The 120761-nt window shown below is 37.0% G+C and overlaps 9 protein-coding genes and 1 long non-coding RNA gene across 14 annotated transcripts; 6 read left to right on the top strand and 4 right to left on the bottom strand.

The window, feature by feature from the left end:
* The first annotated feature begins 3558 nt into the window (after positions 1-3558).
* LOC121251690 (3beta-hydroxysteroid-dehydrogenase/decarboxylase-like) lies at positions 3559-18383 on the top strand. The gene is given in 14 exon segments (XM_041151009.1): positions 3559-3729; positions 3836-4002; positions 4005-4082; positions 4169-4258; positions 4375-4508; positions 4869-5039; positions 6209-6334; positions 6632-6711; positions 8222-8420; positions 13686-13791; positions 15869-16043; positions 16228-16384; positions 17350-17416; positions 17857-18383. Coding segments are annotated over 13 exon segments (1680 nt in total). The 5' UTR covers positions 3559-3729; positions 3836-3851; the 3' UTR covers positions 18003-18383.
* An 8657-nt stretch (positions 18384-27040) lies between these two features.
* Positions 27041-34678, bottom strand: LOC121253230 (OVARIAN TUMOR DOMAIN-containing deubiquitinating enzyme 11-like). 3 transcript variants are annotated; one of them, XM_041153217.1, is made up of 10 exons: positions 34544-34678; positions 33352-33553; positions 31711-31784; positions 30816-30870; positions 30628-30702; positions 29894-29967; positions 29743-29791; positions 28216-28300; positions 27411-27467; positions 27041-27320 (listed from the first exon to the last, which is right to left on the bottom strand). In XM_041153217.1, the coding sequence occupies exons 2-10, from the start codon at positions 33517-33519 to the stop codon at positions 27277-27279; spliced, it is 681 nt and encodes a 226-aa protein (XP_041009151.1). In that variant the 5' UTR covers positions 33520-33553; positions 34544-34678; the 3' UTR covers positions 27041-27276. The 3 variants fall into 3 exon arrangements, with proteins under 3 accessions (XP_041009151.1, XP_041009150.1, XP_041009152.1); XM_041153216.1 differs by having other exon boundaries at positions 34431-34660; XM_041153218.1 differs by lacking the exon at positions 34544-34678 and adding an exon at positions 34254-34438.
* An 11717-nt stretch (positions 34679-46395) lies between these two features.
* Positions 46396-47775, top strand: LOC121252421 (vinorine synthase-like). Its single transcript, XM_041152027.1, has one exon. It carries the CDS (start codon positions 46396-46398, stop codon positions 47773-47775), a length of 1380 nt encoding a protein of 459 aa, XP_041007961.1.
* An 11460-nt stretch (positions 47776-59235) lies between these two features.
* Positions 59236-60642, top strand: LOC121252420 (vinorine synthase-like). The gene has a single exon (XM_041152026.1). It carries the CDS (start codon positions 59236-59238, stop codon positions 60640-60642), a length of 1407 nt encoding a protein of 468 aa, XP_041007960.1.
* A 10807-nt stretch (positions 60643-71449) lies between these two features.
* Positions 71450-72195, top strand: LOC121252928 (60S ribosomal protein L27). Its single transcript, XM_041152783.1, has one exon. The coding sequence runs from the start codon at positions 71540-71542 to the stop codon at positions 71945-71947; it is 408 nt and encodes a 135-aa protein (XP_041008717.1). The 5' UTR covers positions 71450-71539; the 3' UTR covers positions 71948-72195.
* Positions 72196-75688: 3493 nt separating this feature from the next.
* On the bottom strand, positions 75689-81809 carry LOC121251392. Its single transcript, XR_005938010.1, has 2 exons — positions 81659-81809; positions 75689-75937 (listed from the first exon to the last, which is right to left on the bottom strand). It is a non-coding gene; the product is annotated as an uncharacterized LOC121251392 (long non-coding RNA).
* A 1100-nt stretch (positions 81810-82909) lies between these two features.
* LOC121253644 (scarecrow-like protein 23) lies at positions 82910-84692 on the top strand. Its single transcript, XM_041153635.1, has one exon. The coding sequence runs from the start codon at positions 83228-83230 to the stop codon at positions 84521-84523; it is 1296 nt and encodes a 431-aa protein (XP_041009569.1). The 5' UTR covers positions 82910-83227; the 3' UTR covers positions 84524-84692.
* A 4101-nt stretch (positions 84693-88793) lies between these two features.
* Positions 88794-97232, bottom strand: LOC121251476 (early endosome antigen 1-like). Of its 2 annotated transcripts, none has more exons than XM_041150735.1 (7): positions 97053-97231; positions 94903-95021; positions 90876-94121; positions 90543-90785; positions 90247-90405; positions 89908-90066; positions 88794-89304 (listed from the first exon to the last, which is right to left on the bottom strand). In XM_041150735.1, exons 2-7 carry the CDS (start codon positions 94984-94986, stop codon positions 89053-89055), a joined length of 4143 nt encoding a protein of 1380 aa, XP_041006669.1. In that variant the 5' UTR covers positions 94987-95021; positions 97053-97231; the 3' UTR covers positions 88794-89052. The 2 variants fall into 2 exon arrangements, with proteins under 2 accessions (XP_041006669.1, XP_041006670.1); XM_041150736.1 differs by lacking the exon at positions 88794-89304 and adding an exon at positions 89364-89827 and having other exon boundaries at positions 89871-90066; positions 97053-97232.
* Positions 97233-100797: 3565 nt separating this feature from the next.
* LOC121253227 (DNA-directed RNA polymerase III subunit RPC7-like) lies at positions 100798-104438 on the bottom strand. 2 transcript variants are annotated; one of them, XM_041153208.1, is made up of 8 exons: positions 104199-104438; positions 103546-103666; positions 103303-103422; positions 103113-103166; positions 102467-102513; positions 102101-102214; positions 101142-101199; positions 100798-100998 (listed from the first exon to the last, which is right to left on the bottom strand). In XM_041153208.1, the coding sequence occupies exons 1-8, from the start codon at positions 104286-104288 to the stop codon at positions 100982-100984; spliced, it is 621 nt and encodes a 206-aa protein (XP_041009142.1). In that variant the 5' UTR covers positions 104289-104438; the 3' UTR covers positions 100798-100981. The 2 variants fall into 2 exon arrangements, with proteins under 2 accessions (XP_041009142.1, XP_041009141.1); XM_041153207.1 differs by lacking the exons at positions 100798-100998; positions 101142-101199 and having other exon boundaries at positions 101957-102214.
* A 3461-nt stretch (positions 104439-107899) lies between these two features.
* Positions 107900-108832, top strand: LOC121252419. Its single transcript, XM_041152025.1, has one exon. It carries the CDS (start codon positions 107900-107902, stop codon positions 108830-108832), a length of 933 nt encoding a protein of 310 aa, XP_041007959.1.
* Positions 108833-120761: the final 11929 nt, after the last annotated feature.

Here is a 120761-nt window from a genome sequence, read left to right as displayed (position 1 = left end):
TACCAGAGGCATATCATGGGCCTGGACCTAAAACATCTCTATGGAGAAAGTGGTCTCCTTTAAGGGGACTTGCCATCTAGTTCCTGTAAACAAACCAGGTTCCTAACAAAAGATTATGGTCTCCCCTGGAGTACCTTAGTTTTGTCCCCTTCAAATTGGAATTCGACCAACACCCTATTATCTCCCACATCTTTGAACTAAAGCCACCCCTTTGACCTCAAAGCTTGGACATGGTAGTCCTAAAAGCTGGTCATTCACCACTTTATTTACATTGATCATTAGGAGCAAGCATCGTTTGCCTTTTTCCACAAGTGGTTCCAAGACCTCACTTTCCACTCTCATAATATCATTCTCTTTTTCAGTTAGTGGACCCTTCCCATTGTTGCTGTAGGTTGTCTTCCATGCGTGAGAAAAAAACCCTTTCTTCATACCACCTCCTAGAGAGAGAGGACTTGGAGGAAAAATCGAATGAAGATACCTTAAACATTATTGCACTGGCAAGTATTGTAAAATATATGAACAAGGCATAATAGATTGGAGAAACAACTGCAGTGTTGAAAGTATCTAGTGCTTGGAACAATGCCTAAGTAGATATAACATTTAATACAACGTCACAACAAACACACAAGATTAAAAAATGAATATAAAATAAAAAAATAATTAAAAGAATACCAAATATTTAGATAAACTTCATCTCGACACCTTCGCTGGCGACACACACGTTACCAGAGGATCTCCCACCTCCTGATCTTTCAGATCGGACCCACCTCACCTCCAAACCATCGGCGCGTGGCCCACACGCACCAATACAGAGGCACAAGAAGACTTTGTTCCACCGCAAATCTGTCATTCCGATATCAGTTTTCATACTATGTTATCACTTTCCCTAATTGATGATCTTGAAAAAGGGATTAAAGGTCTCTCTAAAAAATATTTCAAGACAAATGACTGCAGTGCACCCGCTTACACAGCCTCCAGCGGTAGCTTACCAACAGACTATCTTTTAAGACAGAACTCTCTTTGTAGGATAAGGGTAGGGACCAAGAAATTGGTACTAGAACCCTTTTTTTTTCTTTTTTTTTCACCACTTTTGCACTGTGATTATTGTAATGAGGTATTTGTTAGGGATCCCACCCTCATCATGCATCATCTTTTCTAATATTAATGAAGTTCACTTGCTTGCTTAAAAAAAAAAAGATAAAAAAAAGATAAACTTCACAGGCATATTTGCACTCTAATTCGAGCAAAATTTCACGTATCCTTAATTTAGACCATAGATTTTCGCTTCTAGTTAACACAACCATCCACTCAGCTAGATTAAATCCTCTCAGAGCCCTATTATGATATACTAGAATGAGAAAGCTCTTGAACTTGAAAAGCCATCATACATCCTCTTGGTAGTGTTTCAGTGGGAAATATTTTTGCCTATAAAAAAACGATTAGAGGCAAAAATGAAACCTCCCTTTTATAAAAAATACAAACCAATATATTAAGAACATAAATGAATTTACACAACAGCACTAGAATTTTATTCAATGGGACCAAGGGTGTAGACTTGTTTTTTCTAATTTTTATGAGCCGCCAGAAATAATAAACCATTAGATTTGAATTGCCGGTTGTTCTCAAGATCAGAGAGTTTTTTTCGTACATGATGATTGCTATTTATACCAAGAGTCTGGAGGGACAGATCGTACCTATCCCGTGAGTCCATGCCCTCTCTATTGTTCATTTTGTCAGAATTTTTTAATGCGGTGTGCATCTACGATGTCGTCATTAATGTGGCGTGCAACTCAGGTAGTAGTGTCATTAATGTGGCGTGTAACTCGGTAGTGATACTATTAATGTGGCGTGTAACTCTGGTAGTGGTGCCATTAATGTGGTGTATAACTTGAGTAGTGGTGCTATTAATGTAGAGTGTAATTCGGGTAGTGGTGCCATTAATGTGGCGTGTAACTCGGGTAGTGGTACTATTAATGTGGTGTGTAGCCTGGGTATGGTGTATATAATTTTTTTTATATGAGACGATAACACAGTGTAATGAGTATTAATTTTAGGGTGGCTCTTCAGCCACTGCTCCCACGTTGGGAGCTACCGTTAGTTATATTATCATTTTTTTTTTTGCTTTTTCTTATATGTATTTTTTAACATTTTAAATATTTTTAAAAAATAAAAAATTACAATATTATTAAAAAATACATTCTTAATTACTAAGTAAAAAAAAAAAAAAATCATAACGGTAACTAAGAATAAGTCATAAGATTAGGATTTTTCTTAATTTTAGGATAAAACTGTCACAAGAGAAACCAATTATACAAGTTACAAAAGCAGCGGTGATTTACGAGAAGTTTCGTTATCAAAGACCAAAGATGACATATTAATTTAACGTATTATACCCTTTTTTAAATTTTGAAATCAAGGTATTATACCGTTGATGGTACGAAAATAGCAAAATAATAATAAAATGATGCTAGGCTAACGTCCAGCAATATGTTATAAACCCAACTAAGATTGGGCCAGGTTTGATGGCCTTGACTTAGTTGTTATCTTTATTTTAATTGATTTGTTTAAATTGTTTAGTGACGCTTGAGCTTAGTTATTGTTATTTAGACTTTGCCCATGGCCTTAGTTGGTTGTTAGAAAGTAGGTCATCATCTTCCATCCATTATATGTAGCAAAAATGAGGGTCCTTGTTTGGCATCTTGAATCTGGAAAGTATCTTTGAAATAATTTGTTATTTCTTTTGGGAGGAATTGAGACCTCGAATACTCCAGGGCATAGTCATTTTATCATTTTTTCTTATTGTGACTCATTTCATCAAACATCTTATGTGTAATCAGTTATTTCATCACAACAACTATCTTCCATTTTCAAAACATTTCTTTATTACAACACAATGGAGAATATCCGGGTTCATTACACAATAACTACTAGGCTGGCTAGCACAAATTTGTCTTTTAATTTTTTTTCATATATTTTTAATATATTTAAATATTTTTAAAAAATAAAAAATAAAAAAATATACTAATACATTAAAAGTCACTTTTTTAATTATTAAATAAAAAAATATATGAACAGTCAAAATAAAGATACAAACTCCAGCGACGTATGAGTATTTTTCATAATAATATATGAAAGGACGAGGAGGGTCCCACATCAGAATATGCCATATTCTGAATATGAAATGATAAACTTACCACTAAATAACAATTTGTATACTATATAATAAAATCATATTATTTTAAATTTGATTTTGATTGTTGATTTGAAGTGTTTAAATTTAATAAAAAATATTATTATATTTAAAATTGTTTTGTGAATGGATTGTTAGGTATCGTTTGGATTTGAAGATGAGTTGAGATGAGTTGTGAATAATAGTGAGATGAGTTGTGAATAATAATGAGATTTATGAGTTAAAGTTGATAAATAATAATGAATAATAATGAGATGAGTTGAAATGAGTTAAAATGAATTGAGATGACTTACAGATACAAAGTGGCCTTAGTATCACAACTCTGAATGAACCGCATGTTGTCATGTGAAAGTAAAACTATGTAATGTGCGCTTCACGTCGTATCTTCTCTCTCAACTGACCCTGATGCTACTTGTTTCCTGATTTTGTCGCCTGGCGCAGGTTGGCTCTCTCTGAAGTCGGATCCCATCGGTGTCGTCACTAGTTGCGGTAGAGGGAGACCGAAGAGTCGAAGACCAACTTTTCACACAAGAAAAAGGGTATAACTAAATCTCCGGTCTCTTTTTTTTTTTTTCTTTTTCTATGTTCTGCTTCTCTTTTCCTGGGTGAACCAAACTTATGTGAATGTCGGTATCTATTTTTCAGGGCGTCGATAAAAATAATGGTAGTGGAGGAGAGATGGTGCGTGGTGACGGGAGGGAGAGGATTTGCTGCGCGGCATTTGGTGGAAAAGCTCATCGCCTACGATATGTTTTCCGTGCGGATCGCCGACTTGGGCCCCACCATTGACCTTGAACTAACCGAGGAGAAGGGCCCCTCGGCGAAGCCTTACGCTCTGGCCGCGCCGTGTATGTTCATACCGATCTCCGAAACAAGGCCCATGTGGTGAAAGGTCACAACTACAATTGCTCTTCAACCGTTTGATAAAATTACAAGCTGAAAAAGTCTCTCTAAAGATCTTTCTCCCTTTTTAAACAGCATGTGAAGGAGCGGAGGTCGTATTCCACATGGCTGCGCCAAATTCATCGATTAACAATTATCAGCTGCATCATTCGGTGAATGTGGAAGGTACAGCGTGTTGGGTGTTGAGCCATATTGCTTTTGATTTACTTTCAGACTTTTTACAGTCTTTGTTTGTGGATGGACTTGCTTCTTTTATGTTTTGAATCAACTATGGTCTGCAGGGACAAAAAATGTTATTGATGCTTGCACTGAGCTAAAAGTGAAGAGATTGATTTATACTAGCTCTCCTAGCGTGGTCTTTGATGGGATTCATGGGATTTTCAATGGGGATGAGTCGTTGTCATATCCGGCTAAGGTACTGACTTTACCGAGTCTCAAGTTTATTATTTCTTGAGTGTGTAGTTTGTTGTTATTGCTGCTTATTGCCAGTTTTGAAGCAAAATTGCGAGTCAGAGTTTATTCTATTTTTATGTATTGTAACAGATTATTTTCACTACTCCTTTTTTCTTCCTTTTCTTTGGCGTGGAGAGATATAAGCTGAAGTAAATTCAGTTTTATTTTTATCACCTAAAATGTTGAACAGCATCTTTTCTTGTATCCTTTTTTTTTTCTGTGTTCATCATGCACAGGTAGTCACGTGTATCCTCAAATAATAATGTCCTTGTTACTCTTAGCATGTGTAATCGATGCCCATGTTATCTTTATAATGTTTCAGCACAACGATTCGTATTCAGCAACTAAAGCTGAAGGAGAGGCATTGGTAATCAAATCAAGTGGGACTAATGGACTGTTAACATGCTGTATACGTCCTAGCAGCATTTTTGGCCCTGGAGATAAATTGTTGGTTCCATCTTTAGTTGCTGCTGCAAGGGCGGGGAAATCTAAGGCAAGGATGTTTATTGCTCTGCATTATTTTGACTGTCTTCTTTTTATCTTCTAGTTATGAAAACAAACTCCATGTTTTGGATAGAGTTCAATAATCTGCTTCCATATTCGGATACACGAATGACATAAATTTGTATATTGTATCAATTTCTGAGGCTTAGATTTTTATCAGTGTGGTCCATGATCTGCTTTTTATTGGGTTGGGATTAAACAATCAAGCTGAGGAAAGCATGTACTTGTTTTGAAGGAATAAAGTCCATAGATTTTTATGAAATGATTACCCATAAAAAAAATATTTTATGAAATGAAATTAATCTTTGGGACCATCAAATTTTAAATCCTCTTCGCTTTATCGAGCCCAACTGCCAAATGGGTGATGCCAAGAAGGGTACGTGACCTCCTAGCTTCTTGGAGAGGCATTCAGGGCAACTGTCAAATTGCATCCATATGGAAGATGATACCAATATGTCTATGGTGGTGCATTTGGAGGGAGAGGAATGCAGGAAACTTTGAAGACCATGAGTGGTCAATGGATAAGCTTAGAACCCTTTTTTTCAATACTTTTGTCCATTGGTCGATTGTAATTGATTTTCATGGCATGACCTTTCATGAATTTCTTGTATCACTAGACTAGCATGCCTATGCGTTGCTCTTGTATATGTCCCGTATACTTGGGCTTTTGCCTACTCTTTTGATCAATAAAATTTTGTTTACCGATAAAAAAAAAATGCCAAATACTATCTTTGTTGTATGAACATTTTATTAAGATTTGTGATAAGTTGTATATGCATGCAAAGCGCTTGTGGCAGTGCCTTCGTGAACCTAGTCCCATCACAGGTAGCTTCTGTCACAAGTTTCATGTTAAGGCTCTTGACTACTTGAAACATTGATTAGAAAGTTGTAATAATATGGACTCTGTTCTGATAGCATCCATTAGGGTCTAACCGGATAAAAGACGTGTGTTTGCACGGTCTCTGGGATTTCTCATAATCAAAAAGCATCCATCAGGGTCTACCACAAAATTCTTGTTAATCATATAAAATTTTGCTTGTGGAGTGGTGAAGACTTGTAACACACCAAAATGCTAATTTTCTTAAAATTGTGAGTGGTGCCTGCTTTCTTGAAGAAAAACTAATGTGATTTTTATTTGCTTCTTTTTCATATGTTCAGTTCATTATTGGTGATGGAAACAACATTTATGACTTTACTTATGTTGAAAATGTGGCACATGCCCATATATGTGCTGAGCGAGCTCTTGCGTCGGAAGGGATGGTTGCAGAAAAAGCTGCAGGGCAGGTACTTTTATTGTTGCAATATCAGTATTCAAACAAGAATAACACACACATATAGGGGAGAGAGAGAGAGTTCAGTTGATTGATTTTTCTAGATTCTCTGCCGTCTTTCAAATCCATTAGTCATTTGTGGAATATTTGGAAAAGGTTAAAGTCAGGTAGAGGTTCTCCTATAAAAGAAAAACACAGAGATAAAAATGTGGACATCTCAAGCTAGGATATCATAGGTGGGTTTTGAATTTCTTTGCTCAACAAATTGGATTTTGCAGGCATATGTTTTTTGATAAGTAGGATTTTGCAGGCATATTTTATCACCAACATGGAACCTATAAAATTTTGGGAGTTTATTTCGCTTATTCTGGAAGGACTTGGCTACGAGGGGTATGTCTTATCCTTGGTACTTTTTTTTTTCCCGACTAGATGTATCCAGCTCTCTGCATATTTATCTTTTTCTTCTTCTTTGATCTTCATCTTTTTTAGGGTCCACTTAGCCAGTTCTTTGTTAGTTATAGTACATCTTCAAATATCTTCTTACTTGGGCTATGCCTCTTTTAATATTAATAAGATATCTTGTTTCTTATCAGTAGGAAAAATTCTATATCTCTCACTCAGAAGCAACTCCATTATTAATCTAGGCATCATATTGAACCACCAATGGCATGGATGCCAATGAATACACTCTGCTTTTTAACCATCTTGTAGCATGTAGCGCCAGCCATGATTATCATTTTTCACATCAGAAATATTTTTGCTAGACTATGGTTCTCATTTTGGTCCATGGAAAGTAAACAACTTCCAATTTTTCCCTCTCCATGTGTACCTTCTTTTGTGGTTAATAAAAATTATCTTAATTATCAAAAAAGAAATTTCCAAGTTGTTCCTCAATTTAATTGAGCAGTTTTTTCTTTTTGCAAAGTAGTGATGAAGGAAATTATGGTGTAAGTTGTTGCCATACCATTTGGTATGTGGAAGTTTAGCATGACATATACCCGAATCAAGAATTATGGGAAATATATAATGTTTAAAGGCTTTTTTTTTTTTTTTTTTAATGAAGAAGTATCTCCCTCTCTCTCTACTCATCCTCCCCGTCCTTTATGCCACCATCCCAAATTTGAGCACCAAGACCAGTGCCAAGCTCAAACCATCACCTCCATTACAGCAGCCCCACCACCTTGGTACCTGCACCACCCTCATTGTTCAAAACCTTTCCATCCCTCTATTTCATGCCTCCTGTCACTGTCACTGTCACTGTCACCACCGGTGAGTTTTGTGGTGCAGAAACCCTACCATAATAAAACCCAGAGCTCTCTCTCCATTGTCCTCTTCCAGTTCCTATTTACCTACCCGAGCTGTCAAGTTCATAATCCACACAGAGGAACAACTATTCATTTCACTTTTATTATAGGCAATACTGATCGTGTATTTCCAAATCCTGACACCATCCTTACAGAGGAAAAGATTCATTACTAATTGATCATTACTGAAAGACCCCACCTCAAAATCCAAAGAGCCCACCTTATGATTGGTTTTAAACATGGGGATGTGAACTCCAGGATACTCACTTGGAATTTATGAGCATTTTGGGTTGGGATATGGTGGTGGTGGATTTGGTCATGCATCAGAGTACTGTTGACACAATATGCATAGCTTCATAACTTAGATTTTGTGGGAAAATCTAAGAAAACCTTGCTTCACACACTGCCACCACTTCCGTATCTCATTTTTCTCATTAATTTATTATCATATAAAACAATTCTTTTTTCTTTTTATAAGTTAAATTTTTTTTGATATTACTCATAAAAAAAATATATTCTATAGTAAAAGGCATATGATATAGTTATGTAACAGGTGATGCTCCTTCTCTTTTATTCTGAACCAATGTAGTTTGCAGGCCAAGAATAAAGATCCCTGCCTTTGTCATGATGCCAATTGCACATATGGTGGAGTGGACATATAGGCTGTTTGGCCCATATGGGATGAAGGTTCCACAATTGACACCTTCAAGAATAAGACTCCTATCTTGCAGCAGATCTTTTAATTGTTCAAAAGCAAAGGATCTACTTGGCTATGAACCCATTGTCTCCCTTCAGGTTATTTCCTAGTTTATTAAAAAGATAAAGAAGTTTCTCAAAAAAAAGAAAGGAAAAGAAGAACAGAAAATAATAAAAGAATAAGACAGATAACAAAGAATCATTTGTTTTGTTTTTTATTTTTTTCCATTTGGAATTATTTTCTTGATTGTTTTAGAATAGTTGCTTAGCGGATAGTTTATATGGTGTTCTGCTGAAGCCCGCTGAGTTAAGGGGCTAAGACCCCATGGTTCTTCTTTGAACTCAACTTCAAGGATTTGCCCTCGTGTGTGGGCTGCTTCTACCGCATGCTCTTAACCTTCTAAATGATTGTTGTGGATGGACAATGAAGATATGAACTTAATGAATCTACCTGTTTATGTATAGATTGTTGTGATTAGGTTTAAATTTGTGCTCCGAGTCTTATGCATGTAATCTAGCTCTGAACTGGACAATGTTGAAAGGTCTATTCACCCATATAATTGTCAAATTGGTCTAAATGCCCTTTACTGAGGTTTTGCGTTCATTATATAGAGCAGAGATTACATAATTGTTGCTGGATTCTATGCATATATCTATCACTAATATGCTATACAAGGTAAGTATTTACATCCTAATTGACAGCTATATACAATGTAGCTAGAAAGGAAAGTATGACAAAAACTAGAACAAATCTTCAAAATCACATCTCTATAACATCCCCCCTCAAATTGATGCTGGTAGATCAAGAATCATCAATTTGTCTAGCAAGAACTGATGCCGATGCCGGGGAAGAGCTTTAGTGAATATGTCAGCTTTTGAAGTTGGGTGAAAATGTGAGGAAGAGTAATCACATGCTTGTCAAAAGCTTCACGTATATCGACTTCAATGTGTTTCGTATGCTAATGAAAAACAGGATTAGCGGCGATCTGAATAGCACTGGTATTATTAGCATGAAGAGGAGTAGATGAAGTTGAGTAGATGAACTTGAGGAAAACCTAGTTCATCTAATAATCCACGAAGCCACGTGATCTTAGAGCATGCGGAAGACATAGCACGATACTTAGACTTGGTGGAGGACTTGGAAACTTTGTCTTGCTTCTTACTCTTTCAAGAAATGAGCGCATTGCCTAAGAACATGCACCAGCCCGTAACTGAGCGACGAGTATCTGCACAACCAGCTCAATCAGCATCACTATACCCACCAACTGTAAGGAAGACTCTTTAGGAAAGAATAACTTGTAAGTAGAGGTGCCCTTCAAATATCGGATATTGCGGCAGATAGGGGCTAAATGAAGATGTCGGGGAGCCTGTATAAATTGACTGACTTGCTGCACAGCAAAAGAGATGTCAGGGTGGGTAATTGTCAAGTACTTCAAACTCCCAACCAGCTGCCGATACAAGGATGGATAAGATATAAGCTCACCTTCCTCCTGACAAAGCTTGAGATTCACCTCCAAGGGAGTAAGAACAGAGTTACCCGATTGGAGACCAACCAAAGAAATGACTTCCTGCGTGTATTTGTGCTGGTGCAACGAGGTACCAGTCGAAGTAAGCTACACCTCAAGGCTAAGAAAATACTCCAGGGGACCAAGATCTTTCATGTGAAAAGAGGCCTTGAGATGCTGTTGCAATTGCTGAATTAAATCAGCATCAGAGCCAATAATCACAATGTCATCGACATAAACCAGAAACAACACAATTCTTGTAGAAGTCTTGCGAAGAAAAAGAGAGGAATCAAACTGACTTTTAACAAAATGAAAAGTAAGCAGAGTAGAGTGAAATTTATCAAACCATGCACGAGGAGCCTGTTTGAGTTCATACAAAGATTGTCTGAGTGACAAACCTCGGATGAAAGAGTAGCAAACATGCCTGGAGGTGGTCATATAGATTTCTTCCTTCAAGTCCCTATGCAGAAAATCATTCTTCACATCCATCTGCTGGAGGGACCACCCTTGCGAAGCAGCAAGTGCCAAGACAGTCCGCACAATAGTCATCTTGGTGATGGGTGCAAATGTTTCTTCATAATCAATACCATACTCCTTGCTGTTCCCAAGAGCCACGAGACGAGCCTTTTATCTGTCCAGTGAATCGTGAGACCGAAACTTAATTGAGTACACCCATTTACAACCAATAGATTTGACACCAGAGGGACAAGCCACAATGTCCCAGGTGTGATTGGATCTCTTCTTGCATGGCTTGTTGCCAACATGCGTGGGTGGTTGCTTGAGCATAAGAGTGAGGGACAGAAATAGTGTCTAGAGTCGCAGTAAGCAAGGTATGAGGAAAACCATACCTATGCGGTGCATGTGTAACAATAGAAGGTGAAAGACGTCAATGACACATCACCTGGCTTAAACCGCTCAATAGAAGAAGGCACATCATCAAAAGCAGGTAGAATAGCAAAAGGAGGATCAGAAATAACCTGAGACTGAAAGAAATATTGATTTTTGAAGAAAATCACATTTCGAGAGATTCGAAATTTGTTTGCATGAGCATTATAACAAACAAATCCTTTATGAGTAGGACTATAACCCATAAAGGCACATGTGACAGACTGGGCAGCAAGCTTGTGACGATCAATTGGTGGCAGATGGACAAAACGACAAAACAAACACACCCAAAAGTATGAAGGGATTGATACTTAGGAGATATGCCAAATAATCGAAAGTAGGGAGAATTATAAGTTAGAGTGGCAGTAGGCAAACGATTGATCAAATATACAGCAGTAGATAAAGCTTCAACCAAAAATCGAGAAGGCACAAAAGAGTCAATCAACAAAGTATGAACGACATCTAAAAGATGACGATTCTTACGCTCAGCAACCTCATTTTGTTGAGGGGTGTATGGGCAAGAACTCTGGAAAATAATTCCCTTTTGTTGGAGATAAGTCTGAAAGGAATGAGACGTGTATTCCCCCTCGGAATCAGAGCGTAAAATTTTGATTCAAGTACCAAACTGTGTCTCGGCAAGCGCAACAAATTTTTGAAAGACAGAAAACGCTTTAGTTTTAGAACGGAGAAAATATATCTAGGTGAATCGATTATAATCATCGATAAACGTCACAAAATAGTGATACCGACCATGAGAAATAATAGGACTCACACTCCAAACATCAGTATGCACAATCTCAAAACATGTAGAAGCACAACTACCATGTGCAAGAAAAGGTAAAGTTTTTCTTTTACCAAGACGACAAGTAGCACAATCAAAAGATACGTTAGAAGAAGAAAATGAATCCTTATTACCCAAAAAATCATGTTTCATAAGATGAGTCAAGACAACAGAATTAGGTGACCCAATTTCTTATGCCAGGCTTCACTATTATTGGCAGTAGCCGTACAAGCAAGTGAAACAATATTAGGAATAGAAAAATGTAAAGGAAACAAACGTCCCACTTTAGGCCCCTTCGTGATCACCTTCCCCAACACCTGATCCTGCACAAGACAACCACCGCAAGAAAAATGAACATCACAGTTATTATTTACCAATTGTCCAGCAGAAATCAAACTGGTAGATAATCTAGGAGACAAAAACATTGAGAAATGAAGAACTCAAATTACCAACATCAGTGATAGGAAGAGTACTGCCATCGACAATCTGAATATGTTTTGTGCCTTATACTTACGAACACCATGAAGACCCGTCACATTACCAGTCATATGAGTTGAAGCACCAGAATCAACAATCCAAGAAGAAGTTGAGTTAGTACCCGTACATTGCAGGCCTAAAGCAGTAAAAGCAGATACAATCATCTGTTGTACCATTGCAGGGATGAGAACAGATGAATCAGAGCTCACGGTGGGAGGTGCAGAAGAAGAAGATGACTGGATAGTTGCCTGAAAAGCTTGGGATTGACGATTCTGAGGCCTCACCTGACAGTCGTTAATGATATGACCTTCTTTCTTGCAGTAGCTACAAACTTTCTTAGGACAATTGCGGGCAATATGACCACACTCCTTGCAGCTGAAACACTGCAACTTGTTCCTCCCTCTTCCTTGTGATGCATAGGCGACATTAACAGCCTCAGAAGAGACCTTCTCGTGAATCATACCCATCTGAGTAGATAACCGTTGTTCTTTATGTAACAAATCTCCCAAACAAATATCTTAAGAGGGGACCGGATTACGGTTCAATAAGCCAGCCCTGATAGGTTCGAATTCAGGCCGAAGCTTCATCAGAAATTGATCGCGTTGACTCTTAGCATGAACCACTTGAAGAGCTGCTAGTGCAGCCCGGGGGACCTTAGCATGAACAATTGCAAAATATTCGCTCCAGAGATTAATAAAACCAGAATAAAATTGTTCAATGGTCAAATTACCTTGAATGTAATTGTTAATTTCCAACTCCAATTGGAATTTCTGAGCGCTGTGGTCTTGGTGATAAATACGATGGATATAGTCCCACATAGCCTGAGTTGTAGTAAAACAACGAAGATTTGTCACAAGATGGGGCTCAATCGTCCCCAACAGCCAAGAGACCACCTTAGCATCCTTGACCTCCCATTGTACAAGTTCCTTTTCATCAGTTGGAACTTTAGCAGAACCATCAATATGATTCGATAATTCCTTCCCTTTCAGAAACATTTTAAATTGGAATTTTCACGTAGGAAAATTCTTTTGAGTAAAGCGAATAATAGTAATCACAACAGACATGATGAAAGTCACGTAAAACAGCAAAAAAATGTAAACTGCCCAGAAGCAATGAAACACCAGAGCAGAGATTGCCGACTGCCACAAAGTCCATCGACCACCACGCAACCACCCACAGAAACTGCCGAGAACCACATAGATAGTGTCGAGAAACCCCAAGAAATGTCGCAACCCAGCAATGTCGAAGACACGAATGCTCACAAACAGTGCCGATAGTGGCAAAACTGTCACCTACCAACGGGAAGAAGTACAGCCCCTCCACAACCAAACGACACACAGAAAGTGCCGACAAGATCAACCCAATCGTCCATCAACGAAAAAAAATCCCACGAGAAAGAACTTGAATATTTCGAAGTTTGTTGCTCTGAAACCATGTCAAATTGGTCTGAATGCTCTTTACTAAGGGTTTGCGTTCATTATATAGAGTAGAGATTACATAATTGTTGCTGGATTCTGTGCATATATCTATCACTAATATGCTATACAAGGTAAGTATTTACATCCTAATTGACAGGTATATACAATGTAGCTAGAAAGGAAAGTATGGCTAAAAATAGAAAAAATCTCCAAAATCACATCTCCGTAACAATAATCTTAGTTCAACTTTTGAATATTTGAGTGTACCTGTCACATTGGATTTTTTCTCTCTCTGCAGGATGGTATAAAGAGGACAATTGAGTCATACTCACACTTGAGGGCTGATCATCTACGCAAAAGAGAAGGACCTTCGAGAGCTTCCGTATATCTTGGAAGTGGAAGGGGTATTATCAATTTTCATTCATGTCACTGGTTTTAGTGTCTATCTGTACTGCATTCTACTATGTAACACCTGGACGTTTCCTTATAGTACCTGGCAGAGTGCAATCATTCAGGGCCTTGAAAAATCAAATGTGGATAACCTCCTACACAGCCATAATCATAGAATTGCTCCCCCTTACTCTGCCATAGCCAACAAAAATATTGATTAGGTGTCTGATTATCAGTGGCAGATTACCTTGTGAGCGTGATGTTAGATGATTGGAATTATGCTATTAGTATGAATATCTTAGGAATTTGTTCTTAGGATGATAAAACTCCATTAATGTTAATAATAACTTATGCACAAGTTAAGACTGGCAGGCCCATTTAACACATTGTGTGTAGTGGGTTGGATTTGATTGGAAATAAGATATATTATCATGTATTCCTAAGATATCTTATCATGTGCTTGAATACACCAGACTTGGACTGAATACAAAAAATTTGCTTGTTGTAAGCCTGACTGATTGAATGATGGATGATGAAGAGGAAATTTAAAAAGAAAATAACGACTGCGCTTTAGTGGTGATTTTTGGATGTTGGTGGCAAGCTTGAGCAGTTGGTGGCTGGCTACTGGCAGCAAGCTTGAGCGGCTGGTAGAAATCTTGAGAACACTGGTGATCTCAGGATGCCCCATCTCACTCTTTAGGCAACTGACAAGGAACCCATGTTATCTGGATTGACCATAATACCACCTCCCGCATGGTATTTTTATGCACTCCGTAGGGAATACTGAAAGGTTTAATGGGATATCTTATTCAATACAATTGCTCACACATTATATATTGTTCATTTTTATCCTGCAATCTAGCCACTCAACGATTAGTTCTTTGTTTTTGTCCTGACATGACCTAACTTAACTACTTGGGTCTTCAGCTCTAATATGACCTAACTAAGCTATATATTTCTAATGTATAGGTGTGCAAACAATCGTATGCGACATATATGTTTGTATGCACAAGCAGTAGTGTTAGGGTGCAGCAGTCCCCTTCCTTTTATTTGATCAGTAAATAAGGTTTTTATTGATAATAGGTGAAGCCAAGTACATGGGACATATGCAAGAGCCACACCTTGGTGTGATTGTCTAAAGATACAAGAAAACCATGTACGTTCAGTCTATTACAATCGACCAATGGAATAAAGTATGGAAAATTTTTTTAAGCTCATCCATTGTCCGTTCACTATCTTCAAAGCTCCGACCATTCCTTTCCATCCATATGCACCTCCATAGATAGGTCGGTATCATCTTCCACATAGCTGCAATTTGAGAATTACCCTGGATTCCTTGCCAACTGGCCAAAAATTCAACAACCCTTCTTAGCATTACCCAAATGAGTCCCACTCTCGCAAAGATATCGTTCCATAAACTCATGGCTACATCACAATGCAATAATAGATGATCCATAGACTCGCCACTTTTCTTACACATGTAGCACCAATTCAATACAATGAAGCGGTGTTTCCTTAGATTATCTAAGGTGAGAATCTTCCCTAATGAAGCTGTCCATACAAAAAAACAAAGTTTTTAAGGGGACCCTAGTCTTCCATATGTTCTTCCATGGGAATGTTCTTGTGGTGTTAGGGCTCAGCATTCCCCTTCCATGAGCTAAGCCCTAGATTTTTTCCCTTTCAAATGGAGAGAAGTATTGCTGAGCGACAAGGACTGGGAATCACTAACTTTAATATAGGAAGATTGCTGTACTGCATCAATAATTTGTTATTCTCCTTTATTATACAGACATTTCTTTATAGCTTTGTGTTATGCTGATCCATATCTAGCACATGTGCATGTTGAAAAGCTCCCTGATTATTTTTGTTTCTAGTGGAGCTTACTTTGTCAGACCCTGGCACATGTGGAGACATTTCAATGGAACATAAGGATATTATTATGATTTGGGATTGTGTGTGTGCACTCTTTGTTTCGTATTTATTGAACTTTTACCACGATAACATATAGCAGTTGACACATTGCAATTAAATATGCGAGATATTCATCTGTATGCATTGATGAAGTGATCTGGCTGCCACTATTTTTTGCAGTTGCTGACATGTTACTCTGGAGGGATAAAAGGCAGACACTTACTGCTTTATTACTATTGATTGCAATTTACTACAACTTCATTGCATCTGGATTTATCCTCCTAAGCGGCCTCTCAAAGCTTCTTTTGGCAACCTCAATATTCTTGTTTATCCATGGCATTTTACCAGAAAAGATGTATGTCTGATTACTCTCTTCTTGGCATGTCAATATGTCAATTATCATGTAGCAGTGCTGTTAATGTGTTTCACTCATCGTTAGACCTTATTGAAATGTTCTGATTTGATGGGAGGCTGTCAGAAGCATCAAACTGATGGTGTAAAGTATATTGCTAACTATACATGCATGTTTACTATGCCAGAATGGGATATACAGTGGAGAAAATACCCCCATCACGTTTTTATTTGTCAGAAGAGAAGTCGAGAAGAGTAGCTTCATCGGTGGCATCATCTTGGAATGCTGCTGTTAATGTTTTAAAGTATCTTTCGATGGGAAAGGACTGGGTTCTGTTCCTTAAGGTATTAACTAGTCTTTGTATGTTTCCTTGCTTCTATGGCTCCAAGTTATGCGGTGCTGAATACTTCTCAGTACTTTTTGTTTTGGTGATAATTATTTTTGAAAAAAGGCTTCAACTTTAGTACACGGGGAATGGAAGAGGAGCTCTTTAAATAGCTACAACTGAATTCTTAAAGCTCAAAAAATTAAAAAAAAAAAAAAAATAGAAGAAAAGAAGAGAAGGAAAGAACAAAGAAAAAATAAAAGCAATCTGCTCAGCATACTTAGAGTAAAAGGAATAATCTGAAGCATAATAACTTCACATTTTGGGAGCATCTTCGAAGCTCTCAAGGGAGCCTTGCTCCTCTAAATGGTCTTCCTTGGAAACCAACTCTGTCCCTGCTAATTTTTAACTGAAGGGTAATGCAAAACCTCTTCAGGGTCTATTTGCTTGTTTGTCCAAGTCCACTATTTTGTAATTAGGATGTATTTAGGAGCTCTTAGGTATACTTCATGTGTACAAAGGCTATGCCTATTTCATTCATATATATATATCATCTATCTTTTATCGAAAAAAAAAAAAAAAAAAACTATTTTGTTTTAAACGCTCACCTGAATTTAGCTTTAGTTAAATAGTTGATGGACGATGATTAGGTGTTACACTCTACTCTATGGATCCTTTCTTTCTTTTGTTTTTGTTCATGGACTCTTTATACGAATGCCATGTTAAAAATCTCTGCCGTGCTTTTATGTGTACATATCATCCATGACAAGGCACTACAAAAAGTCACCACAAGTCAAATATGTGTATTGACAGTGCCACATTCCTGTGCCACCCTGTTAATGGCAGCTAATAGTATATATAATGGAAATTCCAAGTTTGGTTCCAATTTTTTTTAGCACGTATTATTTGGTCCATTTCAGCAGCTCCAATGGGGATTCTTGATGCATTTTACTGATTCTGTTCTTTGCTCATGTAACATGATAGGTTGTTCTCTCTCTATTGCTTCTTAGCTTCCTTGGAACCATTTCACTTCAGAGCTTTTTTGTCATAGGTTTGCTCTCTCTCTCTCTCGCTCTCATGCATGCCGCTTTACTATAAACATACTATAAACAAAATCCTTTAAAGGTATTGGCATTTAATTCGAGCTTGAAGCCATAGCAGTTCAGATGTTTTGAAACTTCTCACAAAACACGAGCTAGCTATGTTAATTTTGTTTAGTACCAGTAAAAAGAAGCTGGTACAGAACTTGGATAAACTGACAGCTGAACTCTGTTATAAATCTCAAAGAATCTATCATTTCTGCCCATGAAATATTTTAGCTGGGATTTCCTCTTGGGAAATATTTTAGCTGACATATTTTTTGCAGTTGAACATGAGCTTCATTCATGTCCTGCCTTAGACTTCCATTTTCATATTGGACTGATTTTGAGACTATTCCATTCTCCAGCGTCTTATCTAAGTGGTTATATACGCTCTGTCTTAATTTTGCAGGACTTCCAGTTGCCTTTATAGCCTTTTATGTGTATGAAAAAAAGGAGCAGGAAATCGATTCTTTGGTTCTGGGAACTCTTTCTCTCGGACGCAAGTTGAAGTCAGATGTTGTCAAGAAAGTTGTTACTTCCAAGAAGAGTGATTGACCTTCCGGTAGCTCAAATTTTCCTTCAACTAAGATGTGGTGCTATCATTTGTTATCTTATCGTTTGGAGCCATTTGCCTGATGCTTTGATTATTTGAAAAAGGGTCTCATGGACATGTGGTTGCTTTCTGGTTGCTGTTAGCCTGTTTGTATCTGAGTACGGTTTATGTAAGTCTTTGGAGTAGATAAGGTGTTCGATATGTTTGAGCACCCCATGACTATTCTCTCCCTTTTTGGCGCTCGACCAACACACTTCCCAATTGATGAGGTCTTGACTGATTTGTTATGATTTTTTTTAGTTACATTGTATGTTCTTGCGCTTTAATGGACCATTTCCCTTTATTTCAGTGGAAAGTGATGCATGAAGAAGAGTTTGGATTTATCTCATACATGAAATATTTCATTCAAAACCTAAGAGCTCTCTCTCTCTCTCTCTCTCTCTCTCTCTGATGAAGTCTTAACTGATTTGTTATGATTTTTTTTTTTAACTACATTGTATGTTCTTGCGCTTTAATGGACCATTTCCCTTTAAGTGGAAAGTGATGCATGAAGAAGAGTTTGGATTTATCTCATACATGAAATATTTCATTCAAAACCTAAGAACTCTCTCTCTCATACATGTATAAAATATCAAGCTGTATTCTGAATTTCTGGTCGTCTCGCTGGCCTGCATGCCCTAATTCTCAACTTAGATGCACGCCCTATTGCAAAATTTTAGAATTTTCATGGATTGATTTACGACAACCTGTGCATATATATTAAGTTAGAATCTGTACTAAGAGAGAGATATTTCCAGCTTTCCACAGAAGTAATTCCCCATATTACTGGGGAATTAAATAATTGTCTTAATTATTGCCAAATTCATATATTGCATTATTGCTAGTACTACCTCAGAAACAAGTAGCTAGCTAGATATCTTAAGCTTATAGTAGTACTTGTGAGAGTTCATAAACTGAACAAATCCAATTAGACTAGAAAATTCGATCCAGCCCCATATACAAAAATTTTATATGCAGACATTTTTGTGTATTCTTTGCGCATTCCACTGATGTAATTGACTACGTATTAAAAAAAGTTGATGCAGCCAATCAGATAAGTAGTTGAGTGCGTAACGAGTATGCAAAAATAACTGTATCATGTAGCAAATCTCCCCTAGATATATTTTGGGCAATCACATCAAACTTTAGTGGAGTGTACAAAGAGTACGCAAAAGTCACTGTATGTAGCAGAACTCATATATATTAATTTGTTACCCATGATATAAAATCAGCTAGACGTGTAGGTTCACAAGGAAGCTCAATTACAAGCTGGAAGCATGACAATGATTTGTTTCCTTCTTTGAAAGATCGTGCATATAAAAGGGATCATAGCATCAAAACAAGTAAGCTTGGAATAATACACACACATATTAAGATTATCTTATAAAATAAAGTTTACAAACCGATCGATTATGTTACTTAATATGATATGTCAAATTTATTTTATAATAAAAAGAGCTTTACAATCTGATGTACCATATCCGGCCATGCCTTATGTTTTGAGGCTTTCTTTAATTATAAGATCTTTTTGTAGATCAAGTATATATTAATCTCTAAGATCATGAGACTATATAAATTATAGTTTTTGAAATACCAGCTAGCTGCAGTGCTAGTACAATAAAAGAATATGAAAAACGGAAGCCATAAATGAGTGCTCATGTGAGCTTAAAGCACTAGGCCATCAGAATGAAATCTTTGTAAGGTTAGTGGCGAAGGCATTGACTTCTTGGGAGGGATACATCTCAAATGGTTTGATGCTAAAATGGGTCCCGATGGATGATGAGGTACTAAAGGATCTGAAAAAGAGGTATATTATGAGAAACAACTTGATCATGATCAGTTGGATTAGATTCTATATATCACCAAAGTCTTACATACAAGTACAATGACCCCACAACTGTGGTCATATCAAAAACAGCATCTTCATCGTATTCTTTGCTTCTTTTCCTTTATGTGAGGTCAAGGAATAAAAAGTCAAAGAAATTAGTCGATCAAAAGGAAAATCATGAGGTCTGAGAGCCATAAATTAATACATATATGAGGATCATATATAGGATAAAGAGAAAAGAAACATGAACGTATACGTCATGACAGGAACCTTAAGCCAAGCTAGCCATGTCTGAGAGCTTTGCTTTATACATGTTAATGGAGGTCTTAACCTTAGTTAATTATCAGTACTGTATCACTTCGTTGAAACAGATCGGGCTTGACCAAGTTTATAAGTAAGCAATCGATTTTTCAGCTTAAATATGAGTAGATCATATTGATTATCAAAGTCGTTTTTGCATGGAAGATCAAGCTAAATTTCTGTGCAAGACTACTACAAATTATTTGGGTGCTCGGATGCTTGATCATTAATGCATTTTTTGTGAAAATGGAACAGCTATATACGTACAATTTAACATGAAATCCAGAACTGTGAGGCCCTAAAATATGATCCCCTTGACTTTTGGGAATTAAAAGCTATTTAGTAGGTCGAGCTTGATCAACTTCAGCTAAATCCAAAGATCATGATCACCACTAAAAAGGGAGACAGCCATTAATACAAGCATTTATTTGCTGCATTTCTTAAGGCCATTCATTCTCTGAAGGGTCGACTAAATTAATAAGCATCCTGGAAAGGAATCATCAAGTTGCAAAGCTGGAATTCGTCCAAAGAAAGATGGAATCGTAGATATATAGAAATGTGCAAAGCTGGCAAAATCAATAAGAGAGATTCATATTGGGGGGTGATGGGATCTGATTCTTATAATAATCTCTGTTAATCTTTTTGAAGGCTATAAATAGAGACTTCCAAAATTGTTATTGGCATCATCGATCTGATCAATGGAGTATGAAATCGTGAGGAAGAGAGGTCTTACATGTAGATAAGAGAGTTTTTGTTTGGTAGCCAAGGATGACTTGCCTCGTACATGATCCTCATGATCTTCAGGACAATTTCAAATTATATTATATGCATGTGTATATATATTTCACATGCACGATCCTTAAATTAGGGTTCGGGCAGGCAAGTCAACTTGGCTAGGCTGACAGTCTCTTGTCTCTCATGCTAGGCCTTCTTTTCTTCCAATTAAGAAAAATGCTTGTTGGGGTCCTAGTACTACTGCATGCATGCATGCATAGACTCTTTACGAAATGAATGCAAATTAATATGATCGAGGTACGTATGTATAAATAGCTCCATCCTGATCCAATTCCCAGTATTTTCTTTTTTCTTTAAATTGCTCACGGACATGGATTTCTACTCCCCTCTTCTTTGTGAAAAAAGAAGAAAATGAAAAAAATCATCCTAAAAGGCAGATACTGATGTTTTGATCAGTATTCATCAGTAGTACTGTACTATTAATTGTTTGTTTCATCCATATATACTATATTTGCAAGGTTCTATAAACAAAATATATAATACATAAAGATGATCCCTTGTCTTGATCTCTTGATCACTTGTTCATCCGATCATCTAATTATTATAATTCTCTTAAGCCAATGCAAATTAAGTAATATCTAGATTTAACATCCTATGAATGGTCATGAAAGCCCTGATCTCCAAACATGATTATACCATGACCTACACCTTTAACTAGCTAGTACTGTTGTCTCCTGAGTGGCACATTGCTATGAGCAACGAGTTTGATGCCCTTATTCCAAATACAACTTGGAATTTATGTCCGTGTGACCAGACGTTCATGATGATTATGACATTAATGTCGTGAGAAATAAAAGGGAAAACAGAAGCAAGAATATGTTATATACGCACGATTGGTTGAAAAAGAGTGGAGTCCAAAAAATTAATTTTATTTTCCTGTGCGTTCCATATTTACTCAATTTTTTCAAAATGATTGCATGCCATTTAAGCACCCACGACTACAAATATCATTTCTCTACTACTAAACTAAAAGCTAAAATTTTTTTTGTAAACTATTCCTCAGATTTAAAGCTATTAGCTCAACCAAAAAAATAAAAGAGAAAATTCTCCAACCCATACTCATATAGGGGCCGGCTTATACATTGTTGCAATATTCTCGACCACCCTTTCACTGCTTCACCCACATATTGATCAACAACGTCTTTCTCAAATCTTACATCCTTTTGCTCTTTTCTTGTTAACCCTCACTTTGCTTTTTCAAAATGTTTTTGGAGTAATGACCGAGGTTCGCTGTTTAACCCCTCAAAGCTTCACAGCCAATCATGACCTTTATGATATGAATTTGAGTGAGCTCTCGAGCTATCTTTCTTATGAAATATCTTACACTAATTTTGCACTTGGCACAAAGGATCAAGGTGAAGACAAAGCCTGTGGGGTGTGCGTTGTGGCAATGCCTCCGACAAAGTTTGCCGCAACAGTTCCGGCACTGCTTGTTCGAAATGTCTTGCGGAGTCGATTGCACTTCTTTCGGAATGTTGTGGGGAGAGTGCAGGAGCTAGGTTTTGTAGTTGGACTCGTGAGGTGATATATATATATATGTATATATATATATATATACATATATATATATATATATATATGAGAACTACCAATTTTTCAATGCCTAGAAGGAGTTGGAACCATCTGGGATCGCATTCGCATGCAAATGAACTCTCCTATATATAACATCTAATATTCCCCAATAATAAATGTTGTGTTATGTGAGAATCTGTTACTTTCGGCTTTTGTATCCCTTGCATAGTGTTTCAAGTTTCATCTGAGCTAGCTGGTGCACCATTGAAATAAAGTTCTGTTGTTCCTTTGTTGTACTTGAGAACAAAAACAAACATGCTTGAGTTTGATTTTTATAAGCAGTGCTGGAAATATTAATGATGTATACTGAATGACACTGTCCCGACCAATATTCTGCAAGGAAATATCGTCCACGTGGTTTGGACCAGTACCAACTACTTTTTCTGATCATTGTTCTTTGCCTATTCGGTCTACCTTTGAAACTCATGATTTCAATAATCTCCAAAGAGAAAAAAAGAAAAATCAGAACTAATAAAAAAAATATAAAGGATAGGGAGGGCAATTATCAGGTGAAGAACAGCCATATATCACTCCAAGAGAAGGTGGATGGAGTGGACACTAGGTTGCCCCTCATCACTAAGCTGGCTCTCAAAATCAATTGTTCAAAAGTTGCAAGACCTGTAATTCTCTTTGGCAAGACAATTTAAGATTACTCTCTAACCCCCCACATTTAATTTGGATTACAGATCTATGTCAATTGTCAATCATAAGTTATGCAAGCCCCAAAACTATTGAGGTATTCTGAATTTCTGAGAATACTTCACTACTATTTATTATTTTATTACTACTTTTCACCTACTTTTCACTACTATTTAATATTCTATCATTACTTTTTCACTACTATTTACAGAATACCTCAGTGCCCATTGTTCAAGTAATATACAACAGTACTTAATTGGTTGGTCTTGTCTACAAACAATTCTCCCTGTACCAAAACTAATCACAGTAATAAAATAGAATAATTATAAAAATTTCATCAAATGGTTTCCCATCGATGCATTACATGAATAACATGATGACAAAGATAGAAATACTTGAGATGAATTTGATCGTCTAGTTATCCATCGATGTATTACCGGACAAATGGGATTACCACAATGCTCATTGATTTTATAATCAAACGAGTTGCAGTTCTAGGATTAAATAGAGGATTGAAAAAAAGAGGAAAAGAGGCAAACAATTAAAGAACATCATACGAGAAAAAGCAATCTAATAGTTTACATGTCCGATTTCTCCCCCATTTTCGTATCAGTTGAGTTATATGCAGCATCGGCTGAAGACGTGTCAATATCGTTCAGACCCAATTCCTCATTCTGTTATTCTGTTCCCATAACCTCTCGTATTCCTCAAATGGAGGGAGACAACCAATTAAAGAACATCATACGAGTGAGAACAATAAAATATTGTATATTGTAATAGAGAATTGAATGAATAATACAATGAACAAATAGAGGGAATCCATCTCCAACCAAAAGGTAAATGTGGTAGCAAAAGATGGCTCACAGTTCCAAACCCTGCCCCACTGCCAACCCTAAAGTATGGCAGTGTAAACTTTAATCCACTAGGCCCACGTATAATAAATTTAGTGAAGGTGCTTTCAATCCAAACAAGGATTATTGAAGGTGCTTCGAATCTAACATCCTTGTTTCCATCAGCAGCTGTAGCTGAACTCCCGTGTATGTGCACTATTGAGTATATTTATGCATATCTGTGCTATAAAGAGAACACACATACGCCCACACCGACAAAGAAAATGATGTATAGAACGTGCTTCAGATGTAAAATGCAACTCATTCACTAACTATGGTTTGATTATTAAAAGGCAGAACTTACATGTCATCTGTTGGTCATCTTTGACATCATCTGTCACATGAGCGACAAAAGAATTTGCTAAAGCTTCACCTAGTATAAAGGTCCAAGGCTCTTCCAAACTCAGAAGCTGTAAAAGTAGTAGAGTTACACTAGAAAGACAAGGTCAAAAACAGAGTTTCCACCAATCATCAAAAGCCAAGTGAACCATGACTTTGTTCCAGAAGAAGATGATATCATGCAATACTTTTCTAGTACTCCTCACCATGGTGACAAAGCTATACCAATAAAATCTCCCCAAGGAACTCGGTCCATGGGAGGCAAAGGATGCACACATTGTCTCTTGGCTGCTGGGCTCCATTGAACCACATCTGGTGAACAACTTAGGTCTTTTTCTACAGCTAAAGAGATGTGGGAATATCTAGGGCAGATATATATAATCAAGACAACAATCCGTTTTTAGTTGGAATTGGAGATAGCAAATTTCAGTGGAATCGGAGATAGCAAATTTCAGTGGAATCGGAGATAGCAAATTTCAGTCAAGGTAACCTTTCTATTGAGCAGTATTATTCTGTTTTCTTGAACTTGTGGAGCAAATACTCGGGTATTACACATCATGCTAAGGTACCCAAGGAGGCGCTGTCTGCACTTCAGACAGTTTGTGAGGAGAGTAGACGTGATCAATTTCTGATGAAATTAAGGTCAGAATATGAGGCCTAATTGAATAACCAAATGCTACCTCTCGACCAGATTAAGGGCTCATTTGGACACTTGGAGTATCTCAGAATTCTGTGAATAGCAGTGAAATAGGTTGAGTTAAGATGTTTTATTGGGTTTTGGAAAATGCGAGAGAAAAAGTTAAATAAAAATATTATAAAGTTAAAAAATTGTTTGAATGTTATTTTTTAATATTATTTTTGTTTTCAAGTTTGTAAAAGTTGTATTGATTTTTGTGTTTTGTTTTGAAACTTGTAAAAGTCGTATAGTTTTTTGTGTTTGATAATGATTAGATAAAAAAAAATAAAGATTTGAAATTGAAAAGTATTTTGTGTTTGAGCGATATTTGAGAATGAAATAATTAGAAGTTTTGAGAATTATGTGTCTCATCTATGTGTCCAAACGAGCCCTAAGAGTTACACAAAAAAGGCTCCTAAATGCATGCAGATAAAGTACTAACACTCATAGAAAAACTTATTCAGATGCTTATTTGATTCGATTAATTCCCACTCATACGCTCAGATAAGAAATCAAGTAACTTTATTTTATACAGTTGTCTATTTGATTACTTCTCCCCCAAGGTTTCTTCAATAATATGTTCTTCTTACTTGTCGAAAAGAAATTGCATGTTATTCTGGGGAAAAAATTTAGTCCAAAGGCACAAAACCTCATTTGTGTTCAAACGCAATTTGTAAACCAGACCCAAAGACAGAGTATTTCTACTAGGAACCAATATTCAACACGCTCTCCAAAGCGCAGTGACACAACACAAACGAATAAAAGCACTTGCAATATCGCACCGCATTTATAAACGGAAACAAATACAAAAACAAAAAAACAGAGAGCGGAGGGAGAGGTGTGAGCGTACGTTTTCGCCGCAACGCATACAGAGGCTTTGGACTTGGTAAAGAGGGGCATCGTTACCTTCTGCGGAGACAGCTTCGACTACCGACCTCACGTCCACGATTTGTTCTTTGTTGCTGTTATCTTCCATCTTTACTCCTTTAGCTGTTCTCTCTCTGTCTCGCGGCAGAACAAAGATGAAAGCAACTTCTTTGGAGTCGAACTTAATAGAAAGACACGAAAAAAGGATTGGAAATAGAGTTATTTGACCCGCGAACGACCGTTTTCAGACCCGACCCACCCATCTTTATGGATTACTACTAGCTATTTAGTCCATAAAGAAATATCAGATAATAATTTTTATAATAATATTTATAAATTGACGTGAATTGATGGATGTATTAAATTATAAAATTATTTTTATTGTTGATGCAATTTTCTGATGGATTCAAAGGCCAATAGTATGGTCGAATGACCCATAATGACGATTTTGACATTGATACGATATTCAGATGCTCATCTATAAAGTAAATAATAAAGAAAGTACATAAATATTAATAAAATGACAATAAATTTCGATAGATTGATCTTAGTTATATCACTTTCACTTTTTTACGTATCAATTAATCACTTTTGATATCTTTTTTGTCTTATATCTTTCTTTTGTTATTGATAATGGGCTTCAATGGATTGGAACTTAGTTCATTTTATATCCAACATTTATTATAAAGAAAATCTATCATATAACGTTTATGCCGGCATGGAAGACACTTTCCATACTGATGACATGTTGCGATTTAATTTACAAATTTTATTAGAAAGTTTAAATAATATTGCCGAAAATACAGAGGTGTCGATACTTTCTTACAAGACATAAACATGGGTCATGGGTTGGTTTTATGCTGGGAAATTGCTACAGATGCATACAATATCGTAGCAGACATTATCAATAATGTCAATAACAATGTTATTCCAACCATGAATTGCTGTAATCATCTTCTCTCCACTGGACAGAAAAGACACCTTCGATTATTCGAAAAAATCCAAGTCTTATAGAAAGATTACTAATTTATGTGCAATACAATCCATATCGTACAGATTACAGAAATACCAGACAAAAATGTTAAAACCAGGAGATGATCATCAAAGTCTTTAATTTTCTGTTCTGTGCATTAGAAGTTTGGAAACCAAGTAACTGCAGAATCAAATTTTAATGCATATTTACACACAAAATAATTTTCGAAAAAAATAAAACTGAAATATAAAAGCCTGCATACATAAAAAATTAAGGTTCCATCCGAGGATCATGTGTAACGACATCGAGGTACATGTCCGCTGAGTCAGTAATCGCTGGCCAGAACGATGCTTTAATTCTAGAAAAGCCAATGTTTTTTTTTGGCTACCCTGGTGGGAACATCTGTAAATAGATCCAATAAAGAATCAGTCTTATTTGTGACACTATAACACTGAGACAGCAAAGCTAGTACATGATAGTTTTGTTTCTCACCTCCACTTCCGTATAATGAATTGTAGTGCACTTCACTCCAAAAGCTCAGCCAGAGTTCTAGAAACACAAACGGTCAGTCATAACTGAGATATAATAAAATATGGCAAGGCATCATCCATTATACGATTGAATTAAACATATTGCATGAATAAATTAGGAAGGATTAGAAGTAGAACTCCCTAATGAACTTCGTGATGTAAAAGAACATTACTTCTCTAGGTTACTACCATAAGATTCATGGATAATTAAAGCAATGCATTAATAATTTGGATTTTCACCAACAGCAATAGAACATTTTTTTAATAACCAACAGAAAAGAACATATTACAGTGACATAACTGCCAAAATTACATTCACCATAAAATTTTGGCAGTCTGGTCTCCGAAACAAATAATAACTATAAGACTTCATACTAATTCAACTAGTAACTGAGCAATATAGGGATTCAGTTTGTTTAAGTCCGCTTCTCTACTCCCTCACTTAAGTTTTAATGTTTTCGGGTGGCTGTTCTGTGGAGCATCTTTTTTTCTTTTTCTGTAAAAATAGATATTATAATGTTTTGTGGAGCATCCATTGAGTTTTGATTTTTTACATTAAAAAAGTTCATTCGCTTAAACGTCTCCCTGAAATAATGATGAGTAAATTTACAAAAGGACTACACAAAGTAAGAAGCCGATAATATTGAGCCAGCATACATAGCTCATACTGTCAACAATACAATAAAAATAATAACAGCATAGAAAGAAATGAATTGTAGCTGAAAATAAACATAGGAAATTCAAAATAAATCTGGTTATATATTTACCTTTAGTGGGATTCTGGTCTTTGGGGAGGATTTCAACATAACAAGTGTCTCGGAAAGACGTCAGTAAAGAGATTTTGGCTCCAAACTAGAGAAAATTCCATGATAAGTCAGAATCCAGTCCTCCCAAAAGTTATTGAATAGTTTTTTATAAGTGACACAATGAAACCAATAGGAAAACACTAAACGTGTAACAACACAGATAAAACCATGTAACATGAGAGATGAACTTCAAACAACAGAGTAATAGAATATGAGAAGAACAAGGAAGCATAATGTGAACAGATCTAACCACCTCAAACATTATCAGCCATCATCTCTAAATCACTAGCAATAAAACTTGTGGAGAAATTAGGCAAAAGTTATTCGGCAAAGGACTCATGCTAGCTAGATGTGCCCCATTTTTCATGGTCAATGCAATCCTGAGATTTTTCAAGATTGGGTTCACATTTGAGAAAGTCATTTCCATTGGTGTGAAGTTCCAAGCATATACCTTGCAAAGGCAAACTTTAAACGGACATCCAGGGTTTGGGAGATTAAGAAACAAGAACTTTAAACATACAATTCAGATTAATTGGAACATGGGAAGAGATGAAGCAATCTATAAGCCGAAAAGTTGTTCCTCCTGGCATCTTAAGGTTGTTCGTGTAACACAATAGCATGTGTGTCGAGGAATGCACTGACAAGTTCTATAATTTGGTAACTTGACCAGGTTGCAGATAACCTTTGGATTGGCTACTTGTCAACCAGATACTATGGTTTCCAATTGATATTGCCTACCAAATTCAGGAGGATTTGAAGGAGAATCCGAACGTCACCTTCAACTAGTTGACATGCAGGTTTGGAATGATTCTGGTTTTTCAGGTAATGGACCTGTCAATTCTTCCACTACAAGGAAACAAAAACTCGAATCCTAAGATGTCAATCCTGCAGTTGTTTCACAAGGATGACTCCTTACATGAAAAAGTGGGACACAGATGGAAACTCCTCCATAATTCTACAGACATCAATTCTCTTCAGGACATCTGAATATTCATCAATAATTTGAGTTCTTGTGGTTCTCGATCCACACAGTAGGCTATAGACATGCAGATAAAAAAACTCCTACAAGTTAGGTTGTCATTATTGAGAACACAATGCATCTTTGGTGAAGTCACAACACACCTAAGGAGAACAAAGACACTATAATCCCTAGTTTCATTTTGCAAATCATCTCAGGGTGTAATAAGCTGATGGTTTTTCCAACTAAACCTCCTTGTCAGCTCCATGGTAACACAATTTTTGCAAGAGAAAGCTACCTTCAGTATCATATTTAATATAAGTTCTCTTTTTTCTGCTCTTTGAGCGAGACAAGAGAGCATACATACTATTTTCCCCTATAAGTAGAACAACTCCCACTTGTTTCATCTTTAGCATGGTACAAGAATAACCGAACAAGAAATTTGTGACATGAAAAAAGTAATGCAATACATTTTTTCCTGAGGTCTCAAGAGATGAGTGGGAAAACAGATAGATAAATATTAAACTTACTCGATCCGCAGCTGCTTGTAGAGTTACGTGATCTCCCCATTCACCCGATCTAGTAGAATACAAAGATATAGACATTGAATTAGCGTTTACTACAAGTGATGAGAACATTATCTCTGATTTTGCAAGAAAATCAACAGGAATCACAGCTTACTTTTTCATCTTCTTTAGGTAGCTTTTGTACTCCATTGGGACATAACCTTCATATAATTTTCTGTAATGCTTTAGCTGGAAGAAAATGGGGAGAGAAGTTCCATCAGAATTTACTCCCATCTCATAACATTCAACATTTAGTATTCTGAAGATTCATATCACATATTAAACATTCAGTACATGAAAGGGGATTTGTGGGGTTCGTATGAATCAGTTTTCAGAGCCTATAAAATCAACCCCCAACACAACCACCTCTTGGAAGTTATATATCCTACCCAACACCAGATCTTGACCCTCCAGTAGAACCCAACCGATTTTGGTCAGGTTTGGTTCAAGTCTATCAGCAAGGTCTGAAGCTCGGGTAAAATATCCCCACTTCATTAGACTAGCCTTGCAGGCTGTTTGGATGCTCCAGCATCAATCTCCCTAACTTTCACAATTGCAAAACTCATGCTGATTGTATCATACCCAAAAACCCCAAAAGAATCCCAGGAGAACATTACAAATTGATAGTCTCCCTAATACCACCATATATTCCAAAGAACATGAAGCCCCAAATGTCAATGATTGCCAACCATCTCAAAAATAAGCATAGGAACCATTAATGGATAGAATATTTCCCCATGGAATTCTGACCATCCAAGAAATCTATCTATGATGTTTACAATATTCATATATTTTATTAGCTAGAGAAGTAGAGAAGTGAATGCACCAGTGAAGTTTTTTGTTCCATACCTGCTTGATGATGTGCTTTCTTACATGCTTGTGATAGTCAGGATTGCGAAACAACTGGTCTGCTAAAGCTCGAAACTGTCCAGTATTTTTGAACAAATATTTTACTGAATATGTCAAGTTGAAACTAACACCCAAAGAAAGGGGAAAGCATGAGTTGATACAAAAGAAATCAACAACACTTATTGAACCTGGCAATTCCCGTCACCCTCCATCTGCAGTTCAGCTAACCCATATGTGACCAACCTATGAAAGCCAATTCATTTTTTTATCAGTAAATAATAATTTTATTAAACCACATCACATGCACATGTAAGTTGGTCCAGAAACTCAATTACAAATGTCCCTGAGTATAAACATTGCTAAGGTGCTCTATGAGCTACATTTTTTATTATTTGCTTTGATGATATCCTAATAAGAAGCCAACCAAGAAGTGTGATAAAGGAAAACAAAATTCATGAAACACCACTGAAAATGCATAAGAAACTAGAAACTTGCACAAAAGTGTCAATCAAGAGAAAGCTAATGAAAAGGTAACCAAAACAAACATGCACTCTCAAGGTCCCAAATCCCCAAGTTGCCCAAGGCACTAGGCACCACAAAGGTACCAGCCCAAGTGGAGCACGATGCCAAGATGCAGTAGCAGTTGATAGTGCCTTTTTCTTAAGAATATAACTGCATTCATCAGCATCATCATCAATTTACAGTACAAGGACTTCACCCTGTCACATGTTTATTGCAAAGAAAGAAACAACTTAACATGTTCAGGTTTAGTAGAAGGTAGAATTGGAGCCTAAAAAGATAAGAAAATCCAAAAAAGAAGATGGAAGGCTTCCTTCTTACATAAAATGAAGGAGCAAACTCAGAAACAACCTTAGCGAGCACTGAGCTCACCTTTGACACAATGGTACTTATAATAAGTTTCCGACTTAAAAAATTAAACAAGTTAAGCTCACAATACACACTAAACACTGGAATTAAAAATAAAAATAATAATCTCACATGCCAAGGTATTGCAAGTAATGAACTTTTCTTTTCACTAAGTTATAGAAAAAAAATGCATCAAGTTCATAATAGAGTTAAAACCTTTCAGACAGCCGCTCATGGTCCAAGGTTGCATCATTTACATCAGGAATCTCCCCATTAACCCGGGGGGTATGCTGCCAACACAGTCCTCATCAATAAGTGCTAAAATAGCCAGGTACTTTTCAAGTTAATAAAGAAGGCATACATACATACATACATATGAATATATATATACACACAGTTATGACTTATGAATGCTTCACCAAATCCAAAACTTTCAAGGACATCGCAAAAATTCTGGAAAATGTTCGTTACGACTTTTAAGGAAGCTTGACAGACTTGAATATGCCCTGAGAGTTCCCCTGGATTACTCTTGATACACGGTTCTGGCAGGTGGGATCATGTATCCAAGGTCACACCCCAAGGGCAGGTCCGAAGAGCCCTGCCTTGAAATCTCACGTCATAAAAAACGGATGATATAAAGTTACCCCAAAGTCAGCAAGATAATTTCTGAGGAAAAGAATCTCAATCAGCACATTATTGTGCTTCTGCATTGAAGGGGAACACTCTAGTTGGCCAAGGAAAAATTTATTAGTTTTTCATCATGAAGATCTAAACTAAGTTACAACTATAGGTCCCAAATGGTATATAACTAAGGTTAGACAGAATGAAATGCGTGGCAGTAGCACCACATGAGATGAACATACAAAGTTAGGTTTACCGGTCTAAGTCACTTAAGTCTCACATAAGAATAAGAGCTCAGAAGCCGAAGGATTTTAGACATGTGTATAGACCATTGACCTGGTATTTTAAACCTGAGTACAGGTCTTTTTCCTATTCTTTATTGTAAACAACTGTGAGGAAACGAGTAACACAAAAAGGAAGTTGCTACAATAGAGAATAAGCCATAAGAACTCTACAGCAAACTACCACCCAAATACCTAGTATACGAAGCTTTGGTTTCTTTTATGAAGCATGTTTTCCTAGTTCCTCCCTCCTCTCTTTCATCCTCTTATTCTTTTTCCGTCTTTAATTTTTCTGCAGTCTCTCTTTTGTATGCGGTTTTAAATAGTACCAGCCAATCCCACCATCAAAACCTCCCCAACTAACTTAACCCCTGGTCTATAGTCAATAAGCAGCCACACAAAATGAATGACATAGTCTCTTAACAATTTGTAATTATGCCAGAACATATAACTAAAAACTACAAACATAAAAGCACATGCACATCCATGCATGTGTGTGCTGTATGGGTGTACACATGAGTAGATGTAGCTATTTTGTCTGCCAATTTGCATAAAACCTTCTTCTCTGTCCTCAATAAAACTCCAAGTTTTGATCCACAGTAAAACCAAACAAATTCAGCAGTAGCTTAAACAGTTGACTTTCTGACAATGTGCTTTGTGAAAGAATATATCGCCCACACTTAAATATTTTCATAGACAGTAAACAGTGATTACAGCATATATACTTAAAAAATTACTGCAAATTTACCTATAGAAGGCCAATTTAAATCGAATACGTGGTTCCAAACAGTGTCAAATCAAGAAGGCATTTGCATAGTCTTCTCATTAAGCATTTAGATTGAATAAAGCAAGCAACTTCGATGCTCGATAATAACAACAAAACCCCCAAATTCCTTAATACTTGAAGCAATTATATGAGAAACAAAACAACATATCGATTTAGTGAGGACCGTACAGGGATGGAATCCAAATGGGAGAGCCTCTTCCCAAGCCTGCCATCCAGTTTTGATTGTTCTTCCTCTGCCAAGATGCTTGCAATGGTTTGGTCATCCTCTGTATCCTGGAAGCTGCTGTTCAAACTGGAGCTAGAGCTTGCACTTGCAATGTTGTTGCTTCCATACATACTACCTCAACTGAAACCGATAGCTAACACTAGCCTACAAAAAATGCCAAGATAAAAAAATTTGATGAATTAACTTGATGTATGGGAGTACCCGACATGTACATATTTACATGCATATTAAGAAAAGCTTATTATTAATCCATATATACATATACACAAATAACCATGGGAACTTTAACAAACAAGTATGCGCTATACGCACAGACATCAACCCTCAACCCTCAACCCAGAATCCCAGATCCTTCATCTAAACGAATAAGAAATACCCATCCGCTAAAACCAAAGAGTTACAGGACAAGGAACCCAAAATCAATCACTGTTTCTTCTTCCGGAATTCTCTATTCTGGTTGCTGATAGTTCATGCGAGAAAAAAGAAAACTTAACAGATACATCCAGTACAAGAACTTAAATTTCTATAGATCGTTATGAATTCTTCAACTTAGGCTCAAACTTGAATCTTATCATCTTTTCCCTCTCAATTCTCAGCGACCAAACAGAATATAACCACGATTGAAAGCAATTTGGCAGAGAAGAAGAGACCGGGAATTAATCAGGAAACCAAAACAAAAGTAAAAATACGAACTCAACTAAAGAATTAAAGAATACCCAGAATTTAAATTAGTAGGGAGACAATCAACGAATAGCAAGAACAACATATTCTTTAAACCTTGTGCTGTAAGCTATGCCTTATAGTATCATTTATCTCAGTTTAGCATCCATCACAAAAATATTACCGCCAATCACCCAAGATTCCGTTCTTTCATCTTTTCTTTGGTTTCGTGAGCTAGCAAGCACGGGTATAACAAACTTCCAAGAAATGGAATCAGAAACAATGCACGGAACAATATGCTAAAATTGAATAAAAAAATCGCATAATATCCCATAACAGATGAACAGAAATTGTTAGTTACCCGGATGTGAAATAGAGAGGAAGAACCCAAACAAATAAGGCGTCAAAGTTGGCTTTTTTCTGTTCTTTTGTCCCTTTTTTCTACGGGCAGGCAGACGATGAAGTTTTTCTAACCTTGAAAGATGATAGTTATGGCTATTGCTCCAAGCCTCGGAGTCTTGTACTGGACGTCATTCTCTCTCTTCCCTCAGACAGACAAGAAAGTGAGAAACTTCCACACGCATCAGCGCGAGGGACTCCATGAAGCCGCGTCCGTGTCAGCTTATCTCCAAATATTATCAGATGTACATACACGGTCAAATTAATTTTTATCAATAATCATTAATTTATATCTAATTCTATTTTGGTGAGCTAACGTAAACCAATTATTTCTACTGGAATCAAATATTTTTCTTATAAACTATGTTAAATTCTAAATTTTATTTGCCATCCGGCATACACAAGATATGTGTGCCAAGGATTGTCCTCAAAGTACATCTTTTATTATATTATCTTTTAATCCCCGATTTTTACAATCAACTTTTGACAAGATTCAAGAATTCAATATGAATTTAATAAGAAAGTAGTTGATTAGTAAGAGGTTTTATCCATTTAATTAAATGGATCAAATTGGAATTGACCTGGATATAATTCGAACTAGATTTGAGCTCGTTTAAATACAGAAATTATTTCATCTCATCTTATCTTATCTCATCTCATTATTATAACTTTTCTAAATTCTCACACAAAATATTCGAGTAGTGTCTAGTTCTCAAGTGTTCGCTCGCACAGCAAATGTGATATATGGGGAGTCATTGATCCATTGACAGAGAATGCATGAACAGACAAGAGGGGAGACAGACTGAGAGAAGTAGGTCGAATAACTACGCCGCATTAATGGCTCCACCACTTGGACAATACGCCACATTAATGACACTGTCGCAGAGCCATGCTGCATTTAAAGAGTATGACACAAAGAATAGTGCGGGAGACACGGACTTAATGGGAGCAGGCACTATCTGCTCCTCAACTTGTAGTATAAATAATAGATTCCAAGTACAAGAATGACTCTCAAATCCCTAGACTCCCTTACTTATTTGTTACGCTCCAGGAATATTTCCTAACTTTGGCATCGGAGGTTACCTGGCCCTAGGTCGCCCTCTCAAAGCCGCAGTCTTTCCTACCTATTGCAGGACCCGTTTTCGTAGACCTGATTTGTCGGAGCTTGGCCCAAAGTTGTGCGAAATACGACGTTAACAGTGTCACTGTCTATGAGATCGTAATAGATCTTATGTGTCTTTCTTATGCCTGTAACAGCCCGTTCTGAACAATTCAGGAGAGATATGGGAGACACTATGGAAGTAAGGTTGAAAACCATGGATGAGTGGGTAACAAAACTAACCGGCAAAGTACATGCACTCCACAAGGAAAACAAGGAGCTCAGAAAACCCCAATAGGAGCAAGACGACGGGGCAGGATCCAACGACACTGAGCACGTAGGATCTTGAAACACGCAAGCGGAGCTTAATAAGGAAAATGAGCAGAAGGACATGCAGGATGAGCTTCGTAGCCTCAAAGGGAAATACGAAGAGATAGCAAGGAAAGTATGCATCTCGTCAACGATGGACCAATTGCTCACGAGCATAGGTCTACCCTATACTGAATAAGTAATGGCAGTGCTTTTGTCGCCAAAGTTTAGAATCTCCACTATGGCTATGTATGATAGAGGAAGGGACCCCCTCGAGCACATGAAAACTTTCAGGGCTAACATGACGCTGCATGGCTTTCTTGGGGAAGTAGCTTGTAGGGCATTTCCACTGACCCTAAAAGGGTCAGCATGTCCATGGTTCGGGTCACTAGCACCTGGATAGGTGGACAGCTTCTGTGAACTCGCCAAAGATTCCCTTTTTGTCGTAGCACCCTGTAGGTAAGAAGAAACTCACGACCGGTAAGATCCGTGTCATCTGGGAAGGTTTCCAACAAAACCCGTCGCCAGATAATGTTGCAACACACCAACACTCTCCAAGCATCGGATGTAGTTGGGAATGGGCCAAGCCAAGGCGATCTAGAAGGTCATGAACAGAGCGAGGGAATGACAGTCTCAAGCCGCATGCAAACATGGAATGGTAGAGGGCCACCCTAGTGGAATGACCCTCTGCATCAACGGCGCCCTCATCAGGGCCAGGAACTTCAAAGGAATCAGACTTCAGTACTTGGTAGGTGAGAGAGCTAAGGAGGCCAGCGTTGATTTGGCTGTAGTCGAGCGCCATTCACTGCCCAAAAACAATGGCTCGATATCAACGGAGCCCCAGCGGAAACGTTGGGTTGAACATATTTTTCAGAGGCAATCACCACCACCACACGAAGTAGCAAAGAAGATAGATTGGTCGGAGAGAAGAAAAATCAAAAGAACTAAAATTGCGGGACAATCACAGCGCAGCAAGCGGAAACCAAATCCCTCTCCCACATTATATAAGAAGGGGGTGACAATTAGACTCTCACACACCATGGCAACAGGGATACTCGCCGTTTTGGATTTTGGGATTGTGGTTTTAGAAGCGACGTAAACACGAAAAGTCGCCTGATACCCCTTCATTAATGAACTTGAAAAGATGTTATGAAATGTGAGCCCATCAAGGAATATAGGAACGCTGTCAGAAACGCCAATCATCGAAAGCCTCCCAGACCTTAGAACAACATAATAAGGTTCTCGGTCTTAGTAGTAAGGGGGGATCAGATCACGAAAAAATTTCCACCGTACTCATCTAATGAGCATTAGCAAGATAATTGTAAGGAAATTTTTCCCTACTAAGCCCAAGAGGTCTGTGAATGGAAGGAAGCAAAATCAAAAGCTTAGCCCAGAGTAGAGAGCCTTAATCTAGCCCATGGGAAAGCTCCTCTAAACATGACCTGCAGGAGGGATGGTGCTGCAAAGGATGAGACTTGTCGATCTAAGAACCCCTAGAGTAGTGTCCAATCCTTAAGTGTCCGTCCGCACAACATGCGTGATATACGGGGAGCCATTGATCTACTGACATAGAATGCATGAATGAACCAGAGGGGAGACAAACTGAAAGAAGGAGGTCGGATAACCACGCCACATTTAAAGACTCTAATACAAGGAACAGTACAGGGGACACATACTTCATGGGAGGAGGCATTATCTGCTCCTCAGACCTGTAGTATAAATAGCATATCTCAGGTACGAGAATGGCTCTTAGATCCCTAGACTCCCTTACTTATTTGCTACCCTCCAAAAATATTTACTAACTTTAGCATCGGAGGTTACTCGGCCCCTAAGCCGCCCTCTCAAAGCCACAATCTTTCCTACCTTTTGTAGGGCCAATTTTCGAAGACCTGAGTTATTGTAGTTTGGCTCAAAGGTGTATAAAACACGACGTTAGTAATAATAATAATTATTATTATTATATTATATTATTATTATTATTATTATATTCTATGTTCAATGATACCTACGGCTATAGTTAGATCAATTGTCAAATAGGATTAGTGGCCTGCCACCAACTACAATTGAAATGGGATCAGCAGCCTTGGATTTTACAGATCTAACAAACGTCTTGGCAGTGGCGTGTGATTCCTACGTGTCTTCATAGCCATTGAATGTTGTTCGTTGGTGTATCAGACCATTTACTGGATGCTATTTTCTTATGTTACTGTTTATCCTAACCAAAGATCATGAGAAAAAGGAGGTGGGCATTTCTTTCAACCAAACTGGACCATCAAAGTGCAACACAACATAATCTACTGTGGTTTTTAGTCATAGTCTTGCAGTCCGTTTATTGGACTGTTAAAAAAAATCTTTCCAAGCTAGCGTCCTCTCGTGAGAAATGGGTAAGAGCTATTAGCTTCAGATCTTACTTATTTCTTTTTCTTGTATTGTATTAGCTATCAGCTAGTTTAGGATGATTGTTGGGCTTTCCTACCTTTTTCTTATATAGTCTTGCTAGGTACAAACAATTTGATGCACCAAACTGCATATTGATGCTAACATGACTTTTTTTATTGAAAAGAAAAACAAAAGAAGAAAAATTTTGTGAGAAGAAGAAGGTTCTCTGTCTCATGAAAATTATTTTTATCTCAATTCGCATTGTTTCATTAAATGAATGCCTTATATGTCAGCATTGGTGCGTGGCTTGATGCACGAAGTCGCTTGCAATAAGACTTTTTCTTTCTTATATATTGTAACTATTTAGGAAAAAAAAATTCAATTGCTAAAGCTGAAATGTCTGGAGGAATTTTTCAAAAACTTCCCTTTCGTTTTCATCCAATTGTAATAATGAAAAGAGCCTTGAATTTTCAAATGTCGATGAGTCATACGTGTATGAGCAATTCATCTGACTTGTCTAGATATTATGCTTTGAGTTTAGAAGCTTCATAGGAACTTTAATTTTGACCAAACGGGTTCCTAGATTTGGCTTAGAGCATCCACATTGGTCTATGCATCTACATATGTAAAGTCATATTTGTATAATATGAGCCTAAATTCCTCTATATTAGATTATGCATCTCTAAATATTTAGCTAGTTATGAACAATACTTATATAAATTTGGAGATCCACTATTCACTTTACAAAATATTTTTTATTCATTATTTCTCTCTCCTCCCACTCTTTCTCTCTGACACCCCCCACGAGATTATTTTATATTTTCTCCCCCATACGGTTTATGGTTCTCCAGTCCTTTCCCAACTTAAACAACTCCAACGGAAGATCAAACCCGTGCACCTCTCTCTCACGACAGCTGTTGACGAAGCTTGTGACGGCTCTGGACTCTTCACGGTTGGGCTTTCTGTTGGCTCTCTACATTTCAAGTATGCAATCGCTAGGTTTTTGTTGCAAGTATTTCTCCCTCTATTTCTTCACAGTTTCTATGTTCTGCTATATCTTCATGTTTTTTATGATGCTGCTATTTCTTGATTTGTTGTTCTTGGTTTTAGATTAGGGTTTCAATAATGCTAGTTTTAGATTAGGGTCTCGATGAAGCTGGTTTTGATGATGCTGCTATTTCTTAATTTGTTGTTCTTGGTTTTATATTAGGGTTTCGATGATGCTGGTTTTGATGATGTTGCTATTTCTTGATTTGTTGTTCTTGGTTTTAGATTAGGGTTTCTTTATTTTAGACCTCATGGACTAGATTTTCTATTCTTGCTTTTAGATTCTGTTCTTGCTTTTACATGTTTATTTTAGCCATTGAACTCATGCTTTGTCCCATTGATTGTCCCACTGATTTGCCCACTGATTGTTAAATATTGGGTTATATTCATGATTTGTCCCACTGATTCATTTCATATGGGTGATATTCATGATTTGTCCCACTGATTATTAAATATTGATGCTAATGTTCATATGGGTTAAATTCATGATTTGTGCAATATGTACAATATGCGCACCCTATTTTTAGCTTTATTTTACAATATGTGCACCCTGTTTTGCTGGTTCTCTTTGGTTTGTTATTGAAGCCCTATAATATGTGCACCATGTTTTGCTTAATATGTGTTGTTTTAATAACATTTGTCCTTCAATATTTTGTTGAAGGATGAATGCTTTAATTGATGAAGATCCCTTCTTCACCGCACAGTTGGAAAGTGGTGAGGGTGGTAGTAACAACCCTACTATGGATGCTGCTTTCGTTGATGTCTAACCGACACAACCCCAACGGGAAAAAAGGACACCTAAACAAAAATTCCAGCGGGATGTGTCATTTACTATTGAGGAAGATACTCTCCTCATTTCAACTTGGCTTAACGTTAGTATAGATTCCATACGGGGGACTGACCAAACCTCCATACAATTACGGTGTAGAATTTATGATTACTACTCCACTTATAAAAAACCTAACGGTCAAGAATGTTCCATAAATTCTTTGACCAATTAGTGGTCAACCATTCAAAAATGTGTCAATAAATTTTGTGGTCTCATGGCCCAAGTTGAAAGAATGCATCCAAGCGGTGCAACCGAGCTAGACAAGGTATAATCGTTTAAAAAAAATTATTGCTGTTTATTTATTGTTATTGTTCTAATTATTAATGATTTTTCCCGCTGATTGTTAAACAAAATTGCAGATTGATAAGGCAAAAATCTTGTACTGAGAGACCCAAAAAACCAAATTCACCATGGATCATTGTTAGAATCTTTTGAGACACCAATCGAAATGATAAACACACATGGATAGCAAAAGAAGAAGAGACTATGTCTCAAGTTCAGGTAGTACTTCAAACTCAGTATGATTAGGGGAAGAGATGGAAAATGTGCCCATTGAGTGTGAGAGACCTTCAGGCAAAAAAGATGAAAAAGAAAGAGAGAAAAAAAAAAAGAAAAGGTAGGGAAAGAGAAGATAATGAATTTAGTGATGCCTTAAGGGAAATGACACATGATAGGAAGATTCAAATATTGGAGAGAAATGAATCAAATTTGAGGTTAGACAATGAAAGGTCTGAGTTATTGGCTGTTAAGAAGAGAATGGTTGAAATGGAAATTAAGGCTTAAGAAGAAAGATTTATAATACTAGCTGAAAAGAAGAGGAAAAATGATATGGAAATTATGAAATTGGATATTTGTTCCATGAATGTTGTGCAACAAGAGTATTTCCATAATCTTCAAATGGAAATAATTGAGGAACAAAGGAATAAGGCAAAATCTCGTATATAGTCGTATGCTTTGTTTTGTGCAGTTTTTTATAATTTTTTTCACTGTGGTGACATGTTTTGGGTATTATTGTACTGCTGGTTCTATGAAATGGAAATCATTTTTTATACCTATATATGGAACTATATTTTGTTGCTACTTGCTGGTGGTGGATTTGCTGGAGGAGTTGTTGGTGGTTGCTGATTTTTCTTGCTGCTTACTGTGGTGGAACCGCTGGAGGACCCAATACTAATGCTGGTTTTTGTTGTTGCTTGCTGGTGGTGGAGCTGCTGGAGGACTTGTTGGTGGTTGCTGGTGTTGGAAATTTGTGTTTTTGGAAATTTTTCATTCCATACTCTTGCTGGAAATTTATATTGTAATGATCTTGGAGAAATTTGTATTGTAATGAATTTGTAACAAAATCAACTTTTTGCAACTTGTATCAAGTTGATTTTGATACATGGAATTTGAATTAAGTTGACATTACAAATTGTTTTTGAGCACACAGAAATTGTTAACTTGACATGGAATTTGTATTAAGATGAATAGTATCTTGATTTAGCAGATCATCTAGTCGATATATGGAATTTGTATTAATGTGACATGTTAATATGTACTTTTTTATGAGCACATGAGATTCATTTTTGGTGCATATAAATTTGATGTATTTTATTATAGATGGAATTGCTAAATTTGGATGCATGGAATTGTATTAATATATATGTACTGGATGCTATGAAATTGTATTTAGGCAAAAAATTAATAATATTAAAATAATTATTTTGTCTCAAATATGCATAAGCCAATGTGAAAATTTTGCTTGAATGACAAAGTGGATATGCAAAAGAGATGATTTTGCATATGCATATGCATAGACCAATGCTAATGCTCTTAATTTCGAGGTTGACCAAACTAGTTATTTAGATAGTAAAAGTGCTTCATCTCATCTTATTTTTATAGTTTTTTAAATTTATCACATAAAATATAATAAACAATTTAACTTTTTCAAATCCAAAACAATAACAATATTAAAAAATAATATTCTAACTAGGCCTGCAACCCTATCATTTCAGTCAATTTTTTATTCTGACCCGACTCAACCTAGCATTTGGATTCGGGTGACCCGATCTGATCAATTCGGGTCAGGTCAACCTGTTTCTACTTTTTTACCTTTTTTAATTTCTTTTTATTATGAAAAAAGAAATGAATATTAAGGAAAATAAATGATTAATTTACAAACTTTTGGTGTTATCTTTTCCGTCTCAGTCACTTTTTCTAACCATTCCTCATTACTCCCTCTCTCTCTCTAATTTTTTGAATCCAAAAAAGTTCCTAAAAGGACTTGGCTGCCATTGAAATGACGTAAAATTAAATCAATCTAATCCTTGGGTACTTTCCATTATCTCGCCCCCTTCTACTCTCTCTCTCTCTTTCTCCCTCTCTCTGTGTTTTCGAGACAATGGGTGAACTTCTTCTACTTAGTTTTCCTGGGCATCTTCCTCCTAACTTAAAGCACCCCCATCTGGTTATTCTGCCTTGCCCACATGTTCTTTTCTGGGTAATCCTCAAACTCGAAGCCAACCAAAACGATCACTCTGAGCTTAGTGGACCAAAAAGAATTCAGTTGGAAGCTGCTTTAGGAAAATAACTTTCTTTCCCATGAACCTCCTAGCAAGTATGATTAGCACCATACCCGGAGTAATACTAGCCCTAAGCTTAGTGGTATTGGGTTTTTGCTTGTTGAAGAGGGGCTTCTTGACATCATCTGCAAGATAGAACTTGGGGGGGCTTCTCGGCTGGAAGGGCTGCCTTGGGTTTGGCGCTGTGGCGAGGAAAAAGGCCACCGTTTTTGGCCTTGATGGCCCAGAGGCCCCTCTTGTGGTACATATTCGACCTCGAGTATTTGTCGATACCACAAACTAGATCAGGGTTCCTGCTTACCTTCGGGGTTCTTTACCTTAGCACCATTGATTTCTCTCGCTCGCCCGTCGCAAGTGAAAATGGAAACGTCAGCCCTTATCTTAGCTTACGACTCTGTCAAATGGAAATGAGATGATGAAGGGAATGAGGAGGGCTAGCGGCTAGGGTTGATATGAAAAAGCTTTAAGTGAGTTTTTCTTTTAAACGTTAGTAGGTTGAAACCGGTGTTTATCGGGTTCGATCCGAAAGTTTGTTAAAACTGTTTTATCGGGTTGAGTCGGGTCGGGTCGGGTCGGCTCAGCTCATTTGGACGGATCGGATATTTAGTTTTTTTGCACATGTATAATTCTAATAGTATTTTATTCAACTTTCAAGTTTTATCTAAAATATCTCATCTTATCTCACTATCTAAACCGCACATTAATTTGTATCTTCATCTAGCTCGTTATTCTTTTCCTCAAGATTTTATGTGAACTTGTTGTGAGCCTGGATTGCATAACGATCGAGATCGAGGCCGATGCATTGGAAAACTAGGGGATTGTTCTTCCTTTTGTTCCCTATCTTGGAAGAAACGTATGCTTATGGGTAGGCTCATCAGAGGTATATAGCCTAGCCCTCTCAAACAACAGTTTGAACTTTGGTGCAACGCTTTCAATACTTTATCTGCCGCTTTTTACATAGGCTACATTAGCATATAATAACTATTTTTACATTACTTCATTATTATTTATAAATTATTTTATTACTATTCATAAAATATTTCATTATTATTTACAGATGATCTGAGATATTTTTAGCATCCAAACGGACTCAAAACTAACACTCCAGTGAGTATAGTATGAACTAAATTAAGTTCCAAACCACTACAACTCTTAGTAAAATGAGTAATAATGTACAAATACTAAATTGACAAGTCAATTCGCCCAATTTTTTTGTTAAAAAATAGATTACACCATAAGAAAGTATAAAAAAATATATTCTTTATTAATAGGATCACATTTTTACAAAAAATTTGTACAAAATTTATCTATTCAAAACTTATATCTAACATTACTCATACCTTACAACTCCTATTAGTGAGTTCATGCATGAGATGTTGTAGTATATATGAAGATCTCGTCTATTTGGTTGGATTGTACGCCAAACTGGTGATAAGATCTGTAGTTTTCTTATAATTATATGATCGACTTTCTTCTTATTTTTCTATTTTTCTTTTTTTAGGAATTGCATCCCGATCATCTAAATATAAGATGTCAAGATTCAAGAATACATTTCAAAAGGGATGCGATAAATGGAGACATTATTAATACTCCTATTTTCATCCGATTATAATCAATAAATAATTGATCAAGTCAGGAAAATAGGTTTGAACTTTTCAAATGTATTTGTTGGTGAGTCGAGATCCTAAGCTTTGGACCTTTTGTTTTGCTAATTAGTTAATTTGACGAGGAGTGCTACAATCACAAAGAGATTATATAAAAATAATTCACAAATTAACATAATTTGATGTATTTCGTCAGATCCATTTTACAATAAAAATAACTTTACAATTTGACGAATCATATTAATCCATATCACTTTATGAGATTACTTTTTTATAATCTCTGTATGGCTAAAGTTTTCTCTAATTCAATTTATCAATGGTTTGGTTTGACTTAATTTCGAAATTTGAAGTATATATAGAAATCAAACATGCCGTTGAAATGCAAAGGTTTGGTTTAAATTTTGCAGGATTTTTTGGCAATACAACAAATTTGCCTTTTCCTCGCGAGTGACCTTACTGCTATTAATCAATATTCTAGTAAAAAATGATTTTTTTCCACCACTTGAAATAGTAGTTGCTCCCCAGAAATAAGTGACAACATATATTATTATTACCCACAATGCAAACTTTTGATAGAAATATTATTATTTGCGGGAATTATTTGTTGCCGCAAATAATCTCGTTTTTTGTCGCAAAAAGTGTGCCAACCGTGGTTAATTATCGTCGAAAAAAAATAAAACTTTGTGTTATGAACTGAGCATCACTTATTAGATTATTGAGACTAACTCCCTAAATGTGGTTAATTGGCTTAATAAAGGCTATTCTTCCCTGGATTTACTCAGACATTTGGAATGATATTTTACATTTCAAGAATGATTTTTCTTTCAGTGTTAACCATGTTTACATATAAGGTAATGTCCTAGCAGAAAGTCTAGCAAATTATGGTGTTATAGGACATGATACAATGAGTTTTTCATCTCTCTTTCAACTCCCTAAACATATGATTGCTCTCTGGATCATGCAGGTCTTCCTAATATTGGATAAATTAAAGTCTATTTGAAAGTCATTAATGTATAGAACACACATTCTATTTTATTGATATGATAAGACTTGATTTGTTAGAAAAATCTAAAATTTAAATTTTTTATAAATCAAAATTTTTTATGCTAATAAAATAATGGATGTGCTTTGCACACAAGTAAAATAACTCTTCAATAGAATGCTAGCTTTAGCCTTTGTTGGTCATTTAAACCATAAAAAATAAAAATAAAAATAAAAATAAAAAAAAAACAAAAAATAAAAAACAAAACAAAAACAAATGGAATAAACATAAGATGAGATCACTTGTTTTTCGAAATATTAATTGTATTACTTACTTAGGCTTGCTTTGGTTACCGAGACGAGATACGAGATTCATCTCATATAATTATTATAATTTTATAATTTTATCAAATTTCTATAATAAATAAAGAAAGAGGGGATTTTCTAGAAGGAAAATCGTTTGTGCAAACCCGGAGGGCAACCTCTTTCAAAAAACTGAAGCCATGCACCCGAAATTTGTAAAACGGCCAGAGGCATCCATCCGTCCAGCTCCCAGAATAGTTAGCAGTACTGAACAAGCCAGCAGGCTTGTCTTTTTCAGTTGGGTTTTGATGTTATGTTAGGTAGATTTTCTAGCAGAATCCCTCTCAATCTCCATGATAATTTTATCTTTCCCGGCTGGACACAACCGAACGTACGTTATGCCTGCAAACAGTTGGGTAAGTACGTACTAATCAGGATTTCTGATATTCTTTAAAACATCCATGCCCATCTCTTTCTGATGATCAATATCTCTTCCATCGCTTCCTATCGGCCTTCTTCCTCATCATTGTTTTTTCTCTTTTGATCTGATCTCACGACCAAAGTACTGCAGCTAGCTAGCTAGCTAACCAGAAATCCCACTCACAGATCATCATCGATCGCCAGTACCTTCTTTCCAGATCACAATAAAAAAACCGGTGGTTAATTATCAATGATTAAATCATGTCTTAATCTATTTGTTTGATCTTCTAGCTAGCTAGCCTTTGATCTTGACCAAGAGTACTGTTACATTCCTGATCCTGATCTATATAGAGACTGCGTACTGCATGCTTTTGCAGAAAACAATTAGATTGGCGATGGAAGTTGAGATAATCTCCAAGGAGAAAATCAAGCCATCGTCTCCAACACCAGATCACCGAAGAAACTTCAAGCTCTCATTCTTAGACCAATTTGCACCGCCCTTTTATACATCGACTATTTTTTTCTACCATTCTAATTATCCAGGCCAGAAGTACTTCAATCCGTTACAAAGATCTTCTTGGCTCAAAAAGTCTCTAGCTGAAACCTTAACTCGCTTTTATCCCTTGGCTGGAAAACTTAACTCTGAAGATGCCTCCGTTGATTGTAACGATGAGGGCGTCAACTATATTCAAGCACGAGTCGCATGCAAGCTATCGCAAGTGGTAGATAAAGCTGATGGGAAGGCATTGCTCCCATTGCTCCCATTTGATGCCTACAAGGATTGCACAGGGCCCGGAGAGACAGTTCTCCTAGCAATCCAATACAGTATCTTTGAATGCGGTGGAGTTGCAATCGGCGTGATCGATTCACACATGGTTGCCGACGGAACATCAGTTGTTACACTCATTAATTCATGGGCCAGCACGTCCCGAGGAGCTAGTCATGAAGTTACAAATCCCAGTTTTGATGCAACCATCCATTTTCCTCGGACAGCTTTGCCGGAGTGGTTCAGTATGGTGCCACCGATGGAACAAGAAAGGTTGTCGTCCAAAAGATTTGTATTCAAAAAATCCAGCATTGATGCTCTAAGAAAAGAAGCCTCCGTCGCGTTTGGTGCAGACGAAAGGGGTCCGTCACGGGTGGAGGCTGTTTCAGCATTCATATGGTGGCGTTTGATGACGATAGCTCGGTCGAAACCAGGAGGCAAAGCAAAGCAATATGCAGTACGTCACGCCGTGAACTTGCGCCAAAGGATGGTTCCACGACTTTCGGAGCACTCCTTTGGGAATGTTTGGACTGTTGCGATCGCAGCAGTACCGCCGACGGATGTTGAGAAAGATTATCCTTCTTTGACGAGACGGATCAGGAATTCTATCAGCCAAGTCAATGCAGAATACGTGAAGCATCTACAAAACGCAAATGCATTCTTGGAGACCACGAAAATGGAACTGAGGGAGATGTTCAAGTCTGAGACAGAATTCTGCAACTTCACCAGTTGGTGCAGTTTTCCGGTCTACGATATAGATTTTGGGTGGGGGAAGCCGACTTGGGTGGCTTGTCCGATCAGGCCCTATAAGAGTGTGATTGTGATTATAAGAAGCAGAGATGGTGAAGGAATTGAAATATGGGTAAACCTTGAGGAGGAAGACATGGCCATGTTTGAACGAGACCCGAAGTTGCTCCAATTTGTTGTGTCATCATCAGGAGCTACAGATCAACGTCGAACTATCTTCTCTTGTCTGAAAAGCTATATTTCTAACTCGGCGTGGAATTAGAATTTTATTTATGTCTCAAGATGTTGACGATGAGCACCTGCCTTCTCTCAACGTAGTGAAAAGGAACGGATATATTCTAGATAAAGCCTAAGCTTGCAAGTCTTGCACAAATCTTTTATTAAAAAATAAAAGGTATGTCTCATTAAAAAAGAATAGGTTTGTTTTACACATTTTCGAGTTGGAGTCTACCCTTTTGTAAAAATTTGTGCGAGATTTATATATATAATATTACTTGAAACCCTCAACTTCATATTACAATTTGAAATAATCTTTTTCTACCATCTCCATCTTTTTTAAAGGACTGCTAGAGATATAAAAGAATCATACAAAGGAATCAATACACACACTGATATGACATACTATCAATGTATCACGTCTCCCATTTTTTCTTTTTTCCTTTTCTCTCTCTTTCTCCCTCCTCTCTTTGTGCCTCTCCCCTCCTCCCCCTTTCTCCCCCCTCTCCCTATGCCTCATTGACGACGCCACTGCAGCCTCTCACCAACGTCGCCACTAAATCTTCTACGCCCCTCGTCGACGTTGCTGCAGCACCCTTCACCTTCCTCTACCCTCGTTGACATTGCCATTCACCGCAGCCCAGTCATCTTCCTCGCCTACTGCCGCCCTAATGGGCAGGTACGATCTCTCTCTCTCTCTCTCTCTTAGTCGGGTTAAGGGGTGGGGAGCGGTTGGGAAAGGGGGAGGAGGGGAGAGGGGGGAGAAAGAGAGAGAAAAAGAGACGGATGAGATGTGGCACACTGGTGTGAGAGCCCTTTGTGAGATTCTTGTATATCTGTAGTGTTTTTCTTTTAATTATAAGGAAAGGGAGAGAGATTAGCCAATAGCAAAAGCCACGCACATGCATCTCCAACTCTTTTGAGTTGTAATAATGTGGTGTTCAAATTTGAACAAACAATAGCCATTGTTAACTATTTAGGGGATGTTTGCAAATATTTTTCATCCTCTACCATCTCATTCCATCTCATTTTCTTTCCAAACATGATTCAAACATAAACACTTTTAAACTAATCATTACAAATTTTTCAAACTAATCATTACAACTTTCCAACTTTTCATATAAAAAACAAAAAATAATTTAACTTTTTCAAATCTCAAATAAAAAATAATATTCTATATTTTTTATTCAAATTTTTTTCTTTCATTTCCCAAAATCCAATAAATATTTATCTTAAACTATCTCATTACTATTCACAAACCATCTTACTATTATTAAAAAAATTCTCATCTTATCTCATTTCGTACGCTTTCCCTTAGCTTAGGTTGGATACACAATTCAGATGGGATGAGATGAGATGTTTTAAATAGTAGTAAAATTTTCTGAGTTAAGATGAGATGAGATAGTTTGTAAAAAGGTGTATGTTTGGATGGTGAGATGAGATTAGATAGTTTTGCCTTTTTGGGATTTGATAAAGGAAAATACTAAAATCACAACTGACTATTCCCAACAAGGATCCCGGTTGGTTTTTTTTTTTTCTTAATAATTAAGTAAGTATTTTTTTATTGATGTAGTGAATTTTTCTTTAAAAAATATTTTAAAATGATAAAAAAAAGCATGAAAAAAAATAAGGAAACACACTGGGCTGGATCCCCCATGTGTGCGTGTAGAAATACTCTTTGATAAAGAGGTGGGTCCCACAAATGATTGAGTAATAGTTATGAATATATTAATAAAAAATAATATTTATGAGTAATTAAAAAATATATCATAAATAAATTTAAATCCCAAAATATATTGGGAAGTTGTTGGCCAAAATTACTCTATAATTCCAAAAAATAATTTGTCTTTTTTAAAAGATATTTTTATCTATTTATTTTTCTATATATAAGAAATTCGTCATTTTTTATTCTAATTATAAATTATAATAATTTTGATTATTGTAATAAATAAGTATACGAATTATGTTGTAGATTTGTTTTAAATAATTTATTAATTTCGAATTTGCTAATAAAACCCAAATTTCACTTCTATTCAATACTCACAAAATTATTAATTTATTTGTGAAAATATATTCTTCTAATAATGACTTATTGATTATTCAATTTTAATCACAAAAGAATTTTTTGTACTGTGTGAGATTCTTTTTACTGTATATGTCATTAAGTAATGAGTTGGATTTGAAAACTTAGAAATGAAATGAAGATAAAATAGATATGTGAAATTAAGTTTGGATAGACAAAACTATCTTATCTGTATAGACTAGATAAGATAGTTTCATCTCATCTGGCAAACCAAACCGAGCCTAGTATTTACTAATGACCTGTAATTTTGATATTTTTTTAATTTATTTTTCTACGATATTAAATGTGAGATTCAATAACTAATTCATTGTGTTCAATAAAATCAACAAAGGCAGCGTCAAGTACTCTCGGACATAAATAATAGGCCGTCAATCACTCGTTAATTTGGAAATTGAAAACTCATGGAATCACATCTTAAAATGATATTAATAAAATTGGGATTTCATTAAAAAAGCAAATATTGCTTTATTAGAATGTGTAATGACTCGACTTATATATGCTTTGTCTCTTGTAACACCTTGTATATGGATTGGTATATGGATTAATGATACGGAATGGATACAGGTGAAGAAATAGGTTGCCTGCTTCGAGGGTAGGCTCCTCCAGAAAGTTAGAGAGAAAGGAAATAAGATGAACAATAGAGAGAAAATGAATCTTGTAAATTCATGCATAACTAACCCCTTTCGATGCTACAGTAATATAGCGTTCCACTACTAACGGAAAGGAAATAGAACTAAAGCAATTGACTGTCACTAAACAGTAAATGAAAGACAATACCCTTAATGGGCTCGCAGGCCCATGAAATAAACCCATAACCCATTAACTCAACTAACAGATTACAAGCCCATAGGCTACTAACAAATTACTTATAAAGAAGCCTTTATTCCTTCCCCGCCCAAGGCCCACACGACCAAATCCTCACCTTTTGACTCAACACTTCCATTTCTCTTCTTCTCAACTACGCCTCCAACTTGTCTCTTCAACTCAGAACGATGTGTAACAAAGCCTCACATTTTAGATCACCTTGTCCACAAGGTGAGGGAAGGAAATCTTGATGGCCTCGTAAGCTTACCAAGTCCCATCGTCCTCGCTCATCCCATGCCATTGAACCAGTATCTCGGTCTGAGCACTATTCCGTACCTTGCGAACCCTTCGGTCCAGCACCTTCACAGGTTCAAGCTTGAGGGCTTCGTCGGAGTCCACTGGTGGTATGCTGGGGATCGCCACGATCTGTGTTCAGAGCTTCTTCTTCAGCTGAAAAACATGAAAAACAGGGTGGATGGCCGCAGTTTCGGGCAGCTGTAACCTATACGCGACTTCTCCAATGCGATGGGTGATCTGAAATGGGCCATAGAACCGTGGCTCCAGCTTCAGATTGCGACAACGAGCTACCGATGACTGCCGATACGGTTGGAGACGTAAGTGACCCACTTCCCCACTGTAAAAGCTTGTTCCTTCCGTTTCAAATCGGCGTATTTCTTCATGCGGTTCTGTGACTTTTGTAGATTGTGCTTTAATAATTGTAACATTTGATCCCTAGCCCTTAGGTTTTCCTCCACCGATTTTGTTTTAGCTAGCCCGGGGGTGTAGTCCAACAACCTAGGGGGACAATAGCTGTAGAGGGCTTCGAATGGAGTCACACAGGTTGATGCCTGTTGACTAGTGTTGTACCAATACTTTGCTAGGGGAATCCAATGGACCCAGTCTTTGGGTCAATCTCCAGCAAAACACCTCAGGTAGTTTTCCAAAGTTTTATTGACAGCCACTGACTGCCCATCCGTTTGAGGATGATAGGCAGTACTAAAAGCTAGTTCCACCCCTGAATTTTAAACAATTCTTGCCAAAACAGACTAGTGAATGTGTTGTCCCTATCAAATACAATTGACTGGGTCATTCCATGCAACTTCAATATATTCCGAGTAAATAATTGGGCCACTGTTTTAGCCGTAAATGGATGAGCTAGAGGTGTGAAATGTGAGTATTTAGTTAGTCTATCCACCACCACCCACACACAATTTTGCCCCTATGAAGAATGTAAGTCTTCTATGAAATCCATTGAGATCTGTGACCATGGCTGAGAAGGAATAGGTAGTGGTTGCAACAAGCCACTAGGTTTGAACTGATCTGCCTTCACATTTTGCCACGTGTCATAACCCCTAATAAGATTTTTAACATCTGATTTCATACCCTGCCAATAAAAGTCCCTCCAGACCCGGTGCAAGGTCTTATCATAGCCTGAATGACCCCCATAGGGCTAGTATGCAGCAGGTGCAGCAACCTTTGCCTGAATGTTGGATCCTCACCAATTACTAATCTGTTTTTATAAAATAACAGCCCACTTCTCACTGCATAAGTAGCTGGTAAATCCCCCAGATCACTCCTCAGGCGGAGCCGTCTCCTCAGGCTCGCCCTCCTCCTCCTCATCTGCATCAAAATTTACGTTACCACAAAATGGTATCGCAAGTAAGTATGACCCAAAATAACAACGTAATATAAAATGCATTAAATGCAACTAACATGCATGCACATGAAAAATATGCATTTTACTCAACACATTATGTTCCCCGAAAATAATTATTTCAACACACGCCAAAATCTCATTTTGGCCCAAAATATCCATAAAACATTTTCCCAGAAAATGATTTACCCAGAAAACCAACTCGCACTATTTTCCCAGAAAATAGTCCATTAATTCCATATGCACCATGCATTAATTCCATATGCACCATGGCCTCCCCTATGGACCATCCGCACGTCCTGGCTTCGTAGCGGTGCTCAGTTCCGCGCCCGGCGCGTACATGACCAAGCACCCACACTACGCAACGAGCGATGCCCAGTTCCGCGCCCAGCGCGTACGTGGCCAGACATCCTCTAGTCCACGCCAGCAGAAGGACCACGGAGTCGGCACGAGACCATCTCGTCCGATCCCATTGTCGCCCGGCGACAATCCAGGGGACGTTACTCAGTATATTCCGCTCCCGAGTAACCAGAGGAGCTCCACCGAGTTAATACCCCATCTCGGCTTGGGGTCGTGATACACACGCACCCAAAATCCATTCTCACATGAAAATCCAGTTTTCATAAACACATGAACATGAATGGAATACACGAAAACCCAGTTCTCCTTACAAACATGATCATGCGTGCCAAATGCACTGTACATGAACCAACACAATATCCAAACCAACAATTACCAATCCAATCAAATCCAACCAAACAACTCCAATCACAAATTCATCCAACCCCCGAACTCCTCGGACTCAGTCCGGCATGCCAAATAAATACAGTGAAATGGGTTAGTGTAAAAATACATTTAAATTACGAAAGTTCTTTGGAGAAATACTTACAATGCTATATAATAATTTTTCGAGGATCACGGGTGCGCTCGAAGTGGAAAAATAGCTGTCGAACAGTGTAAAATACACTGTGGCCGTGGGTCACAGATACCCACTTTTCAACGGTGGCAAACGAAGACTCAAATTTGATAGAGTAGGGCCTAGGGAGGTCGGTGAAACTAGTGGTGGTGGTGGTTTGTCGTGGGTGGCGGCGCAATGGGCGGTAGAAGACCAAAATACCCAAATCGGAAATGTAGATGGTGGAGCTTCACCGGTGGCGGATCGGAGCTGGGGTTGGGTCCAATGGGTTGCTAAGAGGTCGAGGATGAAGTGGTGTGAAGATGGTGGCCAATGGTGGTGCGACGGCGGCGCTGGAATGAAAGTGACGCCGCGGCTTTGAAGGGCTATTGGTGGTTAACGGCGGCGCGAATGGAGGTGAGGTTGGTGGGGTAAGGTCGCCGGCGGCTGGGGAACCAAATGGGGTGGGCGGTGATGGTCACGGCGGCGGGACGGCGGCGGGTTGGGTATGGGCGACGGACGCACGGGAGAGAGGGAGAGCGGCTGGGTCGTGCGCGGGAGGGAAGGAGAAATAAGGAAGAAAAAGAAAAGAAATAAAAGAAAAGGAGAGGAAAGAAAAATGGAGGGAAAAGACATGAGGTCCAATCCTCATAACTTGGGTTACAAAAATGATCCAACGGAAATAATTTCAAAACCTCAAGTTAAATAAAATAATTTAAACGTAATGGTAAAATCAAATTGAAATAATTAAATCCCACAGTAATTAATTAAATATGAAAAACAATTTAAATGCACAACAATAAATAAATATTAAGAAAGCATATAAAAATTAATTTTCACCAATTAAAAAATCCTAAAAATAATCCAATTAAATCCAATAATTTTAAAACAAGAGAATAATTTTTGAATAAAATAAAAATAATACTTCAATAAAAATACACTAAAATACGGGGTGTTACAGCTTGTAGCTTCTCTGGGTCCGCCTTCACCCCATCTATTGATATTACATGCCCTAAGTAAGCCACTTCCAAAGTGGCGAATCTACACTTTGACATTTTTTTCCAACAATCCATGATGTCTCAGCACCTCTAGAGTCAGCCTTAGATGCTCTATGTGCTCCTGCAATGAACTGTTATACACCAAAAGATCAATAAAAAAAAAAAAAACCTAAACTTTCTTAAGTATGGTTTAACAATGTCGTTCATTAAACTCTGAAAAGTAGAGGGTGCATTTGTTAGCCCAAAAGGCATAACAAGGAACTCATAGTGCCCCTTATGAGTCCTAAAAGCGGTCTTGTGGATATCTTCAGATTTGACCCGTATTTGGTGGTACCCCGAACCTAGGTCAAGTTTAGAGAAAAACTTAGATCCGCTGAGTTCATCCAGCAGTTCCTCCACTACTGGAATTGGGAATTTATCATTCACGATCACACTATTTAAAGCCCGGTAATCCACACACATTGTCCATGAATCATCCGCCTTTCTCACAAGTAACACCAGGGAGGAATAGGGACTGGTACTAGGTCTTATCACCCCTGTACTTAGCAATTCCTTGACAATCTTTTCAATCTCATCTTTTTGGAAGTAAAAGGTATCGGTAAGGTCTTACTGACACAGGTTTAGTGTTTGGATAAAGTGTGATAGCATGGTCTTGAGCTCGGGTTGAGGGTAATCCCTTAGGTTCACCAAAAATTTCTTTATACTAGTCAAGTAGCTGTTGTATAGCTTCGGGCACACTCCCAATTAACTTCTCTTCCTTGGCTTTGATCAACTGTAACAACACCCCATTTTTTTCCAACCCATAGTTCTGATTTATATTCCCTTCTTCAATTATAGTATAAGGGAATAACCCTTGCAAACAAACAGCCTGCTCATTATACTGGAACTGCATGGACAGGTCCTTGAAATTCCATAATATGGGCCCCAATTCTCTCAACCATTGCACTCCAACACCATATCACATCCCGCCAACACTAACACATAATAATCGGTAGTGAAGGTATGGCCCTGCATTTTAATTTTAACAGCAGTACACTTCCACTCACAGCCTACTAAATCCTCATTGGCCACCTTAACTCTTATTTTCTCCCCATTATTCACATTCAAGCCCCCCTTTTAACTACCCAGGGATCAAGAAAATTGTGTGTGCTACCAGTATCTATCAGCACCACAATTTCCTGATTTCTCAACCTTCCTTTGATTCTCATAGTCTTAGGACTTAAAGACCCTATCAATGCATTAAGGGAAATTTCTGGTTGGGCTGTATTGGTGGTCAGATCAAGTATTCCATCATCTTTTTCATTTTCTTCTACTGGACTGGTCATATCCATGGGTTCCTCAGTTACCTCCTCAATAAAAAGTATCTTAGGCTGTTAACACTTATGTCCTGGGTTCCGCTTGGAATCACAGTAATAGCAGAGGTCTTTTTCACGCCTCTCTTTCATTTGTTGTGGTTTGATTTTCTGTACCAGAACAATGGCTTTAGAACCAAACCTAACATTGTTATTTGTTGCTGTAGGGGGTAATTTCAAAATTCCAGTGTCACGATTGTGATGGATTTTTTTATGGATGCCTACATTCTCCTCTTGAATCTTTGCAAGGCTATAAGCTGTTAATAGATTGTTTGGGTGAAATATCCTCACCGTTAACCTTATCTCATCCCTTAGCCCGCTAAGAAAACAACTTAGTTTATAACCTTCAGACAACCCTCTGAGCCTATTAGACAGTGACTCAAAGTTTGATTTGTACTCTTCGATAGAACCAGTTTTCTTCAGCCTAGTTAAGGCCTCCATGGTGTCATCATATGAAGATGGCCCAAACCTCATCAACAAGGCCTTAGTGAAATCCCCCCACTCTCTTAGAACCCCTTACTCTTCAAGATCTTGGAACCAAACTAGAGCTTGGCCCTCCATATGGAAGGAGGCTAGCCTCAGTTTATGTTGGGGCAAGGTGTTATAATATGAGAAAAAATGGTTGGTTTTGTATATCCATCCATTTGGGTCATCACCATTAAAAGTTGGAAAGTTAAGTTTTACCGGACGCGGAGGGGGTTCACCCCTTGTTCTACATATATCAACTACTGATCCTGACCACCTGAAGATGAGTCACCACGAGCCCAACCACTGTTATTGTTCTTCCGCTGTAGCTCCATAGTCAAGGCAGCCAGCTGCTGCACTATAGAGTCAGATTGCTTCTTGAGGGCCAACATCTTAGTCTCCAACGTTGAAAATTGTGACTCAGTGGACTGTTTGAGTGATTTTAGACCTTCTTGTAGTTGATTAAGTCAAGTGCCATCTGCCATTTTTCTTTTACTGCTTGTAATCACAGGTCACTATGGAACTTTGTCTCCAGATACCACTTGTAACACCTTGTATATGGATTGGTATATGGATTGATGATACGGAATGGATACAGGTGAAGAAATAGGTTGCCTGCTTCGAGGGTAGGCTCCTCCAGAAGGTTAGAGAGAACGGAAATAAGATGAACAGTAGAGAGAAAAGGAATCTTGCAAATTCATGCATAACCAACCCCTTTCGGTGCTACAGTAATATAGCGTTCCACTACTAACAGAAAGGAAATAGAACTAAAGCAATTGACTGTCACTAAACAATAAATGAAAGACAATACCTTTAATGGGCACGCAGGCCCATGAAATAAACCCATAACCCATTAACTCAACTAACAGATTACTTACAAAGAAGCCCTTATTCCTTCCTGGCCCAAGGCCCACACGACCAAACCCTCACCTTCTAACTCAACACTTCCACTTCTCTTCTTCTCAACTACGTCTCCAACTTGTCTCTTCAACTCAGAACGATGTGTGACATCTCTCTGATCTCCTTTAATTGCTAGAACAAGTAAAAATCAATGTCATGGTCCCTTTCTATATACACGTCTATATATAGAATTTTGTAAAACCCAAACATACAAATAAAATTTATCAAGGAATTGCATTATATATACACAACGATTATTTACGACGAATTATTTATAATAAAAATGACTATTTACAACAGAAATGACTAATTTTTATATCCCAGAGAAAGTATACAAGAAAAGAAAAAATAATTTTTATTATGAGTAATACTAGATATAGTTGTGAAGTGCATAAGTGTCACACAATCATTTTAAAAAAAAGTGAAATTTACTATTAAAAATTAATTTTTTTCACGTCAGTCTCATAGGTACTCACTTTTTTCAAAGGTATTATGCGACATTTGTACACTCCACAACTGCAAATACCATTTTTCTCAGTAATCCTAATTCATAGCTCATGAGTCCCTTTCTTCATCAATGAATCGTTAGCACCAATTTTAAACTTTGTGCTTATTTTTTTTTCAAAGATCATTTGTTTTTACAACTATTCCCAACTCATCTCATCTCATCTAATCATTAAAACGTTCCCAAATTTTTACATAAAAGAAAATAAACAATTCAACCTTTTTAAATTCAAAAACAAAAATAATGTTAAAAAAAATATTCTAACAATATCTTATTTAACTTTCATCTCAACTCAACTCAACTCATTTCATCTACAAAAACAAATTATGCATTTTCAAAGTACTATTTGAGTCTCTCTATTTTAGCTTTTGATCAACGGATTTTGCTAGGGCTATAAAAATAAATTGGAGAACCGGAAAACCGGCCCAAACCAGTTGGATCTGCCCAATTTTGGACCCGTTCCTCCATTTTAAAAACCGATCATAATCAGTCCGATCTCGGTTTTATGTTTTCTAGGACTGGACCGAACCGGTTCGCATATTTATATATTTTTAATATTGTATATAATATTTTTATATTATATATAATTTTTATAAATTATAATTATATATGAAATAATGTTATATGATAATTTATAACATAAAATTTTAATCTTAAACATGAACATTTATTTGATCATATGTTTTAAATATAAAATATATATTAATTGTAAATACAAGAATTTGGCTAGGACAGCTAGCTAGGTGACTAAAATGATAAGGTTTATCCTATCATTATGTTTGTAATTATCATTAAATAGAATGCTTATAGCTTTAGCCTTTGTTGGTCATTATTTAAATCATAAAAATACAAAAAAACAAATAGGATAAACATAAGATGAGATCACTTGTTTTCGGCTTGATTTGGTTACCAAGATGAGATGAGACTCATCTTATATAATTATTACAATTTTATCAAATTTTTATAAAAAAGAAGGAAAGTGGATTTTCTAGAAGGAAAATCGTTGGTCCAAACCCGGAGAGGGCAAGCTCTTTCAAAAAACTGAAGCCATGCACCAGAAATTTGTAAAACGGCCATGGTTAGGGCCGGTCTGGTCATGAGCGATTAATTTGAGGAATGGAATATATATAAAACGGCCATAGTTATGGCATGTTTAATTTGGACAGAGCTAATTAACTAAGATATATATTATGCATGGGCGCGCGGCTTAATTGGGTGCCGGTGCATGCATATTGTTATATATTCCCTTTACATGAGAGGCATCCATACATCCAGCTCCCAGAATAGTTAGCAGCACTGAACAAGCCAGCAGGCTTGTCTTTTTCAGTTGGGTTTTGATGTTATGTTAGGTAGATTTTCTCGCACAATCCCTCTCAATTATCTCCATGATAATTTTATCTTTCCCGGCTGGACACAACCGAACGTACATTATGCCTGCAAACAGTTGGGTACGTACTAATCAGGATTTTTTATATTCTTTAAAACATCCATGTCATCTCTTTCTGATGATGATCAATATCTCTTCCATCGCTTCCTATCGGCCTTCTTCCTCATCGTTTTTTTTTTTTCTCTTTTGATCTGATCTCACGACCAAAGTACTGCAGCTAGCTAGCTAGCTAACCAGAAATCCCACTCACAGATCATCATCGATCGCCAGTACCTTCTCTCCAGATCACAATAAAAAAACCGGTGGTTAAGTATCAATGATTAAATCATCTCTTAATCTATTTGTTTGATCTTCTAGCTAGCTAGGTAGCTAGCCTTTGATCTTTACCAAGAGTACTGTTACATTCCTGATCCTGATCTATATAGAGACTGCGTACATGCTTTTGCAGAAAACAATTAGCTAGATGGCGATGGAAGTTGAGATAATCTCCAAGGAGAAAGTCAAGCCATCATCTCCAACACCAGATCACCGAAGATACTTCAAGCTCTCATTCTTAGACCAATTTGCACCGCCCTTTTATACATCGACTATTTTTTTCTACCATTCTAATTATCCAGGCCAGAAGTACTTCAATCAGTTACAAAGATCTTCTTGGCTCAAAAAGTCTCTAGCTGAAACCTTAACTCGCTTTTATCCCTTGGCTGGAAAACTTAACTCTGAAGATGCCTCCGTTGATTGTAACGATGAGGGCGCCGACTATATTCAAGCACGAGTCGCATGCAAGCTATCGCAAGTGGTAGATAAAGCTGATGGGAAGGCATTGCTCCCATTGCTCCCATTTGACGCCTACAAGGATTGCACAGGGCCCGGAGAGACAGTTCTCCTAGCAATCCAATACAGTATCTTTGAATGCGGTGGAGTTGCAATCGGCGTGATCGATTCACACAAGATCGCCGACGGAACATCACTTGGTACACTGATTAATGCATGGGCCAGCACGTCCCGAGGAGCTAGTCATGAAGTTACAAATCCCAGTTTTGATGCAACCATCCATTTTCCTCCTACAGTTTTGCCGGAGTGGTTCAGGATGGTGCCACCGATGGAACAAGAAAGGTTGTCGTCCAAAAGATTTGTATTCAAAAAATCCAGCATTGATGCTCTAAGAAAAGAAGCCTCCGTCGCGTTTGGTGCAGACGATAGGGGTCCGTCACGGGTGGAGGCTGTTTCAGCATTCATATGGTGGCGTTTGATGACGATAGCTCGGTCGAAACCAGGAGGCAAAGCAAAGCAATATGCAGTACGTCACGCCGTGAACTTGCGCCAAAGGATGGTTCCACGACTTTCGGAGCACTCCTTTGGGAATGTTTGGAATCTTGCGATCACAGCTGTACCGCCGACGGATGTTGAGAAAGATTATCCTTCTTTGACTAGACAGATCAGGAATTCTATCAGCCAAGTCAGTGAGGAATACGTGAAGCATCTACAAGACGCAAATGCATTCTTGGAGACCACGAAAATGGAATTCATGGAGATGTTCAAGTTTGAGACAGAATTCTGCAACTTCACCAGTTGGTGCAGCTTTCCGGTCTACGATATAGATTTTGGGTGGGGGAAGCCGACTTGGGTGGCATGTCCGATCAGGCCCTATAAGAATGTGATTCTGATTATGAGAAGCAGAGATGGTGAAGGAATTGAAACGTGGGTAAACCTTGAGGAGGAAGACATGGCCATGTTTGAACGTGACCCGAAGTTGCTCCAATTTGTTGTGTCATCAGGAGCTTCAGATCAACGTCGAACTATCTTCTCTTGTCTGAAAGGCTATATTTCTAACTCGGCGTGGAAGAATTTTATTTATGTCTCAAGATGTTGACGATGAGCACCTGCCTTCTCTCAACGTAGTGAAAAGGAACAGATATAGGAAGTGATTCTAGATCCTGCTTGCAAGTCTGGCACAAATTATCCTTTATAAAAAAGTACTAGATCTTATTAAAAAATAATAAATTTGAGCGAGGTTTGTAAATATAATATTTCATATTTATCTCTCAATTTTGAAACTCCCAAATTTATATTACAATTTGAAATAATATTTTTCTACCATCTCCATCTTTTTAAAAGGCTGCTAGAGACACAAAAGAATTTCATAAAAGAATCTCACACACTGATGTGACATATTTTCAGTGTGCCACGTCTCCTAATTTTTCTTTTTTCTTTTTCTCTCTCTTTCTCTCCCCTGTCCCTACGCCTCATTGACGTCGCCGCTGCGTCCTCTCACCAATGTCGCTGCTAAAACTTCCTCGCCCCTTGTCGACGTCGTTGCCACACCCTTTACCTTCCTCAACCCTCGTATGTAGACATTGCCCTCACTACAAGAAAAATGGGTTTTGTGGCCATTTAATTGCGGCGAAAGACTATTTGTGACCAAAACAGACTCATTTTAGCTGTAAATAGTTATTTCGCTGGAATTAACTGGCCACAAATAGCAGTTTTCTTGTAGTGGGCCTTCACCGCAGCCCAATCTCTTTCTTGCCTGAAACTGCCCTCAGGGGCAAGTACGAGACTCTCTCTCTTTCTCTTCTCTCAGTCGAATTGAGGGGGTACGTGGGGCGGGGTTGGGAAAGGGAGTGGAAAAGGGGGAGGAGGGGAGAGGGGGGAGAAAGAGAGGAAAAAAAGAGAGAGAGGGGTGTGACATGGTAGCTACATCAGTGTGCATTGGAATCTCTTTGTGGGATTCTTGTGTGTCTATAGTATTTTTCTTTTAATTATAAGGAAAGGGAGAGAGACTAGCCAGGAGCCAAAGCCATGCACCTGCATCTCCAACTCTTTTGAGTTAATAATGTAGTGTTCAAATTTGAACAAACAATAGCTATTGTTAACGGGATTTTTGTGTGTCTATAATATTTTTCTTTTAATCGTAAGGAAAGGGAGATAGACTAGCCAGGAGCCAAAGCCACGCACCTGCACCCAATGTTTTGAATACCGTACCGGACACCGTACCGGTCAAGGCACTGGAACGAAATATTTCGGTACCGGTACCGTTTCGGGGTAGCGTTTCGGGATAACATTTCGGGATAGTCGATCTATAAATAAATTATATATATAAATATATATATAAATTATATTCTAAAATAATAGTCTATATATAAATAAATTATATACAAATACATATATATATATATAAATTATAAATAGTCTAGTCTGAATTGAGGGTTAAAAAATAAGTTTGTAGTTTGAAAAAACGAAAAAAAAAAAAAAAAAAACACAGGCCGAAATATCGGCCGGTACCGGCCGAAATATAGGCCGGTACAGGCCGAAATTTAGGCCGGTATGACCGGTACCGGCCGGTACGGCCGGTATTTTGGCCGGTACGGAACAGGTATAGTACCTGTACCGGCCGAACGGCCGAAACGAAAAATTTCGGCCGTACCGGCCGGTACGGTACGAAATTTAAAACTGTGCCTGCACCTCCAATTCTTTTGAGTTATGATAATCTGGTGTTCAAATTTGAACAAACAATAGCCATTGTTAACTATTTAGGGGATGTTTACAAACATTTTTCATCATATCTCATCTCGTCTCATCTTATTTTTTTTCTCAAACATTATTCAAATACAAACACTTTCAAACTAAACATTACAAAATTTTCAAACTAATCATTACAACTTTTTATATAAAAAATAAAAAATAATTCAACTTTTTTAAATTTCAAAACAAAAATAATATTCTATTTTTTTATTCAACTTTTTTCTCTCATTAATTTCTCTAACTCAATAAATATTTATCTTAAACTATCTTCTTACTATTCACAAACTATCTTACGATTATTTACAAAATTTTCATCTTATCTCATTCTGCAAGCATCCCCTTAGTATATTTACTAATGACCTCTAATTTTGTTATTGGTTTTATATATATATATATATATATATATATATATATATATATATAAATATATATCAAGTAGTGATTGCAACTTCTAACAATTAGTTGGATATGAGAAAGTATCCTTTATAAGATACTTATAAAGTTGGGTATGAGAAAGTCAATCCAAAATGTTATAAGATACAGAGGATTTGTCTTATAAAGTTGGAGTATCCTGTATAAGATACTTGTAGATGTATGGGCTTTATAAGATAGAGAGGAAGTATATGTAATAAGACAAATTATAAAAAATATTCATTTGAAGTACATGTAGATCTATTCCGATTTGCTAATATCATAAGTACTTCTATATGAATATTATTAAATGCTAAGTATATAGTACTATTGCCATATGCATGACATTGATTATTTGTTTATGCTTTTATGATCTGCCATAAATGTGTGTGTTGATATATAATTTGGAGCTTTTTAATTAAAACTTAATGCAAGTATCCATCATGAAGAGTTTGATATTAGCTTTTACTTTTATATGCACTGTCTCAGCACATCCACTGTCTCGACAAAAAGATATAAAACTTCTCAGATCCATGTAGGACTAGGCTCCAACTCCGACGGAGTGGGAGTAGTTGTTTCCGACCTCCGACTCCAACTGGGGTCGGAGGCCAAAATGTGCTCCGACTCCGGATTCGAAGGGAGTCGGAGTTCGACTTCGATCAGTGGTCGGAGCACGGAGCCCAACTCGGATTAGCTCACAAAATTCGGTGTTTATAGTTTACTTCCAGATTAAAAAATAAGCAAAAACATGCAAAAAAAATCTTAGGCAGAAATAGAAAATGTATCTCATCGGATTCTCATGTTATAAAAGGAAAAAAAATGTATGGATTAAAGGGGAGCAAGAGAGAGAAAGGATTGAAATATTAGAAAAAATAAAACCTCGCAAGGCTTGGCCTCGGACTTGAAGTGGTGCTCCTTGTCAAAATGAAACAAACGGCAGCACCAATTTGAAGAAGAAGTGAAGAACGACGTGAGAGTCTGAGACCAGAGGAAGAAGTGAGAAACAGAGAAAGAGGTCTCGTGGGGTCTGACCGTCTGCGGAAAATAAATTGGGGATGAGTGAGTACGTTTGGGAGGAGGTCTTACGATTCCGTTTAATTAAAAGGCCTCTAAAATTAGGCCAATGGAGCAACTCCTATTCATTTTGTAATATTAAATGTATTATATATCTATCGGAGTTGTCCGGAGTATTGTTCAACTCCGACTCTAACTTCGACTTTTCTGACTCCAACGGAGTTGAAATCGGAGCTGATGTCGGCAGGAGTTGGAGTCGCCGGAGTTTTTGCTCACCCCTAGATGCATGCACACAATTTCTTCTACTTTCTGATTTAATTTTTCCCGTGAAAGTGGAGTAGCCACTGTCTTCAGGTTTGATCTTTTCCTCTTCTTGGCACCATCTTGGCCGAGTCTAGATCGATATTATACTTATTTAAATGTGTATTTGGAGGATTGATAAACTGATGGGACCATGTTATGAACACTTGAGAATAGGTGTATGAAATCAAAATGGTTGGATATGGGTTCAGTTTTAATTAGGCAGTAGGTTAATCTCCCAGATTACTTATTAGTCATCAGCTTTATTTTATTTGCTATAGTAATGTCCTAGTAGCTAAGAAATAAATATTTTCTATTGGCTAACACAGTTAAGTACATGGTTTTTTCAAGTAACTATGAGACACCATGCTTTGTGGATTAAGATGGGTTGTAGAAGAACATGAATTGGAGAACACAAGAGCAACATGTGTTTGTTGGAGTAATGTGTGTATACGTCCCAAAATTATCATACATGTACTTGGCACAAGGATTTGTTATATTCATTACTGACTATGTTGGGTAATTCCCTCCTGTACTTGAGTTCTATTTGCGAACATTGATGTATTGTCATGGTCTTAATTGACTGATTAACCCAGTGGACTTCTATGTAAATTAATGTATTAATTATATTATATATAATGTTGATTATCTTAATTTTTGGTTGGAATTATTTGATATGGTGTTGGTTTTATTTGTTGATGGTTTGTTGAGTTGGAAGAGGTTCAATACGATGATGTTTTCTGATTTGATTGTATTTGTTTGTGGGATAATTAATTATCCCACAAACAAATTGTAGGAAACAAGTTTTTTTCTACAATTAGATTTTGGTGGGAATTTCTCTTATTAAGAAGAGTTGATGTGGTCACCAATAAATTATTTGCACAATAGTATTTCCCACAACAAATTCAATTCATGGAAAAACTACCTTTTGTGACTAATATTGGTAATGGATAATGCATATTCCCAACTGTCCAAGTACTCTTGCTGATTGGTGGGAAATAGTTATTTCCACCTAAATCAAAATTTTTCATGGAAATAACTCTTTTCCTTATGAATGATGTGCTTAAAAAATAAAGTTGATTCAACTTTTTGCCACGAAGAAACTTCATGAGGAATTAGTATCACACATGACTGGCATTCATGGTAAATGCACATTTTTGACCAATGTTAGAAGTGGTAAACAACTTTTCCCGACTACCAAGCTTTGGCGAAAAATACTAATTTCTACCAGATTTCGTCGTGGTAGAATATCTATTTCCATGAATATTGTGCATGAGAAAAACATTATTAGACAACTTTTTCCACAAACAAGTGTCATGGGTAAACACTTTTTGTCACAACCTTTTCCCGTGGAGAGTGATATTATTTCCTACCACATCATACTAGATGAGACCTTATTTGCCACGAAGAAAAAAGCTTTAACTGCCTTGGATATCGCAGAAAAAAAAAGCTTTTCCCATGAATTTGTGGTTTGATGGAAAAGACCATTTCTTCTCCAGTTATATGCCACGAGTCTCCCACTGAACAAATTGGTGGAATTTTTCTCACTAAGGATATACTTTTTTCCATGACTGTCACTCCCGATAAAAAGTAGTATTTGTTGTAGTGGATATTAAATGTGAGATTCAGTAACTAATTCACTGTGTTCAATAAAATTAGCAAAGGCAGCGTTAATCACTCATTAATTTGGAAATTAGAAACTCATGGAACCGTAGTAATAAAATTGGGATTCCGTTAAAAAAAAATATTACTTTATTAGAATGTGTAATGACTCGGCTTATATATGCTTTGTCTCTCTGATCTCCTTTAATTGTTAGAACAAGTAAAAATCCCCTTCTATATACACGTCTATATATGGAATTTTGTAAAACCCAAACATGCAAATAAAATTTATCAAGGAATTGCATTATATATACATAACAATTATTTACAACGAATTATTTATAATGAAAACGATTATTTGTAACAAAAATGACTAATTTTGATATCCCTGAGAAAGTATACAAGAAAAGAACAAATCACTTCTATTATGAGTAATGATAGATATAGTTGTGAAGTGCGCAAGCGTCAAACAATCGTTTAAAAAAAAAGTGAAATCTACTATTAAAAAATTAATTCTTTTTTTTCATGTGAGTTTCGTAGTTACTCACTTTTTTTAAAAGAATTGCGTGACGTTTGTGTACTCTGCAACTGCAAATATTATTTTTCTCAACAATCCTAATTCATAGCTCAGGAGTCCCTTTCTTCATCACACTACAACAAATGCCCCTTTTTGCATCTAATCTTTTTGTGGCGATCATATTTATCGTCGCTAACAATGCTTTTTCAACATTTGCGAGGTGTTCTCCACTGTGAAGGAATATCCATAGCAATAAAAGTATTTTTGTTGCGATTGACTTGTCGCCTCAAAAGACATCATCGGGAAAAGCCATTTGGAGCATCTATCACATTATTACAGCGATGCTCTTGCGTCGCTAATACCAATAGAGATTTTATTAAAGGTTGCGGCGACAGTGGGCTAACGCAAAAAGTGATGTCCCCCTTTTAATATAATCTCTGCCCTTTCGATAGTTCAATTTTATATCTTTGCTAATGTTTTAAAGGGATCATGTTGAGCTTATAAGAGCTATATCTAACAAATCTCAACTGTACCTTGAGGGGGGAGATTCACTGGAAGGGATAAGGGTTGAGTAGTAAAAGGCTGATTGGGTACATATATAAAAGTTACATCAAAATTATTTTTGTAGTAAGGGTGGTAGTAGAGAGTTTATATATTAGTGTGTTTACAACACCTTTTTAAAAAAAGGTTTTGGTAAAAATGCAGTACCTTATTTACAATCGGTTCTCTAAGTGAGAATTCTTGTAGTTTTTACAAGGCTTCTAATTGATATATTATTTGGATGCAGCAAAAGTAATCAGTAATTAATACTGCTTTGTGTGACAATGGTGCGAACTATAAGAGGAAGAGGACGTGAAAGAGGTAGAGGCTACATAGGTATTGGACCTTCGTCAACATGCAACACTCGCAATTGCCACCCCATAATGGACAAAGATTGCAAGATGAGAATGAGTCATCCGATGACTCAACTCAACCACCAGATGTTGTATTTGTAACGAAGTTTCCAAACCGAAGGGTGGATCTAGGTAGCCCGATTGGTGCAGGTATGAATACATTATAAAATAACTTAGCATGTGAGATGAAGTTGTTTTATTTGAGGTCGAAGTTGCTAAATGGGTGCACATTGTCTTTAGTACACAAATATGGCTACTATTATTTTGTAATGATATTTTTTGCCATATGGAACATTTAGTATCTATGGGTAAGAAATGTGGCTAGAGACCAGCAAAGTCAACACTGTTTGACAAACTTCGAAAGGTAGGATCCACTCCTTTGCTCATCAAGGATGGGGATACGAAGGTCTCATACTAGAGCGCATCAATATTTGCTGGACATGTCTCATGGATAGTGAAACATCATGCATACATGAGCTACCCTCAATGGAATAATGTGCTTGAGGTTGAACAAGAGGAGCTATGTAGTCGTGTCAAAGTAAGCAAAACTCTTTCTTCTTGCTATAGTTTACATTTAAACATTCTCATTGTTATAGTATTGTAATATGGATGTCTCTGGCATTTGCATTTAGGATGATTTTATAATTTCACGGGAAAAGTTAAACCATTGCAAGATGGTTTTAAACCAACTGCAGAAGAGATTCAATGCCTTCTACTATGAGCTACATAAACTATACTTGGGTTATGGAAGTAAAAACGAGGCCCTCAATAACTTACCATCGTTGGCTACTGAAGACATTTGGCAAGTATTATGCAATCGATGGGGAAGTGAGGAGTTCAAGGAAAAAAGGCCACCTTAGAACTCAAATTTGTGTGAAGTCATTCATTATGTTAAATCAATTATTACACATTATTTTTTGCTGAATATTAAGTGTGTTGGTCCAAAGCTTATTGGTGGTTATGGGGGGAATAAATGGTTTATTCTTTGTAAGGAAGTCCTTTGTTCGGCTACTAGAAGAAAATGTAATAATTGTGTATTGACAGTATTTTAGGCATGTAATTTTAATTTGTGGCAGCTTAAAGTAATTTATTAAACTTAATGGCCTTCACACTAATTTGTTATTGTTGGATCAAGCAGTGTGATAGTATAAGAAATCTTGTTGACTTCTTTAAAGAGTCACGCTGGTCAAGGAAGAAAAATGGCTTTGACACCGACATGATAGAAGATCTTTATGTGAGTATTGTAAATATCTTAAGTTGGCATGTTATTATAATGAGGTGGAACGTCATTGCATTCATAATTACTTTTGCTATTCATTATGATTATAATTTTTCATAACCTAATTCTATTATTGTTGAAAAATCAAATGGTGGATAAGTTAAATGAAATGGAACCAGAGAATTAGATGAAAGAGGCAGCGGCAGAAGTCTTTAGGGAGGTTCTTGGGCATAGATCAGGATATGCGAGGGGATTGGGTGAAATGGTCATGCCTAATGCATCAAGTAGAAAGCAATGTGGGAAAAATGCTGACATGCATCGCAGGATGCTCAGTTTTACAAGGACCAATATGAGGAATTACGATCAAATGTTTAGGACATTTTAGTGCAACAAGTAGAGTTTGACAAATTCATGACATACTCCATTTCACAGCAACAATCCCAAGGAGAATCTCCAAGGGAGCTACATAAGTAATTAAAAATGCCTTTTTTGGTGTTTTTGTGAATTTTGCAGGGTCAAGATGGGAGGCCATTTTGGAAGCAATTGTAGACAATTACATGTGGGTTTCAGAACTATTGGCTGGTATTATAAATTGCAGTTGGGACTTTTGAAGAGTGCTTTATTTTGGAAGTAACTGTATAGTTTTGTGGTGTGGCATGTCCAAAGTTGATTTCATTTGATCGTAATGGGAGGACTACTCCTATAGAGAACATTGGTTTATTTTGGATTGCCATGGACAGTCTCCATGATTTTGTGGTTGGAGCATAGAAGAGGGAATGATTTCCTGCAGGACATACCTCTAAGCTTTCTTCTGGTGTCACACAAACTCTCCCTATAAATTTGAAACTAGAGATTTGAGGTAACTAAATTCCACAGCCTCTGAAATTGATGCTTGTAATGTGTTTCTACAAATTAGTAAATTTGTGTTGTTGAGGGGGAAGATATGTGTAAACCAAGCTGTGTGATATGTATGGCTAGATTTATATAAAAAGTGTAAAGGTTATGAAAACAAGGCTGATAGTTTTTTCTTAATACACCAGTTGGGGCTGCACGAGTATGGTAACTTGAAAGCTAGGATTCTGATGATCAGGGATAAACTACGATGTTGGGGCTGCAGACAAAGAGGGCCTGCTATATTTATGCAATATGAACTAACTCTCATGCGTCAGTGAATAAGACAAAGGGGATTGTGCTATATGCATTATAATGTTGGTGTTAAACTGTTTATTGTTGTTTGCTATATTGCTTTCACTAGTTATTTGTGTACATGATATTAAGTTCTGGTCCAATACGACTGAATGGTAGGAATTAATCGAATGCTCATATGAGATCTGTGTATAGTACTCTATATGGTTGGAATATAAATATAATATGGCATATGTGTTTATTGTGCTATTTATTAGTAATTGAGATTTGATACGTGATCTGTGTACATAGCCCCATATTCCCATACTCTAGGTTTATCAAATTGGTTTGGTGGGATCTGTGTACCTATAAAATAAATTGTGCTAGTTTTACCAAGACTATTATAAGAACAAATGCCCCAAAAATATTCACTATAATTTTGCTCTTCATGCAAAACAGGATAAAAAATATATTAACAACGTTGTTAATGCAATAAACGACGTTGTTAATTATTTTTTTGTATCTAAGTTTATTTGCTATGAGCCTAATATCGCCTGAAAGGGCCACCAAAATATTTGGCTCTCAAATTAAGCCTTTTGTGATAGTTGTTAAATGCAGCAATTACTATTTTGTTTTTTGCAGTGACATACGATGATACATTTGCGATGACACTACGTAGCCACTAATAATTCCTTGATGATCAGATGACTTACATTTGCGGTACCAAATTGCAATTTGTGACGATAAAAATTTTGCCGCTAAATGATATATTTGTACCTAAACAAAACACAATTGCGGCGGCAAGAATTGCGCCTCTAATAATTAATTTTTTTTTGACAAAATAATGACACAATTGCGACGTAAAAAAAGACTGTAATTAGTTTTTTTTTTTAACCATTTGGTTTTGCATATGCAGCATGCACTTCCCTTATTTGCGGCATATTTGGACATAAATAGAAAAATGAGGTGATGAACGCTAGTATTTGTGGCGACAATATGCGCCACAAAAAGGGGATAATGTTATAGGTTCAATGAATCATTTGCACCAATTTTAACTTTGTGCTTATGTTTTTTTCAAAGCTCATTTGTTTTTATAACTTATTCTCAACTCATTTTATTTTATTTAATTATTGTAACGTTACCAAATTTTTACATAAAATAAAATAAACAATTCAGCTTTTTCAAATTAAAAAATAAAAATAATATTAAAAAAATATATTCTAATAATATTTTATTCAACTTTCATTTTAACTCATCTATGAAAAGAAATAATGCATTTTCAAAGTAATATTCGAGTCTCTCTTTTAGCTTTTGATCAACAGATTTTGCATTCACGTATGAATCATAATAATACGGTATTACCTCCTCTTTTGTTAAGATATAAAATAAATAATAAAATCTACCTCTTTCAATTAGTTTAAGTTTTTGGAATAAATGGTGATTTCACATGGTATTAGAGCAGAAGTTCTGAGTTCGAACCCTGACTCTACACTCTATCTCATTTAATTAAATATTTCATATGTTGGGCCACCTATTGAGGGGGAGTTTGGCCTGCACGTGAGAGGGAGTGCTAAGATATAAAATAAATAATAAAATTTACATTTTCTCATCATGTTAAACTTTTAAGACAAATAATAATTTCACATCTCGCAACCCTTTCCAAACCTTCAAAAAGCTCAAACTTATTTATGCCATCAAAAAAATCAATAGAAATGCAAAAATTAGAAAACAAAAGTAAATGTTCTGAACACATAACAAGGAATAAAAAAATATTGCAGAAATTTAATTATAGGATAGATCTTCTAAAATTTTATTCTAAGACTGATAATGAATTGGATCCGACAATAATTAGATGTTTAATATTATTCAAAAAATTCATTTAGACCATTATATTTAACAAAGAATTCATGTACAAAATAATCTATTTTTATATTTTCTTCGTCATAACAACAGTTTATTTAAAAAAAGAATATTGGCAAAGACAGAAATAAGGCCCAGTTCGTGTCCAGCCCAAGGCCCACTATGTAAGAACCCTAATCCCTTGAGCGACCAAGAGCTAAAGCTTCATTATATAATGTGTCATTTTCTAGATCTCTAGGGTTTTACATCGCGGGGGGCGTGAAAGAGTCTGTGCGAAACTGTGAGAACAGCTTGTTCGGGGAAAATGGTGAAATTCCTAAAGCCAAACAAGGCGGTGGTCCTCCTCCAAGGCAGGTATGCCGGCCGCAAGGCTGTCATCGTTAGGGCCTTCGATGACGGCACCCGGGACCGCCCATACGGTCACTGTTTGGTCGCCGGGATCAACAAGTACCCCAGTAAGGTCATTCGCAAGGACTCGTCCAAGAAGACTGCGAAGAAATCACGCGTCAAGGCCTTCGTCAAGCTTGTCAACTACCAGCATCTGATGCCCACGCGCTACACCCTCGACGTGGATCTCAAAGACATCGTCTCCGTCGAGTCCCTCCAGTCCAGGGACAAGAAGGTCACGGCTGCCAAGGAAACCAAGAAGAGGCTAGAGGAGCGCTTCAAGTCTGGGAAGAATAGGTGGTTCTTTACCAAACTCAGGTTCTGAATTGGATCGGTATCGTTTAGTGTGTTTTGGAAGAGCTGGGTCCGTTTCTATTTGGTCGTATTTCATTTTAGTTTGTTATCTGTCTATTAAGAAGACAGCTGTTTCGTCAAGTATTTTAGTAGTTGTCTTAAGAAAGATTTTGGGTTTAATTTGATTTGTTCTGAACCGCTTTGAACATGTTTGGATGAGATATTCGACGGATTCTTCTCTCAACGCCGAGATTATACAATTTTATGACTTCTAGCTTACTTGATTCGTTTCGAAGTCTTTTGCTATTATTTTTGCTGGTTTTGTAGTGGGTGTTTCATGATCTGCGTAATGTCCATTTGATTCTCGTTGATTAGTGAGATTGTGCATAATATGTTTCTGTGGGGTTTGGTTTGATTTAGTATTTTCTCGACTTTTTTGAAGATTTTTTTTATCCATTTTAAAATTGATATGTTTGATTTCTGTGTATAATGATTCTCCGGGTGTTGGTCTTATTGATTGTTTGACTAGTATTGTATGGATCCTCACTTCTCGTGTACAGGTTGGGCTTGGATCTGCTGTTGATTACGTTTGTGTTTTGATTTCTAGTTATGCTTGATTTGGTTCGAAAGGTGTGCATATTAGCCGATGAATTTGTTGATAATGTGGATATCTTCATGTTAGATACTTTTCGGTTGATTAAATAATGTTTCTTTGGATATTTAGATTAATAAAAGAGATGCACATGTCAAATGATATTACTGGGAGTTAAGCTTCTACAGAAGCTTTATTATTTCACCAGCGATTGTTTTGCTTGGTTGCTCTAGGTTTGTTCATGTATATCCGATTTTATTATCGCTTTCTGCCTATAAACGTACTTTATTAAGCAGGGGGCTTAAGTGATAAGTTTGTTTCTGGGTCCGCTATGTTTCATTGCATTCTGGATACATTGTTCTTCGTGGATGTGAACGTCCTCGAGAGAGTTTGATAAATTTAGTTCCGAATATGTTCATATACTTTTATCTAGATAAATACTTTAGCAAAATTATATAAAAATAAACTCACAAATGACTTGCATGATATGATATATCATGAAGTAAATATAACATGATCGCATAAAGTCACGATAGTTAGCCTGAGTTTACTTTTGTGTAAACTTTCTGAGCTGCAGCACTTTTCTTTTATAGGTTAATAGATCGATAGTGAAGATTGTTGTTAATATCTATTTGTCTTGGATTATTCGGCATGGTTTTGCAGATTCTCATTAAAGCCTTTTCTTTCGTTCATTGGAGGGAAGAGAATTTGGTCTGGTTTCAGATTGTGACATTATTCCTTTCTTTTAGTTTTAACTGTGTGATCTATAGATTCTATGAGCGAGGAGAGAATTTTTATACTCTTGCGACACAGTTTTAACATTTGCATCAGAATCAAATCTCTGTTTTTGTTCAACAATCATGTCTTTGCAGTTGATACGAAAAGTAGTAGAAAGGGAATAGATCAATTTGATATGATGTGATGTTTGAGAAGCTGGGTTACCGAGATTTGCCTCAATTATTTTTAACTCCTCTCATTTTATTTAATTATTATAATTTTTTTAAATTTTTATATAAAATAAAATAAATAATTTAATTTTTTTAAATTTTAAAATAAAAATAATATTAAAAAAATATTATTTAATAATTTTTTTTTTTTTAATTTTTACTTTTAATCTTAACTCATTCTCATCTACAAAAATAAACAATATCTATTTATTGGCTTTTGCCGTTCCAAAAGGAGTAGGCAGGTTTGTAGAACTAAAAACTAAGGGCTGAGCGAACTAAAAAAACACGTGATAAATGAAAAATAACAGAATCTATAGAACTTTTTCCTCTATATATTTACAAATTTAAGGTCTCGTTTGTTTTCAAGAAATATTTCATCTCATCTCATCATTATAATTTTTTTAAATTTTCATATAAAATAAAATAAATAATTTAATTTTTTTAAATTTTAAAATAAAAATAATATTAAAAAATATATTCTAATAATATTTTATTTAATTTTTTAACTTTCATCTCATCTCATCTCTAAAAACAAACGAGTCCTAAGTTTACAGTCACTCTCTTAGAATATATTGAGAAAATCTTCCAACAGTCCATTTTACCCGCCCTCTTCCAACCCCACGAAAACCTCCTTTCTCTTCCAACTCCACGAATTTGCCCAAAGCCAGCTTTCTTCCCTCATCGAACGTCGATGACCGCGAACGCCCAGACCTACTCTCTTCCAAACCCATGAACACCCATTTCTCTTCCAACCCCACGGGCTTGCCTAGAGCTTACAAACTTCCCTCACCGAACGTCGACGACCACGAACTCCGACACTCAATTTTCTGATACGTTCTTTAAAGGAAATTAATTGGATGTCACTAAATACCCTCCATTATTTTCTGTATAATATAATGATTAAAAATATTCATCAAGAAAACTAAAGTCAACAACAGTAGTTGCTATTACATTGTCGAAGAAACTAATCACTCAGTTGCTCAAAAATGGTCCTTTCTCTGGGTTATGATGATATTATAACTTTTTGACTCGGGTAGATTTTTTACTCAATCATCATGCATTTCCGAAATTAAAAAAAAAAAAAAAAAAGTGAATAAAAAACAGAAAAACAAACCATTTTCAGACTATGGAGGACTGAGGACTACAACAGGCTGGTTGTGGCGGCGAAATCGTCCCAGCGACACCGAATGGTTGACGGTGGTGTGAAGAAAAAATTGTAGAGGCTGAGAGCGGAGAAGAAGTCGTCGGGAGTGAGCTGAGAGAGAAAAAAAAAATGCAGCGACTATTACAACGTTAAATTGAGTTAACTTAAATAAAAATTAATTAAAATATGGTTAGAATATTATTTTTAAATATTATTATTATTTTAAAATTATAAAAATTTGAATTATTTATAATATTTTGTGTTGAAATTTAAAAAAATTATAATGATTGGATAATATAAATTGAGATGAGTTTGTAATCTAAACTACACAAAATGCATTTTTTTTCTCCAGATATGCTGTGGTGCAGCTCAAGAGCTTATTATGTGGATGACTTACGTGTCTATATCTTATTGGTGTTTGTTAATCTCAACAAAACAACAAAGTCTCCTGCCAAGCGGAACTGATTGAATAATTTGTTAAAAATGAAAGTAGGCTCCAATATTGTGTGCCATCTATTTTTTTACGAGTTTTGTTATATACAAGTAAGTTTATATACTAATCTATGTATTAATATTATTATTTTTATATTTTAAATTTAAATTAATATTATTTTTAATAAAATTTACTTTTTGATCAATCATATTAAATAGATATACGTATTAGTATATAGAATCATTTACAATTAAATTTTTTCTTCTTTTATTGCACATATACAAATAAAAAATAATAATAATAAATAGTGTGAAACCCATGCAGGTTTAATAATTGGCGCACGGTACCTAATGATGATGGGTCTTCAAGACCAAGGGGATCAAAACCACATACCTTTATAATATTTGAGTAAAGCTTCCAGTTGAATGAGTTTAAAATATAATTTTATACTAGCTAATAGATAGACGACGCGTAGACATTCCAAGAAAATGAAATTTGAACTCGCGTACACCCAATTTCGCTCTCCCTTCCTTCGGATGTCTCTCCCTCCCCTATTATTGTGCTCGAGCTTCACTCACGCCGGAAGATTTATTTCATAGTATGAACAAACACCACACATCGTTCATGGATGATAGAAATTCTACAGCATAAGTATCAAAATATAAAATTGCAAACCAAATTTATTTAGATGGCCTCAACAGGGCCTTAACTATAAAGGTGATTGTAGCATAACACAAACCAGAAACATTTAAATTTATTTCTTAAAAACATAAGATTAATGGGAGCTTGGGGCCAATCCTTTAGAACCCACCACGGAGACGAAGGACAAGATGAAGGGTAGACTCCTTTTGAATATTGTAGTCTGCGTGCGACCATCCTCCAGCTGCTTGCCGACAAAAATCAACCTTTGTGTTGGGAATAAGTGTAGCTAGGACTAACACGAAGTATAGTAGCGGAACTAAACGAAAGAAATTGATAACAATCACACAGAAAGAACACCAAGAATTAAGTGGTTCGACTCAAAACGAGCCTACGTCCACTGGTGGGGTCGGTATCGAAGATTTCACTATCAACAGAGATGGAGTACAAATCAATACAACAAAACTTCACAAGGAAGTTATCTCTCAAACTCACTCTAGACTTCTCTCTCAAGAAAACACTAAAAACTAACTCAAATGAATTCTGAAGAAGTAAGTAATGAGAGAGGCGCCGTTTGATATTTATAGGAAAAGTGAGAATTCTCTTTTGTGAACATTGGCTCGAGCGAACGTCGAGCGAGTGTCGAGCGAACGTAGATATTCTGCACTTCGCTCAAGCCAACAGTTGTGCGAGAGTCGTGCGAAACTCTCTGCCTGAACTCGCTCGAGCTGGGTGTCGAGCGAGTGTCGAGCGAAGCTCTCTGACTTGGATATTGCTCGAGCTGAATGTCGAGCGATACTTGAGCGAAGCTCTCTGTCTGAATTCGCTCGAGCTGAATGTCGAGCGAAAGTTGAGCGAAGCTCTCTGTTTGACTTCTCTCGAGCTGAGTGAACCTCCGCTCGAGCGAACCTACGACACTTGCACTGTTTAATCAGAATTCAAGCCACCTCATAACAAATCTCCACCTTGGCTTGAACTCTGCCAAAACACAAAAAACCTCCGACCACAAAACCAATCCCCACCACCAAATCCCTTACGGGAATAACAAAATGCGAACACCAATTAAGTCCAAACAAAGTTTGAACTTGTATACTGCAACTGGCTTAGTCATCATATCTGCTGGATTCTCTGTAGTAGAAATCTTCAGAATCTGTATAGCACCCTCTATAACAATCTCTCTGAGAAAATGGTACATGACATCAATGTGCTTCGTTCTTTCATGATACATTTGATTTTTGATCAAATGTATTGCACTCTGACTGTCACAGAATACTGAGATCCCATCTTGTTGTAAACCCAAATCATTGACCAAGCCTTTCAACCAAATGGCCTCCTTAACAGCCTTTGCTGCTGCCATGTACTCTGCCTCGATAGTTGATAAAACAACAATGGATTGCAGTGTTGCTTTCCAACTGATAGCTGACCCACACAGAGTGAAAACATAACCTGTCAATGATCTTCTTTTATCTAAGTCTCCAGCATAATCTGAATCAACAAAACCAGTAACTTTGGAACTGAGATCGACATTTCTATCAAATATTAACCCAAAGTTCAGGGTTCCCCTCAGATACCTGAGTATCCATTTCACAGCCTGCCAATGAGTCTTACCTGGGTTAGCCATATACCTGCTAACTACGCTCACTGCCTCTGAAATGTCTGGGCGGGTGCAAACCATTGCATACATGATGCTGCCAACTGCACTTGAATAAGGAACACTAGCCATGAACTGTTCCTCTTTAGTTGTCTGAGGAGATAGGCAAGCTGAAAGCTTAAAGTGTGTAGCAAGTGGTGTACTTACTGGTTTGGAATCAAACATCCCAAATCTCTGAAGCACTTTCTCAATGTACTTTCTCTGGGACAAGTACAACTTTCCAGCTTTCCTATCTCTGAAGATTTCCATTCCCAAAATCTTCTTTGCAGCACCTAAGTCTTTCATTTCAAACTCATTTCTGAGTTGGGTTTTTAACAAACCTATGTCTAATATGCTTCTAGCAGCAATAAGCATATCATCAACATATAATAGCAAATAAATGAAAGACTTATCAGATAATTCCTTATGATAAACACAACTATCATAGTTACTTCTCAAATAACCATGATCAATCATAAAGGAATCAAACCGCTTATACCATTGCCTTGGCGACTGCTTCAAACCATATAAAGACTTCTTCAATCTGCACACATGATCTTCCTTGTTTTCAACAATGAATCCCTCTGGCTGATGCATGTAAATGGTTTCTTCAAGTTCACCATGTAGGAACGCTGTTTTAACATCAAGTTGCTGTAGCTCTAAGTCATACAATGCTACTAAAGCTAGTAGTAATCTGATCGAACTGTGTTTCACCACTGGAGAGAAGACTTCAGTGAAGTCGATGCCTTCTCTCTGACTGAAACCCTTAGCAACTAAGCGTGCCTTGTACCTTGCATCTGTATCACCCTGGATTCCCTCTTTTCTTTTGAAAACCCATTTGCAGCCAACAGTCTTTACCTTCTTTGGCAACAGAACCAAATCCCATGTTTGGTTTTTGTGAAGAGACTCAATCTCTTCAGTCATAGCTGCGCACCACTGTGCAGATTCTACGCTCTTGACAGCTTCTGAATAACTGGAAGGTTCCTGAACAACAATATTCTCTGCCGTAGTAAGAGCATACATAACCATATCTGCATGAGCATACCTCTGAGGTGGTCTAATCTGCCTCCTCTGTCTACCAGTCGCTATACTGTAGTCTTGCTCACCTTGTGCGCCGCTACTTGAATCAGAATCATGCTCATCTTCAACAGCATGATCTTGGGCGCCGTTGGGTAGCCCTTGTGATGCTTCCACCTGAAACTCCACCTGCTTTCTAACATCCTGTTCTTGTCCTGTAGACTCAGAATTCTCCTTCCTCGGACTAAGCATAGACTTTTCATCAAAAGTGACATCCCTACTGATTACAAACTTGGGTGATTTAGGATCAGTACACCACAATCTGAATCCCTTCACCCCACTGGCATACCCAATGAATATGCCCTTCTTTGCCCTTGGCTCAAGTTTTCCATCATTAACATGGAAATATGCAGGACAACAAAAAATTTTCAAATTTGAATAATCAGTAGGAGTATCAGACCATACCTCATTCGGAATCTTCAAACCAATCGCTGTGGCTGGAGAGCGATTGACCAAGTAACAAGCCGTGTTGATTGCTTCGGCCCAGAAATCCTTAGCCAAGCCTGCATTAGAAAGCATGCTGCGAGCTCTCTCCAAAAGGGTCCTGTTCATCCGTTCAGCTACCCCATTTTGCTGTGGAGTATGTCTAACTGTGCGATGTCTAGCAATACCCTCATTTCTGCAGAATTCATCAAACTCACCTCCGCAGAATTCCATACCATTGTCAGTGCGAAGTCTCTTGATTTTCTTGCCCGTTTGATTTTCAATCAAAGCTTTCCACTGTTTGAAGTTGACAAATACATCACTCTTCTGCTTCAAAAAGTAGACCCAAACCTTCCGAGAGAAATCATCAATGAACGTAAGCAAGTATTGAGCTCCACCTTTTGACGGGACGGAAGATGGGCCCCAAAGATCAGAATGAATGTAATCCACAGAACTTTTGGTTCTGTGAACCCCTGTAGAGAACTGAACCCTGCACTGTTTGCCAAACACACAGTGCTCACAGAAATCCAGTTTCCCTATCTTCTGATTACATAACAAACCCTGCTTACTCAGAATTGACATTCCCTTTTCACTCATATGACCCAAACGCATATGCCACAAACGAGTGACATCTGAATCTGGATCATCTGAAACTGACACTGCAGCTGCACCTGTCACTGTAGAGCCCTGAAGGAAATAAAGACCATTTGTCTTATCTCCTTTCATCACAACCATAGAGCCCTTACTGACTCTGATAGCTCCACCTTCACCAGTGTACTTGTAGTCCAGAGAATCAAGAGTACCCAAAGAAATAAGATTCTTTTTCAACTCTGGAATATGTCGAACATTAGACAATGTCCGGACAATTCCATCAAACATCTTGATTCTGACTGAACCAATTCCAGCAATTTTGCAACCCATATCATTCCCTAACAAAACAGAACCTCCGTTGACTGATTCATAGTTAGTGAACCAGTCCCTCTTGGGACACATATGGAAAGTGCAAGCTGAGTCCAAGACCCACTTGTCACTAAAGCGACTATTGGAGTCGCTTATTGCTAGAACAAGATCTAGGTCGTTAGACCTATCATCAGCAACACTAACGGCATTAGATGAACTAGTGCCGTCCTCCCTGTTTTTCAATTTTGGACACTCGTTCTTGTAGTGACCAAACTTATGGCAGTAATGACATTTGACGCTTTTCTTACTAAACGTTGTTTGTGAACTGCCCCTGGATTTCCCCTTATTCTTCTCTGAACCCCTGTCATTCGATCTACCCCTGCTTGAGGACCCTTTAACAAACAAGCCACTAGCTTGTTCATTAGTGTTCTTCACACTCAATTTATTCCTCAACTCCTTAGAATTCAAAGCAGACTTTACATCTACCAAGGAAATTGTATTTCTACCATACAACATGGAATTTACAAAGTTCTCAAAAGATGTGGGTAATGAACATAAAATAATTAACGCTTGATCTTCTTCTTCAAGCTTAATATCTATGTTCCTCAGATCCATAATGATTTTATTAAATTCATCTAAGTGTTCAGAAATAAGAGTACCTTCCTTCATTTTGAGAGTGTATAACCGTTGTTTCAAATACAACCGGTTAGTGAGAGATCTCTTCATGTACAGATTCTCAAGTGCCGACCAGAGACCAGTTGCAATCTCCTCATCAGCAACCTCTCTTAAAACTCCATCAGATAGTGACAAAAGAATAGTACTGTGTACCTTTTCTTCTTCTTCTTTCAAAGGAGCCGGAGAATCTTCAGATACCGAGACTTCTAATAGTTTTGACAAGCCCTGTTGTCGCAGTAAAGCCTTCATCTTGATGCGCCAGAGACTGAAACTGTTCTGACCGTCAAATTTCTCCACTTCGAACTTAGCCATAGCCATCCCTCCAGATCCTGAGCCAATCTCTGATACCAGTTTGTTGGGAATAAGTGTAGCTAGGACTAACACGAAGTATAGTAGCGGAACTAAACGAAAGAAATTGATGACAATCACACAGAAAGAACACCAAGAATTAAGTGGTTCGACTCAAAACGAGCCTACGTCCACTGGTGGGGTCGGTATCGAAGATTTCACTATCAACAGAGATGGAGTACAAATCAATACAACAAAACTTCACAAGAAAGTTATCTCTCAAACTCACTCTAGACTTCTCTCTCAAGAAAACACAAAAAACTAACTCAAATGAATTCTGAAGAAGTAAGTAATGAGAGAGGCGCCGTTTGATATTTATAGGAAAAGTGAGAATTCACTTTTGTGAACATTGGCTCGAGCGAACGTCGAGAGAGTGTCGAGCGAACGTAGATATTCTGCACTTCGCTCAAGCCAACAGTTGTGCGAGAGTCGTGCGAAACTCTCTGCCTGAACTCGCTCGAGCTGGGTGTCGAGCGAGTGTCGAGCGAAGCTCTCTGACTTGGATATTGCTCGAGCTGAATGTCGAGCGATACTTGAGCGAAGCTCTCTGTCTGAATTTGCTCGAGCTGAATGTCGAGCGAATGTCGAGCGAAGCTCTCTGTCTGAATTCGCTCGAGCTGAGTGAACCTCCGCTCGAACGAACCTCCGCTCGAGCGAACCTACGACACTTGCACTGTTTAATCAGAATTCAAGCCACCTCATAACACTTTGCTGGTCAGGTGGATCCCCTCCTTGTCTTGGATCTTTGCCTTCACGTTGTCAATGGTGTCCGAGCTCTCTACCTCCAGGGTGATGGTATTCCCAGCGAGGGTCTTCATGAATATCTGCATGCCACCGCGGAGTTGGAGCACCAGGTGGAGGGTGGAATCCTTCTGAAAATTATAATCGGCAAGGGTTCGGCCGTCCTTTAGCTGTTTTAGCAGCGAAGATCAACCTTTACTGGTCTGGTGGGATTCCCTCCTTGTCTTGGATCTTGGCCTTCACATTGTCTGTTGTGTCGGAGCTCTCCACCTCAAGGGTGATGGTCTTGACCATGAGGGTCTTCACGAAGATTTGCATGCCACTGCGAAGACGGAGCACCAGGTGGAGCTCAAGTGCAGAGAGTTTTTTCCCTCCCTAAGTGAAGCTCAAGTGCAGTAATGGGGAGGGAGAGACATTCGGAGGGAGGGAGAGTGTGCATTAGGTGTACGCGGGTTCAAATTGAGTTTTTTTGGAGTGCCTACGTGTCGTTCATCTATTGGTTGGATGTGAAATTGGTTTTTAAACCCATTGGAAGGTTTTTGGGCTATAAAAACAATGGGATCCTAAGAGTATGTCCAAAACGCCCCCTACATCATTCCTGGAAAATGGATTAAAACCACAAAGCTATAATATTTTGGGATGAGAAGTGCTATACGGCATCCATTGTAGTGGTGCACACAATGCACACACTACGTGGATGCCTCTCATCCAATTGTTTTTTTTTCTTCCTTTGGCTTCTCTCTCTCATCTCTCTCTCACCAGCGTCTCTCTCCCGTCTCTCTCTCTCATCAACTCTCTTTCATCATCTTCGCTCTCTCTCTCATCTCTGCTCTCTCTCTCTCTCGTCTTGCTCTCTCTCTCATCTCCACTCTCTCTCTCTCATCTCTGCTCTTGGTCTCTCTCTCTCTCTCTCTCTCTCTCTCTCTCTCTCTCTCGTCTCGCTCTCTCTCGCTCTCTCTCTCATCTCTCGTCTCTCTCTCTCTCATCTCTGCTCTCTCTCTCGTCTCGCTCTCTTTCTCATCTCTCATCTCGCTCTCTCTCTCTTATCTCTGCTCTCTCTCTCTCTCGTCTCACTTTCTCTCTCATCTCTCGCTCGTTTTCTCTCTCATCTCCACTCTCTCTCTCTCATCTCTGCTCTCTCTCTCGTTTTCCCTCTCAAACATGTGGTGTATATTTTGACATCTAATGTGTGCAAAATTAGCTTTAATAAACAGTAACTTTTATATATAATATCTCTTTTGGCATATAAAAACAAGGGTCCTAAGAGGCCCCCTACTGTAAAATGGGCCAAGCTGAACCCGAACCGAAAAGAAAAAAGAATAACCACATAAGATTCAGGCCGTAAAAGTGTCTGTGGGTGTGGGTCGGACGCTGCTAACAATGCTTGCTTTTGGTTGGTTAAAATATCCCATCATCCAAACATAAATAAAGACAAAGCCTCTCCAGTCTCCTCCCCCACCCCCTTTCTTTTTTCAGTTTTTGGTCCAAATTACACCACATCCAACCAAACACCAACAAACTAAAAACGACTAATGCGGAGTATCTAACGACGACCATTACCCCTCTCTCTCTCTCTCTCTCTCTCTCTCTCTCTCTAGCCACCTTTTTCCTGCTTTTATTTCTTCTCCACTCCCCTCCCGACTCTCTTCACACACCATTCTTCCCCGGTCCTCCACTGCAAACTCTCCTCCCCCCTCCCATCCCTAAAAGCTTTTCCATACACATACACACACACACACACACCTTTTCCATTCCATCTATCATGCTTCAGAGCTTGGTTCCGCAATCCCCAATGTCTAACCCTACTACTTCCTCTCCCATGAATACGAAGCGTGTCTACGGCGACGACTTCTCACTGGACGAGGCCACCACCAAGCGTATAACTTTCTCCCACGACGCCTCGTTATCTGTCGATGACAGGACTGATCATCTAGATGACAGCGAGTCTACCGGCCTTAGACTCCTCGGTCTCCTCCTACAGTGCGCCGAGTGCGTCGGCATGGATAAACTCGACGACGCCTCCGACCTTCTCCCCGAGATCGCCGACCTGTCCTCTCCCTACGGCTCTTCCCCGCAACGCATCGCAGCTTACTTCTCCCATGCACTTCAGGCACGCGTCATCACCTCCTACCTCGGCACCTACTCTCCGCTCACCTCCAATGACCTGAATCTCATTCAGTCCCGGAGAATCTTCTCCGCCCTCCAATCATACAATTCCATCAGCCCCTCGGTCAAATTCTCTCACTTCACGGCCAACCAAGCCATCTTCCAAGCGTTGGACGGCGAAGACCGCGTCCACATCATCGATCTCGATATAATGCAGGGCCTCCAATGGCCCGGATTGTTCCACATCCTCGCCTCCCGGAACAAGAAGATTCGATCGATGCGGGTCACCGGGTTCGGATCCTCCTCCGAGTTGCTGGACTCAACCGGCAAGAGACTCGGGGACTTCGCCACCTCGCTGGGGCTCCCCTTCGAGTTCCATCCGTTGGTGGGCAAAATCGGAAACCTGAAAGACGTGAGTCGACTCGGGGTGAGGCCGAGCGAGGCCATAGTGGTGCACTGGATGCACCATTGCCTGTACGACATAACGGGGAGCGATATGGGGACACTGAAATTGTTGACTTTATTGAGACCCAAACTGATCACGATCGTCGAACAGGATCTGAAGCACGGGGGCGGCTTTTTAGCCAGGTTCGTGGAGGCTTTGCATTACTACAGCGCGTTGCTCGACGCGCTTGGGGACGGATTGGGTGGGGACAGTGCAGAGAGGCACATGGTGGAGCAGCAGTTGTTTGGATGCGAGATTAGGAACATCCTGGCCGTTGGTGGACCCAAGAGAACCGGAGAGGACAAGGTGGATAGGTGGGGTGAGGAGTTGAGCCAGGTTGGGTTCCGGCCCGTCTCGCTTGGGGGAAACCCGGCAACCCAAGCTAGCTTATTGCTCGGGATGTTCCCATGGAAAGGTTATACTTTGGTGGAGGAGAATGGTTGTTTGAAGTTGGGGTGGAAAGATCTGTCTTTGCTCATTGCCTCGGCGTGGCAGCCGTCCGACTGAATTACTTTGATTAAATCAGATGATACGGCGAATGTGACGAGGAAATCATTCGCATTCCGAAGGGAGGTTTTGAAGGTGATAGCACCAAGTGAAACAGCTTTTGTTCACTCGGTTGTAATTCTTTTTAATTGAAAAACATTTATCCAAAACTGTTCTTATCAATTAGCTAGTTTGGGAGAAGGAAAAGCTTAGAGAGAAAAAGGATCCTTTCTATTTAGAGGTAACTAAGGGGATCACTTAGTGCAACATTCAAGTGGAAATCATTGAACTTTCAATTAAAGGTGGTGATTCATTAATGTAGCCTCAAGGGATTATGGGTGCACTATATTTTATTGATGCGGGTTTTCCCTTTGATGCACAGCTAACCCTATTAGCAAGGGGATGTAGCTCATCTGGATGATATATAGCATTATCAAGATGGTATATTGTGTAGAGCTTAGCCAAAAGTTAAAAATGGAAAAAGAACAAATATATGACAAAGTCCACGAAGCAATTATATTGCATATAGGAGTGAATTCCCCACACGGGATGAAAACGTGAAAGACCTGCTTGTGATGTGAGATTGCCTTCTCCTTTCTCATCATACGTCCCAACTTTTAGCTTTCTAGTCAAGCTGAGGGCATCCAATGCGTGTTCAGGGGACAAAGATCATGTTTTCTTAAAAGTAGAATCTATTGGCATAATTCAACCATAATTAAATCGGTGGCCAGTATGCCTGTGCCTTTGAGGGAAGCACCAAGATATTATCAAGGTCCCTTGTATTCTTATACAGTTATACAATAGTAGATTATACAAAAATAATTTTATAAACTGACATGAATTCATGTAATTTATAGATCTACTTTACAATAAAATTAACTTTATAGTCTAACGAATTACATGAAGTCACTTCAGTTTGTGTGATTACTTTTATGTAATCTCTTTATAGTTAGAGTATTTCTCATTCTAATATGAATTAATTTGAAGGACCAAAATAGAGAGATAGACATATCATATGAATCTTACACCGTTATTACTCATTTAATGATGCCTAGAATATTTTAAAGATAATAATAAATATTATAGAGCTCTCATATGTCTTATTCTCTCGCACTAGACTTTTATGAGTTATGATATCCTAGCTTTCACAAGGATAGAAGTCTGCAACATGGTAATGAAACATGATGACATCCAAAGATTCTCTTTCAAGCATGACTGTGTCGACTCTAGAGCTCGAGCTTCTGTGTCGGATGAAGAACTGCTTTCATTTACTATTTTCTCAGTGGTCGAAGTTAACTTCCTTGACAAGAGAAACAAGAATCGGTTCTGTTCACTATTCTCTTGAGGTATACTGTGGTCTCTATGTATATTACATGCGAATTTACATCTATATATACAGCCCTAATGCACATATATGTCTTTAGGTATATGAAAGAAAAAAGAAAAAAAGAACAGTTGGTTCTTGAGCTAGTGTCTGAACAAGCTTATCTATTCGTGTTGCTTCAAAGAATTTGTCATCTGTGAGCACAAGCTTTTAGAGTTGCATACCTCTACCCAATCAACCCTTAATTTGTTCAAAAAAAAAAAAATAACTTGATATGGGCTTGATGGCTTGAGGGATATGAAACTCATGTGTTTTGCATCTTTCTTCTTGATGTTTTTTTTAGACTGTTCGAAATAAAAGTGGTATCTTGAATCACATTGGGAATTATTTTTAGTGCCATACAACTTTACGCATAATATTAAACGTTTTGAGTATTCATATCATTTTATCAATTTTTTTTTTCTTAATTCAAATTTTGGATTTTGATTTTCAAAATTTCTATCAGTTTAATAACTGATATGTCGTACGTATTGTGAGGAAATTTTTCTTCCAGTCTATAGAATTTCTTAGACGTAGCCAATTGGAGGACACCCATTAGGAGAAAGGAGAGAAGGAGTGAAAGAGGGGGCATAAGAAGCGCAATATCAAACATGCAAAAGTCATGTCAGAGAGAAAAATGAGTGGTTTGACATAAAGTAAAGGAAGACAAGGTGTAAGGTGTCAGGAGAGAAGAGTAGGGAAGTGATTTAAGCTAATGAGAGGGTTCAGATATGCAAAACATACATCCCTCACCACTATCGAGGGACACGAATGAAGAGAGTCAAATAAAAGGAGTAGGGTGCCTACGGTTTCAGGGATTTCGATTTCTTTCGACTTTTGGATTTCTTCTTCAATCTGAGAGCTCCAGAGAGAACTGCTTCTCCAACAAATAGATCTGCAGTTCCCATTGTACAGTGAGAAAAGAGATGCTATGAGAGACAATAAACAAATTTATTATAGTGGAATCTCTCCTCCCCAAACTCCATGGATGTAGGCATTGTGCTGAACCACATAAATCTGTGTGTTCATCTCTTCTTATTTTCTCTATATTTAAATACTATTCAGCGCTATAAATATATGCACGGGCACCGTACAACCACAACAGACCACTGCCAATGGCTCCACACATCACCGATTGAGGTCCAGATCATCTCAGCGCATCCCGAGAATGGATCTCTCTTCCCTTCTAGGCTGTGCATTTTTTGAAGTTAACATATAGTATTTCGATTGATGCAATCCAAGAGGAAAAAGATTTCAAACTGTGATCAGTCTTTCAACCGTTCATTTTGTCAAATGCTTGAGCATGCAAAATTATAAGTATAGCTAATATTTTCCTTATATTTTCTGTGTTTCTAAGTGAGAAACCTTGTGCATAAGGGTTTAAAAAGATGAAGATGGTAATAATCATACAAGAACTTAGTACAGAGACAATGCTTTTCGACATATTGAATTGGGGGCAGTTGACACAAATCAAGGAAAAATCTTGTATAAAAAAGAACTGTCATGCAAACAAGAAAAAGAAAAGGAAAGGAAATCCACCTGAAAAGTGTACCCTTGAATATGAAAACTCAGCCCATGATGGGAGACAAGTCCCTGTAAGCATAGAACAAATCCTCTTTCACAAATAAAACAACTTACTGAATGTAGCTTCAAAATCCAATGTAAAGTAGCACTGTAACACTTGTATGATTGGAAAGAATGTGGTAAAACAGTAGCATATATTGATTTTGATCATGCAAAAGGAAAAAAAATGGCTACCCGAGATATTGAAGTCAATGTTTTCATCTTTCCATTTATGACTTAGAAAGAATACCTTTTTTTAGGTCCTAACAACAACATACATTGTGCGGTAAAGAAAATGATTAAAATTATGCCAAAGTTTTCTCGGATGGTATAATGACCAAAGGACTCTAGGGTTTGAAAATAAACTTTCGAATGCTAATTGGGAGTTGAACAATACTAGTCTTTCCGCTAGGGCTCCCGCTGGGATTTGTTTTTTTATTTTTATTTTTACTTCGTGATTAAGTAAATGTTTTTTAATGATGTTGTGAATTTTTATTTTTATTTTTAAAAATATTTAAAAGTGTTAAAAAAATGTATGTAAAAAAAGAGCAAAAAAAAAAAAAAAAAAAAAACACAAAATACACTAGCGGAAGCTCCCAGCGATGGCTTGTGTTACTCTTGAGAGATTTGTATTCCATTTTTTACTGTTCAACGAAGAAATAACAGTGAATAAAGGCCATTGCCTTTTAAAAATCAAGTATGATCTTCCCCAGTAATATTTTTCATAGAAAAAGTATATATTGGACCTTTAAACTATTAAGAGTTTTGCATTTTGCACTTTAAACTACCAAAAATTGATACTTTGCATTACCTTGAATGAAAAATAGTCTGACGTGGCACAATTTTGAAGGTTAGATCTTAATAAAGGGCTCAATGTAATAGTTTCGATAGTTTATAGAGAAAATGCAAAACTCTTTTCCCATGAACCCCATCCTCCTGTATCTGCACCAGCGCCTTGGAGAGGGGCAGTAGCCAGCTGCAAGGGACAGCTTCTAAGCTTTTACCATCAACTGAAACCTCCAAAATTTCTGAATTGATTAGTCAATTTGACAGTATTTTCTCGACTTTATAAGCTCACCCTCCAACTCTAACTTATGGGGAAAAGAAATTAAGGACTTGTTTGTTTTCACAACCATTTTCATCTCATCTCATTTAATCATCACAACTTTATCAAATTCCCACGTAAAATAAAATAAAAAATTCAATTTTTTTAAATCTTAAAACAAAAATAATATTAAAAAAATATATGCTAACAATATTTTATTCAAGTTTTGTCTCAACTCATCTCATCTACTAAAACAAACGAAAACGAGTTTTATCCGAGGACTGATTGGCATTTAAGAGATACTTCAAAGAAACACAAGATTGGAAAAACTTCCACCCCATTAACAAATTAAATACAAGCTTGAATAATACATGAGCTATAATTTTGCTCTGCATGTGACCAAGGGATAAAAATGAAAACAAATTCCCTGACCAACCTCAAGACCTAAGTTTGAAAGCATACAAAGAAAGGCTTCGAATCTGCTGCGCATTATTTGTCTTGAAGTTAAAAAGAAAAGGAAAAACATAAACAAAATAAGAGAGAGAAGAATTATCAAAACCAAAATCCACACTAACCAAGCTAATATCGTTTCCCAAGAATTATGCCGAGGATCACAGAGATCACAGCTACTCCCAAGATGAACTTATAGCTCGAGAGAGGAGAAACCTCAGCAGTTTGAATGTGGGTCTCTGAAGCAGATGAGGTTTGAGCAGAAGGTGCTTCTGACTTTTTCTTGCTCTTCCTTTTTGATGGAGTGGAAAGGGTTGATCCAATGTCCCGGGATTTGACCTCCATCCCTCCCTTGTGTTCAGTTGGACCGCCAACATCTCCCTGCAACATAATTTACATATCAGCAACTCTTTAAGTACTGCAATAATTTGTTGTTCACTTGAAACGTTACAGGGTGTAGCTAGAGTGGATGTTATTCCACTTTGACAAGTTGAAGAAACAGATAGCACAGTTAGGTGTATGGTCATAAATTCTAAATTTCAATATTAAATCAATGACTTTTGAGCACAAGGTGATCTTGGAAATAGAAATAAATAGAAAAGGAAACCACCAAAAAGTAAAGGTGGAAAGCGAAATTGGTGGAACAAAGAGGATTTCCTGCTGTTGATGATGACGGGTTCCGTTTTCATAAGTGGCTAATTAGAGAGATTCCAACCTTGACTGTGTTCTTTTCCATAATTACTACAATTCATTCATCTTTGATACAACCAACAAGAATTTAGGTTAGAAGAATTGCTAATAGATTTCAGTATTAAATACATGATTTTGCTATGATACAGAATTAGTTTTCAATCTCAATTGATCTGAAGAGAATAAGAGATTTAATCCAACTTTGGTCTCTATAAGGACTTCCTTAGTCCAACTTATATAGATACTAGGGTTTTGTAGTGGGTACAACGAAATGGTAAGTGGAATGGAAATAACCTTTCGTGACAGTTTGTCATCAGCCAGCTGCAATTGCTGCTCAAGCTCTTTGACTTGCTTCTCTAGTAGCATGATTTCTTTTTTCTTTGCTTCAAGCACTTCAAGAGAATGCTCCAGTGCTGCTTCTCTTTCCAAATCCTTTTGAGAGTTCTTTTCATTCTGGTGGGAAGTTCAAACCAGGGGAAGTTCAAGAACAATCATTTTTAAAATCCTTTGATTGAATATCCATATAAAAATCTCCAAATAGAGAATCGTGATGCAGGCCATAAAAATATTAAAAGATCTACACAAGTAAATTCAAGTACGAATATATGTCTTAAAGTATGACTACTGCCTAACCTGTTCGGCATGGGTGTTCTGAGCAAGTTGTAATTCCTTTTGAAGTTCTAACACCTTTTCATGTAATAAATCTCTATCCTGGACTTTATGAGCATGGTCCTCTAATTTTGAAATTAATTCTGCCTCTTTTCCAGCCGCAGCCAACTGAATGCTTTGAACCTACAACCATCATATCAGTCAGAAATTATCCAAAAGTTCATCAAGTTTTTAACTGAAAAAGAGAAACGGACAAACTGAAGATGAAAAGCTTATTCTCAAGATTCCTGATAGTTGCAATAGTTGAGAGACTGGAATACCTCTTGTTTCAGTTGATCTTCAGATTTCATTAACTGTTCCTCAAGTTCCTTAAGACGAGTCTGCAACACAGGTTTCTCAGCAATCTCAGCCTTGAGATTTTCAATCTCAGATTTTAAAGCATCTTCTTTTGCATCCTGTTCCTTCAACTTTTCTTCAAGCTGCAATATCACAGACTGAAGTTCCTTCTTGGCATTTTGATGCGTTTCACTAAGATGATTGTTCTCTTCCATAATTGAAGATATCTGTGGCAACAAAATATGCTTAGGACATCATGGGACAAAAAAATATCATAGCACTTTTTACCAAGATATCTAATGAACTTTGCTCCAAACCTGAGATTGTAGTTTCTGCCCTTCAGAAGCAAGCTGATGTGTCAAATCTTCTATGGCCTTCTTTGAAGAGTTAAGCTGTTCAACCGTTTTGTCCTTCTCTGTAAGAGCTGCCGATAGATTTGCCTGTAAATTGCTCAGTTTGGACTCATACGTGGCCACTTCCTCTGTAAGCTTCATATTTGCCACAGCCAGTCCTCCAGTCTCTTTTTCTAAGTCCCTTGATTTGGTCTGCAGTTCCTCAACAATGCTTTCCAGATGCTTTAACTTAGAGAGAGTCTGTTCCAGCTCAATGTTTCGAGCTTCAGCAATCGTAGATGATTCTTGAGCCTGTTCTTTATACAATTCTATCTGGGTTTCTAGAGCATTCAGTTTCACACTCAGGTCCTTCGCTTCTGAATCTCTGTGACTGAATCTGTGAATGGCTTCTTGTAACTGTCTTTCTGCTTCCGCAATGCGCACCTCGGCTGCAGAATGTAGTTCCAAGGCTCTTGAGTGCTGGTCTGTTAACTCTGTGACAGTGTTCTTATGAGAAAAAAGTTGTTGGGTGGTGGCTTCCTTCTCGGAAAGAGCAGAATTAACCAATTCCTGAAGTTCATCAATCTTACTTTTGAGCTGAACATTGGTCTCAACTAACAGCTCATTCTCTGAGAGAGACTGAGAAGCTCTATTTTCAGCATTTAAAATCTGTTCTCTGAGTTCTTCATTTATGTTTTCTAAAGAAGCCAATTTCAATAAAGTCTGATCCAATTCTGCCTTCAAAGATACAGTTTTCCCTGCTGCCTGAGCTACCTGATCTTCATAAATCTTTACTTGGTCTTCATGAATCCTCAGTTTCTCAAGCAAAGATTTTGCCTCAGAATCCCTGTTGTTGAAGTTTTCTATAGCTTCCTGAAGTCTACCCTCGGAATCCCTTGATAGGGAATCATGTAACAATTCAAGCTCTGTGTTTCTTGCAGTAGCTTGCTCTATCACTCTTCCATGTTGCTCAAGTTGCTCCTCTGCATATTTAAGCTTCTCCATTACCTCACTCTCTCTCATCCCAGAAGCCTTAAGACCAATTTCAATGCTTTCCAACTTCTGTAGTGTCAGATTCAATTCATTTCTCAAGACTTCCGATAGATTTTCTGCTTCAGCAAGCTTCTTGCCAGAACTGATCGAGGCATTTTCTAGCCTTTTCTTCTCATCTGTTGCTATATTCAAGGACTCTGTCAGCTCTCTTTCCTTTTCGTTAGCCGTTTGAAGTGCAATTTCAAGACTTGATGCTCTGGCTTGGAATGCTTCGAGTTCTGATGCGAGTTCAGCCACCTTGTGAGATTGTTTCTCGGAATCTGCCTCTGCATCCCCACATTTAATTTCTAATGTACCGATCTGTTCTTCAAGTTCCTGAATTCTATACTTCTCTGTTTCGAGTAACAACTCTAACTCACTCGCCCTTTTACTGGCATCCTCCACTTTGGAATGAGATAGTTGGATCAAGTCTTCTAGCTCAAGGCTACGCTGATGGTTCATACTGGCTCGATCCTCATGTTCAGTGCATTTCCCCACAGCAATCTTCAATTGCTCCACAAGCTCTGAATTCCGTAATGAGGACTGATCTAGAGCTGATTCCAGCAGAGTAGTTTTTTCTTGGTATTCCAGCATTTGGCCATTCAGCCGAAATTTTTCTTCCTCAGCCACTCTCAATGTAGCATTTAGTTCAGATATTTTGTCAGAAACTTCTTTCATTTCTCTCTCAGTATCACTGCTTTTTAGTTCCACAAAATTTAGCTGTTGCTCAAGCTCCGCATTCTTCTGCTCTGCTGCTATAAATCGTGTCTCAAGCTCTCTTAGTTGCGATTTTGCCTCTTCTGCTGCTGCATTTGAAGCCTGGATTATATCCTCGAGCTCAAGATTCTTTTGAGTTGTTGTCGCTGCTGCAGCTCCAGTTTCATTATGAAGCTCTTCCAGAGACCTCAACTTCTGTTCAAGCTCTGCATTGTTGGACAAAGCTTGAGACAAAAGAGAATCTGTTTTATTGAAATTCTCATCTGAGAGCCTCAATTTCTCCTCGAGATTGCTGTGCAACTCCTCCAATTGCTTTGCATTACTAGCCATTTCTGCCACAGCTACTTTGAGAGCTTCTTTTTCTTCGAGCACTTTGGCCAGTTCATCCTGTACAGCTGAAACTTGTGCTTCCTGGGTTTTCAATGCGGTCTCAACCAATTCCCTCGAGTTCGTTTCGTCCTGATGCCTCAACTTGATTTCTTCCAGTTCAGAAACCTTTAATTGAAGATCTTCTTTGGTTGAGGCTAGATGATTTTCAAGCGATGACACATGTTCCTTCATCTGGGATTCTGAAGCCTTCCTCAAGTCCAGGTCCTGGGTCAGTTCATTTATAAGATCTTCTCTTGAAGAAAGTCTCTGCTCTATGTCCAGCACTTGGGATTTTGAAAGCGTCAATTCCTCTTGGACAGTAGAAAGCTCTGCTGCAGTTGTCTTAAGTGCTTCTTCAACCTTCTGATTTTCAGCAATCTTGTCATACAAGCCCTTGAGCTCTTCTTGTAGGGAAGCCATCTGATCTTCCATTTCTTTTGCAGTCAGTTTTGCCACTTGAAGTAATCTCTCAAACTCCAAGGCCCTCTTTGTCTCAGATTCGGCATGCGATCCACTTTGTTTGTGTAGATCCTCAAACTTTTGTGCCTCACCTGCAGAACATTGCAGATCATCCTCTAATTCCTGCATCCTCTTTCTTGAGCTTTCAAGCTCAAGGTTGAGACCATCAAGTGCTTCCTTCACTTCAATCAGCTCCTTGCTTTTTGCTTCTTGAGCTTGCAGTTCCTCATGCAAAATGTTTGTCTGTGTACTGTATTTTTCCTCTGCTTCTACAATATGCTGTTGCATTTTGTTGTGGCCAAGTTCAAGCTCTTCATACTTCTTTTCTCTGTCAACCAGCTTCTCCTTTGTCAGAGAGACCTCTTCCTTCAGCTGAGAGTTCTCAGATTCAGAATGCTTAAATGCTCCAGCTACTCTTTCCAATTCAAACTCAAGTTCTCTAATTTTCTCTTGTGCTTCTAGTAATTCTCTGCTTGGATTGCTTGAGCTTCTCTCAACAACAGATGGGTAGTCCTCTACAGGTACTGTTATATTTGTGTGCGAAGCATCTTTCACATCTATAGATTCCTTCTCAACTTTTATAAACTCTCCATCGGTTTCTTCCTCTTCTCTTTTTCCTTCTTTTCCTAATACGGGCAATTCTCCATTTGTTACCTGTTCCAAGATCATTGAAGTCCACATCAAGTACAAAACAATCTACATAATGCATCTACTATTGGCATAATTGATTTCGCACAAAAATCATACTGTTCGTTTCTGATACAATCAAGCATTTGGAATTTTACCAAGTCATCTCCTTTCAATCAGCATAATTTCAGATGAGACTGCAATTGTAAATTATACTAGCTCCAGTAGCAGGTTAAATTTTTGCTTTCAAATGATCAGCTAACGAACTAGAATAATTTTAACTTCAGGATTTCCCATAGACCCATAACCCTTGATTTTATACATGCATTAGAGACACATCTCTTTTGTGTGCACATTATAACAATAAGTTGACAAATATAATGAAGTCACATTAGTATAGTTTGGTGAAAATGTGGTAAAGGAAGCACAAATTTATATATAAGAAGATCGACAGATGTTAGAACATTTGGAAGTTTGCTTATTTGATAGGTCGTATAACAGGGGAAAAGATAATTCACAGATCCAATAAAAAATATGAAACGCAGAAATTCACTCTCTATACGAACGTCCATGATATGTAAACAAGAAGTAAGCAGATTTTTCGGTGCATTTCTTGAAGTTGTTTGCATTGAGAGATGGTGGAATGCAATTAATTTGCATAACACCCTTTCAATAGGTAACATACAGTGAATAATATCATTATCTTAATATCAGTTGTCTTTCATGGTTCGTTTCAATAAATCTATTTCATTCAGTGTGAGCTCACAAGTAGAAACTGTACAGTCAGCAAATATAAGATTGTGGTTACCTTGATGGGATCGGCATTACTCACAACATCCTCAGCAACCTTCATCACCGGAACTTCTGAACTCACTAGTGTGTCTTCTTCCATGTCAAAACCAAGATGCAGCTAATACACTTGCTTGTCTGTTATTTTCACAAATTCAGCATTATCCAAATATAGAATAAGAAAACAACATATGAGGAATGCACGTATGCTCACTTAAATATACTGTTTTCTAGACAAGACAGCAAAATTAAAAATCGAAAGAATGGCTGTATTTGTTGTCACCTCCAAGTCAGTTCTCGTTTCATTTGTATAATTGCTCACCGGTTTCACATTTTAAATTCATTCAGAGAAGACATGTTAAATAAAAGCACTTGATCCAAAGGAAAAAAGAAAAAGAACCACAAAATGTTCAAAAGTCTTACAGCAACCTTAGTATGCTACACTGTTTGAGATTCAAACATGGCATTTGATCCAAACATTGACTTATATTGTTTTTTTTTTTTTAAAGGAAAAAAAAAAAAAAACCTTCTAGATGTCAGGTGAAATTGTCAAAAAAATAAAAGTACAGCTGTTGAAAAGTTCAAGTGCCCTACCTGTCATTCATTATCTAAGCCTCCTGACCCATAAAAAAACAATAGTAAGGAAAACAAAAAACAAAAGAACATCATCATAAGTCAGAAGTGATAGATCCATAAATAAATTTTATAAAAATAAATTTATAAACTGACAAGTGTAATGGGTCAGATCTATTTTACAGTAAAAAAATTTTAGAATTTAATGTATGACGATATTAAGACACATCTATTTATAAGCATTATTTTTGTAAGACATTTTTTCAAACAGTTAATAATAATGACAGCTAAATATGTGTCCCTTATAACTATTGACGACCTACAATCAAGTGAAAACTTCAATTCAAGGTTATATCTGGACCGTTCGTTGTATCTGGGACCCACTATATGCTAGCATTCAAAGATAGATATGTTAATTCTAAGAGAAAAGCTTATATGCCGTCCAAAATGTACTGCTTTAATGTACTGCTATAAAAAAAATATATTTTTTTTTCCTTAATAATTAAAAAAGTGATTTTATGTTTATTGATATTTTTTTTTTAAATATTTAAATAGATTAAAAAAAAAAAAAACCTAAAACGCAATAAGCGGTATAAACGAGCGGTGGCAGAGTAGCACCGCTCTAATTCTAAATCAAAGGCTTCCAATCGCAATGACACTAAAGGCAAAAGACATGGCGGGTGGGAGCCACTACCAAGGTAATCTTAGCACCTCCATCCATACTCTTTTGACTCTTTTCAATCCTTAAAATCAGATCTGGACAGATATATTCTATAGCCTCTATTGCATGATAGTTATATTTTATTATTAAAAATAATTTTTAAAAAAAATATGAATTAGAGGTTCCATCCTATATATTCATATTTTTTAATATTTTATGATTATTAATTTAATTTACTACGTCATAAAGACAAACTCTAGAAAAGGAGAGAATACCGTCAACCGGAAAATGGCCATCTTTTGACCAATTTATTTATGAACCCAAGCCTTTTTGCTTACTCCAATTTCCATCCAATATATAAATAATGTTTCATTTTAGTTTGGTATTATTTCACTTTGACCTTTAACAGTACTGAGGAGCGAGGGAGAAAAAGCTTTGAGTAAAATATTATAATCTAATTAGAAAAAAGGGACAACTAAATAATTATTTAAAGTCCAGATCTCTCTTCCTTCTTTTATGAGAGAAACTGATCGGAAATATATATATATATATATATATATATATATATATAAGCAGATGTCAGATGAAATGATCATGATCATAGTGATCATATCAGATGAAACAAAACAGAAGATCAAAGCACATATGCAAGAAAGGGTCAAATTACATCAGATTCTTAGGAAAAATACATTACCCAAGATTCATGATCAGCATCCAAGATCAGAGGTTTACAGTCTTCACCAAAAGAATCGAACGAGAATCACAACACAAACAATCTAATCTTTTTTGTTTTTCTATTCACGAAAGCGATAAAGAACATAGAAAACACAGTGACAAAGCCTGTATTGAATCCTGATCATTCTTCAAACATGATAAATATAAAAAGACGAGAGCTAGAAAAAGAAAATAGATAAGGGATGAGAGAGGCCGCTTGCCTGAGAAAGTTGGGGAGAACTTTTGCTTTTTTCAGCAAAACGCTTTTCTTTGTTTTCTCAAAAACAAACAAAGATGGAGTTGCAGAAGAAGCTGATGATGAAGATGATTGAGGATCATCAATGGCGAAAGGGGAGGAAAGAAATTTGTTGACAGAGGAGAGAGAGGTTCTTGGTATATAAGTCGAAGGAGTAGGAGAGTCCACTTTTTATGTGCGCTGTGGGACAGCACGTGGGGCCCTTTACCATTTGGTCCGAACGCTGCCGCTTTTGTAACTCGAACTTTTGCCTTTAGTTTGGTCCTAAAACTACGATACTAGCCAAAAATATAAATTGGGAAATTTAATATTAATCACTATAAAATTTCGAAAATATATTTGTATAATATATTTGGTATTTTTATAATAAAACCCATTTTATTTTTTTTATTTTAATAAATTGGGAAATTTAATATTAACCACTATAAAACTTCAAAAATATATTTGTATAATCTTTTTGGTATTTTGTTAATAAGACCCATTTTATTGATTTTGAGAAAGATTGGTGAATGTACTCTTCTCATAAAAAAAGAAAAAAAAGGGCCGTGCTTTAATGATCTTTTTAGGGCTATAGTATTAGCATAGGAAAGTGGAAAATAAATAATTAGGTGAGAATATTTTAATAAATCAAAAAATGATATTTGTAGTTTTAAAATGTATGAGTTTTGTGTGTTCTTTTTTAAAATATTGTATAAATTTAAGACTCGTATATAACAAAATTATTTTTTTAATAATAGATTTAATTTTTTTCAAAATGAGTGCGTGGAGCATTACTCTATTAAATTCTATAACTCCATTATGTTTAACATCTAAGTAAATTGTGCCTTATGTTTAATTTTGTAGTAACAATGGTTTGTAGGATTAATTATTATAGGATAGACCGAAGTAAAAAATAAAAATAAACATATGATGAAAGCATTTTTTACGCTAGGTGAAAAAAACAAAAAATGAAAACAAAAAACATTTTACCCAAATACTCGTATAATTATTTACATATTCTAAAGTTGTGTGTAGAAGTATAAGGCTTATATTTAAAATTTTTCACTGTGTATTGGATGCCTCTGCCTCTTTTTGGGCGTCAGTTGCTGGATATTTAGGTTGTGTTTGAATGTTGAAGTGAGTTGAGTTGAGATGATAAAATATTATTAGAATATTATTTTTTAATATTATTATTATTTTAGACTTTAAAAAAATTGAATTGTTTATTATATTTTGTATTGAAATTTAAAAAAATTGTAATGATAAGTTAAAATAAATTGAGAGGAATTAAGTAACCAAACAAAGCTTTAATCCAACAGTAAGCAAAACAATGTTAAGTTCGATGGTAACAAGAGTTTCGCTGAAATCAACAAAACATGCTCACATAATGATGGTAGAAAGGAGTGATGAAGGAAGAAAAGGATGTAAACGAATAGCAAGGTGGCAATGATTGGTATAAACCCACTAATTGAGCAAATTTCGGGCCTTACGCTTTCTTTTCATTTTTTAACAACAGTGAAGTTTATTATTAAAAAGTTAATGTTTTTTCATTAAGATTGTGTTTAGACATTGAATTGAATTGAGTTGAGATGATAAAATATTATTAAAATATTATTTATTATTATTACTATTTTAAAATTTAAAAAAGTTGAATTATTTATTATATTTTGTGTTAAAATTTAAAAAAATTATAATAATAAGTTAAGATGAGTTGATTTTGGTTTAGTTTCTAAACATACCCTTAAATCTCATATTTATTATTTTTTAAAGAGATTGTACGGTACGACTGCAAATATTATTTTTCTTTTTATTTGATCCTCTCTTTACTTCTCATTTGTTCACCTTCTCCACATCACTACATTCTCAAGAAAATACTTTTATTTGTAAAGAAATTTTATAAAAATAAATTAACAAAATGACGTAATTTAATTTAATACCTTAGATTATAATTTTTTTTACTAATTTAATTTAATACTTTAGATTATAAATTTTTTTTACTATAAAATAGATTTGATATATTATATTAAATTACATCTTTATAAATTTATGTTTGAAGAGATACAACGAAATATTTTTCTTTCAAGAATACCACATTGGAGAATTGAGACAAAAAGAAGGATGGATTGGTCATCGAGCAAATATAAGAAATCTATTAAGCCTCTTTGGTCTCAAAGTATACATGACCGACCAAACCGGCCTTACATGCGTGCAAACATGAGGACACTGTCCTTCCCTCCTAATTTATGTTTTCTTTTTTAGACGATCATGACATCTGCTTCATTATTTTAATGATCCAGTTCTTGTCATTTTTCTCTCGGATTTCAAGATGAGCAGTGATACACTAACAACCCATCTATAATTTATATCTACTACTTTGTTATAAAATATAATTTTTTTAAATTTTAGATACATCAAATCGAAACCAAAATCAAAATCAAATTTCAAAAAAATATTATTTTATTCTATAGTAGTTTAAGAGTAGTAAATTAGTTGATAGTTTATCATTTCTTTTTCAAGATCTTTTGTTGCATTTACGGATCTCTCTCTCTTATTTTTTTTATTCAAGAATAAATGCAATAGCATTCGGTGTTTAGTTGTGTACCAAAAAGTTGACAAAAATAGAGGTCCAAAGAATTAGGGTAGGGCTAGTGTGAGATGGATAGATAATGAATAGATATGGGCATGGTCATGTAGACTTGAGAGTGTGTGGTCCAACTTGAGTAAACCACACTCATATATATATATATATATAACAATTAATATGAAGAATAACGTTATTTAAAAAAGATGATTGTTATACTCACAAAAAAATTACACAAAAATAATCTCATAAATTGACGTGATTTTATATGATCTGTTAGATCTATTTTATAATAAAAGTAATATTATAATATAATAAACCACATAAAATCATTTCAATTTGTAGAATTACTTTTGTATAATTCATTTGTTTCTAAAGTATTTCTCTTTAAAAAAATATCAAAAATTAGTGTTTTAAATGATTAAAAAATATTTGTATTTTGAACCATTTTTTTTTAATTTTAAAATATTTAAATGTACTCGAAGTTTGTGATGAAAACTTAGAATACACTTGAGGCTTCAACTTTTATAGCTAGGACTTAACCAAAGGAGAAAACAAAAAAAAAAAAAAAAAAAAAATCTGTGGCGTGAAAAACAACAAAAGTTGCCAATCCCACATTGGTTTATATTAATAATAGGTAGAAATTTGCAATTGTTATTTGTGTTACCATTTAAGAAAGATGCTCTCACTTCTATTTGCTCGACCATGGAACAAACATTTGAATTGGACTAATTGCTGATTTGGATAGTGAGATGAAATAAGATGATTTTAAATAAAAGTTAAAATTTTAATAAAATATTATTTTTTAATATTATTATTATTTTAAAATTTGAAAATTTTAAATTGAGATTTGAAAAAGTTGAATTGTTTATTATATTTTGTGTAGAAATTTAAAAAAGTTGTAATGATGAGATGTGATGAGATGATATGAAACACTCTCTTAATCCGAACAACCCCTTAAAACTTTGGCAAACTCAGCACAGGTGATGCATGGAAAGAGTAAAAAACTGAAAAAAAAAAAAAAAAATCGAAATTTGTGGGTGTATACCATGCTTTAACAGATATATTTTGAACAAAATAAGTTATATGTAGGTTTATTTAGTTTTTCTAAATAGCACAAGTAACACTTCACCAAGATTAAAAAATGCTCGACTAAAACTTCACTTCTCTACATCTTTGTCAAACAGGAAATTCATACATTAGAAGCCTCATATGGTGACAAGGTGAACTTTAAGATCCCAAATTAATTCAATTAAGAAAAGGAATACTTCCATATACGCGAAACCTGCCTCAAGCTGCTAAAGAAGACCAGAAGAAAATTCTTTCCGTATCAATTAAAAAGTACCTTCATCTGCAATGTTTAGAAACCGTTAGTATTGTTTAGGTACTGCAAACATTGAGTCAATTATCATACATGTTAAAAACCGGGCGATTCAAGTACAAAGAAAACTTCAAAAGCATTAGACGAGATTAGCATCAGTTAAAGGTATATACCTTCCCCACCATCATCAACATCGTTAAAATCATCGTCGTCATCATCAAACTCGACATTCTGCAGGATTGCATAGTGTATGAAAAATAGATGACAAATATCAATGCAGTTAATGGTGAATTTTCACTTCTCAGTATATGGGAAAACTTGAAATGGTCAAGGACGATCCCATACCAGGAGAAAAATCAATGAAAAACGAAACTCCCCCCTCCCCGCCGAAAAAAATAATAATAAGTGAAGAAAAAGTTGCCTCAAAGAATAAAAATAATAATAATAATAATAATAATATTCAAATTTTCAATACTTGCATTATCCTACAGCTAGATAATATCAGAAGAAATATGTTTTCTATTTGATTTTTGACGACCAAACGGCAGCTATAATGTAGACTTCAACAGAATACTGCTAGTCTGGTAGGCCAGGGTTCCACCTTATACAAAAGCCCCAATAAAAGCATTGGAAGTTGGTAAGGGAAGCTAATTCTCCAAATAGGAACAATGCAGAAGAGAGAGTGAATGTCTCATCAAACCTAGGTAATCTGCCACATTAATTGCCTTATGATAGGAATCCTTTGCTGAATTTAGATAGTTCTATCCTCGATTTTTTGCCTATTGTAAAGATCATCCTTCAGAGGTTCCATGAGAAAGTTTGATTACCATGTAATGTACTATCTACCAAGGATGGATCCCCTTTTATGCAGAGATCCTATAGTAGGTTTTGTTCAACCTCATTACCTCATTTTTTAACAACTTAGGTGATACCTCAATATTTAATTAGTTCCTAGGAATACATTTGTGCCTTCATATTTTAGAATGAATTCATCCAAACAGCATTATGATGATAATGCCATCGCATCATGGATAAAGCCACTGTGGGTCTTAAGGGCAATAATCACATCACACATCACAAGGAACACAAACCAATACAAATCCGGAACATAGAGCATATGTTTTTTAGGAACCTGAAAATAATCATCATCACTAGGTTCTTCCTCAATGTCTTCTTCTCCATCGTTTTCATCTTCATCTTCATTTTCGCCTTCTTTCTTTTCCTTTTCATCTTTATTCTCTTGGCCCTACATAATTACATGGATCAGAAAAATAGGAATCTAATCAAGAGAAAACTGAAAAGGGAGCGTGACCTTGAACAATAGAGGCTGACAAAGTACCGATAGGAACAGGTAGAACATTATATTCTGTGATTATTCCCCTTAATCAAGGAGCATATCAAGATTGATTCATGTATGCAGTTCTAAGAAGTGATACCAAAATGACCTTTGACCAAGTAATGTATGTAGTAGAGTTACAAAAGTTTGGAACTCGTTTACCTGAGCCCTTTGTTCAAGCTTTTCTAAATAATCTAGCTTCTGCAGCTCTGTCAGAGAAAAGATTTCACTCCATTTAACATAACATCCAAAGAAACATACTTTGGCAGGACACAACTATCTACAAAGAAATTTAGATCAATGGTATATAGAAATGTCATCTCACCATAAAAGTTGATGATGCTTTCCAAAAAAAAAAAAAAAAATACATATACATACATATATATATATATATATATTAAAGTTGGTGCATTCAAATTTTCATTTTACCAAGTTGAGAATATCAGAACTAGTCATACGCATTTAGCTAAAAATATAATAGATAAAAAATCACCAAAAACATGAGTAACCAAAATATCAAAAAACTCAAGAAATTATCATAAACAATGGGTTGATGTGAAGTTGTAAACTGTAGCTGTTTGCCTTTTCCATTCATTAAACTGAAACTCAATGATTTCATATTGACAAAAGAAATCGAAATGCTAGCAATGACAAGTTTTTACAAACAAACACTTTTGAGTGACTGATCTCCATCAATAACATATCAACATTGGGCACGTGAGACTTGCAAAAATATGAAAATTAGAAGGCATACATCCCAAAAATACTAAAGCAAATGAAAAGAGAAAGGCATTCTATCTCATCAAACCTGACTCTGGATTCCATCTAACTTTTTTCTGACTTGGCCGTTGCCCCTTTGAACCTGGGAATTTCATTGTGCCATGAGAAAGGTCTATTGAGACATCATGAAATACGTAAGGCAAAACTACAAGGCAGATTAATGCAAATAGTCTTAGAAGACCACCACCCATTTTTAATTCATTGCTTAGACTACACACCTCCGATCAGTTCTTGAGGAAATCTTTTAAGCTCTAAAATTTGTGAAATAGAATCACGAGTTATTGTAGTCTTTGGTTTTGTCATGTCAGAATATCTCTCTATCTCTGTGCTTCGGCTATCTGACACCAGAAATCCGAGAATTGAAAAAAATTACAGTGATATAATCTAGTGAAAATCTAGAGGTAGCTATATATTGGCTTATAAGCAAGCTGCCATTCCAACACAAAATCAAATATGCTTACTTTTAGAAACAGTCTCGTCAAGATAATAAGCAGAGGCCTTCCAAAAATTTTGCAACTTTACACTCTCCCTAACTAGGGTTTCTTCCTTATGCACGCTTTTGATGTTAGGCAATTCAATATCCTACAATTGCATCGAGAAAACTTTCACATGCACAACAATGAGTAGTAAGTCTAAAACCAAAACAGCTAATGAAATGGAAAATATTGGTCTAAGTTCAGGTTTTAAATCTTTCACACGATTAACAATTCAGCTTCCATGCAGAAAAATGCAAATATTTTAATTAAATGACCACAATTTTTTTTTTATTCCATTCCATTAAAAATCAAAATAATGGCCCCAAGATTGTACCCAGTTATCACTTCATATGCTAAGCAAGAATAAGCTATATATATATATATAGATATATAATTATGACTCCATGATTCAGTCCCAAGATTCGCAATGTAACTAATTCGGAACGTAACGTATACTGTTCCAAACTTATTCAACATCAATATCAATAATCAATGTTTCCTGCTAATCCACCTTCATTGGAAGTCCGATTAGAGAATTACTAATCCACCGTTGTCAAACAACCAGCACCAAACACAACCGGGACTTCAATCAATAAAATAACAAGCATGAAAAACCAAAAACAGTGAGACAACCGTACAGGGAAAAGCTCAAATGGCTCTTGTTTGGCAAATCCATAGCCACCGGCGCCTCCATATCCCCTCCCCCGCCCCCGACCTCGAAAAGCCATCTACCCAAAAAACACCGTAAACCAGAAATTAAGGAATTTGTTCTTTCCCTCGAGCAGGACGCTCCCCTGGCCAGTGTGAGATGAGTTTTGCGTTTGAGAATGAAGAGGCAAACGAGGGGCGAGGTGGTCCAATAGGAAGGAACAGAGGAGTTTCAAAGATTTGGACCCAAAATGGATGGATTATTTTCTTACCTCTGGAAGTGGGCTGAGTGAGCGAAGGGTGTGGTCGATTTAGTGAAGCTTTGGGCCACATTTCAAGATCGAACGACAATCCCATCACTGTTTCTTCAAATTCTGGTATTAATATTACATAATATTAACGTTGCCTGTTTTTTAGAAAATGGTACCTCAATTTTATTTTATTTTAGTTTTAAAAAAAATCTCAATTTTATTAATAACTGTCGATTATAGCGAATGAATATCATATTATAAACAAACATGGAGGTTACAAAAATCCCTAACCAAAGTAGGGGTGCTACCCTTCCCCCGCCCCCGCATGGGCGGGGTGGCGAGTTTGATCCCCGTCTCCCGCCTCCGGAGTGCTGGGGCGGGGGGCCCCATCTCAGATAACGGGGTCGGGGGGGGGCATCCGTCCGCCCCCTGCCCCTACTGGGCCAAGAAGTGGTTTTTGGGCCACTGAAATGAGTCTAAAATGGCCCAGAAACAGCTTCTGGGCTATTTTGGGCCCATAAAAATATAATTTTTTTTAAAGAAAAAGAGAGTTAAAAAAAGAAAAAAAGTTACATGAATAAAAATAATATATACATGATACGAATTTATATAATTAAGACTCTAATGAAGTACTACTATAGACTACAAGTCTACTACCTTATAAACTAATAAATAATAATAATAACTAAGCTATTACAAAAATAAAATGGAAAGCCTAATCAATTACAAAATTACAAAGAAAAAAGTGTCTAAGGGATATTGTATTAACATTACAAAATTACAAATCAAATACATAATACATACAACTGATTCAAATTTCAATATTCTAAGAAATTAAAAATCTAAAAATAGAGGTGAGCTGTTTGGATCTTTGACTGTGACATTTGGGGCGGCCGGATGGATAGTCTTTTGAGGCTTGAGCACATATTCATATTGCAGTGGATGTAGACATCGTCTGAGTCGCCTCATGTGTTGCTACAACAATCAATACTAAAATTAATACTGATGAAATCAAAATGAATATAAATAAATCAAAATAATAAAATAAAAACAACAATTACCAGATGGTCCAGATCCAGACTGATCACCACCCTCTTAGTCGGTCTCTTTAAAATCTAAAACATTCCTTTGAGTAGGGGTAGGGGTACTGGTAGGGGTAGGAGAGCTATAAGTGAAATTCCTTTGAGAAGACATTTCTGATTCCATAACACAATAAAAAATTATAAAATCAATCAACACACGACATAAGAAAATCATAATAATACACCACACATGAAATTTAGGGGTTCAATCCGAAACCCCTAAAAAAATTGAAATTTAGGAGTTCCAATTGGAACCCCTAAATAAATTCACAATTTAAGGTTTCAAATTGAACCCCTAACACTACAAGAATGTTGGGCTTTTGCGGCCAAAAATTTTTGCGATGACAAAGAACGGCCGCGAATGTTTGTTCATATCAAAGGAAGTGACTTCCAGATGGCGTGTTACTGTGTCGCCAGAAAAAATAAACTTTTTTGCGGCAGCAAATGAAGGTTTTTATTTGTTCGGCGTTGATTTCCCACTGTTAATAATATTTTTTGCGTCGAAATCATGCCACCGCAAAAAAATAGCGGAAAATATCGCTAACTTTCACAGGCGGTTTTTCTTCCCGTCGTTAAAAACACTTAATACGGTGAAATTTTGACGACGCAAAGAATCGTTGCAAACTGAACCCTTTAGCAGTGACAAATACTAGTTTTGCGGCAGATTTATGTCGCCGTAAATGATATATTTCCCAACACACAAACGATTTGAAAAGTGACGGACCCAGCAAAATTTTTTCCCCTAAATTTAGAACCTGCCCAGACCATCTCTCTCGTCTCTGTTGAGGTGTTGCCTCCGCAAACTTGCCCAGACCATCTTCTCTCGTCTCTATTGAGGTGTTGTCACCGCAAACCTGCCCAGTCCACTCTTCTCTTGTCTCTGTTGAGGTGTTGCCGCTGCAACATGTTTTCTGTTTGCCACCGCCCGCTTACTCAAAGTGGCGAGGTCGCCGGTAAGAAAGCTGTGTTTATCTCTCTCACCCGGCCCCTCCACCTGATCATGTACTGGTCGGATCTCTCCCTCTCGCGCTCCCCTCTCTCTCTCTCTCTCTATTTATAATAACTCTCATTTTGGCACTCTGTTTAACGGCCTAAGGTGTCGAGGTAGTAGTTCCAGGTGGCGTGCCACCTCCTCATGCGTAAGTCATCTCCTTCATCTAATATTAGCACAATACTCTGTCTGGTATATGATGTGTAGACATTGATGTGTACCCAGATTATGCAATGCCTATTTTCATGCATATAGAATCAACCGATTTCACAGCATATTCATGTACATGTTTACCTTAGATATCGGGCCTTACTTTAGAATCAAAGGGTTTGAATTACGAAATTAACAAAATTAATTCACAGTACCGATGGTTTTGTTACATATATATTAGTCCCCTTTCCAGATTTGTTAGATATTTGAGACCATGTTGATACTAATTTTTTAATTAGGACTTTCATGCATATAGTTAAGAGGTTCTTGACATTAGTTAAATCTAACTTTCTTCTTTGATGATCTAGAGGAATATTGAAACTGTGGGAAGCTCGATGTGCCTTCTCGAAGCAGTGAACTAAATTGTATCATTACCAGTTCTGACGTTTAGCCTTAGTAGACTTAAACTTCACAGTTTTGTGCAACAAATTACCAATTCTTGCTAATTTCTCAATCAACCAGAGTTATAAATTTTGGCTAATCAAGTTTAGCTGCTCCATTTCTCTTTATTTATTTTTAGATATTATATTATGAATATTAGTTCTTACAACTTGTTTTGTTGCTGGCCTCTCCAAACCCTCCATTTGTATTCCACTTTTTAGTGTATTGAAAGCTTATTCATAACAAAAAAAGGCACCAAATTAGAGTGTATCATTTCTTAATGTATGCTGTGAACGGTTAAGAACATAGGTCTTAATTGTTATGATTTTACTAATTTCAAATATGTGCTGCATGCAAAACCTACATAGATATTGGGGAATGTGCTTTAGAGAATGAAACCTTATAGAACCAGGTAAAATAGGCACCTACAACTGGCACTTTCTTCCACATGAATTAAATAAAACCATCCCTACCCTAAATATAATGTTGTGAGCCTTTCAACTCCCTTTCACAAAATATTCCTTATTTCCCTTATTTCCTCTAAAAGTTTAAGATATGCCTATTGATCCAACTAGTTATACCAATGTTTGTGTTTGTTAAATTAAGGGCCTTTACTAAGTCTAAAGGTTTATCTTTGCCCCTTACTAAATCACTGTTGTGGTAAAGGTTGAAATATCCTCAATACAATTGAGGTTTAAATGGACAAGGATTGGATGTGCGTGCCAAACAGGTTTACGTCACGGGAATATGCTGAAGGGATTAAGTAACTCCTCACAATGGCCAAAGCCCATGCACCTGGAAGCACTACCTTTAGGTGTCCGTTTAAAAGATGTTGTAATAACATTTTTCTACCAATAACTCAAGTAGAAGATCATCTATTCACGATAGGTATTGATCCAAGTTATACACATTGGATATTTCATGGAGAGGGTGAAAGTTGGATTGCTAATTCGTCAGACAGTGATGAGAATACATATAATGAAAGTCAGAATAATGTTGATGATATGGATGAGATGATAGAGGACATTCGCGCTGGTGCATTCATGGAACATGATTCTTTCGAACAGGGTACTACCTCACAACCCACCATGAGTGAAAGGCAATCGAAAAATTTTGAACAATTGTTAGATGATATCAGATGTCCACTTTATCCCGGTTGTGAAAAATTCTCTAAGCTTTCATTTAGAGTTAAGCTACTCCATATCAAAACTATTGGTGGCTGGACTATCAAGTCATTTAACATGGTTTTACAGTTGTTAAAATCAGCTTTCCCAGATATTCAGTTGCCAAACTCATATCACGAGGCTCGATGCTTAGAGCATGGGCTAGGTTTTAGTTATGTGAAGATAGACGCATGTCCAAATGACTGCATGCTTTTTTGGAAAGATGATGCTGACATAGAAACTTGTTCTAAATGCAACGAGTCAAGGTGGGTGTCAAGTAGAAGAAAAAAGGGGAAGATTCCCCAAAAGGTATGCCGGTACTTTCCTTTGAAACCTCGGTTACAAAGATTGTTTATGTTAAAGAATATTGCAAAATCTATGAGATGGCATAAAGAAGAACGAGTTGATGACCATAGTACGTTAAGGCATCCTGCTGATTCTAAGATGTGGAGACAATTTGATAAGGACTATAGATGGTTTGCAGAAGATGCTCGGAATGTAAGACTGGGTCTAGCAGTGATGGGTTCAATCCATTCAATAATATGAGTAAACCTTATTGCATTTGGCCTGTGATACTTGTGCCATATAACTTGCCCCCTTGGTTATGCATGAAAGATCTGTACTTAATACTCTCTTTGCTCATACCTGGCCCCAAAGCACCAGGAAACGACATTAATGTTTATTTGCAACCTTTAGTGAATGAATTAAAAGAATTATGGAAGGAAGGCATAGATACCTATGATGCATCAAAGCTTGAAAATTTCCAGTTACATGCTGCACTATTATGGACAATTAATGATTTTCCCGCATATGCCAATCTTTCTGGTGGAGCACAAAAGGCAAGATGGCTTGCCCAGTATGCAATGTAGATACAGATTCAAAGTGGTTGAAACATGGGAGGAAGCACTGTTACATGGGTCATCGTCGTTTCTTGCCATCCATGCATGCTTGGAGAAAGAAAAAGACTGCATTCAATGGAAGCGAGGATCATCGCTTGCCACCTCCAGATCTAGTAGGACATGATATACTCCATCAACTAGAGCAGGTTGGTAACACCGAATTTGGCAAAGGCTCTCGAAAGAGAAAGTGCACACCATCTGAATTGAACTGGACAAAACAAAGTATATTCTTTTATTTACCTTACTGGTCCATGTTGCCGTTAAGACATAATCTCGATATCATGCACATTGAAAAAAATATTTGCGACAATGTCTTAGGATCATTGATGGATATTGAATGAAAAACCAAAGACACAGCTAATTCACGTAGGGATTTGATGGAGCTTGGGTTAAGGAAGGAATTACATTTACAGCCTTCGGCCAATGGGTACTCCATGATGCTAGGCTCCTACACGCTGGATATCGATCAGAGGAGACGTTTCTGTGAGTGGCTTGCGTCTGTTAAATTTCCAGATGGTTTTGCCTCGAACATCTCTAGATGTGTTTCAGTTGCTGATAGGAAGATATCAGGAATGAAAAGTCATGACTGTCATGTGTTCATGCAAAGATTACTTCCAGTTGCAATTGGAGGGTTTTTACGATCTGATATACAACTTGCATTGACCGAGTTTAGTTCCTTTTTCAAGACTTTGTGCGCCCGGATGTTAACGCTAGACATATTGAAGCGACTACAAGATGACATTGCAATTATCCTTTGCAAGCTTGAGATGATTTTCCCACCTGCTTTCTTCGATATCATGGTACACCTTGCCATTCATTTACCCCACGAGGCTTACCTTGCAAGGCCTGTTCAATATAGATGGATGTATCCTTTTGAGAGATATTTGGAAAAATTCAAACGTTATGTCAGAAATAAAGCTCGTCCGGAAGGTTCAATTGCTCAAGCATATGTCCATGTTGAATGCTTGTCCTTTTGCTCCTTGTACATCCATGATGTTGAGACCATACATAATCAGCAGGAACGAAATAGAGATATAGATAAGGGTGTAGATCAATCTGAACATTTCCCTATTTTCTCACAAAAGATACGTCCTTTGGGTTCACCAACCTCCAATCGATTGGATAAGACTCTATTTGCAAAGGCAAGGTGGTACGTGCTTAATAATTGTGCAGAAATCAGTCAGTACATAAAGTAAGTTTCCATTACTTGTACATTGCTTTCTAGTTTGGTCTTTAAAATTGCCTGTTGGATCTTAAATTTCTGCATATGTTTTCGCAGTGAGCACTATACGAAAGTGAAAGAAATTTTTTCCGAGAATGTCAATCGTAGACATCAACTAGAATTTCCAAGTTGGTTCCGTACACGGGAAGGTTACCTCTAAAGACTGTCCACATAATGTTTTGTCAATTTACTCGTTGCATGAGTATGTTTAACTTGTTGCACACCACTATCTGAAGATTCAAGAAATACGTGCTGCAAATCCTGATTACGCCTCGATGACATATATGCACTCACTTGTGGACCAGATCCATGGGTTGCTTCATATTCTACTTGCATAATGAATGGCATCAGATTCCACACAATAATGCATGGACAATTTCGAGCAACCCAAAACAGTGGGTTTCTATATAGCTAAAACAGAACATAGATGATGTCTTATTAATCACCGAGATGTTTTGATGCCTTGTCAGTTTCAATTTGTGTTTTGTTTCAGAAAATGTCCACTCAAAACAAAGAGAATAGGCATAAACAAAGGGTCAACCACACAAGCGGAAGGACATCGTTTGTTGTACTAATGGAAAGAATGGCATAACTTATTTTAATGATTTTCTGAATGTTTGCATTTTATTTGAAATGGGATCCGAATATTTGATTGGTTTGCCTATCGATGAAAAATTTAGAAGGACCGGAATCTAATTGATTTCTACAAGGATGCGCATTGGTCAAATGAAAAGGGCAGATTCATCACACCAACCATGGATGAGAATTATGTAAGCACAAGCAAACTGTTTGTTCAGTTCCAATTTCTGTGTACTAGTAAATTGATAATTGTTCAGTCTATGGTATTGTGATATTGTGTTTACTACTCTAAGTCAATTATTTTTTTACCAGTATTAGTTAAGAAAGCATCAACCTTATATGCCCAACAAAATTACAGCAGAGATCAAAGATACTGTTATTGCTGGGAATTTCACTCAATTTGAATAATGAATTGCTCACAATCCATTTTCAAAATTGGTGAGCTGAATATATAAACGTTAATGTATTTTAGGATCAAGTAGTTAGGTGATAACACATAATATTGAATGGGAGCTTTAAGCTGATTTGAGCAAGAAAAAGGCTGATGTTTGGGTTCTTATAAATACCACAGAATCAAATGGTTGAATTGATGAATGCAAAAGAACCAGAGTATCGCACTAATGAAGCAGCAGCAGCCATTTTTAGGGAGGTTCTGGAACATAGGTCTGGCTATTCTAGAGGGCTGGGCCACTCTGTTATGCCGGAATCATCTACAGTTCCTGGAGTGACCAACGAAGAGTATGAACGCCTTGCTGAGGAAAATGAACAGAATCTGAAAAATGCTGAGTATTACAAAAATCGGATGCTTGATATTGAAGGTGGTTTTACTGCTATGAGGGACCATATGCAGGAGTATGAGCAACGTGTCAACATTACAATGTCAGAACTAAGGACACAATTAGAGTCTCAGAGAGAGACTCAATCCACAGATCCTTAGCCCCAATGAATATGTCAGCAGTTACTCATGAGTATTTAGTATTTTGACCTACAGCTATACTTTTGATGAAGGTGTCATGGGGAGATCAGTAGAAAAAATAGTTTCGTTCAGCACATGAACTAGGGAAATCTTCTATTGATGGAGAGGGTTATGAAAAATAGGTAATTTGGTAATTCCTCTATCTATTACAAATTCTATGATGTATAGAGCATGACTTTTATTTTCCATTTCAGCACAACTAGTTTATGATAAAAATATGGGTAGAGTGTGGGATCCATTAAATAATATGTGGGGTTTATGTTAGTGTTATTGATATGCTCTGTAAGCTGTGTGAGGTTAGCATGATCTGGTTGCAGCATAAGGGATGGACATTAGAATTAACATAGTTATAGTTAGAGCATTTTTGGCCTTACATTCCTTATGATGTTGGGGAAGTTAAATTTTTGATCATGTATGACATCAAAGTAACCTTTGTTTGCTATGAATAAAAGTGAGCATACTGCTCATGTAAATGATGTTCTGAAGGTTTGATTAATAGGAAACGTTTTTAATAATTGAATCTGTTAAGATAATTCATGGAACGTGGGATTTTCAGGTGAGGCATGTTAACAACATCATTGAATAACTTATATCAGTAATCTCAATATTAAATTTCTGGGAACAACTTGTTAATGCTGGATGAGAAGTATTAGTGCTTCTTAATAAAGAGCACTATATCAGTAAAAGAGTTTATGGGTTATTCATGAAAAACCATGCCGAGTGAGACTGAAAAAAAGAGGCTATTGCAGGGATGAGGAATCTGACACTAGAATGGAATCTGTAAATCTAATCTAAATATACTAGCATGCAATCTGTGAACTTAATCTATAATTATTTTATTGCATGCTATTCAATTTCATGGGTGGTAGGTAAAATGGCCAGTGAATGATTGTGGACAATTTTTGAACTCATAAGTTTTTCCTCATCTAAACTGACAATTCCATTGGGTCCTATTCATGTATGTTTGTCTAGATGATTTCTTTGGATTGGAGGTTTTTTTCTCATCAGCTTCATTTCATCCAGTTAGTAGATATATCGTGTAATAACCTTTTGCCCCATCTATGCTATAGTCAACATAAAAAACTAACTGCTGTCATATATACACATGTTTGTTCATGGGCCTACTCACAGTACAGCACAAAGAACATCTTACCTTGTGTGAAACTTCAGAAATTTCATAAATAATATGGATAGAGAAAACAGAAAAACTTACTGCTGACTTTATGCATGTGTTGTGTATTGCAACAGGTCAAATCACCTTCCAAGGGTATCCTAACGGTAATGCTGGTTTTATTTTGCTCTAGGCAAGACCCCAACAACTCCCAGACCCGAAAGATTTTCTCATGTGAAGTATCATGTACATGCATGTAGAGATTTTGACATATAGATGAGTACTACTGGCATGTATGGATAGCAAGTATTTAATAAGAACTAGCTAGTGTGAGTGCTAAATTAGTAAGTAATTGATGTGTTGAACTCATGAGTTCAACACATCAATTACTATATACTAGAAACTGAGCAGTTTATATATATATATATATATATATATATATATATATATATATGTAGTGCTGTCTCAAGTCTTCATGAAGGCAATCAAGTTATTTTGTATGAATGCTAGAATCGTGATATATGCAAAATGCTCATGTAGATATAATTATATTACTGATGACATATATTTGTATGCATATGCAGAAAGTAACAATTATATATATAGACCAAATTCATAATGCAAGGGATTATGTGAAAACCCTATATATATATATGTATATATGTACGTGTAAACCCAATGCAGATCATCTAGAAGGGGCAGATTAATTTCTACCCAATTAGGCAAGGGATAATTAACTTCATAAACAACTCATGAGTCCTGTTTTTATGGTGCCTTGCAAATTGAAATGTAATGAATCAATTAGGACCTATGCTACCAATGGATCCATTATTTCTAAATTATAATCAATGAATTCGGCAGAACCGCCCCCCCCCCCCCCCCAAAAAAAAAATTTTACGAACAAACACCACTGCAAATTATATGGGCAAAAATGATGATTTCCGGCGCCTATTACGTTCGACGGAATACCCCTAACATTCATACTGTTTAATATTGGTCAAAACCCAATTTTCGGCAACCTATTTTGCGCCGGAAAACCCAACAATTTAGAAGAAATTGAAATTCCTCTCGGCGATTCCAATCACCGTAAATACCTGGTATTGCGATCTAATCTGCAACTTCCTCCACTTTCTCTCGGCATGTATGGAATCACAGCTAGGTTTCCCGGCGTCTCTCAACTCCCCGATAAAAAGCACCTTCTGCGACGAACCAATCCAACAGGCACCACCACGGATCTTGCGGCGGCAAAGTCGATTGGGCCCCAAAAATTTTGCGCCATTTATGGGTCGCTGTTGTTTCGGAGGACAAAATCGCCGAGAATTTCCTTTGAATTTACGGAGAAGCATTGCGGCGAAAAGAGTGGCTTATGTCAGGCTCGAATAGCGACAGTTTATCTGAGCTCGATAAAACGCCGCGTTTAATTTTTTGTGGCGATTATGATGCTTATAGCGGCGACATATGACCGCCGCAAAAAGTGTATATTCTTGTAGTATAAATTGATTTAGGGATTCAATCTGAAACCCCTAAATAAATTGAAATTTTAGGGGTTTCAATCGAAACCCCTAACTCAATTTATTTAGGGGTTTTGGATTGAACTCCTAAATTGATTTAGGGTTCCAATCCGAAACCCTAAATTGATTTAGGGTTCTAAATCCGAACACCCAGAGGCCAGAAATAGTAAAATACAAACTACAAAAAAAAAAAAAAAAAACAAACAGAGAATCAAACACATGCACAAATTTCTCCACAGCACACAAATTCACAATTATTCTCATCGAAATCGATTGTCTTAAGCAAGACAGTCTGCCGGCCGAAATGAAAATGCGGCCTCCATCTCCGATTTAACCCATCATTCCTCAAATCTCCAATCCAAAACTAAAAAAATAAAATCTAGGGTTTCGGATTTCTTACTTTTGAGTGGCAGCGAATGCGAAGTGAAATCGGAAGTTCAAACGACGGTGGAGTGACTGGAGTCTCGGTGGTGCTGCTCGTGCAGTCATGCGAGAGAGAGAATAGATCAAGCGAGAGAGACTGAGAGAGCGCAAGAGAGATTGAGACAGAGAGAGAGTGAGTCTGAGAGTGAGAGAGAAGAGAGTTCGAGGGGGAGAAGGATGCAGGGGGGAGGGGGGACCTTAACTACAGTCTAAAAGTGAACAAAACGGCGCCGTTTCACTTAGTTATGGGGTTTTTATTTATATATATATAATTATATATATAATTTTAAAATATATATTAAGCAGGGTGGGGGAAAAGCAGAGCGGGGCTTTGCCTCCTCGGTCCCCCGCCTCCACAGGAGTCCTGGGGTGCGGGAGGGGCCCCCCACACCCCGCTCGAGCTGGCCGGAACCCCGCCCCGCATGGGCGGGGGTGGGGCGAACGGGGCGGGGCCCTGTTGCCCACCCCTAAACCAAAGTTTCAAAAACAGTCTTATAGTAATCTTTATAATATGTAAGCAATGGAAGCAGTAACTATTTACAAAGAAAAAAAAAACAAGACTAAATAATACCAAAACTAAAACTTCTATTTCCAACTAAGTTTAGTAAACCAGATTTATCAGTAATAAAGATTTTATAGAATTGTCGAGACAGTTGTGAAGTAGAAGAAATAGATGAAGTAATACCTATTGCTCCAAGGTTAGTTAAACCATCTGCCATTCCGTTGCCTTTCCTATATGTATGCTAAACATCAAACTTAGAAATTTGTTAAATTCAAGTATATCTTCCCGAAGATACACATACCTACAAGGAGAGCTTTTCTTATTTTTATATCAGTTAACTACCAACAAAACATTTGATTCAACAATGAGGCCATAAAAGCCCAGTTGGTAACATCAAGAGATGCCAACTTTAAATAAAGGAAGTTCTGCAAAAAACATTTGTATAACTGGAAAAGAGATGTATGAAATGACTATAGTGATCAGGAAGGATCCCACCACAACCAGCAAATTCTGGTTTGCCCTTTGAGACTCCATCAATGTTGAGTTTTATTCTACTAGTAGGAGGATGAACCAACGAACCAATTTGAGCTTTTGTGTTCTCTAGTCTTCAATAAAGGGCTTCTCAAGAGATTTAATGTAGAGATAACACCATGTATGATATGTCCTTTGATAGTTTAATCATCAAATTAAGTTCTTTCAACCATTTCACAACTTTCCAAATAATGCATGAGGCAGGTTTTGTCATACCTTCATACTTGGCTAAATTTCTAGCAAAAAATAATTTCCAAAGAATCAACCAAGAAATTAATTGAGCTAGTAAATGAAGTTGATTTGAGCCATGAAAAACCGACCACCAAGTGAGCAACTTATCTCTTTAGCCAAAGGTTGACAAGGCTGAGCTGCCAAAAATCTGAGAGAAATGAGACCAGATAGATATAATAAGGGAATAATCATTAAAAATATGTAAATCAAACTCAATTGCCTTACAACCACAACTACATTTTGAAGCCAAGCTTATGCCACATTTTTGGATATTAAAGTCCAAAGCTAGCCTATTATTCCACAATTTCTAGACAAAGATAGATATCTTTGGTGGAAGAATTTTGCTCCAAATATGCTTTGATGTAGAAAACCAAGGATGGTGAACTCTAAGAATAACCCAAGCTGACTTCGTAGTAGATTTTTCATCATTTGTATGTGTGAGGGGATTTTTCCCCCAGCCCAAGGAATTTCCTAGGCCCAGTCAATTGGGGGGAGGGACTCACTAGGAGACAAAATATGAGAGAAGAAGAGGGGACAAGAAGGGACTAAAGCATGGAAGTGTCAGGAGGCATGGGAAAATAATGTGAGGAGAGAAAAAAAGAGGATTTGACATAAAGCAAGAGAAAGCAAGGTGTAAGGTGTCAGGAGAGAAAAGTAGGGAAGTAACTTAAAGCAAATGAGGGGCAGGAGATGAAAGGAAGGGGGAACCTACGGATTATGGACTGGGACTTCTTTCAAACTTCGACTTCTTTTCGGACTTGTTCGATTCTTCTTCGACTTCTTCTTCAACCTGAGAGCTCCAGAGAGGACTTCTTCTCTAGCAAATAGATCTACAGCTTCTATTGTACAGTGAGAAATGAGAGGCTATGAGAGACTGTAAACAAACTTATTGTAGTGGAATCTCCCCTCGCCAAACCCCCGTGGACGTAGGCCTAGTGCCGAACCACGTAAATTTGTGTGTTCATCTCTCATTATTTTCTCAGCATTTAAATACTGTTCATCGCGATAGATGTACGCACCAACATCGTACAGTCGTATCGGACACTGCCGAGGGCTCCACACAGCACCGATCGAGATCCAACCCATCTCAGCGCGTCTTGGGAATGGATCTCTCTTCCCTTCCGAATTGTGCGTTTTTTTACGTTAACAATATGCTTCCAAAATCGAACATCATCACCACTTCTTGGTTTGTTATTGAAAATCTGAATCTAAGAATTTATCAACATAGGATTTTGTAGTGCTTCAAGCTTATCCCTCTGCCAACCACCAACATAGATCTTTAATGAAGCTTCGGCGTAAAGATAGAAAAACCCAAAGAGGATCCATCACCCATCTAGTTATCATGCTAGACTTATAATGAGCCATTTCTAATCTTCCACTAATTTCAAATTGTAGAAAGGGCAAATTAACACATATAGACTTCCATATATGAGAGTGCCCTTGTTTAGATGAAATTAAATTTAGAGACACAATATTGGAGAGATACTTCTGTCTCATATAAACAGCTCAAAGAGAGGTCAAATTTACCAAATTTCAAGCAAGTTTGCATTTCAAAGCTTTTACAACATATAAATTCCTTATGTCCATGCCACACTCTTCAGCAGGTTGACTTATCTTTGCCTAGGATACCCATTTTTTTAAATGTCATTCACATTCCCACCAAAAGAAAGATTCAAAATCTTGTTGAATTAATCTAGCACCTCTTTGGGATGACATATTACAGAAAGAATATGCACTGGAATAGAAGATAATATAACCATAATCAAAGTTATTTTCCCTCAACAAAAGCTCCCTGTTGAGGAGAGATAAGTCTAGGCAATAAAGAGTCAAGCCTTGTTGCAAGAATCTTGGAAATTATTTTGTATAAAACTTGGCATAAGCTTATTGGCCGAAAATCGGCAAAAGTGACTAGCTCATCAACTTTAGGGATTAATGTAATGAATGAATACTAGAAAGAATTAGGAAGAGAAGACTCCCTAAAGAAAGCCAGTACAACATCCCATACATCATTGCTAACAATGTCCCAACAACAAGAGAAAAAAAGGGATGAGAATCCATCTAGTCCAGCAGTTGAATAAGCTAGAATGGAGTCAACAACAACTCCTTCTAAAGTGGGTAGCCGCAACGTGTACAAATTATCATCATCATTAACCAAGTGTGGAATAACTTGTATAATTTCAGAGCAACATGAGATATGCTCTGAGCCTAAATGAATTTGAAACAAACTAACTGCAACATATGGTATATCACCATGTTTTGTAGAAACCATTCCATTAGGCAAGGTTAGAGAAAAAATGTCTTGACGTTATCCTTTTATATAAAAGCATCTGATGAAAGAATCTCGAGTTTCTATCTCCTTCTTTGAGCCAAGTGATTCTAGACTTTTGCTTGTAAAAAACTTCTTCTTGATGTAAAATTTGATCATACTCAAATTCTAACTCCTACAAATGACTTAAATTAACCTCTGAGTTTGATGATTGTAATGCTGATTCAGGCAATTGTATACTATCCCCTTAACTCAGATAGCTTATGGAAAATATCAACAAAAATTGAAGCGTTCCAACTCTTCAAAGTTGTCTTCAACCTCTTCAATTTAAATGCCATCCTATTTAAACCAATCTTATGACAAACTCCAGAAAATCTGGGTGAGTTATCCGCATCTCTTAGAGCATCCACATTGGCTTCTTCAAATAACATTTTATCTCTAAATTTAACTAACTTTATCAATAGTTGGCCCACATTGAATTAGCCAAACACTTTTCATCCTAAATATTAGCTACAGTAAATTCATCTTTTTCTTCAAAGATGAAAAGTACTATTTCACCTCCAAATTAATTTTTTATTAATTTAGCTACAGTGATATCGCGTCTCTCTCCCCCGCGTCTCCTTTCTCTTTCTTCTTCCCTCTTCCCCTCTTCCTCTCCCGCGTTTCTTCTTCTCTTCTTTCCTCTTCCTCTCCTGCATCTCCTTTCTCTCCTTTCTCTGTTCTCTTCATCTATTTTTTTTCTTTTCTTCTCTTCTTCCCTCTCCCGCATCTCTTCGTTCTTTCTCTTCTTCTCATTTTTGTTTTTTCTCTTCTTCCCATTTCTCTTCTCCCGCAACTGGCTCCTTCTCGCAACCATTCTCTCCTGCGACACGGCACTCCCCAGCACGGCACAGCGGCAGCACGGCACTCCCAAGCTCATGGTAAGACTCGAAACCCTACCTTGATTTTGATGATGATTTTGTTGGTTTGGATTTGATTTTGTTGATTTTGTTGATGTTGCTTGGGTGTGATTCGAAACCCTAGCTTTGATTCTAGCCCTGATTTTGTTGATGTTTGGGTTTGAATTTGTTGATCTTGGGGAGTGAGTGGCAAGGGAGCAGAGGGTTAGCTTTTGCTTGTAGATGGTCTTGCGCATTTGCACGGTTCTTGAAACAGCAAGGCAAAATGGCCAATTATGCCACAGTGCACCTTCGGCTTCGACCCACCAATTAGTAACTTTAGTCCATAGTCTTTCCCAGAGAGACAAGGCCGTCTGTGAGAGAGATATGTGATTGAAAAATGGTAGCTTTTTCTTCTGAGTTTCGTTCATTAGTCCATGGCAACAACCCGAGACCATCTACCACAGCTCAAACCAAATTTTTATTGAACACAAGTGGCGTAGAGCAACTCTCTCAATCTCGGTTCATAGCTAAGAAATTTGCTTCATTCTTGGATAATTGTTCGGATATTTTCTATCTGAGAAAACTCCATGCTTGCATTTTCGCTCATGGGCTTGGAGACTGTATTTTTTTGGGCTCTAAGCTCCTGAGTTGTTACACAAAGTTTGATCATTTACCTGACTCCAGACGGGTATTTGATAGAATTGTAATCAATAATCTGTCTCTCTGGAATTTAATTCTTGTTGGGTATTTTAGGACAGGTCACTTTGATGAAGTTCTTATACTCAGTATTGCTAAAATGTTTTTGTTGATAGGCTACTTTCTTAGCCTTTTTCAAATTTTTATGCTGGTATTTCTTCCTTTATTAATGTGAGTTTGTGTACCTTGCATGTGCTCACCCAAGATCTGATTTTTTATTTTGAAATCGCTGTATCATACTTGATGAAAAAGCATCTGTTTTGTATATTGTGGTTGTCTCTGTTTTGGGGTTGTAGCCCATGATTATTTTGTGGTTTTTTGTTATGTTGGATTACAAATATGGGTGTGATGTTCATAGTTTTATATGTTGGTTACCACCCTATTCATTACTCTTATTTTGCATTAGTTGGTGATGATGTTTGTGAGAATTGGCTTGGTTGCATTGAAGATCGATGAAATTATTTTGATAATTTTGATATCGTGTTTTGAAATTTTGTTTATTGAATTGTGAAAATGAAAATGAATATGATTGTTGGACATTATAGGAGGTTATGAAAATAGAATTAATTATAAAATTAAAATTATTTATAAAATATAAAAATAAAAAATAATAATATTTTATTATTATAGAGAGTATGATGACTAAT

This window comes from Juglans microcarpa x Juglans regia, chromosome 2S (genome assembly GCF_004785595.1).
Source record: "Juglans microcarpa x Juglans regia isolate MS1-56 chromosome 2S, Jm3101_v1.0, whole genome shotgun sequence".
NCBI lineage: Eukaryota > Viridiplantae > Streptophyta > Magnoliopsida > Fagales > Juglandaceae > Juglans > Juglans microcarpa x Juglans regia.
Note: the sequence above shows the minus strand (reverse complement) of the source record. Positions and strands in the feature narration are given on the sequence as shown.

Coding starts and splice junctions, on each gene's coding strand:
- LOC121253644 (XM_041153635.1), top strand. CDS start 83,228: ATGCTTCAGAGCTTGGTTCCGCAATCCCCAATGTCTAACCCTACTACT.
- LOC121252420 (XM_041152026.1), top strand. CDS start 59,236: ATGGCGATGGAAGTTGAGATAATCTCCAAGGAGAAAGTCAAGCCATCA.
- LOC121253230 (XM_041153217.1), bottom strand. CDS start 33,519: ATGTATGGAAGCAACAACATTGCAAGTGCAAGCTCTAGCTCCAGTTTG. Junction 29,968..30,627: donor GAAAGCACATCATCAAGCAG/GTATGGAACAAA, acceptor ATTTTCTTCCAG/CTAAAGCATTACAGAAAATT. Junction 28,301..29,742: donor TACAAGCAGCTGCGGATCGA/GTAAGTTTAATA, acceptor AATTTTCTCTAG/TTTGGAGCCAAAATCTCTTT.
- LOC121252421 (XM_041152027.1), top strand. CDS start 46,396: ATGGAAGTTGAGATAATCTCCAAGGAGAAAATCAAGCCATCGTCTCCA.
- LOC121252419 (XM_041152025.1), top strand. CDS start 107,900: ATGGCCAAAGCCCATGCACCTGGAAGCACTACCTTTAGGTGTCCGTTT.
- LOC121253227 (XM_041153207.1), bottom strand. CDS start 104,288: ATGGCTTTTCGAGGTCGGGGGCGGGGGAGGGGATATGGAGGCGCCGGT. Junction 103,167..103,302: donor TCCTCAAGAACTGATCGGAG/GTGTGTAGTCTA, acceptor TGAAATTCCCAG/GTTCAAAGGGGCAACGGCCA. Junction 102,215..102,466: donor AGCTTGAACAAAGGGCTCAG/GTAAACGAGTTC, acceptor GTAATTATGTAG/GGCCAAGAGAATAAAGATGA.
- LOC121252928 (XM_041152783.1), top strand. CDS start 71,540: ATGGTGAAATTCCTAAAGCCAAACAAGGCGGTGGTCCTCCTCCAAGGC.
- LOC121251476 (XM_041150735.1), bottom strand. CDS start 94,986: ATGGAAGAAGACACACTAGTGAGTTCAGAAGTTCCGGTGATGAAGGTT. Junction 90,406..90,542: donor AAGATCAACTGAAACAAGAG/GTATTCCAGTCT, acceptor TGATGGTTGTAG/GTTCAAAGCATTCAGTTGGC. Junction 90,067..90,246: donor AGAACACCCATGCCGAACAG/GTTAGGCAGTAG, acceptor ACTTCCCACCAG/AATGAAAAGAACTCTCAAAA.